Genomic DNA, 113229 nt, shown 5'->3' with positions numbered 1-113229 from the left:
GTCTGCTCCCAGAACGAGGCCGTCAAGGACGAGTGGTCAGTCAGTTCTGCAAAGAAGGAGGGCAGTGTGAGATGTGGCTCCTTCTTCTGGTGAAAGGAGGAGTGAGGAGTTCAGGTTTTGTACAGGGAAACAGAAGAAGGGGGTCATGAACTCCGATTTTCTACTAACCTCTGCAAATCCTGTGATATTGGCACATTCGTGAATTTATCAGGCTCCACTCATTCATGTACCCATTAGTACTTTCCTCAAAAATCAAGAAGGGAGGGCGGTTTGGCCTGAAGGGGTAAATGAAATATCATTAGGAATTGAGGTGAAGATGACAGGAAAAGAGCTATTAGACTGGAACAAAATTTATATGGATGGTTACAGAAGTAATTTGTCACAATTTTGGGATTAGTGGGTGAGTTGGGAGCACCAGCCAGTTTCACTGAATGGAGAACATTACTTTCAAAACCTTATGACTTAAGAGCCAAGCTTGTGATTTTTGACATTTGATTTTTTTTTCATGCTTTAGGATGGTAAAAACATAATTTCTTTAGTCTGTTTTTACGTGTTCTAAAGTCTTTAGCTTCTTCAAGTGTTCTTCCAGTGACTGATGGCAGAGGTTGTCCTTAGTTAAGGTGGACACCACAACACATAAATCCTTTGTAGATGAAGGATAGGACTAGTCAAGACAGTTGCTATTGCCTGTTGTCTTCTCTAGCTAGGTGTAAGTAGGACTGTTTTTTCGTTTTCCAGCTAGCTCCACGATGCTCTACTCAAAGATCACGAGTAAACCTCAAGCTTTAGGAGGCACATCATTTTTAGCAGTACTTTGGTGGCCCTTTGTGTGTGCCCCATGTTTTGTTTGGGGGATGTACTCTGCCCACATTTTCAGAGTTTCCCTACAGCCACAAGAGCTGGCAACTTCCCTGAATCTGAGCCTCTTGCTGACTCGTGTGTCTCTCGGGAGGACAGTGTTGTGTGAAAGCAGAAGCAGACCCGTATTCGTGGTGCAGCTGCAAGGCCAGATGTGCCAGAAGGAAGCTGGAAGACACACAGGGAGAATGGTGTGAATGAGGGATGAATGTCATGGATGGCTACAGACTCTTCAGGAAAGACAGACCAACAAGGAGAGGTGGTGGATTTGCTCTATATGTGAGGGAGCAACTGGAATGCATTGAGCTTGGCCCGGGGGCAAATGAGGAACGAGTTGAAAGCTTGTGGGTTAGAATTAAGGGACAGGCTCATAAGGGTGACATTACGGTGGGTGTATACTACAGGCCACCTGACCAGGAGGAGGAGGTTGATGAGGCCTTCTACAGGCAGCTGCAAGCAGCCTCACAGTCACAGGCCCTGGTTCTCATGGGGGACTTCAACCACCCTGACATTAGCTGGGAAGACCATACAGCTAGGCAGGCACAATCCAGGAGGTTCCTACAGAGCATCGATGATAACTTTCTGATGCAAGTGGTGGAGGAACCAACAAGGAAAGGCGCGCTGCTGGACCTCGTGTTAACAAACAAGGAGGGACTGGTGGAGGATGTGAAGGTTGGAGGCAGACTTGGCTGCAGTGACCATGAAATGGTTGAGTTCAGGATCCTGCGTGGAGGAAGCAGGGCGATAAGCAGGATCAAAACCCTGGACCTCAGGAGGGCTGACTTTGCCCTCTTCAAGGAGCTACTGGGAGGAATCCCGTGGGCCAGGGCTCTCGAAGGCAGGGGGGTCCATGAGTGGTGGTCGCTCTTTAAACAACACTTCTTCCACGCACAGGAGCAATGCATCCCCCTGAGAAAGAAATTTAGCAAAGGAGGCAGGAGACCTGCATGGTTAAACAAGGAGCTTCTAGCGGAGATCAGGCAGAAGAGAAAGGTCCATGGAATGTGGAAAGAGGGACAGGCCACTTGGGAAGAGTACAGAAACGTGGTGAGAGCATGCAGGGATGCGACGAGGAAGGCCAAGGCTCACCTGGAATTGAAGCTGGCAAGGGATGTCAAAAACAACAAGAAGGGCTTCTTCAACTACATCAGCAGCAAAAGGAAGGCTAGGGACAATGTGGGGCCGCTGCTGAATGAGGCGGGTGTCCTGGTGACGGAGGATGCGGAGAAGGCAGAGCTACTGAATGTCTTCTTTGCTTCAGTCTTCAGTGCTAAGACTGGCCCTCAGGAATCCCAGGCCCCGGAGGTAAGAGAAGAAGCCTACAAAGAGGACGACTTTCCCTTGGTCGAGGAGGACTGTGTGAGGGATCGCTTAAGTGATCTGGATGTCCACAAATCCATGGGCCCCGATGGAATGCACCCACGAGTGCTGAGGGAGCTGGCGGATGTCATTGCTGAGCCACTCTCCATCATCTTTGAGAGGTCCTGGAGGACAGGAGAGGTGCCCGAGGACTGGAGAAAGGCCAATGTCACTCCAATCTTCAAAAAGGGCAAGAAGGAGGACCCAGGGAACTACAGGCCGGTCAGCCTCACCTCCATCCCGGGAAAGGTGATGGAGCAGCTTATCCTGGAGGCCATCATCAAGCAAGTGGAAGAAAAGAAGGTTATCAGGAGTAGTCAGCATGGATTCACCAAGGGGAAATCATGCCTGACCAATCTGATAGCTTTCTACGATGACATGACTGGCTGGGTAGACGAAGGGAGAGCCGTGGATGTTGTCTACCTCGACTTCAGCAAGGCTTTCGACACAGTCTCCCATGATATCCTCCTAGAGAAGCTGAGGAAGTGTGGGCTGGATGAGTGGTCGGTGAAGTGGATAGAGAACTGGCTGAATGGCAGAACTCAGAGGGTTGTCATCAGCGGCGCTGAGTCTAGTTGGAGGCTGGTAACAAGTGGTGTCCCCCAGGGGTCAGTACTGGGCCCAGTCTTGTTTAACTTCTTCATCAACGACCTGGATGAAGAGTTAGAATGTACCCTCAGCAAGTTTGCTGATGACACCAAACTGGGAGGTGTGGTAGATACACCAGAAGGCTGTGCTGCCATTCAGCGTGACCTGGATAGGCTGGAAAGCTGGGCAGAGAGGAACCTGATGAGGTTCAACAAAGGCAAATGCAGGGTCCTGCACCTGGGGAGGAACAACCTCATGCACCAGTACAGGCTTGGGTTGGACCTGCTGCAGAGCAGCTCTGCGGAGAGGGACCTGGGTGTCCTGGTGGATGACAGGTTAACCATGAGCCAGCAGTGTGCCCTGGCTGCCAAGAAGGCCAATGGGATCCTGGGGTGCATCAAGAAGAGTGTGGCCAGCAGGATGAGGGAGGTTCTCCTTCCCCTCTACACTGCCCTGGTGAGGCCTCATCTGGAGTACTGTGTCCAGTTCTGGGCTCCCCAGTTCAAGAAAGATGAAGAGCTACTGGAGAGAGTCCAGCGGAGGGCTACAAGAATGGTGAGGGGACTGGAGCATCTCCCCTACGAGGAGAGGTTGAGGGAACTGGGCTTGTTCAGCCTGAAGAAGAGAAGGCTGCGAGGGGACCTTATAAATGCCTACAAATATCTGAAGGGTGGGTGTCAGGAGGATGGGGCCAAGCTCTTTTCAGTGGTGTCCAGTGACAGGACAAGGGGCAATGGGCACAAACTGAAGCACAGGAAGTTCCGTCTGAACATGAGGAAGAACTTCTTCCCTCTGAGGGTGACGGAGCACTGGAACGGGCTGCCCACGGAGGTTGTGGAGTCTCCTTCTCTGGATATATTCAAGACCCGCCTGGACAAGGTCCTGTGCAGCCTGCTGTAGGTGACCCTGCTTCGGCAGGAGGGTTGGACTAGATGACCCACAGAGGTCCCTTCCAACCCCTACTATTCTGTGATTCTGTGATTCTGTGAGGGCATGGCTGTTTGGAGAGGGAAGCACCAGGGAGCTTAGAAATAAGAGTGGTATTATGGGGAAGGAGAGAGGGAAATGATGACAGAACAGACTGAGAGGTTTTGATCATAATATGGTAGAGTGTAGAAGGGAGGTGGTGGGTGAGGAAAACAGGGATGAGTCAGGACATGGTAAAGAGTGGGACTCCCGGGGGACAAAATGGTAGTTATCCATGAGTGCAGAAATTAGGATTGGCATAGAGCACAGAGGAGGAGATGGAGACACTTGCTATTTGGGCTGTGAATTTGAATTCTTAACTTGGAAATATCCTGTGCCATTGAAACGATCCTATGCCATTTACCACCTACACAACACTGCAACAAAGGCACAAGCAAATGAGTTTATTATTGTTATTAATTTGTCAATGAAATAAGCCTGAATGAGCCTGAAGTGGTATTTTTGGAGTCTTTAAGCTGCCAGTACTGCATTCTGTCTCTGAAAGAGTTAAGGTGAAAAAATTTTAGCGTAGTGGGTTTTTCTTCCTACTGTGACACTTTTGGGAGTTTCAGATATCATGTTCTTTATTTACACGCAGTATGTCTTTGCTTGCAAGCATCATTGTTTGAAAATATAGCACGATACTCTATAAATATAAGTGAGATGAGTTAACACACTGATGACAAATTCAAGACTTCTGGTTTTTAGCCAAAGGAAATGCAAAAGGTTGGTCTAACACCTAAAAAGAATCTTTTTGGAAAGTATAGTCAGTCAGAGTATAGACAACTGTTGTGGGGTTTTTTTGTTGGTTTTTTTTTTGGTATGTGTTTTAATAAATGCTAAGAGTCATGTTGGAAACAAAGTTATCAAACCTCCACTTTGGATTTCTGTTTGGTTGGTTGGTTTTGGTCTTCTAATCCATTAAAGAGATTTATCAGCTACTATTGGTTCTACTGTTGGTGTTTGAACTAGCCATGTTTACCATTTAATAAAATAAATACAAAACCCCCCTGTTTGCTTGATCTTTGGAAAAACTCAGCTTCAAAAGAATCCTATGGGTGGGATCAGATCAGATAAAATTTGGCAGCACACATTTCAGATTCACAATATTTCCATATCCAGGAATCGTGTGTCAGTTCCTGAGAGTTTCCTGCTCAATTAAAGTGTGTTCTGGCTCTGAAGCTGAAGATCTTGGACAAAACCCTAGGAAATCAGACTCTGTCAGTGCTTTGTGGATAGCAGCAACCCTTTTGTATAGGATCAGAGGAATTTTGTAATGGTTTTGGTCAGAGTTTTCCTCTTGCCATGCCAGGTCATGGTCACACTTTGACTGTGCTCCATGGAGATAGACTGGAATCCTCTGGAATACATCCCACAGTAGAAATGAAAAATGTTATTAACAGCAAGATTTAATATCATGAAGAAGAGAAGGCTTCCTGTGTTTAGGGCTATGAGGAAACAGGATGTGAGATAATTAGCTATAATTTGTAGCATATAACCATATTGTTTCCTCGGCAAGAAATGGGATGGGTGTTATCCTGTCATGGAGACACCATTCTTTCACTATTCCAAGAGTTCCCTGTAGCATATTGCAAATATTCTAGCAGTGAGCTGTGACCAACCACATTTATTCACAGTCTTAAGATAAAAAAAGACTTGGAGCTTTTAACACCAGCATACAGTATGTGCATACTTTGCAAATTCCAGCAAAACCCCACAATGCGCTCCTTTGCAAAATAGCCTGCATTCTTTTCTTGTTCCAAATTATGTTTTCTAATTTGTGGGATGGTGACCTGTCTCACTAGTTTAGCACATTGGGCTTAAGGTGAACCACTTTGTACAATGGTCCTCTCCGCCACCCTGAACAGACTTACTGGTTTCACTCAAATTTGCTGTAACAGGTTGTGATAAATATTATTGAAAGCGCCAGGTCTAATTGCCACCCTTCGTCTTAGAAGAACTGTAGGAGATAGCTAAGTAAAAGCCAAGTTAAGCTCAAATCAAAGGCACAGGTGGTCTTGAACTCTTTGGGCAGAGAGGTTTTGCTGTGGGAGTGTGTGTGACGGAGAGGAGGATGAGAGGGAGCGGAGTTAGCTGGTAATGGCAAGAAAAAACTGAGAGCACAGCTAAAATATTTAGTGAAGCAAAGTCCTTTACATTTGTCGAAATAACCAGAATAAGCAAAAATGCGACAAAAGATACCTTGCTTCTCCATCAACTTCTTCTCATATGCATTAATCTCTGCATATTATTTACTTAAATAACGGCTGACTAGTGTTTTTCAGATAGATCAGTGCCTTTAGCAATTAATATTATCTAAATAGGCAGCTTGGCCAGACTCAGCTTTTGATACCTCCTTCTCAGCCAACAGTGAACGTGTTTCTCGTCCTCAGTCTCAGCCCGTGCCTGCTGTAGATTCAGCCATCTATTTGGGAAGCTCTTTACTGTAATCCTCTTGATACATAAAGCATACAAGTGAAAATAATGTATACTTTTCCCATGTGGTAGTAGGAAGAAGAACATTTAAAATTATATACTGATTTTTTAAATGACTGCTTCTTAATCTACTTCATGTAAGGTCTCATTTTACTTTCCTTTTGACATAGGAATATGCCCATTAATGTTCTTGATTAATGAGGGGATGGGTTAAATGCACCTTTCCAGTATATTTTAAAATATTTCAGCTAAAGCAATTGTTAATTGCAAATTCATCATTTTGACTTCTTAGCTCATGTCCTTATTACAAACAGGTAATGAATTCGGTATATTTAGGTGTTACCGAGGGACTGAAGGAACCCTATGAAATTAAACCTTTCTGAGGCCTGTCACATAGTCACATTGATTGGTACTTTGTTGTTTGCATGTTGACTCCTAATTTGTGCCACACAGCTGGACCCCACAGATGGAGGTACTGCTCCTATTGCATTCCAGCACTCTTTTACATCAATAAACATATAAACCAGCATTCCCTCCCTATCATTTTTTCTTCTTTTTGTTTAGCCTAAGGGATGAAAACATCTCATCTATCAAGAGTATATGCAGTCTGAACCGTACTGGAGAATACTATAACACTGCAATTTAATAGCTTTGTTTCACTTGAATCAGTATTTTTGCACTCATATGAATACCTAAAAGATTTTATTTTTCAAACAGATGCAGAAGGTCTGTTAGTTGATTTTTACATGACAAATAAGGGCGGATTGATTTGTCTGACCTGCTTCCTTATTTAACCTCGAGATGTTAGGAACACTGTTTGGCCTTTGCTGGTTCTACCATAGAGAAGCCTTCTATGTTTCATTTAAAATGCTAAATCTTTAGCACAGACTTACTTTCTCCAAAGCATTGATGAAATGCTACAGTTCAAAGGTGCTCGAGGGAAAAAAAAATCTGGCTTGCAATCTTTTTATTCCTCAGTTGTTCAGCATTTTGAGTCTTGCAGTGTCATTTGCCCTTCCTTGAGCTTTTGAATACATCAGACTTCTCAAAATTTCCTGCAGTTGCTGTTCTCCCTGTTGAGGAATTCTGTATCTGTAACTCTGTCGTTTAGCAATGGCAGTAACTGATGGATGAACAAGAGTCTCTGAAACCCAACATACCATGCCATCTAGATGTGATCCAAGTGCAGTTAAAGAACGTGCTGCAGAACAGGGTCTCCAGAAAAGATCTGCCTGTTCATACCAAGAGAAGTTACTTTCCCCACTTGTCTAAGCTGTCCATCTCCTGAAGATTTCTATTTCAGGAAAAAAAACCCCAACAAACTAGCAAACAAATCCCAAACTGATGGTGCTTTACATTAATAGGCACGGTGATGAGCTGTGCAGTTTGAAATGTTGATTCTGCTGCCTGTTGTGAGTTGGTAATCATCAGTGAGAGGGAAAAGCAGATAACTAGGGGTGGTAATACCCTCTTTGATTGCTCCACATGAGTCACCCAGGCTTGTCTGGAAATACTCAGGGAGGGCAGAGGACAATCCATGTTCACTTTTGGTAGTGCTGGTAGAGTTGGTGAGGTGGTGATAAGGAATGAAGGTTCTACTCAATTTTTTCTCTTTTGAGATGGCTGATTTCATCTTTTTGGTAAGTCTGAGTCTGCTGAGTCAGTTTGTTGATTCCTTGTGTTTGTTGCATGGGTCTTCTGCAGAGAAGGCAGAAGACAGAAATGTAGCTTAGTGCCACACAAGTGGAAAGAGGAGTTGCTCTGAGGCAGCGGCTCTCAGGGGCCGTGCACCTTCTTGGGGACTTTATGACCGTTTCTTCTATTAAATTCTATTAACTAGTTTTAAAGTTGCTTTAAATATATTCAGCAAATGTCAAGTCCTAAGCACAACAAGTGATAATCCAAGTGACTAAAATAAGAACAAAACTTGTCCATAACTTTAAAAAAATTGTTTCAGACTTCAGATTGTTTGCTGTATAGCTCACATGAACTACATCAACACCACCACCACCATCATCAGCTTTTCCAAACAGTCATTTAGCTTTGTATTATTATTAAATACTTTATGTTGATAACATAATTTGGACATTAGTGATTTATGGCACCCAAACTGAGCTATGTTATTACGGTTCCTAGGCAATAATCCCCAGCTGATTATCCAGAAACAGCAGTAGAGTTACCCATGAGGTTGCTAGCTAATGGCCCAGTACAAACTGAAGTGCTGTTAGCTATCTAATAACCACATTTTTCACGGCAGACTCGCCAATAAGGACACCACTAAAAAGAACATCCCTTAATCATATATAATACCACAGGTGTATTTTTACTGCATAATAGAGAATCTTTTTACTCAAAACAAGAATTAAGCATTCACTCTACTAAAAGCACACCGCACTTAATACACTCTAAGAATAATAGTACAGTGTGTTCAAAAGTCTGATGAAATAAATAATTTCTGGCACTTCCCCCAAAATAACACTTCAACGAGCCGCTGCTTGTCTGCAGCTGCTCGGGTTGACGTTATGGAAAAAGGCAGCTAGGTGGAGGAGTTGTTAATGTTATGGTGCTCAAACTGATGCAGCCGCCGTCTGGGCTGGACTGGAGGAGGTGCTTAGCTTTATGTATTGTGGAGAGTTTTGTCGAATCACTGAGATTACTCACAGGACAGAAAACTAAGCACCTATGTAATTATTTCCTAGGTCCTTCAGCACATGCCTTGGGGTTTTTCTGGACTGTTTTGTTTTATTTTGTTCTCCTATGGTTACATTCAAGAATAATTTTCAGCAGTTAAGCTAGGATTTTTTCCAGTGGGGCTTTTTCCACCTGAAGTTTCTTAGTCCTTTGAACTTAAAATGCTAAAAGAAAACCTAACCAAAGCTGTAAGCACCTTCACACCTGTATGTAATAACTGAATATAGTGAAGTGACCTTCCCAATAGGAATTCAGTGAGCTGGGCACCTTCTGACACCTGCTATGCTGCAGTCCAGGGGTCCCTGAGCTGCGGGGCATACCATGTGCTGTGGGGTCTCCATCCCTGCTGCTCTCAGCTCTGCATAGGAGGACAGCAGGACTGCCACAATACGTACCTGTCACTCAAGAAAGGTTCACAGGACTTCTGAGGTGAAAGGCAAATTTTGGAGCAGCATCTGAAAGGAAAAGCCATTGTCTCTTCAGTGGGCCCAGGAGATAAAAAGAGTGACTGGGTTGCAGCTATCATGTAATGCCAAAAATCAGGAGGGATCTGAACTATCAAACCCAATCAGCCAACTATCAAAGGAACCAACACTGTCTTAGTCATCTTCTTCCCCCAGCACCTTGCTGTTATCATAGACCTGCTTAGGTGGAGTGCCTGCAGGCAGCTGCCCATAGCAACTCCTACTGAGCCGTTGCCCTTCACGGTCTGGGTGTGCTTTTCACACTGGATATATCCTTGTGACCTGTACAGGATGATTGTCTATCCATTTGTTTATCAGAGAGAATTCACAGAATGGCAGAAAGGTTGAGGTTGGAAGGGATGTCTGGAGGTCATCTGGTCATACCCCCCACCTTGCTCAAGCAGGGCCACCTAGAGCTGGTTGCCAAGGACCATGCCCAGATGGCTTTTGAATATCTCCAAGGGTGGAGACTCCACAACCTCCCTGGGCAACCTGTGCCAGTGCTTGGTCACGTCTCACAGTCAAAAAGTGTTTCCTGATGTTCAGAGGGAGCCTCCTGTGTTTCAGTTTGTGCCCATTGCCTCTGGTCTTGTCTCTGGGTACCACTGAAAAGAGCCTGGCTCCATCCTCTTTGCACCTTCCCTTCAGATATTTGTACACATTGAGGAGATCTTCCCTGAGCCTCTTCTCCAGGCTGAACAGTCCCAGGTCACTCAGCCTCCCCTCATATGTGAGGTGCTCCAGTCCCTTCATCATCTGTTAGGCCCTTTGCTGGACTCTGTCCAGTAGCTCCATATCTCTCTTTTACTGGGGAGCCCAGAACTGGACCCGTCACTCCAGGTGTAGCCTCCCCAGTGCTGAGTGGAGGGGGAGGGTCATCTCCCTTGACCCACTTTGCCTAATGCAGCCCATTCACTGCCTTCGCTGCAAGGGTGCTTCAGCTGGGTGCTCACCGGGACCTCCAGGGCCTTTTCTGCCAAGCTGCTTTTGGGCAAGGATGGGAAAAAGGAAAAGAAAATGCCATAAAATTAGATGAGCTGCTTTATAAATTTCCGAATTGGTAGGCTAGAGAGCAAAGTAGATCATACAAACGCCATCCTCCCAGGTTAGTGAGAATGAAATGTTACAAAGTTTTAATAAAACAGAAAGCCACATTTCTGCTGAGGGAGCACATTACATATATCGTAGCTATTAATAACACTAAGCTGTTACGGGGTCAGTAGTGACCTGCTCAGTTCAACACTGAGCGTATGGCTGAGTCCACACCTGAGGTGTGACAAACCCCATGTTTCAAGTACTGGGGTATGCTGCTCAAAAGGAACATTCTAAGCACAAAGTATATGCCAACCTCTTCCAGCTGCTTCAAAGTCTATAATAGAGAGATTCCAAATACAATTTTATGACTTTTTAACAAAAATTAAATCTAACACTGGGACTGCAGGTCTCCAGCAGAGATGTGATGGGGGCTCTATGTTCAGCCAACCCCTCCAGAATAAGTTGGATAGGCTGAACGTTTTCTAGCCCTGCAAAGGCAGCGTTTCCTTGATGCCATCTTCCCTATCACAGCATCAACATACCACCTCACGAGCGAGGTTGGTGGTGTGGTGGCCTGGGAGGGTATTGCTACCCATGAGAGCAATTATGCTGCTCTCTCCTCTTGCTGACCACCTTTTCAAAAGAACTTCAAGGTAGGCAACCATTTTGGGCGTGAGATAAATTTATCAGATGGGGGCTGTCGGCTTCTGGGTGCTCCCTTTTTTATGGCGGGGGAGGTGGACAGACCTCCTGTGCTGCTCCTCGAAGCCATGCAGATATTTTCAATCCACTCTGGACAGACTAATAATTCTTGAAAATTTTAAATGGAAACAGAAGCCATGCAGATATTTTCAATCCACTCTGGACAGACTAATAATTCTTGAAAATTTTAAATGGAACAGAAACTGTATATGCAAGCTACAATTGCCCATATTTTTCCTGAGTTTTAATTATTTAGCTAATTGTGGGGAAAGATGCAAAATCGGCTTTGAATAGGGCTTCTTCTCCAAATGAAAGCTAGGATGAGCCATTGGAAAGTCCCTTTTAGAAAACCTTCCAGGGACAGCTCCTGCGAAGCAGCCTCCAAGCAGCTATATTATACGTCTGGAGTTGCAGAAGATGCAAAACAACTGAACCAGCCACATGGTGGAGCTCGTTTTGAGGAGAGGAAGGTGGAAGCAACCCACGAGATGCTTCTCCTGGCTTTGGGAGAAGACATGCTGCCTCCCGAACTGCTGGCAGGTATCCTGCTTGGTATATTCCAAACATAAGTGATCAGTGGGCCTTCAAATAGAGAGCAAAAACAAAAAAGCAGTTCTCAACAGGGAAGAGATTTAGCAAGCTATTCAACAAAGCTAAACAGCAGGGTTGAATGCCAGCAGGCACGGGACCCAAACTACTGACCCAACTACTGCAGTAAAAATGTAAGATTAGGGGAAAAGTTTAATTTTCTAGATGCCTGAACATCGTGTCTGATTTCCACCTGAAAAGAGTATTCCAGCAGGATTGAAAACACAGCCTGTGACTCAGAAGAAGACTGTGATTATTTCTATGAACACTACTGACTGTGAATGGTAAGTATAACTGAGCGGCAGCATCCTCTATTTTCAGCAAAAAAAACGGATTGCTGCACTAACTCCTTTTAGACAACTTTTCTGTTCACTTCAATGAAGTCTATTCAAAATTAATTGATAGACAAGTATTGATTAGCCACATCATTTGAAGGAGCTGCTGGGATTTATCACTCCTGATGCATCTTTCCAGCAGCTGGCCAGGAGAGCCCAGTGAGTCGCCCCCTGCTCCGTGCTAGACCCCAAAGCCATAAGTGGCAACATGTCGACCTTTGAGAGGACATTTTGGTGGCTGGGAACTCCGATTCATAACCGAGCTGGTTAGGAGACACTGCAGGCAGAGCAGTGGTGCTGCTTTTAGGTCACTTTGCAATCTCCCTCCCTCCCTCCAGCAGTCCTTCTGTCCTCTACAGGCTATAAAGTACCTGTTCCTGGTTTTCCCCACCAGATAACCACTTATTCCTCCCCCTTCCTTCCTTCCTTCCTTCCTTCCCCTCCCAAACACTTCATTGCACAGCAGCAACACCACTTGTTTTTGCTGGAGTTGTGTCCCAGTTATCCTTTTTTAGAGAGGGCTAAAGGCGGCAAGCTGTGATTGCCCACAATGACAATCCCTTAGGGAAAGCGATGGACGGAGATGTTGTTAGTTCCTATGAAGTGGCAATGCCAAAACTTCACAGGATCAGGCTTTATATGACCGGACATATTCAGCATTTTAGCAGCAGTGTGAGTGAGGATGTGCATCGTTTCCTGGGATTGTCAAGCCTTTGATGGAACTCTTGGTATGCAATGAATAATATTATTACAATACTGTACTTTCTTAAACATAGTGGGCATAATTAAAGTTCCACCCGCAGAGGCCAGATCCATCTTACTCACTATTGTTAAGAGTTAAGAGACTTCCATTTACTTTAACAATGACTTGTTTAGCATATGAAGTCAATGAATTTCTTGTCTTTGTGGAGGGTGTCATTTTACTATGCCAGGAACAATGTGGAGTTCTGGAGTAAAGCTAAAAATAGAGGACAGTTTGTCGCTTAACGAAAATTAAAGCAGCTTTGATCAAATCAGTGAAATTATTATTTGCGTCAGTGTACTGTCTGGTCCTGTGTATTTAAAAGTGGGTCTGTACCTTTAAAGGTAGGATTGCTGAACCGGTAGTGTTGTAGGTTATATAAAGTAATAACACTTTTTAAAATTTGGTATTTTTAGCTATATTGCTTTCTTGTTTTATCATCGCGAATTAGTTTAGACAAAAAATTATATTTCTCATTTCTAGGTCAGTTTTACCATCTGGAGCTTTTGCAGAAGCACAGAACTGGTGTGATGTCTTTGTACTGAGCATTGCGTTGGCACATTTAAGGTGATCCCACCAGGAGAAAAAGAGTTTGAACTACTATCACCAATAACAGCAACATAATTGTTAATGAAAGCAATTAGCAAAAAGCAGTCCCTATTTTTTTAGCTGATTGATCTATGCATTTGATAGCCCTCTGTGTATTATTAGCTTTATGGTTTTACTGACATGGCCGCTTAGACCCAGATCTTCAGAGGCATTTCATTCTGGAAATCTAGCACAAGCCTGGTGCCCGTGTTTATTATTAGGAGCCTAAATAACTTGGTGGAGTCAGATGTTAGTCCTGATAATGGAAACGCAGTAAACTGTACCTAATCTGTTGATGTGAACAGTCTGGTTGTCTGGCTTGGAAAGAAAAACAGTGAAAAATAAAACTTCTTTCTCACTCTTTAAATAAGGAAAGTGGGCAGGAAGCTTGCACACAGCCGTGGGGAAGATACCACCTGAGTCCCCAGTGGGTGGCTTTCAGCGCGGCAGCTCACAGATGCTTTCGCAGGGCGACCTGCCCGAGGCAAGGGGAAGGTCAGGCCGGCCGGCACTGGGGCCAGCAGCGGTGGGCAGCCTTCCTCACCCTCTCAGCAAGAGGACTGTGCTGTAACCACTTCATGAAGGGGCCAAACAGCAGCAATTCCAGCCAATGCCTCTTCCAGCTTTCTTAAGGCAAATAATTGGAGCACCCCGGAGGCCCGACATCTCTGAAGCAGATATCTCTGCAACGCTGCACACCCAGCTTGCTCCGCTTTCCACCACGTACCATCCCCATGGTCACCCCTGGAGAGCTTAGGGCTGGCTGTGCTTGTCCCCATGGCCACCAAGTCCTCGGTGGGCAAATCATCACCTTGCTCAAATTCAGATTTACAGGTCACTGAACCAGGAGCAGACTTAATTGGCTGGGGCTGCGACTATATGTTAGATTACTTTTCTTTCACACTTCCGTGAGAGAAACACATTGGCACGCATTGCTGCATGTGGCGCTGATGAACATGCTGGATAACCGAAACAAAAGATGCTGGCAGCATCTGGCAGGGCAAACAGCCAAGCTGGAAAGGAGTAGGAGGGGCAGTGCCTGCAAGCCACTTCCCAAATCATTGTACAGATCTCTGCAATTTTTCTCCTTGAGCTGAAGGGGAGAGGGCAGAGTTCAACACAACACTGGAATGAGTCTAAATTTCCTTTGTGATTGATTTTGCCGTCCTGCTTGCATAACCCACCTAATCCTGCCTCCCAGCTCAGTAAATCGCAGCCCGCAGCCGTCTTCTTAAGCATCAACCCGGAGGATCATGATGAAAAGCAAATCTCATTACCGATCAGCAGTGAAAGTGATAGAGCCTGGGAAGTACATAAAATTATAACGTTGCCAGAAAATGGAAAGTAAAGAGAATTAGAATGTCACCACCTAGATTGAATCAGTTTTATCTTCATTTTAATCCAGTATTAATTCTTAGACACAGAAAAACTGTCATTCTGGGGGGTAGGGAATGAGGTAAGAATTGGACTACAGGATTTTCCATCACCAGAAGAGACCAGATCTCACGTTGAAGGTGTGGGATTAGGGAGTCAGGGGCCATGTTTATTCCAGCATCCCCAGTTAAGCCCACAAAAGAGTAGTCAGGATTTACAAAGGGATATTGAACTCTCTGGAGAAGCACTCTCACTGACATATCCTAGCCAGTAACAGCAATGTGAGGCACTTCTAAAAAATTACTCTTATTTATTGACCTAAGCAGATCCTATTTTGGTAGGTATTATTGACCTGAGCTCTTCTGGCAGTTTATCCCCAGTGGGGAGACTGAGCATCTGGGACACCTGACCTTGCACACCCTCCCTTGGTACCGGGGAGGTGCATTTTTTTCTGTCATTCTTTACGTGCAAAACCAAGGACAGTGCTGAAAATATTCAGGAAGGGCAGAGGAGGTCCCTAGTTCAGTCACTGCCACTTTGAAAAAGGTTAACGTTTTGCATGAATAGTGTTGGTCTTCTTTATTCAGGGAGTTATTTTTTTTCTCAAGGTAAATTTGCTCTTTGCTGAGATGGAAATAAGGTATGGTCAGCAGGCACGCGGGGAGGAAGGGGAAGGGCGAGCAGAAGGAGGCATTAGTGGGGTGGTGGCTTGCAGGAGCCTTTCTGCCTCAGAGGGTTTGGGGAAGCGGTGTGAATTAGGTTATCTGCTGTCCTCCAACCATCTGCACCTGGAAAACTGCTCTCCTAGGGGAAGGGCTGAGCTAGGTGTTCGAACCAGCCCCCATAGACTTCAAGCATGAAGTAAAGGAGGGCCTCCTGGTGAGACAGCACCGTCTTTCCTAGACCATCCCTCACCCAGAGCTTGATCCAGCCTCTGGCAGAACAGGCACAGGGGATCATTGCTCCAGCCTGCAAATGATGGATGGAAGCAATGCCCTCGGAGCGCGCATGGCCCCGTCTCTCTTCGACCAGTTCTGATTAGGAACCTTGTGTTTTGCAGCAGTAGCAGAACAAATACAATCAGGAAGGCCTTGTGAAATCAATTTCTGTTTAATTATTCGTTGCATATGTCTATGTTGTACTGAGGAAATCATTCCAAACCCTATAGTACCCAACTGCTTCCAGCTGCCTTCCTGAAGGTAAGCATGTGACTTTGGTTTCAGAGTATTGCTACTGTAAATATACAATTATTTATAAACTACCTCACAGGGACCATATGGTCCCCTTTTGAATAAAAATGCACAGACGGAGCTGAGAAAGAATCCGTGAAAGAGGCATAGTAAATTGGTACGTAGCGTACCATCTGCTTCCATGTGCGGGCGATGTTATAACAAATTGCAGGAGGCACAGCTAAGACAACTGTAGAGAGCCAATTCCTTCGTGGTGTTTGCACATCTTCTGCTGGTCTTCTGCCTGGTATCAACTGTGTGTGGTTATTTGCTGTGGCAATATACCACGACAGCCATGCAGGCCAACTTCTACACGCTTAGGACTAACAATCCTCTGGGGTTTCCCCTATCTAGTAAGCACCCCTTCATTTGATTCCAATTGCTTGGAGTTTTGCTAGGTTTATGAAGCACATTAAGTATCACCAACCAACTAGGCTCAAGTTAAAATGCTTTTCACAAGGTTTATTCTGTAAAACATCAAGAAGACTGGTGTAGAACTTATCATTGGTTGAAATATTTTCCATACAGGACTGAAGCTTATTACAGCCTTGCTTGAATGATGTTAGAACAAAGCTTGTGTTAGTTTTCATTTATTACAAAGGAGCTGAGAAAGTTGCACAGATCTGGTTTTTATTATTGTTATTGTAGTATTGGGATGCCATAAGCACAGATGACAAGTGGAAGCATCATTGATGCCACTCAGGTTATGGCGCAGCAGCAGCAAGAACTCTTCAATGGGTCACGGGCTCTGCAGGGAGAGCGGGGCTCAGCACCAGCAACAGGGCAGTGTGGGTGGTGATGGGTGTGAGCACGATGTCCCCATGCCTTGCACCGTTCAGCGTTACAGGAGCCAGGCTGCTGGCAGACCCTCGAGGGCACAAGGGCAATGACTGAGAAACTATGGGGTTATTACGGCAAGAAAAGAAGGGGGTGGATGACAGGCGGGATGGCCAGTCCTAGTGCTGACCCCATGAGTTTGGGAAGGGTTCAACGAGCCTGTTTGGCACAGGCAGTGAGTTGCTTTTGCTCTCACATGGTTTGAGAACTCGGCTGGGGGCCAAGGAGCCGTCCCTGTCCAGAGAAGGGCAACAAGGCTGGTGAGGGGCCTAGAGAACAAGTCTTACAAGGAGCGACTGAAGGAACTGGGGCTATTTAGTCTGGAGAAGAGGAGGCTGAGGGGGGACCTTATTGCTTTCTACAGCTGCCTGAAAGGAGGTTGTAGTGAGGCAGGTGTTGGTCTCTTCTCCCAAGTAACTAGCGATATGACGAGAAGCAATGGCCTCAAATTGTGTCAGGGGAGGTTTAGATTGGATATTATGAAAAATTTCTTTACTATAAGAGTGGTCAGGCATTGGAACAGGCTGCCTGGGGAGGTGGTTGAGTCCCCATGCCTGGAGGTGTTTAAAAAGCGAGTAGATGTGGCACTTCAGGATAGGGTTTAGTAGGAATGGTGGTGTTGGGTGGATGGTTGGACTTGATGATCTTAGAGGTCTTTTACAACCCATCATTCTATGATTCTATGATTCTGTGATTTCTGCCCAGCCCCTACAAGTCCCTGGGTCACCCCAGTGTGTGGGGAAGGGGAGCCTCAGGGCTGAGCTGCCCTGCAAAAATCCGCCTGCAGCTACACTGCCTGGGCAGGGGCGGGAGGAGAGACTGGTGAGAATTCTCAGGATCTTGGTGAAAGCTCAAGAAAAAGATATTTTTCAATAAGAAGGCAGAGGGAATGCACATTTTAAGAACATTAACAATGCACATTTTCTGAAGTATTGTACTAGTGTAACAATATTATGTATAATATTATGAATAAGATTATTAAAATGCATTCAAATTGCTCAGGTTTTGATGCTGACATTCCAACCACAGGGCGGCAGCTGAGTCAAACGGGGAAGGACAGAAGTGGTAAAAACTGAGCAACAAATAAACTGAACTGCCTTATTCTCCTCCCTCTCCTCCTCAAACGCAGGACGGCGAGCCAACGGACCTTCTGGCCAACATCTCCTGCCTGGCCAGCTCTGAGCAGGTGATGGGTCTCTGGTGGTGAATTCCTTCTTTTGCAGCTTGTTTTGTGCGTCTCTGCAGAACACATTGCACAGAGACTTCACCACCTTGACTTGCTGTGCACTGTGGGCACTTTGAGACTCTCTGCTGAGAAACAGCGGTATAAAATGCTGAGACAGCAGAGTAGCACGTTACTGAAAATTAAAGCATGGCTCATCAAGGGACTTACATGTTTACACAAAACTTTCTGACCCTCTGTCAGTCTTTCCTTACTTCAACCACTATTTAGTTTATGTGTGCAACCTTTTCCTCTTACTCCCCTTCTAGGCTTCCCAGATGACGTGCAGCCTGGTGGAGAATCTCTCTACGGGGTCTACCAAACTCCTTTGGCTGTAAAACAGCGGAGATGGAAGACAGTCCTCCTAAAAGCACCATCTGCTGACTTGAAACAGAAAAAGCAGCGGGCACCCAGTGTTTCGCAGATAGGTTAAGGCCGTCACAAGCAGCATGAGCTGGGCTGCTAAATGACATGCACACATTAGTGTTGTGGTGTGACTATTTTTTCAGATGTTGAGGCAAAACACGAGGTATCTGTCTTATCCCAGACCTAACTCTATGAAAAATGCTGTGAGTACCAGTGAGGACTCTGGTTGCCCTGTGTTTCCTTGCTAGGTGAGGTGGATTTGTTACACAGGTCATCAACACCTTGTACGCTGGGGTAACACCTCGGTTTCTGCATGTTCAGATATAAAACAACAGTGCAGGAGGAAATACTGTTGGTGACCCAGTTTCACTGGAGAGGAGAGCAGATGTGTGTTCTATAGCATGCAGTGCTGCTGCAAAGCCTGTTGGTTTAGTGCTAAACTGCTGGTGTCTGTGCAAATTTAACTCTTTATCTTGGATACGAATGGTAGATTTGTGTCAGGGATTAGTCTGCATGTGTGTAGCCCACTAGGAGAAACTCATATAACTAATGATATTTTTGCTCAGCTGGCTGTGGAGACAAGGAAAAAGAGCAGCAATAGTCAAATATACACTTAGAAATAGGAGTGCATATGCGAAGTAATGTTGCCTCAAGAACAGTGAAGACTCAGATGCCCAGTTGTGCAATCCTCAAAAGCCATCACTAGCCACATTGGCTACCTCATCACAGCTTGGGCCTCACACATTAGATGGGGTTTCACTGAACTTTACAGTTGCACTTGCCTTTTTTTTTTGATTTGTTTGTTTGTCTGCTTAGTTGAGATTTGCAATAAAGTTGCCCTAGAACACCTGGAGCTCCTACAACTCAGTTGTGGTGGTTTTTGTTGCTTAAAACGTTTTCCTCAGCAGTGCAACACTGGCATCCTTTGCTATTTATTTTCCTTGGTTTTTCTTGATTCTCCACATCTTTTACAGAGTTGGTTTAGACAATTTTTCATTTCTTACTGAGGTTGGAACCAATAAAATATAAATCCTACATCAGCAATAAAAGATGCAAAGGCTTGAAGCCTACCTAGCATTTCCCTTGTCCCCTCCGTTCTGCCAAAACAATTCACGTAGAATTTAGTATCTTAGTAGAGACCCATGAAGACAGTTCTTCAGAGTATGAAAGTCTAAGACATTTTATCAGATTATATAAACCTAAGGTTAATTCCATTGACCACAGTGACCTCAACAATCGCACAGCAAGCTGTGAACCTTGGAAAGTCGTGGAAGTGATGCCTGCGAAGAGCTCTGTGTATCTAATAGTAAATTAGTCTGGTCCTTTTCAGTAGTGTTCCTACCACTTAGTGGTGCCTGCTTGTGACCTCTGTGAAATAAGCTCTGTACCAACCCAAGATCTTTGTGGCTAAATTTCTTTGCTCTTAAAACTCAGCACTCTAAATGGGATCCTTGTTAGCAGTTACTTAGTTCTTATTTCTTTGAAAATCTACAGCATTTGTATATGGGTGCTATATAGCTAATCTGACTGTTGTAACTAGACTGTGGGTTTTCTGTCTTTAGCTCATCCAGATCTTCCTGGAGGGTCCCTGGGACCAAAAATTTGCTGGGCAGATCCGTGGCAAGGACACATGAAGTCTCTTTTGCAGCTTTGAGCCATAGGACATCCCAAAGTTCGTACTTCCCCAGCAAGGTAGGAGAGGTGTTACCAGCTGTGTGCTGGGACAATACTGCCTTTGGTGGAGCACTGATGCAGGTCTGCTGAGACAGCACCTATAAAGCAGTGGGGTTGGAAACACTGCATGTTCTTCTTGTGGGTAAATGCCCTCGTCATGTCTGTCCCCTCATGAAAAGTACACCTCTCCGAGCCAGCTTTGATGAATCCTACTCTTTGTGGGTGTTGTTTTTGTTGCTCAGCTGTGCTAACCACAGTGTTTTCTCAGAGGTAGGTGGAAGAGAGGTCTTCTGCAACACAGAAGACCGTGTTGCAAGAGATGTTTTCTAGCAATTAGTTTTGACTTATTTTGTTTACTGGCATCTGGACTGTTTGTAAATACCAAAATTAAAAAAACCTTTCCAATTTTAGACAACTCTCCCAAGCTCTCAGAGTGGTGTTCAGGTGCCCTCAAAGGAAGTATGGGTTATTTCTGCAGTAAACAGGGCTAGTGGTCTTTTGTGCTTGGTAGATGGTTGTAATGTCAATATAGACATGTTCTTAATTGAATTAACTGGTTTATAATTGTCCTCTCTTTTTATGATAGTGAGAATGTCCCCAGAGAAGTCAGGGTGTTGGTGATGTTTTTGCCTGGTGCGTTGTCGTCCCACCTCACTTACTCAGTGCTTTAGTTGCCTGCCTGAGGTTTGCAAACTGCATTGGGTGCATCCTTTGGGCCTCATGCTCTGGTCAGCCATGAAGCTTCCTCCTCATGGCTGGCCAGAGCATGGGTCCCACCAAGAGCTGCGTTTTCCCCAGTGCAATCTGGAGCAGGCATGGACGTGCTGGAGCACTGGACGAAAGAGGATAATTAGGTGGCACGCGCATGTCTCAGCACACTTCCCACTCACCAGAGAGTCCTCTGCAACTTGGCAGGCGCTGGTGGTCCCACATGAAAGATTTCAGGCTGTTCTCTGTTCCTTGGCCTAGAGCAGAGATGAGAATATCATCCTCTCCCTGGATTAGAATGGCCCTGAATGGTACAGCCAGTGATCACATCTTACACTAGGAAATCAGCATCCCGTGTGAAGATGGCACATCTGTTTCTGCAGTGATACTGTGTGCTGAAGTCATCAGCACACCTAGGACCCAGTTATTCAGGCTTTTTTGACAACTGAGTTTGAATGTTTTCACTACCAGAATTCTTCAAGAAAACAAATAATTTCTGCATCTCTTAGTACCCGCATTGCCAGGTTTTCTTCCATTAACTGTGGGGACTGCGGATCCTGGTTAAAATAATCTGCCTCTGGAAAGTGGAGCGGTTGACCCTGTTTGTTCTGCACGGAAAGATGCCAATTAGTGCTCCACTCGAGTCAAAATTTAACAAAGGCTTGAATGTTCCTGTGCCTGTTGCTCGACAAGATTGTTTATCAATTTACAGGGAGGCCACGCTGCCTTTTCAAAGCGCTGCTGGAGGCCTGCCAGCAGTAGTAACAGAGACCGTGCTCATTGTTTAAATGCCACTGGATGCGAGAATGGCAGACTGATGCCTGTTTTCCTTTCATTGTGTGATGATCTAATTGCAAGAGATATATAATGCCTCGTTATGTCAGTGAAGTTGTTTCTCCAGCATCTGGCAATTCTCTGATTATCTACAAACGGTATCTGAAAATTAATAGATCCAGCTTTCATACAAGAAATACTAGTGGGAACCATTGGCTGCACAAAGCCCGAGGAGACTTCAGAGTCTGCAAGAACTGGCTGTGTCAGTGAACATATAATTTTCTTTTTTTTCTTTTTTTTTTTAACCTCCTACCAAATTACAGGCTTTGGTTATGGTTTGAAGAAATGTGTTCTACAAATGTTGTAGCATCTGTATGCTGCTGTTTTTACTGCAGCCGTTGTACAGGTCATTAATCTGATCTCACGTTGTAAAAATTTCTCCACCCTCTTCATGAGTTTCTTTGTTATCATAACACTTTCCAATACCTTGGCGCCTAACTCCGCTATGCTCCTTTGTAATTAGCCGGGGCAGAACAACCGCTGTTTTATCCTCGCCGCGCTTGGCTCCCGCGGCGATGTTGCCAAGCCCTGCGCTCGCTGCATCGCTGTGGCGGACTGCACAGCCAGGAGCTCCGGAGGGCTGGTCCCAGCGGCTGGGGAGGCATCTGGCCAGCAGAGCTTCTCCTCTCCTCCTCGTCGGCTGCTCCCCAGCACCGCTGCTGCCTGCGGGGAACGAGCCCGAAGAGAGGAAATGGCAGCCACGGATACTCCTGCATCTGAAGCTTGGTTTTCGCTTCTCTAACCACTGTCAAACACCTCTGCGCAGGGGTTGTTGCCGTTCCGTACTGGACAAGTGGACTGGTTGAGCAAACCCCTCCTAAGTGAGGTGAGGGGAGCCGGCAGCTCTGCCTGGGCTGCGGGGCAGGTCTCCAACAGGCAGTGACAGAGGTGGTTCATCTGTTGCAAGGCTTATGTGAAGTGAGCACTGCTGGGAAAACAACAGGGTTTGGAAAGAGTCACTTTTGGGAACTTAATGTGAGCACAGGTCCCCAGAGGTGTACAGAAAGGAGAGCTCATGGGAGCATGTCGTGGGCATGGTCAGCACCTCGTGCATTCACAGGGTGTAGTATGAAGTGATGATTTCCACCAAAAACCACATGAAATTTAGCAGCTTTTCATAACCGGCAACAGGGCATGGGGTAAGGTTTGCTGACCACTGGGCAAACTCTCTCCCAAGGGGACACAGTAGGCAGGAGGAAGGGGATCTGGTTACCTCTGGGGAAAGGACCTGAGGCTTTAAGCCAAGTGGCATTTTCCAAGGAGGGGATGTGGTTCTCGGCTCCTGGGTACGTTCTGGCCCCTGCTGATGATACGCTTCCTCCGTTTTTCCATGACAGCAGCCTCCATGGGCCCACGGAAGAAGGATCTCAAAGAGGGCGGCAGTCAGCCAGGCACCGCCGGCCAGCCTGGTGGGGTGGCTCTGCTCTGCAGGTTGCCTCTCAGACAGGGTTGGCCTGGGCCACCCCAGCCTGTCGCAGTTTACTTTCCTAGCCCTATTGTCTGAGCCTCGAAAAAACTACACCTTTTTCCAAGAATCCCAGTAACCTCGTGTTTTTCGAGAAGTGAGCCATGGCGAGGCTGGGGCACACCAAGCCAGCAACACCATCCCTCGCCAGCGCCGTGGCATTTAGCAGTGGAACGCCAACAGCTTTAAGAGACTTGATTTTCCGTAACCGTGAGTTTAAAGAGAAATGCATGGCACTTAATAACTGCAAAATACAGATGCCAGGCTCCCTGAAAACTTCTGTTTAACCACACTGGGGTCTGTGTTAAGAAGTCAGTGTTTCAGCTGGAGACTGAGAACACAACTGCCTGCAAAGCAAATGGTGCTGCTGTCCTGCGTGGGTCTGAGGAGAACAGGGTGTGAGAAGTGAAGCCCGTGCTCAGATTATCTGGGGTCTGTGATTAGAAAGGCTTAAAAACGGGGCATCCCTGCTCCTAGCATCTGCGCGTTCTCTACACTTCTTAAAAGTTGGCGTGAGTGCTTACTACCAGCCCCTGGCACGGTGCAGAATGAGACATCTTAACAATGGCCTGAATTTGGGCTTCAGCCTGAAGACTAACTGCAATTTCACACAAACTTAAGTCAAACTAAGACCCTGCTTGAACCAAACAGGAGGTGTCTTCCCTCTGGAAGAGCTTGCCCTAGGTAATTTTCCTTTTTTTTCCACCCCCAAGTAGGGACTGGTCAGATGAACTCAGACGTCCGGCTGACCTTCGGGATATGTGAAGACCAAGCCAAACCCAAGGTAGAAGTTCGTGGCTGGAAAGGAGGTTGGTGTTCCTTTCCTTGGCTGTGTGGCTTGAGGTGAGCTTCAGGTGAAGCTGTCAGACTGCACTGCAAAAGGCAACAAATGTTTTTTGCTGTCTCAGCAAGCGAGGAAGAAAAGAAGTACAGTTTCTCCTTTTTTTTCTGAACTCTACAGCCCATGCTCCTGTGTTTTAAGATACGGCTCTGAGGTAATCATGCCTGGCTGGATAGAGAAGTGGGTATGCCTGAACAGGAGAGGCTGTTAGACCAGGTCAGTGCAGAAGCTTGTACCTCTGTGCTCCCAGGATTATGGCTTTCAGACACTTCCCTGGGCTTGGGGACCGGGCAGAGGCTTGCCAGGGATCCTCTGATACATAAATCCTCCTATTGCTTCTCCTGCAGAGGGGCCCGGGGAGCTGTGCCACAGAGGTGCTGGCTGTACTCATCCTGTTCAGTCAAGTAAGCTCTCCAGTCATATGTCCGGGACTTTAGCCAAGAGGTCTTTTTGTAAGAGGTCACTACAGCCCGAGCACTAGTAAAATGAGTGGTCAAAGGCAAAAAGTTAGTGATTTGCAGACCCTCTAAGGCTTTGACAGAGGCACTTTGGCAGATCTAGCTGGGAATGCTTAAGACATTACTGGTTTTGGGTATCCTCCTCATCCATCTGCTAACAGCTTCTGCTTCTGTAGCAGAGAGGGTCCGGCAGCGGATTAACCACTCCACGCACCAGTCTGGTGTCTGAACTCAAACCCAACCCAAGCAGTAGCCCTTGAAGTTAAGCAGCCTGGCTCGGCCCGGGAACACTGGTGAGCACTCGGACAGTCCTCAGGGAACAGGCAGAAACAAACACTGGGCTTGAGAAACAACCGTCAACAGCAGCGCCCGTCTGTGGTGACCATACACCCTGGCTTCAGCTCCCTCTAAAGCCATATCAGAAACTTCATGTTAATGCCCCGTAGCCATGTATTGATGCATTGCTCTATATACGGCACCGAGCCTTGCAAGAGCTGCACGCCCTGAGTTCAGCGAAAATATTTGTGGGGAGCACACACTGTTTAAGGCATTGTAATGATATATAGTCATCTCTTCGAAAGAATGAGTAGGGCTCCAACATCAGTTTAGATCACAATTTTAATGTTTAAAAACTATAGAGGTAACAGAGATTATAGAACTCAATACATTTTTTTTTATTATTTACACACAGAAACTGAAAAACTGCATTGTTTATTTGGATATGAGCAGCACAAAGTATGGTGATGTTAGCAGGAGCAAAATATTACCAATGACTCACTTCAACAATCTACTAGAGACGAGCTCGTATCAAGCGCACATCATTCAAACAATATTGTTTATACTGGATCTGGGTGAGCCTTAACATACCTTGGGACACTAAAAACAGGTTTCTAGAAACAAGACAAAGTTCAAGTCTTGTGGAAAAATACCTTTACAGTTTATATTTTGTTGGCTGTAACACTGAAAACAGAATGTACACTTGTATTAATTTGAAAAGCTCCATAGAAGTGACTGCATATAGGTTTTTTCCTCAAATTTGTGCTCATGGTGAAAACAAACATTATTTCAAGTTTCATTTTCATCCAAGACCATAAAGTAAACATGGAAAAAAAAATAATTATTTTTAGATGCATTTCTCAACCTCTGTTTTTCAGCAATCCTGAAAAAACACGTTTCCGTGCTTTACCAGCTAGAAAGTCCACGCAAGGCTCTTGACAGAAGCACTCTCAGGACATACACAACGCTCCCCTCCCATCACCCTCACCTCTGGACACGCAGCTATCCCACGACAAAAACACTGGCCTCTGCCCCTTCGTAGGGTGGGATGTGCAAGCAGTCCCTGGCCAGGGATGCTCTCGCCAGCCTCGGGTGCTAGCTGTTTGGTCGCATGATAGCAGCGTGCCTGGGTCTGCGGCGGAGGAGCAGCCACGGGACCCTGCAGGGAGGGAGTGGGCTAGAAACAGCACAGATTGCTCTGGTTGCTGCCCACCCCTGGCTAGTAGTACGTTTTTTCTGAACTACAAGCATTTCTGGTGGCTTAAAATGGAAACGCAGAAGTCCTGCCCTGACTTCTGTTTGTACTAGTTGGGTAAATGCATGCCTGGATACAATACAGCGTAATGTTGGGTCAAATTGCTGGCTGTAGTCTGCTCTGGTTTCTGCCCAAAGCCACCTCAGCTGAGGAGGTGAGAGGTACCTGGGTACCAAAGGGGCCCTTTACAAGGGAGATAGTTTACCCAGCAGGAAGACTGGCTAACTTGCTGTTGAGAAATCAGGGAGTCGTGCACTGGAACTAATCCTAGTGATTTCATTGGACCCTTTGTTTCTCTTCTTCTGGTTACATTAGCAACGTAATTATTATTTCAAGTTTAGAATTTAACTTGCGAAATCTTGGGAGAAAGGAAAGGATGTATATTTTGCTAAGTCAGAAGCTAAAGTATTTGTATTTCTATTAAAATTATTCTTAATATGCAGCGCCTATCTCAACACTTCTATATCACAGGGGATAAACAACTGCAAAAATATACAGCATCCTATTTATTTACAATATATATATGTACATAAAAATGAAATTTCCTACAATACAACACAACTGCATAGATTTGTCTTCAGAAACATAGGCATGTGTACAATTTGTGAACTCCAGACCTTTCCAGTCCTGTACTTTTTATTAATTCATTATCTTTTTTTTTCACAGTTTGTTACAGAAATCCTTACATTAGATACAAATAAAACATTCTTTGTGTAAATTATAGGAAATAAGGATTTTCCTGGTGCCAAGGGCTCTGGGGAATTGTTTAAGAAAGCACCCTGGCACCAGACGATAAAGCCATCTCGTGGAGCTGCTGATGGAGCTGAATACATTCTGCTGTGCCTTTCTCCTACAGGCACCGGGGCGGGACGGTAGGACTGGAGGTGGGACACCACCACAAGGAAAGAGTTTTGTTTTGACCAAGATGCTCTTTAGCCTTAATGTAAGGTTCAGGCAAAGAAACGTATTCATTTAAAGATAAACTAGAGATACCATTTCTTGTTAATATCAGAGAGCGCTGTGGTGCTTATGCATTGTAAGGCAGATGTACAGACACAACCCATACATCATCCAACCTGCATTTGCGCGTGTGACCTACTGCAAGTGGAGCGCAAGCTATGGGTCAGTCTGTGGCTCAGGAAAGCAGCCCTCGGGAGCGGATGGGGAGCCCCAGCCCTGACCTCACAGGACGAGACCATCTCTTCTGCCCTGGGCCTGCACGCCGGCCGGGCACCGCTCGGTCCCTGCCGACCCTACACAAGGTCTGTGCCGGTGCACGGATTTGGCACTGGCCCTCTGACCAGGAGCTAGCATCACCCAGAGAGGTCACTCCTCCCGAGATGCTGCCCCCAAATAACAATTTACTGTGTTTTACCTACTGGGGGTGTCTGCCATCGGACAGAGAAGGGCAGGTGTATTCTGCGACTGTAAGGGTGCTTTAAGCTCACAACTATTTTCTTTGCAATGTGCTGCGGACTAGGAGAGGCAACAAGGCTGTCTCTTAAGTGTAGGATTAACTCCTACAATCTTATTAGGAGCCTTTGCTTCTAATTAGTCCTTCCTTGTCCCTCACCGCTCAATTGTCGCTATTACGCAAAAAAGAATTATAAAGTATTTTGTTGTAATTATTAAGGAGCAATTTTGCGTCGAGTCTATGACATTTGCAGTGCTCACAACAGTGATAAACTCTCTATGAAAAGAAAGCATGCTACCACCTAAGCAGATACGGTACTCTGGATCCTATTAATTTAACAACAGAGAAACTCCTACAGCATTTCACTGTGCTCTTAAAATCCTAGCTAAAATGTGGGACTCGTACATCGTTGGCTACAAGTTCACTATTTCAAATGAACTGAATAACAGCAGTACATTTTACAGATAACCTCATACAAATATTGTCATCCATCACTGATGTTGACAGTTACAGCAGGGTCTATTGCATTCTGTTAAGAATGTATAAACCTGATGAGAAAACAAAAAGCACGTTATTTCACGTTCATTACCACAGACATCAATAAACACATGATTCCTTTCCATAAATATCTATAAATATGATGCCAGTAAATCAGTCTAAGCAAAATTCCCTCGTTACTTTCAGAAACCCAGAAACAAAGTCTGTCTAAAGACTCAATATTTTGGGTATCTATTGTTCAGTATCTAAGATATGCTTTGATGGTCCAGTACCTCGAGTAATTTCACTCTGCGCACACACCCAGCTCATTCTTCTCCCTATTTATCCAGTAAAACTCCGGTATACCAATAAACTGGGAAACAGAAGAAGGCAGAATAGGAAAGAGGAGAGAGAGTGATAGTGATGGAGGAGTTTTAGGAAAATGCAAGGAGCGATCAGTCACCCAACAGCCCTTCAAGCCGAAGGAAGCTGGCTGCCAAAACTCAGTGGCTGTTATTTTAAACACGAGACTACAGACTTTTTGGGGGGTGGAGTGGAATGGAGATGTCGCCGTTGTGACCTTGCTGGGACCCTGTGCAGCAGATCAGACCTCTAGCTCCTACTTGGGTATTTGAAAATCTCTCCAAGGATCTCCTCTCTCACAACCCTCCAATGCACAGAGCTGCACTGCTTGTAAATCAGTAGTAGAAGAAGGATAAAGGGGAGAGGAAAGCAGGAGAGCCCTGGAGCATTTTGAGGAGAACACTGTGCGGTACTCAGGTCTGAGCTGGGTTTTTTGGGATGAGATCCAGAGAAGTTACAAGGCACCTTGAAACCTAAAATGTGACCCCAGCAAGCTGAGTCAGAGAATGGAGTGAGATGCTGGGCTCCCGCTGCAGTTACCAGGGAGAGTTGGGAGCCTGTGAAAGGGGAGCCACAAACTCACACACCAAGCTGGGAAGATGGCTGCAATGAGCTTTGAGGAGATAGGAACCAAGCATGGGTTCTCCTCTCCAGAGCTTGAATAACACCTGGGCTCGCAGGCTACGGTGTGGACTTCTTTGTGAATCATGTCAGGGATCAGTCCCATAAAGAGATGGTGTGGAGAGAACTGGTGACCTGCACCGTCACAGGAATGGGTTTGAGACCAGCTGCCAAGAAGCATGAGCTGTCTCAGCCCAGGGCTCCCGGGCAGCTCAGCGGTTCATGTGCTAAATGTGGGGCCGGGGGGTGCTTGGGAGGAAGGACACAGCACTGGAAACCTCGCGGGGACCCTGCGAGTGAAGGCCTGAGGGGCCAGGAGGAGGACAGACTCAGGGAAGCCTGCTCTGCTGTCTAGCAGGTCACTTTGCCCGGAGGCAGGAAGCTTCCAGTTTTGTTCTTGCTGCTGGGCTACTCCGGGGACTTGGGCAGCCTGCAGAGTCCGCTCTGCCTTATTTCTGGATCACAGTGGAGTATCAGCAGAGCTGGGTACCTCACTGCCTAGGCTGAGGTACAGATCTAGAGGTCTAGGTTTCACGGGTTTAGTTTCTGCAGCATGAACGCTGCATCTCGATGCCCAGATTCCAAGGAAGGCCGCAAACTAACCTCTCTGGAAGTCACCCTCAGAAACCAACTTTCGAGGTCCTGAGAGGTGCTTATGGTCTCAGCTACCAGTGACTTCCAGCCATGTAAGAGAAGGCAATGGCAACTGAGGCAACTCAATAGCTCACAGAAATTGCAAGATCCCAAATTCACCACTTCTAGCCTTAAAAAGAACAAGCTGCAATGACAGGTTCCTCACACCTGATGAGAGCCTCCTTCCACAGTTACAATGGGAGTTGGCAATGAACCAGCTACTGGGAACAGGAGGGTCACGGCACACTGACCAGTACAGCCCGAGCACGCCAAGGGCATCGCCCAGCCCTCGGGCGTGAGGCGGGGTGCCCTTCAGCCATCGGTTCTTTCAGTGGGAGCTGGGTTCGTATCTTGAGACGCTTTTTTGCTCACATGGTGAATAACACAAGGTGAACACGTTTATGCTGCTGGCAGTGCACTAATAGAAGATGGCTGCTCAGGACGGTTAACAATCACCTGCTTAGCGTGTGAGTCTCTACAGGTAGTTCTCTACACCGGCTATAAGGCATTAGGCAAATGCTTATGTTGTGGACAACAGTGGTTTTGCTAGTAGTAATTGAATGTCTTTTCTTTAATTGTTACGGAGAATTGATGAGAAATGTAAATGAAACATCTTAAATATAAGAAGCGTTTCTGGTTTTTTAAAGAAATGCTACAGATTTTAATTTCCATTAGAAATCCAGTAGTTTGGCAGGCTTGGTCAAATCCTGCTCCCGCTGCTGTCAAAAATCCGTCTGACTTCAGTGGGGGGAGGATAAGACACAAGAGAGGAGCCAGTCTCTACAAGGCATGTACAAATGAATCCCAGAATGGAAAAGGCATGAGGTATGGTTAAATGCGTAGGTTTTGCTAAAAGTGGAGCTTTTTTGAAGTAGGGCATTAGTAAACGGTTTAATACTGAAGGAAATGCAGAGTTCCTATGGAAATCTCCCAAGCATCTGCTTCTCTTCAGGCTCAAGTACTCATGGCTTGGGGTCAAGTCTAGTTCTGGTCAGGCTTCAACTGAAGTGTGCCAGAGGATTGGTGGCTGGTGGTGGTGGCTCTCCTTCTCCTGCTCCCTGCCCCCCGTCACAAAGACACACACACAGGTCTGTTCCCCAAAGCCACAAAAGGGCCAAGCCCTGGGGCTGGCTCCCCCACCAGAACAGCAGAGAGGAGCACCAGATTTAGGACCTAGGCTTATACAACGCTTATTTACGCACTCGTGGTGCCTTTTGTGCCTGTATCCAGGATGCTGCGTTTAACCCAGTGAGGCAAATGGTACATGGAACAGCAACAAAACAAACAAACAAGCCAACAAACCGGATGCGTACGATCGGAGAGCAGAGTTTTGGCTAAAAGACGGGGGGAAGGGCGTGAACTGACATCACTCCAGTTGGGGTTGATAACAACAGGCGCTGCTGCCCGAAAGGAGCAGAGCTTATGGTTGAAGGGCTAAGGGTAATAACAGAACAATGCAATTCATGAGTGGAAGAGGGGAAACAAATTAATTGTGATGAATTCCTATGAGCAATGCTCTATATAGTCTCATGGACAATTAACGCAGACTTTCAGCTGATCTGATAGCTCGGTATCGGGGGACAGAGTGATACGCGTGTTGGAAAAATGGGTCTGTTTTCTGCAAGAAAGTATACCCAAAACAGTATTTTCAGTACTGGATAATCATTATTTGGATTTGATTTGAGTAAACTCACAAAAGATGGAACAGATAACAGAACGGATGGTTGCGATTTTGGTGTGTAGCAAACGGGGGTGTCTTCTTTCCAGAAGGAGGTGAACTTCAGTGGCCTTCGGCACTGCCTCCTGACTGTACCCAGTCATAGATGACCAAGGGAATGCTCACTAGGGAAAACATTATCCCCAATGCCAAGAAAAGGGATGCCTGGAACAAAAAGCAGAGAAAATTAATGAATGAAAGGGAAAGACAATTAAGTCAAGCATGTTAACTTCTCCTCTTAAAGAGATTTACAAGGTGATGTATCAGAGTTATCAGCTAAAATGGGATAGCACTTCTGGTAAAGACAAGACCCATAGATAATTAAACAGATTAGTGTCATTAATAATTACTTGCTGAACACCAAACTCTATTTTTTTCTCCTTTCAATTCACTTCTTAAACACCAATCATCCCTAAAGAGGATTAAGCAAGTCTGTTTTTAGGACCAATCGACTCTGCTCTTTTCAAAGCCTCACGGAGGTAGGTATACTCTTCCCATCGGATATGTGTCCATCTAAGTTCAGCCCCTTCGTCCTGGGGTCTGTGGATGGAGCCACAAGTGAAACACAGTTTTCCTGCGTGTCTGCTCAGAGCAGGAAGGTCTGACCTTATGATGCTTCCAGGGCACGCCCCGTTAGACTGGGAATACACAAGAGCGTTCCATCTTTTCAGCTGCAGCTCTTTCTGGGGCTCATAGGAAATCTTTCCAAGGCCCATTCCCATTTGCTCATGCATGCCAAAGGGCTAACATTTCGACTGGCTGCTTCTGGTGGAAGCACCCTAAGTCTGAATCGGGTCAATTAAATCCACGAGGAATACCCAAACGGAACGCATCGCACGCTTTCTGAATCAACGCGGTGAAATGTAGAAGCCTTGCTGGGCTGAAGGGGCTGCTGGCGGGGGCCGGGGGGTGTGTGGGTACCCACACCCTGCTGACAGCTACGGCTGCGGCAGAGCTGCCGCTTGCCAGCCAGGAGGAGAGCCCCTCGCCCTGCAGAGAAGGGCACCCCAGAAGACAAGGTGCCCTTTGTCGTTCGGCCCCTCCACGGGGAGACCCCCAGGGTAAGCAAAGGAGAAGGGCAAGCACAGCTGCCAGCTGACTGAAGCAAGGATGGAAAGTAACGTGAAGAAGCTCACATGTGTGTTCAGATTCGTTACGCTTTACGTCTGGGACATTATAAGGAATGACAAGATCAAAGCGCTGCATTGAGCGGAAAGGAATGCATACCCAAATCCTCTGAGTCAACTTTGATCCATCCTGCTGCGTAATTTTTAAATACAACGATGAAGGAAGAATGAAAATCAGCATATTGGCAGAAGTGACCCCTGCGAAATTTAAATAAATGAGTTTTGTTAGTTGTTAGCAACAGCTAATTGACTGGTTAGCAACAGTCTTTCACTAGTAGTACAAAACCAGGATACCGTACCTACAACTCCGAAAATATCCTTCATGGTTGGGATAAAAATGACTAACAGGTTGATGATAACCAAAAGAACAAGAGTAACCAAAACGTGACGGCATAGGTCAAATTTTGTTTTCCTAGCCAGCTCAAATAGTGACGAACGCACCTGTAGAAAGAGAGAGAGTTCTCTGTCAGGAAAAGTCTATAAGCCAATTCAAAGCTTCCCATGTTTATTTCAACCGGTTCTTCACACGACAACAAGCGCTGCATAGATCCATCAGAAACTTTGGGGTCTCTGATGTAATGCCCTTTGAAATAATCCTTAAAATTAATTGAGTATTTTGAAACTGTAGTTATACATGCATCTGCATGAGGACATTCCTCCCTTTCTGGCATGCCTTTTGGGGTCCTTCTGCCCTTAAAAATGAACTTCGCCTCTGAGCCTGCTCCAGTGAAGTCATGTGAAGTAAGAGAGCGCCCTTGTGGATTCAATTTAAAATAGATTTAAGACCAAAACCGATTAATTTATTTCCTGCATGGAGAACTTCTCCAGAAGTTAGTGGGAGTCTGGTGTGGGAAAAGACCGATCCAAGCTCAAGGTTTTTTTGCGTAATTGCAACATCGCTGACTTGGCAGCTGCTGGACTGTGTTTTGAAGAAACGCGCTGCGCATAGCCATTACCGACTTCCAAACCGTGCGGACCTTTTTACTTACAGTGAAAAACAGCACCGGCACTGTGAGTATCACTGCAACGATCACAGCCAAGCGCACGGTCAGGATGAGGATGTCATCTTTGCTCTGGTACTTGTGAAGCAGATCTGACTGCACATCGTCTATGGAAAAGACAGTAAGATAAGTGTTCTGGCAAAGAGGCAATCCGTTCACAAAAATCATTACTTAACAACACTGCCTTCTTGAACAACAAGTGATTTATCTGCAAACAAAAGAGCATGGAATGAAACAGTCTTGAGTTAAAACAGCGCTTTCAACCAAATCCTAATGATCCCATTATTCCAGATTAATCCTTTGGAGGCCTGATTTGGGAATGCATCCTAATTCAAGACAGCACATGCCTAAGTCTAAGGTAATTTTCACTGTAGGAAAGACAACAGTGAGTCATAGACGAAAGCTTGCTTACATATGTACATATATAAAAAATAAGTAGAGTGAAATAAGCTATTTCTAATTGATTCCGTGGGCTTTTTTTTTTTTTTAAAGTTTCAAATGATATAAAAATAACCACATGCACTGCAATGACTGAACTTAATATCAGCTACAAGGTTTTGAGCTAAATTAGTCTAAACAGCAAATAAACTTCCAGTGAAAAGCAGTGCCCCTGCTCTCAACCAAGAACAAAAGCCTGTGTCGGGTCAGCTCTCAGCGGGATGCTCTGACATTTGCCTCAAATCCCTCGGCAGCTCCTCCGAGGGCTGCCCTGATGTTTTTTTGTCTTGAACCTGCCACCCCCCCGCCCCGAGCCAGCGGCCCCAGAAGCCAAGGCAGATTGTGGGGGGTGCCTAACAGGGAGGTGCTGGCGATATTTTAATATGACCTCCTGCAAAAATGTTTCCTTGAGGCTGTGATAAATAGCGCAGAGTGGGTCTGCGTGTGCTAACCAACAGGAAAACCAAGTAGCTGAGGGACCTGTGTGTTTGCTTTGTCGCTTTTAAGTATCTAGGAGCAATAACCTAAGGGGGCGGCTGTAAAGCGCACCACAAAACATGCTCGCTGACCCTTTTTAGGCTCATATTTCGTTTCTGCCTGCTAATCTTAGGAAGCCGGTGGTAAAACAGAACAGCTCTTAAACCAAAGTCCTTAAAGGGAACTCGGCGGCCACGTCTAGTTTAAGACCTTTGGCACTTGGTAAACCCTCGTGTATTCCTGGAGGCAGTGAGATCTGCCCTGCAGCGACATGCCTGCGCTCCCCCCAGGACGCCCTTCCAGGAGAGACCACGGGTCAACACCACCTACGCAGTGCTTGAATCCCCACCAGGAGAAAGAAAACACTCTCCCACCTCCCTGCAGATTAGGAGTGGGGTTTTCAAGCCGGGCACATGCACAGCTTCTGCAACACAGAGCTTACTCTGCTCCTGCAAGCACAGACTGCAACTTCTGTACCGCTCACGGGCTGCAGCCAGGTAGGAAGTGAAGGGCAAGGCTTACAGTTGAAGGTCTGTTTTCCTTTCAGCTAGATACACCACAGAGCCCAACCACAGTGTGACCTTTTAGGGGAAGAAAAACACCTCTTTTCTGTAATTCTGCAATGTAAATATAGTCATCACTGCAACACTTTCGAGAACACAGCAAACAGACAAGTACTATTGGCATAAAGAAAAAATGGCCACAATAAAAACGCTGTTCTTACCCAGGAAAGGGTAGAGAAGAGGGTTAGAAAACTGGAAGCCAACATATGGAAGTTAAGGTCTTGTCAGTCTCAAGGGAAAGAAGGATCAAGGGGGAGGAATTTTGTATTCCCTCAGTGTCTCTTTTTCTGCCTGTCATGGCACTGACCCTTGCAGAAGCTTCCCCCCATGGGCGCTGGGGATCAGGGACGGCTGACGTGGGGAGAGGCACACGAGACACCCCAGGGATTCCTCCGCCGTCCCCCCTCGGGAGGGCCAGAAGGACGCAGCCCCTACCTCCTCCATGGACTCCAGACCCTCGTCCTTGAGGGGCGTGGGAGATTCCCAGAGAGGAGCGCCACGGATCTGCCTCCTCAGATCCCTGGGGCAAGCACATCAGAATCTCCTCCCTGCCAAAGCGAAGGGGTCCGTGCTGATTTACACCCACTTGCTCCCTGGGGCCGCTAATTTGATGCGTTTCTATGAAAACGTGTTAGACGGGAGCAGTTGGATGAGAACGGCTGTTGCTGTTGTCACTTGCAGCGTGTTTGCGGTTTTATTGGGAAAATCAGAACAGATGACCTCAAGTTACTTCAACACGTGCAGACTTCAGGCCTCATAATCAGAATGAGAGCCTGAGAAAACAAATATGAGACAAGTACACCTTTGGAAAAAAAAAAATGCCACATTTCATATTTCCTTATTTTCTTTCTCTTGCCATAAGTGGCTCACAAGGAATGGTATCATGAATGAGGAGATCGCAACAAAAAGGTCACTCTTTAGGATGGGGAAGACCGAGGACCTTTTGGTGACTCTGGGGTAAAACGCAAACAGCAGTTTTGTCATCTCTCTTGTAACCCCTTAACGGTCCGTGGAAAAGGTACTACTTTTCAACATTCACATTATACTGGAACATGGGAGAGGCTTCCTGGGCGACATTCGTGTTTTATCCCCCTTTAATTAATAATTGTGCCTTTAGGACATACATGTTGTATCCTCCAGCAATACAACATAATTTGTTTGTTTCTGTAAGTGAATTGATATGCATGAAAAGAGACAGGGTGCAAGTCTCCAACACTGAAATAGCCATCCGTTGGCGGCTGAGCTGGGACAACACTTGAAGCTTCCCCACCTTCACTGCCAGTTTATTTAACCAAGGCTTGAAGGGGTCGGCTCTAGGGACACAGGGAAAACATTTCGTCCTTCACCTCTATGATGAAAGTGTCAGTAAGAAAACGAAAAAGCTGTGATGGCTGATTTGATACTCATTTCCCAGGACTTGCTGTCAAATCTGTCTCATTTTATGCAGATATGCACGCTTCAGTCATTACCAATGTATGCAACACTCGGGTGAGGACCTTGGAATGAAAATCTTAGTGGGGCCCAGCTAGTCCTCAATTCTCTTAAACAAATCTCTCTCTCATATTTTGAATATGACTTTTGCAAGTACCACTCTCACTTGTGGTTTTCATCCACAGCGGAAAAGGAGGAAAGGATTTGTACCTTCAGTGGGAAAACTTTAAGGAAAATTATTTGAAAAAGTATTTTAATATAAGTGGATAGGACTTTCCTTTCCAGCTGGGTTACACTGTTGATTTCACATGTATTCCCTTTCTACTTTGATCAGTAAAGAACTGCATACTTACCGTAGAAAGTCAAATAGCCAAATATGGCAGTCATAAAGTACATCACAAACATGGCAAAGAATGAGATATTTGAAACCAACTGCATTTTTTTCTGTGAACGGCTGGGAAAAAAAGAAAAAAGAACACATAACAATGGTTGGGCCGGATTTTTCAATAGCTGTTTAAAAATATATTTAGTCTTTGCATAAACATTGTAATTCTGGGGAGACTCATGAATGCATTTTCATTTAAAACGGGAGTTCATTGACAGCTGCACAAGGAAGAGAAGGACTGGGGAAACGGACCCTACCTGGGCCTAAGTCAAGAAATGGTGGCTCTGCCCTGCGGCTCTGCTCCCCGGCCATACCCGCCTAAACAGAGTGAAGGGTGAAGCCGAGTGGAGAGGGATGGCCCTTAAACACCTCAGTAATTAAATTAAAAGGCCAAAGTAAAGGAAGAGTAAAATTATACACAGGAAAAAAAAAACATTCTGAATGTTTGCAGAGAAAAATTTGTGTCCCCATGGGTAGAAAATAATGAACGTATGCAGATGACTGTAGACCTGTAAAACAGATTAAGTGCAAACATTTCATTTTTAAATATTTGTTCTGAAATATTCACACTCCAGTACCTAAACTCAGACTTTTAAATCCACACAGGGATGCCCTAAGTAGGCATCTGGGAACCTGCTCAAGTCACTTGAAACTCAAAGCGCCCAGCAAGTGTGTGGGACCTGAGGGCACCCCTGGGTCTGCCTGACCCCGACCTCTCCCCTGTGGGTCCCCCCATGGCCCAGGACCCCACTGCAGCCCCCCCAGCTGCCAACGATGCCGCAGCAGGGCTGGTCTCCAGCTCCCCGCAGCCCTGCCCAGCCGGAGGTATCAGCGAGACAGCTGTACTGGCAAAGGTCTTTTAGCACAGGCAAGCCTGAAAATGCCCTTTTTCTCTGGTACCACAACAGATTTTTAGTTGCACTGGAGCAAACGCCGTTAGCTGAACACACACCTCTCTGCCGTGTCAAACAGCGACCAGCACAACTTGGCTCTCCCCAGGCTGCTGTGTGCTTCCAGAGAAAACTCCCAAAGCATTGCATTATCCTCAACCTCCCTCACCCCCGCCCCAGCGGCGTGCCGCGGCGGCCAGATTTCCCAGCTGACAGCCACGCTTGCTGGCTTGTTGGGTGTTATTAAAGAACATCTCCTCCGAATGGCACGAGTGACTCAGAGCACCTCTGCGCTAACATTTTCCGTGCAAAGCGGTTCAAAACAATTAACTGGGGGGGGAAAGAAAAAAAAAGAGAAAGGCTTACTCTTTAAGCTCGCTGTAAATCGGTAGGACTGACGGGTGGCACACGAATGCAAAAGCAATGGTGGGCAAAGCGTACACGGTCTGTTCGGAGGGAATTTCAGAAAAGAAGTTAAGAAGAAGTATTTCCCCCAGAGGCGCGAAAAAATTATCCGTGTTCAACTACCTCAGCTCCCAGCTCTCTGGACTCTTCAACTGAACATTGAGAGCCTTCAGAGAAGACAGCAGACCTGTCAATTAGCACGTATTTAATGAAACATGGAGAGCGGTGCTCTTAAAATGGGAGGACAAAGCCTTCGCGTTGGTCATGCGAGCACAGTCCTGACTCTGCTCGTGGAGCGCAGCGCTGGACGCCGCACGGCCGCTGGTTTCACTCCCTGGGATGAGTTTCCCTGCCCAGCTACTGCCACCGTTACTAGCACCCCGTCACACGTAAAAGGGATGTATGGTGGGTCGCCACTACGCTACCCTGCCTTGGCATGGAGAGGGGTGCGCACCCGTGGTGCTAAGGCTGAAGTCCTGAAGAGGAAGCCCATATCCAGACTGTAAGAAAAGAGAAGAGGAATGCAGAACTTACAAATAAATGGATATTTCAAGGTACCAGACTGAGTCCCTTCATTTCCCAGGCCAACAAAAGGGCTAGGAGGGCTGTGGAAGGAATGCTTTTCCTTGGGGAAAGAGAGAGACCGTTACGTCACCAGGAAGTGCAGGAGGTCTCTGGGGTGGACCTCACCCCCTTCTCCACCGAAAACCTGAGCGAGTTTCAGTCCTCAGCATACAGCCAAACTTCACAAATGATCTCAGTGCCCAAGAACTTCCATTCTCCCCAGGGAATGGGTACGAGCAGAGATCACACGAAAAATGGGTCCTCCTGTAAGGACAAAATGAGTCCATCCCTACATGCAGCTCTCCCCAGCCCTCTGAGATCTGCTCGCTCCGGCCACAGGCATCCCCTTCCCACAGAAGCTGTCCTGGGGTATGCCTCAGGCCCGACAGATTCAGTAAACACGCTGGCTGGTCTCCAGTAGTCCTTCCTCACCCAGTCCTGTGCCTCCTTCTCTCCCCCACAGCATGCTACTGTTGTGGAGTCTCCATCTGTGGAGATATTCAGAAGCTGCCTGGACACAGTGCAACCGGCTTTATGTGGCCCTGCTTGACCAGGGAGGTTGGACCAGATGACCTCCAGAGGTCCCTTCCAGCCTCAGCCATGCTCTGGTCCTGTGAAACTGTCTCTCCTCTCATACACTGAAGTTGCTAAATTGATTGGCAAACTGTTGGCCCTGAGTGCAAATTTCTAGAGTTCAGCTCCAGCGTGCCTAGTTCAGACGGACTGATCCTTCTGATGTGCCTCCATCAACTCTGAGGCAAATGCTGACACTTACTGTAGGAGAAGACGGCTGCCCTTCAACGTTACCTAAAATATACCTGCACCTAAGATGCTACTGCACACCAAGTTAACTAATTCCTGATCTGTCACACCAAATCTGGGCTGATGGCTATCCCCAACTAGTGAAAAGTACTTGTATTGGCTTCTTCAACTGAAGCTAGTAGTACGGATGTAAAAAAAAGTTAATTTTTGCACGTGCATGCTATACATGCGCGTTGCCTGCGAATGTGACTGCGGCAGGCAGAGGACCCTGCCCTGCTGGGTAAGGTGCTGTTTAACGAGCCCTGTGCCCCAGCATGGCTGGCAGGAGCAATCCACCGGCTCCCACAGCTACGGCCAGTTGCTGTCTCGCATTCTCTTGGCACAACTTTTCCTGCAGCTGTGTGGCGATGGAGGAAAGCATCCAGCTGAAAGGCAATCAAATTTTTGCTGGATTAGCTTTCAACTCTATCCTTTTCCCCATCCAGTTAACCATATGGCTACAGAAAACACGCACCCTGTCACAAAGAAGTGGTTTGTGTGCGGAAGGACAGAGGGATTACTTCAGGACTTTGGATGCAGGAACGGCTTACTCAACCTCTGCTAAACTACAGCCTGAAGGCGTGGTGGCAGCACGGATAGTAAGAAGCAGTGGAAAGGAAAACTCTCCCAAAGAAAGCATTAGTTGTCCGGTGGTAGCTTGGGCTCACAGCCTTAGCACGTCTACTACCAGGGCAGAGCAAGACTGCAAGGAGATAACATTCAACACGGCCTCTCTGGAAGACTGGGCAAGGAGACCCGTTGTGTGTTCACCAGTGGAGCACAAGCACAGAGGATCAGGCCCTACGTGGTGCTGATCGGATTAAGAACACAGGGTGTAAGTGCATGTATTATGTGAATTAAAAAAAAGTATTATAAAAAGAAACATACCTTGGAATTAAAGATAACATACTTTGGCTTACACATATGTTCATGTGCTGAGCTATTTGATAGGATAGATGATGTTGCATTGAACTCCGATCCGCCACAGGGAATTTGAAACTTCTTGTAAATAACCTAGAACGACAGAGGAGGACAGCTAATTGCTAAAAACAATAACAAAAAGCAAATTAAAACATCAGAGAAATTGTGAATATCCTATCACGTGGTTCTCATCCAACAAAGCAAACTGAACTTACCACTATCAGGAAAAATACCATGCAGCTTAATGAAAATCCACTGGTATAGCCAAGATACCCTGAAAGAAATTAAAAGGAAATCTCATACATAATTATTTTATTAGTCGTATCTTGGTTTTTAAAGTTTAACTGTATTATACATTTAATATGCACTGTGAGCCTCTGGGCAGGACAAAAGCATGTCCTGTTGGTGTGGCAGTCTCTCATGTTGCAAGCCTTCCAGCATTCAGACAGACCTGAGCTTTGCTCTGACCGGTTTGACTTCCCAAGTGTCACCTTTACGGCTGTTTAACTAATTTTGCTTTTGCAAGGGGCTGTGATAGTAGAAACAAACCTGAAAATGTGCAATTGCAATCAGAACATGACCCAGATTCCTGATATGAGCCACATCAGCTGAGTACGGGTTTTTTTTCAAAAGGAAAACCCCAAAAGAGACTTCAGTGCCAGAACTTATTATGTGGTTTTAAAAAACGCATTGTGTACCTAACAGCATCTGTGTGGACTCAAACACATTTGAAAATACAATCTTCTATACACATCTTACTTCAAAGTCCAATAGCTCCAGTTAACCTCACCACTGAAAATCTCGATGTTGATAGAAAATTAAGTTATTTTTTGTAATCTCATGATTTGTGAATTTATTTTTACAGGCTACACATAAACAAGAATTGCTTTATGAAATCAAGACCTTCTTAACTATAATTTTTTAAATCGATTTCCACAATTGTATGGATGAAGCTGGTTCATCCCGAGTTCAACTGCTGTGACAATTTAGGCCTTCTTGTTCAAATATGCTCAAAACACAGCTTATTCCTGGACTAAGGAGGCTGTTTCGATTACAATGAGAGCATGTTTTTTTTAATTGTAGTTGAATTGCCGGTGTGGCAGTCAGTGGCATGGTGTCTGGACTCCTTTATTTTATTCCCACAACGGCATTTACGTCTTACCTAAGTTCTTAAGGAGACATAAAGGCAGGATTATACCAAACGTGACTGTGACAACAAGGATCCGCCCATCCACGTACCACGCCCTGTATAAAAAATTAAAAAAACCCCACCATGAGCACGCCTTAAACCCTCTCTTGTATTCCTCACACTCAGTCATCCTTTTCCATTGCTGCAGTTCCAGGACTATCTTTGCTCTCCTTACTCCACAAGCTCCTACAAAAGGAGAGATGGGGACCATGTCCAAGCTTTGTAGGCTCATTAAGTACCCAGCCCTTAAAATTTGGCACTGCTCTGACTCGGATATGGCAGATTTTCATAGTCCCTAGACAAAACCTCACCCTGCTGCTGAGACCAGTGAGTGGGGCTGAGAGGCAGAACAACAGGCTCTGCAACCTGACATAAAGACCCTCGACCTGCCAGGACTAGGAAAGACCATGCAAAGGGGCCACACATACAGCACAGTGGGGCAGGGGAGGCCACCACCAGTTGTTTGCTAAACCACTTGGGCACGTGCCTGGAGCAGCAAACCTGGCTCCTGCGGGCTGGCACACAGTAGCCAGGCAAAGGCTGTATCTCCTTCTAGCAAAGTGCTTTCAATTCTGCTGCCAAGCAAGAAAGGGGAGAAGGGACAGCATTAGTGATGTTCTGTATAGCCAATGCTCGGTCCAATTTAGTATGAAAGCCTGAGGAATGGGATCTCTACCTTCTTATCTTGCACTACAGCATACCTTATAACCCAGTGCAAAGGATATTTACCACTATAAAGAAATACCACCCCTCTGTTATAGAAGCTGGTAAATGTCAGTGAGTGATAAGCAGTAGAAATCCAAGTATAATATTCCGCTGTTGTCATATGCAAGTATCGAAGAATTTCATACTACGGACAGTACTTCAGCGGCAAAATCCTGTAAGGTGCTAAGAATGCAGGGAAATACATAATATCTTAGACTTGCATTGTTCCCAGTATCTTCAGGTGTTGCCTAATACTGTAAAAGATTAGATCCTACAATAAGAGGTTTGTATAAATCACAACTCTGCATGAAAGTCTGGTGTATGAAGAGAGTAACTACTGATTGCTTCACATTTTATTTCCTATCCATCCTCTTTTCCTTCCCAAAGTTGCCTCCGTTTTTATTAACCCCCTGAGATATTCCTGGGAATACCTACTTTGACAAACCTAGAGAGTATCCAGTACTTAAAGAGATTTTACAAACATATGCTTAAATGTATCTACACAATGTTAAATTCTACACTCTAATCACAAAAATGAGTTCAACTTACGAAAAAGATTCTTCTTTTCCCATCAGAAACTTTATGGCAGAAGGCAGCTCATTTTTGACTATGAAGAGATAGCTCAACATTGCTGGAGGAAGAAGACAGTCAGGTTAGAAAATGGGTAGGAACCTTACTGGAACAAGTACGGAGAAGCATACTGAACCTTTTCCCGCATCAGCGTCTGGTGACAGCAGACCCCAAACTCTAATTGATTGTGAACTACTGATCATTCAACTATGCAGCATTTTTAAAGGGCTGCACGCAAAGCGTTAGCCACAGCTATATCAAGGAGCACGGAGATCCCAACATGTCGCTGAGAGAAGGAGGAACCTGACTGGCTGATAGCCTTACCATTATTAAGATATTCCAGGGTTTTGTTTTTCAATACCCCTCATCTCCTTTACCTCCAACGTTCTGGAGAGACGTAGATCCAAAGACAATCATTTTCCCTGGGGTCCCGAAGACCTGCTCACCCAGCTTCTCATACACCATGCAGCCTGCATGAAAAGAAACGAGGAGAAAGGCAACAAATACACCAGTGAAAGCTGTGGAGTCGAAACACTTACAGCTAACCACCCATCCGTGCAGCCATATCTGCCCTTTGCAAGTAAATAGAGCTCTCTTGTAATTACTAGGGCTGAAACTTATGTAGGAATGTTTTCTTGACGTCTATAAATGTTATTGTTGGCTACCAGCCATTTTGAAATGGAAGCTCTTAATAAGGCTATTAGGCCCCTTTAATGAGTCTGTCTGTACCCCTAGTGACATGTTAAGTTCTGGTATCCCCATCCTGGCGTACAAGGTTTGCACCCGCAATGAGAGTGACGTAGGAAGCCTCCTCTCCAGACAAAACTCGTTACAGCAGGATCCACAAGGCAGCACAGGCAGCCTGGCCACAGCAGACACAGTACCACAATTCTGCAATTTCGCTTGCTTTGACTAAATGATCTTAATGAGGGCAGCCGCTGGCTTACAGGATGATTTGCAGTTTCTCATGATGAAGCTTTAGCCTGTGAATTCTTAGTGTGGTATGTTTTTGGTAAAAGCAGGGAAAGGTGTAAATTATAACTAAAACTTCATTTTCAATACGTCAAGCTTGAGAAACTCCGCTATTAATTGGTTTGTGTTTCTGTTAAATGTTTTTGCCCTTGGCTGTGATTTAGGCTGAGAAAAAGACTGGGTATTGTGACGATGGCGAGATACATGAGAACAGAAAGAGAAGTATTGCAGATATTACACTGTACAGATGATTTTTAAAATGCATCCTATTGTTTGGTTTTCTCTATATTTCCTTATAGCTGACATTTCTGCTTTGAAGCTTGCATAAACAGTAAGTTTGAGCTTAGATGTTCCAGCAGCATAGAAACCAGGGCTTAGATTTTGGGAACTAACAGGGCACAAATGTGTCCACAATTAGGCATACGTATCTAATTTAAACAGACAGTTTCTGACATTATATATGCTACAACAGTAACTCAGTGGGTCCAAATTACATATTAAAATATCACAGTGTTCTTGTGCACAGATAATTTTAAAAATCTGGCTTCAGAGTTTGTTACTCAAGGAAAGAGACTCTTGGACTTCAGAGCACAGTGACATTTAACACTGTAAGTAACTTCTAATTTCTGTGTTTAGAATATATTTTGCTTACAGATACACTTCTCTCTGTGCAGGAACTGTTCCCTTTTATTTTCTTCTAGGACACCTCCTACTACACCACAAAGGCTGTCAGGAATGTCACACTAACCAGGTAAGCTTCACTATAGGCAAAGACTCATTATATTTCATTTGCAATTGGTTTTGTAACGCAAAGAAACTGTATGAGCTGTTTCTTCTAGCTCACCGAAGACAACATGTCGTGGTAGCGGGATTCACTCTATGTTGTAGGTCTTTCTCTTTATAGTGATGGTCAGATGCTGTTCTCCATTGCCATGTCATAGATTCTTGTTAATTCTGGCCTTCTGACCCAAAATGTGTTAAGCCTTTCTATTGTGTCAGCAAAGTGATAAAAACTCCGACTTACACACAGCACCTGGCCTTATTTGAGCACTTTTCACCTCTTTTTCTTTACATTCTACTGGTATGATTCTAATGGTATAATAACATCTTAAATTACCTGTTTCCTTTGAACACACCAACAGGAGATATATTGAATAAATAGACAGCAGCGTCACTGAAACCAAAAGCAGCCTACAAAAGAATGGAATATAAAGCTTACTGTAACAGTTGAGCTCTAACATTGCAATACTTCACATGGGGTCACATTCCTGTTGACTCTGAGATATTTTTTATACTTTTCTCACAATGCAAAGAGCCCTAAAAATACATGTGATTCACATGCTTTTTGCAGCTCCACCACACCACCGTGGAGGTACAAAGCCCTGCATGGAGCCGGATTCAACCAGGCAAAACTTAGCAGAACTGCAGAGCGCAGCCTGCTAGTGAGTTGCATCTCCCCATGCTGAAAGAAGCAAGAATAAAGATGTCTTTTCAGATAGGAATTAAGATTTAATCAGAGCAGGGATGAGCCAGGTATGTCCCTTACCACTCACTCTCAAGCTTTTTTTCTAGAAGCAGAGTAAAAATTTCAAAGGGAAGTCCTCTATGTAAAGACTTCCATAGCAAATGGAAGTATCTTTTCCCTGGACATGTTTCATGTGCTGCCAAAGGGGTGCCCAAAAAGTTATTTATGTGCCTCCTAGTGCCCAAGGAGTGGGGAAAGGAGGGAAGTTAAGGCTCAGCTGGCTTCCCTTGGGAATAAAGGCAGAAACCAAAAGCTTATACTTTGTCCAGTGGGGACTCATGTTCCCTCACTGATGTCACTCCTGGTCTGCCGTGATCCATAATGTGACTTCATTGTAAAAGAATTGGAGGAAGCAATGACCAAACTGTTTGTGTGGGGAACTTGCTGGCACAAATGATAATTAGTCAGTGCTGGGGGCTAAGTGCATAAAACCACATTTGCTCATTGCTCTATGTCTTTAAGCCAAGCACCATGTGTGCCTTCCTCTCCAACACTCTGACACACAAAGACCTGATGATGTTTTCATGATGTGTGTGAAGAGCACACAGACAATCTGTTGGCAATTCCTCTCTTTATTATGACAACTACCCTCAGGACACTGAGAAAAACAAGCCTAAAATTTAACAGAGAACAAGCTGCTGTCATAGATAGGCAGCAACGTATCTTTTCCATGAAAGACCAGGATGAGAAGCCTTCTCCCTCCTCTTTTTCACTATTTCACACTAGAAATACTTTAGTGCCAAATAATGACCCACAAGTTTCTTGGGGCCAGGGGAGCAGGGAGAAATGTAAAGAGGTGACAGGAGGAACTGCTTGTTTGCCAACAGAGAATGGTGGTTGATAATAACAGCACGCACTTCGTACAGCCCAAAGGGTGTTGCTCCGTGGGGAGGAGGAGAAGGGAAGGGAGATTGTTCTGGCTGCGGTCACTCTGCTCCGTTTATTGCAGATTTGCTCAGCCTGGCTGCTGCCGGCATTCCCCGCAGAGTTGCTGCAGCCCTGCCTGCCCGAGGCACGGTGCTCGCAGCCCTCGGTGCTCGGCTGCTGGCCTGACTCTCTCCCAGACCCAAACGGCCCCAGCTCCGCCTGCCAGCATCAAGTCTATTTTAACATTAAAAGCTCCTGTTCTTCAGGCACTGAGCTCATGGAGTCTTTGCAGCGGTAAAAATAACGCTCCCGAGCAGCCAGGTATTTATCTGATCTGTTGTCCTTAGCTCCCCGTAGGGTTCTTCCAGAGACACTTGGCATTTTCATTAGCGCTGTATGAAAAACTTGTTTGTGTTAGGACTGTGGTATGGACAGGGATATCCGTGCCAGAACCACCCCTTGGAGAGGAATGAAAATGTCCGTGCCACTCGCTGTACACAAATCCAAAACAGAAGCAGGGGAGCTTGCGTTGCAGTCCCAAAAGCACTCCCCTACTTCTTATTTTGCCTGCTTTTAGAGGAGTGCTGGCAGCTATGCAAGGGACCGGCGCCTGCAAAAATCACCTCCCTCCAACAAATCCAGAATAAATGGTTTAGGGCAGGGGACTGATAGAGCGCTGGGAAGAACAAACCATTCCTGCGATGCCACTGCTGTTTGCTCCCAGCTGCCGCACTACGAGGTCAGCTGGAACACGTGCTGTCCCCAGCCCGCTGCAGAGTCCCAGGCTCTGGGGCCAGAAAAGACCCGTGAGGCTCATGCAGTCACCTGCCCTATCGCACAGAACAGCCCTGAACCCCCATGAGGCATCGGGTGCAGAAGAGCTTGGCGGAGCGCGGGGTTTGCCACTGTACGGCCTCCCAGAGGTCTGCCAGCCTGCCCTAAACCTTCAAGGAGCTAGGCTGTGGATTCATAGCTGCTTCCAGTTTACTCTAGCAGAAGCAGCTGCAGTGTGAAACTTCGGCTGTGATCTCATACTGAAAGTTCGGTTTTAATCTCATACTGTACTTCTAACAAGCCCCTGTGCCTCAGCGGTGTTTTGCAGATCGCGTGCAGTGCCAGGCTAAATGCAGCTGAAGGCGCTTTGCACTTGGCTGGCCCATATGTCTCTGCAGTGCGATCCATCACTCCTGTCCTGGGTCTCCAGGTGGAAGCCACAGGTAGGGTGAGCCAGCAACCAGTGCTCCTGCCATCCCTACGTGGCCTGGCCCATCTCTTACCAAGCCTTTTGTGCTGTCTTTCTGCAGCAAGCTTTTCTCCCTTTCTGCATACGGGAAAGGACGCTTTTCTTTGGTCTAGACTGTAGTTATCAACCATACTGGGATTAAGTTCCTCTGAGTTCCTACCTCAGTTGTTTTGCCTTGAAAGCATGACACTTTGCTACGGCACTGAGTTATGCCAATAGGGTGTGAGAGTACGTACTCATTGCTGTGTTTATCTTGCATGTCTTATGCCAAGAATACAGGATCTGAACTGATCCAGGTGCACACGCTTCACACGGCAGGATTGTAACATTTGTGAGAGCGGAAATCAGGTTGGGTCTTCTTTGTTAGCACGGAAAATGTTCCTTTAATTTTTTTGCCTCTGCTTTCTGCTTCTCAGAGATGGTGCATGCCCATATTAGATAAAGCAACCTAGAAACTTTCCAGAACTGTGCTACCGAAGAGCAATGAATGTAAGTGCTTCTTCATGTACAAACAGCAATGAAGCTATTGCTGGGAATCTATCTTTAATCACTTGTAAAGTGGAAATGGTTCTAAGATCTACCTGTGATAGCAAGAGCAGAATTATGCATTTATGGGAAAAATGCACTGAATTAGAGTGTGAGAAAAAAATATGAAACTAACAGACTAGATTTAACTCTGAGATTATTACATGATAAAAGAACATTTAAATCAGTTCAACTTCCAGGCATAACTACAGACACCACATCAGGATCCTGTATCTCCAGGCTTCAAAGGGGAAAGCTCTGCTGGCCTGGTCAGTTAGGTCCCGCTAGCTTCCTTCCCTTTGATCTCAGCGGGCTGGTCTATCTCCAAGCCGACAGATCTAAAGGCATTATAAAGCTAAAAAAACCAATTATTCACTTGTAAAGACCTACAGTTAATTCTGTAGAGAATAATGCTGTTATTTACTGTATAAAATTTCTACTTTCAGGTTAGGCAGTGTTTTGTACAATGTGGTGGTACAGAACTGCACACTCACTGCTCAGGCTGAGAGGAGCCCAGCCACCACCACACACTGTTAGAAGTTTCTCTGGTGTTCACATCACTGGTCTGATCTACTTCACTTAAAAGAAACTGCCTTTTTACATCCTCTAGAGCAAACACTTTTTCACATTTCATTTAACTCTCATGATAAACTGCTGAAAGAATGAGAAGAGGATGAGATTATAGAAAACTAAAGCAGTAAGAAGAAACTGAGGGTGAGACACTTGGCTGAGACACTTGTTATCACAGAAGAGGTAACAAGGCTGAAGAGAGGTAACTTTTCTTTGCCTGGTTACAGCAGTTTTTGCAACCACCAGTCTGTGCCTTCAGAGGCGTGCTTGTCAGAGCACAGGAGGAGTATCACATACGGGTTAGAGTACTGCATAAAAAAGGCAGCAAAAATAAAATAAACTCAGCTCCTCTGCATAATGAAGACCTAAATTAGAGTCCAGCTACTTCATAGCCTAGCTTAGTGACAACGCATTTATGAGACTTTGTACATTCTTAATGTAAATGGATTAACAAATTGGATTATTCCCAGATTTTACCCAACCACAGCAAGCTGTACGCTAGCAGCATGGATGTAGCTATCCTGGCACAAAACCCCAGAGCAGATGGCTATATGTACCACTTTGGCCATTCTCTCTGCTATATACAGAGCTCATTATATATTTTCCCCAAACCTAAGAAATAACAGAAATTCTAGATTTTTAGATTTGACGTTCGAGAAAAGGCACGTCTTTGAAGTAATTTGTAAACTCAATAACCATGCTGAGCAGTTCTCAAAGATTGTAATTTATTGTATTTCTTCCCTCAATGAACATTTATCACTGGAATCTGCACACAATTCCCAACTGATTCCTTAACAATCACTTCTCACAATGAAACGTCTCATACTGCAATCCAGAATAACACAGAATAACACTGTGTCTTACTCATTCACTGGCACCATTTCATTTTTAAGCTATAAAATCCTCCTTTACAGAATGCCTCTTTTTCCTGGAGTTAAGCACTCTACCTCAACCCTCTTTTCATACTAAAATCTTGGCTGTATTTATGTTGGCTCTCAAGGGCTCTCACATGAGAAACTAAAGACACTGTGGGAGTGAGATGAAAATATTATAGGTAACATATAAAGGAATATAAATATTCTTTTTCTTGGTTAAAAAACCCCAGTAGTTATTGCACCATGTTTTGATGAAAGCTCTGGAGATCCTGTGACACAAGTAAGAACTAGGTACTATCCCACTGCAACTACTACTATTGAATATTTCTGATTACTATTGAATATTTCCGATGTCTGTGTAGCTTGTGGACCATTGGAAAAATCCCTGGCTAGGCTCAGGTCAGTACTAAATAACATGGACTTAATTTGCTCTAGCACTGCAAGTAGTGGCTTTTCCCCCCAAAAAATTTTACTGAAAAAAAATGGCTGAAACCACTCACTAACATTTCCAGGCTTGAATGCTGTGTTTGATTACACATGTACTATAAATCCTGCCGTTTGCTGGCAGCACACACGTTCTTTAAACGCAGTGAAACTGCATGGAGATCAGCTACTCACCACATGAATACTTACAGAAAAAGGAGAATTCCTGTGTTGGCCAAAGCAAAAGCGAGACCCAAAATCCCACTGCCCATAATTGCATTGCTGAGGTTGAAGACGGACATCCCCAGTGAAGTTGTTCCTGGGATCTGGAGAAGTAAAGACAGACATGTCAGCAACAGCTTGGAACACAGCAGGGAAATAAACGCATCTTACACTTCGAACTCCACGTTTTGCGATATATCAGATGTAAGTAACTACTGTTACGGAACTGACTTAGTAAAAATTGGTTTGAAAGAGGCAAAAGCGCCACTGAACTCTGTCACAGCCACACTCTGCTCACTGTCCTACAGAGTTTGTAAACTGTCGTAAGTGGTATTGGCAATACACAACTCATACTACAATTTTAAACCCCACCTTTCACTACGCCTGTGAAACATCTTAGGCACATGGTTTATATATTGTAAGGCCGTAAGGAACCCCCAGGACTTCCTGCCTAACACAGGCCACAGAGATTTCCTTGCCTCAGCTCAACCAAAATGTTTGGGTTTTTTTCGTTCTGGGTTTTTTTAAAGTGCTGAGCACAGGTAGTTCCTCCCCGAATTTCAGTTATAATTGTGTGTGCCCAGCCCTTTTGAAGACCATGTCTAAAGGCCCTTCATATACACAACATACAGTTCATTTTGGCAAAGAACAGCAAGAGGCTTACATATTCATCGCATTTCTTCTTCTCCAGGTGGCTGTTTGTGAGACTTCTTCTGCTTTCTCGATCCGAAATAAACTTGCTGAAAGAAGTCAGAGGATTTATTTTCAGCAAGCATTTAGAAAATGAGAACACATTAATTCCATGAGCAGCATGTGATTACCAAATACGCAGAGAATAAAAACTGTATGCGAAAAGAGGTCAAACTCATAACTATTTAATGAGCCCGATTATGCTTCACTGATACCAGCATACATTGGGCATTAATAAAGGTAACTCTTAACACAAGATCAGAGTAAGTGTATATATACAGAATGGTCTTTTAGGAGGTGTAGTAAAGCCGCAGCACCGATTTTGTGGACGGGAAAGCAAATTGTTTGCACAGACACTCAGGGGAGATGCTTCTCCAGGTGTCCTGCAGAGGTGCGTGTGACCAGCAGCCCTGGCTCCTGACCCCTGCTCATGTCGTTAGCACAACTAATGCCATTTTATAAGGCAAGCACTGTTCTCTGTGACTGAGTGGGTAATGTATTCATTCCCTTTCCCTCATTACCAGGCCCTGAAGGTCCCGTGAACCAAGTAGACAAACCAAACAGATTTCTTCTTCCCCTCCCTATCGGCCTCAAGACTCCTGGGCGCCAGCCCGATTACACCCCTCCTTGTCAGCCTTGAAGGCCCCAGGCACCCGGCCCACCAAGTGCTGGTGATGACCCCCTCACAGAATAGGGAAGCCTAATAGCACCTACAGCACCGTCCAGAAAATCAAGCAGTTGCAAGTATTAAGAGGGGAACCTGGACCAGAGCTGCTGCCGGCCAGGGAGATCCGGGGACCCCAAGGTGGCCGGGGATGCCTCCGCTGTCCTCTGCTTCCACCGAGGACTGAGGGAGTGACTTGTATTCTTTTATACGATTTTTTGAGTCTAGATTATGATTGTTATACTGATACAGCAAACCATGTATCATGATTTGACCCGATCTGCAGAGGGTCCAGGTGGTTAGAAATTGTAAGTTAAGTCGTATTATAAATTCTGCATTATGCTATTTATAGATTGTACTACATTGACTCTGCTTGTAGAAATCCTGTGACATTCCAATAAGAAATTCTGTGCTATACTAATCATAATACCCTGTTAATAAAATAAAGCTTTAATCGTAACTACAATATAGTGCCATCATCATTCTGCCAAGGATCCCCAAAAGACTCTGTCTGTCCCCTCAGTGTCAGAATACAGCATGGCACGCTACAGAACCCTAAATTGCCACCATAGGGTCGGCACAGCTGGAGTTAAGAGGAACAAGAGGTGCTGCACGCAGCCAGTGCTGCCTGGAGCATCCTGAACTGGGCGACGTGCTCTGTTAGTGCACTGTTCTGGGCTAGGGGATTTTCATTTAAGTACCTTTCAAAACTCACTACTGAATTCACCATACTGCAAAATTAAACACTTCTGTGCAAGGAAACACAGAATAAACAGTTTTTATTTTTTCCTGCGCCCTTTACTTGCTCTACGTCCTTGATATATCCACATTTAGGAACTTACTGTCACCAGAACAAAATTTGCGTCCTGCCGCTGCATCAGTATCCTTGGGATTTACGTCACTTTTAATTTGGATAAGCAGTTATTTTCTTCCAGATCCTCTCTTCAGCAAACATTTTAGTTTGTATAAAGCATTCTTTCAGCTTTTCATCTTTTGAAGGTTTGTGGACAATTAATTCCCTGGCGTCTTTGTTAATCCACAGATGGTTCTTAGGCTGCACTGGCAAATGCATCAGCCATCGTATGTGTTACGTACCTAACCAGGGGCTGTCACCAAGTGTCAGAGACCCTTTTGGCTATAGGTACATTAAGGTGGCTCTGCTTAAATTAAAACCGGCAAACAATATGCTGAACGCAAAGACCAGCACTGCTGGTCCTTTTCGACAGCTGGGAATGTCTACCGGCCTGGGATGTATAGCTCAAACTGTGACTCGAGACTGTGCATCATTTGAGTACATCCAAAGGTATTCAGGATGGTAATATAGCCATGAACTCATAAAGACTCTATCAAATTTCTGTACTGCCAGGTTTGTGGCCTAATTACTAGCAATATGTGCTAGCACAGCTTCTAAGTGTATGCCAAAATCATGCAGTTGTAATGCTGCTGACTTGCCTTCCACAGCTGACACGCTGGGCCCTGTGTCTTTAACATTTCATATACTCCATACATGTTTTGAGTTTATCCCTTGAACCTGGGCATAGCTGGCAAAATGGATTTAGTATTTTTGCTGGTTTTGTTGCAGCTTTGACTCCTACTGATTGGTCTCTTTCGACTTCCTTTATATCAATAAAAACCAACTATAGGCTTCTCCTATATTTTTTAAACTACTAACTTCAGCAACTAACTTGCTGCAAAATATACACGCTGTGCCAGGTTTACCAGCCCTAACACAGTTGGAATAGATGACTGAACCTCCCCCACTGTTTTAAGAAATTAAAAGCCACCACTTCCAGGATAGACTGGTCCAAAATTAACTTTCCAAAGCTCACCACGTAGGTATTTCATCCTCACGGAATAAAATCTCAACCCAATTCAGAGCGTGTGCTTTTTTTTTCATGTCTGTTTAAAGCCCATTTCTTGAACGCAGGCAGCAGAGTGTGAACGGTTTGAAAAAGACATTCCAACTCTCTGTCGAAACACCCCGCAGGCAATTTGTACAGGCAGGAGCACAGAGGAGAGTTTTGTCTCTTTTGAATTTGCAAGTGCTGCTGGGAACATCAGTGGACTTTGCCTTCTTCTGTCATTTATGGACACCATGTGTCATTTTAGATTTTGTCAAGAGTTATGGTGAAGGTAACTTGTCTGGTCCCCCCACTTCTCCTCACCCCTCTGCAGCCAGTCCCCCCTTAATAATTACAAAAATAATAAATTTGTAGGTACTATTATTATTGCCACCTGGTATTAAGGTTCAATGAAAATTATTGTTAAAGAATGAACTCATGATAAAGACAACACTGGAGTAATATTGCTTGAATATAAAGCAACCGTGGGACTTCCCATTAGAATACTTTTGACAAAGTAAATAGCTTATACAGAACTGGTATCTTCTGTGGCCAACAAACACATTATTTCCTTCTGGATGGGACTTTAAGAAAACCAGTCTGATTTGATAAACAGATCTGAAGCACTTTCTTTTGAGTTAGTCCTACGTTAAAACAGACTAGGCTTGTTGTCCAGCCTCTCCTATCCCATTACAAGCTGGGCTTCTCATCCACCCCACATCTACCATGTAACACCGCACACTAATTCTCCATTTGTGCTGTGTGATGTGTATGGAAGGACAAAGTCAGGCACAGGAATGTGGCTACTGGGCTCCCAAACCACAATGTCTATGAAGTACGTTACATTGCACCCGGCTTTTTTACGGGGTGCTTCCAAGCACCTGCCTCCCAGCCCCAGGGCAGCTTGCCCAGAGAGCTCAGCAGCGATGGGGGATGCGGGGTCCACCCGATCCGGAGGCTGTGCTGCATTCGCTATTGCAGGCAACGACAATTCAACCTGCAAGTCCAGACGAGAAGATTGCCTCAGGACCACGCTCAGACGTACCGTATGAAAACCTAAGTTTTCCACAAATGGAATGTACTACTGAACTTAAATTGAAAAAACCCAAACATATATAGAAGGAAGGTAATCCCATGGCTTCAACAGAAACAAATCTTCCCAAGACTTTGCTTTTTATAAACATTTTTTCATTTCACAGTGGTTTTTTGTTCCCCCTACAGCATATGAAAGGGAACGTATGTTGGAATACTGGAATTTCTGGTTAAACCATGACATACATCTGCTCTGCTTAACAGATGTGCTTAGAAAGCGAGCTATTCATTGTCACAGAATGTTGTGTATTTGACCTTCATAAATATGACACAAATGAGGCGAAACCACTGTTTACTCCAGCCTCTCCCAGCCCTCCCAAGGACTAGGGGCCACTGTGACAGGCACTGTGGAAGTGTGCAGTAGGACCATCTGTGCCATCAAAGCCCCGTGACTCCCTGACAAGCGCGAAATCCTTCCACGCTGTTTGCTGTCTTCATATCCAACACTTTACTCATCATTAAAAGACATAACCTGTTCTTCTATGTTTCTGCTTTCCTGTTGTGCTTCCTACAACACAGCTGAGTTTGAGTAGCTTGTGCAAAATTTTTCGGATACGACAGTGAAATTTCCTGGCCAAAAAGTAACCAGCTCATCCTTGCAATGCATGAAGCCTCACGGTTGTCTTGGAAAGAATTTCGTCATCTAATTCTTTTCCTGGTTTGATTTAGCGCAAAGTAGAAATTTAGTCTTACTGATAAATTGGTTTTAAAAGGACCACGTTTAACTATGGTTTCCAAATTTAATTTATTAGAGGACTTAAATGAGAAATGTTTGATTAAGGTGATATCCTCGAGCTAACCATTTTGGCTAAGCAGAGTTAGCCAAAAACTATTTAGCTATGTCAGATACATTTAAACATAATTAAATTAAAGTGATATTTGACAATGCCTTAAACATTTGCTAGGGAAAGCTAGTTTTGCCAAGATGACAGAACTTTATCCTTAGGCACCTTCTTAAACTGAGCTCTATCTTGAGCAACGGCAAAGATTTCCAGGGCAGGCAGGAACAAGAAATGCAGAAGAAACCTTGGTCTGGCTTACACTATGAAACTCGGACCAGATCTGGGTATATCTACTTACAACCTTGTTAACTGAACAAGGGGTGCTGATAACTTACTAGTAGCTGCAAAACGAGACATGCATTCAGACGGCAGCTTCCTGAGAGCATTGTTGTGGGTACAGATGAGGAGTAGGTCATCTAAATACTGGTTATGTGCAGAGACGGCAAAGTTTTCTAGCCAGGATACACGGTTAAAAGTCACCAAATCCATGTCTGGATTTGAAGCAAGTCTCTATCGACATTCCCAGAAGAAATTCAACATCTGCTTACAAAGAAAAACCCCTCCTAATACAGCCCCTTCCAAACAACACGCCCTCCCTACATAAAAATGCATGTATAAATTTAGGCCCAGAACAGGCTGGAAATCCAAAGGAAACTAGAGAATTCTTTTCCAAGATCAAGACATATTTGGAGTTTAAAACCAGACCTGGAATCAGCTTCTCCCTGGTGTACCTTCTCCAAAAGACCCTTAAAAACTCTGCTCTACACTGAGCTTGAGAAATTATGCACTGGGAGAAAAAAAATATTTGAAATGAAATACAGGGTGCAAAACCACCAGGTTGAAACAACAACAAAAGAAGTCAGTTGAAAATTACAAATCTAATCTAAAGCTCAAGTGAAATCAACAGAAAAAGTCCCACTGATTTTGTTGGACTTTGGAGTTTCACAAGGCCTTGCCCCGTGTGCCAGGCACTACAAAATGTTTTCTCCTGTAAGCCTGTTAACCTTTTATTCCACAGAGACAGGGCATTTGCTAAAATAGTCACAGAAAGGCTGAGAGGCGACCTTATAAATGCTTACAAATGTATTCAGGGTGGGTGTCAGGAGGATGGGGCCAAACTCTTTTCAGTGGTGCTCAGTGACAGGACAAGGGGCAATGGGCACCAACTGAAGCATAGGAAGTTCCATCTGAACATGAGGAAGAATTTCTTCCCTCTGAGGGTGACGGAGCACTGGAACAGGCTGCCCACGGAGGTTGTGGAGTCTCCTTCTCTGGAGATATTCAAGACCTGCCTGGACAAGGTCCTGTGCAGCCTGCTGTAGGTGACTGCTTCGGCTGGGGGGTTGGACTAGGTGACCCACAGAGGTCCCTTCCAACCCCGAACATTCTGCGATTCTGTGAAAGAGAATAACGCCTGCCTGTTCATCACTTGTGTCCATGCTTGCACTGGGCAGTGGCCATGGGTGGCTGGGCCTCAGGGCAGTGCGAGCCATCTTGAAACTCTTGGTCTAGACATGGAGGGGAACGTGAACATGCTGGGATATACAGGGAAAAATATTCACGCATGGGATGCGTAAGCAGCTATCCCGCGAGCAGCTCAGCAGAGGGATAACAGACAATTGTAATGGGCTACATCCTACAAGCTCAATGCTCTGCAGAGGAAAAGAGTTATCCAGAAAGGAATGGAAAACTGTGGGACCTGTTCATCTGCCCTAAGAGCCAGAACAGTAATCAGAAATTTTGCCTCCAAGTTTCTGATGTTTTTTCCTCACCCTATGTTTCTTCTTCCCTTTGCAGCAGTCTGGATCCGACCCAGACCTTGCCCCGCTTACTATGCCCTAACTCCACAAAGCACATTGTGACTGCTGAGGATCGGGCACACGCTCCTTCCCCACCCTCCATAAACATTCACTGAAAGATGAAATGCTAACAGGGTTTTTCCCCGTAACAGTTACTGGTGGCACCAGCCAAATCGCTGGAGAGGCACAGCCAGTACAAGCACTCCTCCTTCTCCTCCTCCTCCCAAGGATATAAACCCTCAGCAGGCTCCAGGGAACGGATCTACCACTGTCAGCCCCTGAGCTCTTCACCTTACGAAGAGAGCCAGCAGGAAAGCAAGCAGGTTCATACTGGAACTGATTTGTTTTGGCAAAGTTGGAGGGGGTTTTTTCTTGTGCTTGCCTTTTTTTTTTTTTTTTTTTTCCTCTTTTACAGAAGTGGTTTGTGTTTCGTTCTGGCACTTTCCATCAAAGCAGTTGCATCAGAAAATTCCTGACCAGCTCTAATCTCGACCAGCGCAGCTGTGCTGCGGTCGCAGGGCTGCGGGATGCAGCTGCCGACCGCCCCGGGGAAGTCCAGGGGCGGGTGGTGGGGAGCCGGACTGGCACCCTCCTGCCGGGGGGCTCACCCGTGCCGCCGGCCAGGGCCCCCTGCTCGGTCCCAGGCTACGGCCGGCTGGTTTTGCTATGGTCAAAGCCCGGGGCTTATTGCTGCGCCGCTGCCAAGCTCCCTGTCCGCCCACGAGAGCCATGTGCCTTTATCTTCACTTGGGAAAAACCACCTTTTAATTTTGTTTGTACGCTAGAAAGTGAAATTCTCCGGGTAGCCAAGAAGAAGCAAGGGCAAGAGAAGAGGTTTTTAAGGACCATAAACACAGGCAGCAGCAGGCCAGCGGCAGAGAAGCGGGACGGCGTGCCGGCAGAGGCTTCACGGGCAGGGCTGGATCCCCGCGCGGGCACCGCCTCCGGTTGTGATATTTGAACAGGAAGTTTGATCGAAAAACAGCTCCTTGTTTTACAGCTCCCCAAACCCAAACACGGTCTGTCAGCAGGTCTCTGCCGTAAACAGGGCTGTTGGAGGCCGGTGGGAAGGGCTGAAGAGCCGCTCTCAGGTGGAACAGGCTGCTCTTTGAGATGACTGCGCAGCTTACAGGAAAAGTCTACAGCCTAATTTAAACAGATGTAATGATTTTCACCAGTATTGATAAACAGATGCATTTTTTAAACTTGAGTTAGGTATACACCTCTGTTTTCCTGGCTTCTTGCCACCCTTGCTTCAGGGAGGGACAGCCACTGCCCAGTTTACGTTGCCGAACTGTGAACGTGGACCAGGACTACAATTGCTGCCACCAACCCCAGCTGTGAATCCCTAGGAGCTGGGGTGCTTGGAGGTGGCCAGGCAGGTTAAAACTGTTATCTCTGAAATCAAAGGTCAACAAAGCGATTTGCCCCAAATTATGTCATTGGTCTAATTGTATTAATTATTATTACTTCTTTGCTGTGTGCAAGCAGACATTACAAAATGTTGGATTTTTGCTACGTTATACGTTTGTGCATTTTACTAGACTAATTTGGAAGATTCGAAATGATGAATAAATTGCCACTGTTTGCTTTATCTGCTGTTGCAGCCTATGCCCAACAGATGTCACATAAGAAATTCAAATTACATCTTCAAATGGAGCATGACTTGGTAATGAATAATTCAAGACATATACTGAAAATTAGAATGCTGTTTTTAAACAGTGTGTTTCTTCGTGCAGGCAGCGTCAGTGGAAAAATACTCACCTATTTATCTGGCCATTTTCCACCTCTGTGAAATCATTTGAATCATTGCTGATGTTATCATCTTCAGGAACAGTCATATTCTGCAATTCAGTCAGTTCTAATCCAGCTTTGAAAGGCATCCTGGGCGAGGAACTGTACGTATCCAAGTGTTTCTCCAAATATTAGTGTTTAGTTGGTATCTCCTGGGTAAACTGCAGCCACAGTGTCAGCAACCTAAATGAGACAGAAGAAAAACCCGAAAGATATATACCACCAATAGAAGGCAATATCACCAGAAGAAACCAGTGAAACCTGGACAAAGGGGACCATTCTTATCAACCGATTTTATATTGTTAGGACGACGCCAGGTTGTAACCTAAACGCACTGCAGGACAGTAGTAACCTTAGATGCCTTAATGAGATCAGCTTCACTAACCTTACAAATCTACCCGCTCCCGCAACCAACTGCTGAAGACAGTACTCGTATTTACAAACTAGTGAGAAAACCAATCCTATTTATTTCAGGAAAAAAAGATTAACCACCTACAAATAAGCAATAAAAATTATTTGCTTGTCCAAGTCCCATTTTTATATTCAGTGTTCATCTTCTGTATGTTCTCCAAGTTGCCTCTTAGTTAAAAATATGCAGTATATCTTGTGTCCGTGCTGTTGCTAAGTGGATGGAACAGAGGGATAGAGTTATCCCAGTACTCTGTTCTACCAATGTCTGTATTCCAAGTTTTTCGGTAAAGAGGATGCGCAGAGGATGCTTTGTGTACGGTTAAACTTACTCTGACCAAGCACAGAAACAGACAAACCCAAATCCCTAAGCTCACGTATCATAGAAAGAAAAAGCAGTGTGTATCTTGTGTCAAGCAGTTATTATCTAGAGCTCACGTGATCTCTCCTCTGATAGATGTGTTGCTTAAAAGCGCAGAGAATAACACCAAAGGCAGATCAGACAAGTCTGCTACGGTGACACATTTCTTCATCAGCAATGCAAATCAACTGAAAGACCAATAATTTCTGGAGCGCGACCACTCTTGGCGGAGCTACAACTCCAGCGTGGTGCTGAGGCAACAGGATGCTATTCATCAACAAGCTCCCGCACCACAACTCTCTCAATTCCCATTTTGTGAATGAATTTTCTGCAGCATTGCCAAATAACGGTTCACCCTGGGGTACGTGGTGAATGCTCGGGTGCCAGATTAATTTGGGGGTATTTTCGAATTCTCAGGGCTACCTCAAAACCATCAAACTGCTCTCATGCAACCGAAGAAGCAGGAGCATCCCCGGCTCTCGCAGGGCGCTACGTCGAGGTGGGAGGCCATAGTTCACTTATGCAGGCATGACATCTGCCTGTTTCAAATGAAGTTTACAGGACCCAATACTTCTGGTTTATACCACATCCCCACCACACAGAAAAGGGCTTTGCAAAAGAGCATGTTTTTCCCTGCAAAGACTTTCTCAGAAATGTAATTTTATCTTGAAGTTTACATGTGATCTTTTTTTCTCAAGAACCCAAACTGTCCAAATTTCAGGTGCAAAGTTTAAAGGCAAGCCTTGAGGCTTACAGTAGGGCAGAATCTGTTCTTTTCTCCCGAAGGAGCAACTCTACACATGGTTATGGTGGCAGACAGGGCCTGGTACAGCCCGGTGCGAGGACGGCGTAGGGGAAATGGGAGCTGGGTCCTTGTCAGCTCCTCTGCAGAGAAAATTTCCGCTACAGATACCAGGGGAGCAACCACGCAGGTATTCAAATGTTGGCACGATAAAAAAAATCAATCATAGAATGGTTTGGGTTGGAAGGGACCTTAAAGATCATCTGGTTCCAACCCCCCTGCCATGAGCAGGGACATCTCCCACTAGACCAGGTTGCTCAGAGTTCCATCCAGCCTGGCCTTGAACACTTCCAGGGAGGGGGAATCCACAGCTGCTCTGGGCAACCTGTTCCAGTGCCTCACCACCCTCATGGTGAAGAAATGTATTTAGGCTGCTGATAAATAAATGCAGACCTGCAAGCAGAGGATGGTTTTAGCAGTGACATTCCAGAACAGTCTTCCTGGAGCCTGTGGGGATAAAATACCTATTTTGGAAGAGAAGCATGATCTTTTTATAAAAGGATAAAGCCACGGGAGACGATGACTGCTGAGGTGGCAAGGGCCGAGCCCACTGAATCCTGAAGCTTCTTGTGACCATGAGTTCCTAAAATAAACTGTTCCTTAATAGACGTGACAACCTCTGTACCGAGATCTGTATCCCCTGGCATTTAAACACCCGTGCGAAGGTTCGCCTAAGATTCAGGCAAGAGCAGCTTTCCCCTTGGGCACCGTTTTGCATCACGGTCCCCCAGGAGGGTTTACAGAATGGCCCTGACATTGCCTGTGCTTCATAAATTCCCTGTTCAGCGTTTCAAAAGCAGGTCCTGAGGTGAGCGATCCAGCGAGGCAGATGGCGTGCCGGAGAGCAGACTCCACAGCTCGCCACCCCGCAGCTCCAGCATTGCTGTCCTGCCCCTCCGTAGCCGAAACGCTGCGGGGCCAGACCGGCAGGAAAACGGCTTGCTGGTTTACTCGCCAGGGATCTTTCGCAGCACAAAAGCAATAGGATTTTTTTGTTTTAACCAAAACTCTGATTCTACGGGACATTGACTGAGTGAAGGCAGAGAAAAAGCTGTGCGCAAGCCGTGCCAGCGGAAGCAGCAGCAATCGTCTCCGCAGATCCCAGGCTTCGGGCAGACGAGTTGCTCCTGAAGCAGTGTGACGGCGGGCACATCTTTGAATCTGCCTCAGGTTCTTGCTAGATTAAGTGATTTACTAAAAAACCAACAACAACAACAAAAAAACCAACAACAAACCCCAAGCAAACCCCCGAAACCAAAAAACTGTCAAGCAAAACAATGCGTTGCGCTTTCAGGTATGAGGAAACCTGATCTCAGCGCCAAAACACGAGGAGGGTGAAGACAGAGTGGTGGGGCTGGGGACCAAAACTTTCACTCTCACAGCATGAACGCATTGCAGAGCTTTGGCAAAGGACAGCCACCTCATTCTTAGCACCTCCATCTGCAAAATTAAGATGATAAAAGCGACAACAGCACTCAGTTCGTGAAGCGCTTGCGGATTCAGAGGGAAAGGGTGATAGAAGTGAGATACCTGGAAAAACACTATGCAAACTGCAAATCTTTTGCAAAGATAACTTTACCTTAGACATACACAGAGCAAAGCCTTTGTCATTGCTAAGTACCTTAGGCACCCTCCACAGTCAGCGGAGTACAGGTGGTCGCATGAGTTTCACCCCCAAATCACCTATTTTAGATTTCAGGTTCGCAGATGCGACAAATCGCAGAGTCTAAATAAAATCTACAGTCCCAAAGGGTAGGGTTCATGTCAACCAGCCTCATTTCCTACAAGATGAGTGTCCGCTCCGGGCTCATCACCTGGTCCCTGTGGCGCAGCTGGAGGACAACCCGCCCCGGCCCACGGGAAGGGGCTGCAGCCATGCCGAGCTGCTCGCTGCGAATGCAACAGCTTTGCACCCGAAGGGAGCTTCGGCACTGGGGCAGCTGGGCTAAGCCAGTTGCCAGCTCAGGTGTAGGTGCCACCAATGCTGTGGGAAGGAAAAAAAAAAAAAAAAAATCGCTTCAACTGATGAAAATTCATCGTATGTTGATGCTGAACTACACTGGAAGCATGGAAGTATTTTTACTTTTAAGGCCTTTTCATTCAAGAAATGGCATGAAATAAATGCAAATAAAAATGCTATGTTGTCAAAGGTTCCTAGACTGAGCTTCATTCCTAATTCACATTGAAAGCCAGTAAATAATCATCTGAAGAGTGACTGCAGCAATCCCAGTCACTGTGCCTATTACTCTGCCCAGCCTTAAACCTCTCAAAAAGAAAACTTCCAGATACCTGCCATCAAACCTGTCTCTCCAAACACACATATAGTCAATCAACAAGAATAAATAAGAATTTTGCCCTTATTTCAAACTTTTCAACTCAGGTAGGCAAATACTCCTCCCTGAAGCAGGAATCACCCCAAGAGAAAACCAGGAAAGAGCTTATGACCCTGCTAAAGAAACCTCAAAGGTCTGTGTTTGGTAGCTGATCCAGCCCCTCGTTTAGTAGAAAAAGCACTGCTCTGTCCTGGGAGCTTGGCTTTCCCTTAAAAAATCCCATGACATATCTTGTAAAACCCATTATGGATAATTTATTCATCGTGTGCTCCTTGGAGAATATGGGAAAGATTACAACTGGTCACAGACTTCAGAAGGAGGACTGTGAGATGACACAAGAAGATAAAATGAGTTTATTTTTCTCAAGGATACCGAGACCTTCACAAGCCATTAAAATACATTCCAAGAACTAGGGTCATTTTCTCTGCTGCCTTCTTAAACATCAAAAAAAAGAGAAAAAAAGAGTCCCTGCAACTCCAGTTTTCTGGACCATTAAAATTCCACAACTGCAGCAATGGGCTCAGAATACACTCTGCCAGTAGTTATGTTTTTAACAGTATCATCATCACTCTTAGTGGTAATGATGACGGTTTAATTCACAGGCCATTTTTTTTTCATATTCTGTAAATGATGTAATTCAAAAAGTGCCATCTTAAAACACATGGCTGCCCAAAAGCTGACCTGGTATACGAGAAGCGTTTGGCTAAGTGGCTGGGCTGGGCACTGTCTCGCCGGTCTCCGTGTACAGGTTTTGTCACGTGCCCTTGCACACTCACCGGGCACCTCATTCACCGAGTGCTACCTGCAGTCTTAGGGATGGCGAATCTCCAAGACACGCTAAGCAATGTGAACTATGGAATTCAAGATAATTTGCTTAAAAACTGAAATATGACTCAACTTTCTTCTCAAAGGGAGTTTTGCCAAGAACTCCTCCTGGTCAGTTACGAGTCATCAGAATCCAGAGCTTGAGTTTCACGCAAGCTGGTTTTATTCTTGCAAAGCCTGAGATGCGATGCATCTTTCTTTGCTCGTACTTTTGAAAGTTCTTTCAAAGAAGAGCAATGCGACTGGTAAGGTGCTATAGACACAAATAACGAAACACTGAGCCTGAAACTCTGTGTGCAGACTATTCACTCAAATGACAAAAAGCAATAATAGGTTTTATATGCAACAGTGTTACATTGTGAGGTGGGGAAGTGACTATCTCCTTTTTGCTCAGCATCAGCGACACCTGACACGTGGAACATAAAGCTCCCTGTTTACTCCTCATCTACAGGAAGGGCAAAACGGAGAGATTAGAGAAGAGCCAGAGAGATAACAAAGAGCCTGGAAATTAACGACTGACTCACATCCACCGAGCAAATATCTGCAGGGCTCCAAACACCGCTCGGAACGCAGTGCCTCCCGCCCCTCGGCGCTGCCCCTCTGCCGCGGGCTGCAGGTGCCCGAGCAGCTGAAGGGAGCGGGTTCGCCCCGGTGGGCTCGGGGTGCCGAGGGGAACCGCCGAGGTGCCGGCACGTGCCTGTCCTGCCCACCGGCAACACGGTGGCCAGAAGGCCTTCCAGCTGCTGCAGCTGTTTCCTCGGTGGCTGCAAGCCATCACCTTCTGCTTCCAGGCTCCTTCTCTCTGACACAGCCCCCACGGCACGAGGGATGGAAAAAGTTAAAAGATAAGGCTGGGCCGTGGGGCGGGGAGCAAAACAAGTGACAGAAGACTTCAGAAGGAAGCTCGGAAAAAGGATGCTATAAAAAAGAAGTGAAGAGCACAAACGTGGAGTCTCAACCTTTCTCTCGGTACTGCGTGACCTTGCGCTGCAACGGGAAAATGTTCCTGCTCTGCCCCGCCGCCCTCCACAGTGCCCTTCCACGCTGCCAGAAAGAAAGGGAAGACAGTCCCAAATTAAGTCTCGACAGGCTACTCAGCTGATCAAAGGCAGGCAAATAAGAAATCATAAAATCCTGGTCTGATTCACCCAGTGATTCATTACTTTAGGCAAAACACTTAAAGATGAGCCATAAAGGAAAATGGGTTTAAGTACATTTTTGTTTTGAGCCCTTCCCAGTCAATTTAAGAAAGGCATTTGGCAGAGGAATATAGTCACATTTTTTCCTAATTATATTTCTCTGTGAAATCCTCTCAACGGTCTCGGCTTTGCTGAAGAGATCCCAGAAGCACCGCCACAAATAAACGAACTCTTGTCTTCCACAGAAAGCGGAAGCGCTGTACGAATAGGGCTTTCTGGGTTACAGCAATGAAACAGATCATCCAGACGAATTAGTGAGGGCTAAATAGCAGCTCTGAAGTTCTCGTTTAAAATAAATTTTGCACTACAGAAGGAAGAACTCTTTGCATAAGTTCACATGTAACTCGCTTTTCCTTCCTCCCTAGTTTACAAGAGATTTCTTTGCTTTGGTGTTCTTGACAGTAAGAGACTCAGAGGGATATTTACCTGATAAGCTTACACAAGTATTGTGAGAGTTAACTGGGAAAGGGCCATGAAACACTTTCAACATAAAAAAGCTGCCATTTTTCTCAGGAGCGGCCTCTCAAACTTCCTGGATTGGATTAAGGTCACAGTAACAAATACCTATCAGTAAGGCGACTGAATTCAGAATGTTATGCTTAGAATGTTGAAACATTCCCACACCACCTCGTTCGCCTTCACGTTACAAACTTCTGAAGCAGTGGTTATTGTCAAGCTATGCGGTAAGCATGTTTCTACAGAAATGAGCAATTTGAGAAAAAGACAGGGGAGAGCACGGGAGGAAGCAGAGGCCCATTTCTGCTCAGTCACTACTCTTCCTCTGGTAAAGAGCAAACCCCAAAACCAGAAAACCCTGACAAAATGTAGCACAGAGACCCGGGATGAGCAGGCCACAAGCAGACCGGCTGAGAGAGCTCTCCCTCCCCTTCCGTCCTTTAAAACCCTTGTAAAAAGCAGGGTTTGGACCCGGAGGACGATTGCTCCTCCATGTTCTACGGCAGTCTGCAGAAAGCTTCGAACAGCCGGGAGGAGAACCCTCTGCGCAGGGGTACGCGGAGCGCGGCACTCACTGCCAGCACGCCTCCTGTCCCCAGCCAGGCTGGAGAGCCACGTCGGTCCAGCTACGGCAGAAATAGTCTCCAGTGTCGAGCCAGACGATGCTGTAGTGTGCTTCAGTGAAGTGCTCTCTCTGTGGTGCCTCTCAAAAGGAGAACAAAAAAAAAAAACCCAACAAAAAGCACCTTTCCAAAAAGGCAAAGTCACACAGGAGTCACTTGGTACGACGGCGGAGCAGATCCCGTTTTAGTCAGTGAATTTCCACCCAGCCGCAGCAGAAGGCCCCTGCTCACCAGCAGTATGGCAATCCCGAGATTCCGGGAGGGTTTTGCCAGTCGGTTTCAGCTCAGTTTCGGCATCGGCTGCCAGCCTGAAAGGGCGGTTACTGACACTCTGCATCCTTCAGCAACAGATGGAATTTCCTTTTAGAGGCTTTTTAAACAAGGCCGGTAGCAAACAGACTAAAAGTTAGATGGACAGATATTCTTTCTTTCTTTCTTTCTTTCTCCCACTGTAGCTGTTCTTATTTCTGATCTAAGACGGTCTGACTCAAAATGTCTTTTTGTTTTTTTTCTTCCAGAACGTAATTTATCAGTTAGCAAGGATCTTTTCCTAATACTTTAGAAACGTATTTAGAAAAGGCCGCTGTTCTTTCAGAAAGATGGCTGGTCCATGTTAGTTCGCTTTTCGAGCGGGTGTAAAACCCAAACGAACCGAAAGGCGAACGAAGCCCCGCAAAGCGCAGGTTACTACCGCTCGGCAGGGAGGTGAGCAGTAACGCCCCGGAGCAGCCCCAGGGCCCCGGAGCAGCCCCAGGGCATGCGGCGAGCGGCCCCCCAGCCCGGCCCGCCGCAGAGCCAGCCGCCCGGCGCGGGGTCTCTCGCTCCTCCTAACGCCGCGTACACAAAGCACGGGTTCACCCCCCCCCCCCCCCCCCCCTCCGCGGGGAGCCGCGTCCCAGCCACAGGCTGTGGTGCCAAACTCTGCGGGACGGCGGGGCGAGCCGGACCCCGCACGCCTGGGCGGCCGCGCACCCGGCCCCGGCCCCGCGCGTTCTCGCCTCCGGCGCCCTTACAAGCGAGCGGCTCAGCTGTTACTACGCGTTTACGGGCACACACACGCACACACCACACACACGCGTGGGCGCCGCGGGCCGTCAAACTTCCACCGACCCCAGGGCAGCGCCGGGTTTAAGCGCAGGGCAGGGAGCGGGGGCTGAACCCCGCGGCCCCGCATCGCAGGGCGGGGGGGGGGGGCGGGCTGCGGCACACACGGCCCCGGCAAAACTCTTTATTTTTAATTTTTTTTTTTCTTTTGGCACTGCCAGCTAAAGCTCGTTTCGGCTTTTTTTTTTTTTTGCGTGTGGTCCTTCTGCCCCCGCCCCAGGCACGCCGCAGCGGCGCGGCTCGCCCCGGCCCCGCCGCGATGCCGCATGGCCGCCGCCCGCCCCACCCCCCCTTCGCCGCGCCCATCCCCAGGCGCTGAAACCCTCCGCGGCGAGGGGACATTTGGGGGGGGGGGGGGGGGGGGGGAAAGGGGGGTGCGCACCCGGCGGAGACAAAGCGCCGCCGAGACAAAAGGTGCGCGGGGAGCCGCGTCCCGTCCCCCCCCCCGATTGCATCAGCTGCTGCCTACCTTCCCGAGGGGAGCCCCCGAGGAACGATCCCCCCCTCCGGCGGCACCCGGCCGGAGCGCCCCGGCACAGGGTCACAGCGAGAACAACGAAACGGAATTAAAAAAAGAAAATAATTAAGAAGCAGGGGTGAGGGCGGGAGGGGGGAATTAAATTGGCGAAGCGAAGACGGCGGGGAAGATGCCGCTCCTCCTCCCGCCGCGGGTGTGTGCATGTGGAGGTGGGCGGGCGGGCGGCCGGGAGCGCGCTTGGCGCGCCGCCGCGACTGGGCCGGGTGCTGCGGGGCACGGAGCAGCCCCCGAGGCCCCCCGGAGCCGCTCGCACGGGTCCCTGGGCGGGGGAGCGCAGGTCCCCCCCAGCAACCCCCCAGCTCCGCGCGCGCCCGCCCTCTGCCCCCTCTAAACCCCACATTTCCACTCCTTTTACAACAGCAAGGCAGGCATTTTTCTCTCTCTTTCTAAGCCGCGGGTGGCCCCCGGCAGACCCCTCCCGGCAGGCAGGACGCCCTTTTTTGCGTCTTTTCTCCCCGAAACGGCCGCGGAAGGCGTGTCGTCACCGCGCTGCCCCGCTTCCTGTGTCGTCACGCCGAGCCCGCACCCCACGCGGGCGGCCGGGGCGCGTGGCTGGCGCGGGGCGCGGGGCTGGCGGCGGGGCGAGGCGCGGAGCGGGGCTGGCCGGAGCCGCTGATGGCCGTGCCCGACTCTGGAGAGCGCTGCGTGAGCTCTTTGGGCTAGGAAGAAGAAAAACCAGCCGGCGGTGGGAGAGCGGGCGCGCTGCGGGTGCGGAGCGCTGAGCGAGCGGTGATTTAACCGGCACCGCTCGCACCCCGCTAGGGCGAGAGCGGCATCGCCCCGCAACGCGCGGGAGGCCGGAGGGAGGGCGAGCTGCCCCAGGTGGCTGAGCCGGAGGCGAACAAACCTCTGCGGGGCTCACCCCAGCACGCCGCGCAGCCCCGCGGGAACCGCAGATCGGCAGAGGGCGGGAGCTCCGCGTGCAAGGCACCGCGCCTGGGAGCAGAGGGGAAGGCGTTTGCAGTTCCCCCTTACGCAATTCGACTGACTCGTCTTAAACCGACAGTCCGCCTCCCCCCCCCCCGAGTGACTGAGTCAGAACGTGTAATATGTAGTGGACGTGGTCAGTGGTGGTGTTGCAGGGAACGAGGAGAAGTTCTGCTGTGTTTCTTGAAAACGAAACGTGCGACAGGCCGAGTGTCAGGTGAATGGTCGTTGACTCGATGCATTCTGTTGCCACCATTCCTTTCATGCCTGTAAAGGCAGGGGCTTTTCTGCCTTACAGATGATCGGATCTTTACCTTGTCTCGCACATTCTCGGAACTGAGGTAACTAATTTATGTAGAATTTGGAAAAAAACCTTTATATCTTAACACAGCTCCACAAAAATGAGGGCACTTCTCAGAAATGAAAATTATTTTACTTCGAGCTTTTAAGTATTTCGAACTTCTCCACTCTTTCAGGCTGCCCAGGGAGGTTGTGGAGTCTCCTTCTCTGGAGATATTCAAGACCTGCCTGGACAAGGTCCTGTGCAGCCTGCTGTAGGTGACCCTGCTTCGGCAGGAGGGTTGGACTAGATGACCCACAGAGGTCCCTTCCAACCCCGAACATTCTGTGATTCTGTGATTCCTCTCAATGTCTTCCTGATTTGTTAGCACTGTTTGTTCTGTTTGCCTTGATATTCTGTGGAACCTCGATGCTTGTGACCTGCACCTTCCAGTTCTAGCTTTTATGATTTCTTGCAAGCTTTTTTTTCAATAGGTTTTCATGCCATTCACTCCTTGTTGAACTTATTCACTCCCCCTGGGTTTTTCTCTTTATCCTTTTCACTTATAATCTCATTTTTATATCTGGCTTCAGATATACTGCAGATTCAGAAATTTAATTTTCAAGCCCATCATTTTTCTCGCTCTCGTCCGTCTAGAACTGGTAGTTCTCTTCTTGGACGCCTTTCAGTGCATTTTTATCTAGTCAAGATGGATCCTCTTCTCTTTCCTCTGAAACAGCCCTGAGCCTTTCTCTGCCTGCGATAGCACCATTCCCATCCTGCTTTTGCTCAGACCTGCAACTTCCAAATGTTCTTTAGATTATATTTCGGCTGCCTAAAATGCATCAACAGCCACGTTCATTTTCAGAACTACACTCTGAAGTGCAATGTTCTTCCAGAGTCTGGAAAATTCGATTCTAAACTGTCCTTCAAAAAATTACGTTTATTGACTAGCTTAAACTGTCTAAGGGAAACTGCAGGTACAAACCAAAAATATATGCCTATAAAATAAAAGTGAACTTAAATCAAAAGACACAGAGTACTTCTTTGTTTGACTAAATTGTCACATGCGAGACATTTGGCAAGCTCCTCCACGCACAGTTTATGAATGCTGTTTGGTTTGGGGTGCATTTTATTGAAAGTGGGGCTTGGTTGGCTTCTTTGCTGTCTTTTGCTTCCAAATTGCAGTGAAGCCTGTGGGAGAGTCCAAGCACAATTCTTGCACCTGGCACAAAGTTGGTGGCAGAGAGTCATTAAATTTGGATGATTACCCGTTCAAATATTCCACCCCTGGGTAAATAGATGGCTACAGGGGAAAGCAGTTGCTGGAGTGGGAGGTAGCTGTGCCTGGGGCGGGGGGGTCACGGCTGACGTGACAAGCCTGACAGGAGGAGCTGGAGGTGCTTACAGAGCTCTCTTCACCTCTATTTAAGTGCATCCGTCATCGGCATGTTTGAACTTACGTGTTAGTGCTGGTGTGAAAGAGAGGGGAATAAAAGAGAACAGACCAGAAGCGGAAAGCCAGCTGAAGGAGAAAAATCCTGTGTTTTGCAGAGAAGATGCTTGCTGCCAGAAAGTGACCTTGAACATCTTTGAAGTCTCTGACTGGCCTTCAAGAATGGCCGAGAGTGTTGAGGAAGCACAGGGTGTAGGCAACGCTGTTTTGGCACCTCAGTGCTGCATCTACATCTTGCACTAGTTGAGATAAAAAGTACAGACTTTTTGGGCTTTTTTTCGTTTGGTTTTGATTTACTGGAATGAAGGCTTTGTGTGCATTTGCTGAGGAGAGCCCACGAGCTTGGGTCTGATAAGGCAGTGCTTAAGCAACGGGGCTGCTCACAGGAGAGGGCAGTACTGGTCCTCTTTTAGGAAGAAGTTAAGACAGCGAGATCCTCTTCCCGCCAAGGCTCCACAGAGACCGTGTGCTCAAAAAGGCTTGCCGATGTGCTGCAAGGAGGAATACAGAGCTGGTGCGTACCTGGGCTGAGGGTGGTTCAAGCCCAAGCGTACCGTGGGGGCCGTTGAGGTGGGTGAACTCTTCCAGGGCAGTACCGCGAGCTATTGCACTGCCCGGTGCAACTTTCTTCTTGGAAGTAAAGTAAAATTTTCAACAAATACAGTTTCTCTAGTCTGTGATGCCAGGATTTGCTATCAGACAAAAAATAAAGTTTTCCTGGAAATGTACTGCTGTGTTAAAAGCGTGCTGGTGCTAGCAGGGTCCCGACATTGATCCTGTGACATTAGTTGAGAAGGGTATTTTGCCTAGCAGCTGAGCAAGGAAAAACATCATTGACTACGATGTGTAATGTACGATGTGTACATGACTGGTCTTGCACGACACTCTGAGAAGAGCTGCCCACACTTGTCACACATTTTGTTTTGATATCATCAACCGTGTTTAAACCTGTGTTCAGCCGCCTCCAACTGCATGTTGAGACAATCACTTTTTGAGGGCTGCGAAATTCTGCGTGTATGTCTGTGACTCTGTGGTCGTGAGATGGTATCATCTGTTAGTTTCCTGGCCAAAGTGTGGTATACAACTATGATGACTAACCCTGGTTTAATAGGAAGCATTCTCCTCTGCTCTTCCTCTTTAGATTCAGGATTTCATGCAAGGAACCAGGTAGCTGTGCTTTTTCTCCTTACCTTCTGATCATCTGCTCTGACGTTTTTCTCTGGTCAGAACAAGTGTTTTGCTGGAAAGCAAAGGTTTCATACTTCTTGCACAAGTCTAAGGAAATAGCAGTGACTAAAACAAAGAGATCTGCAAGTGTGATAGATGCCTATGGTCAAAGTAAAAGCTTCATTAAAGCACACTTTAGAAGTATGTGTAACAAAACGCTCTTTTGTTTAACTGCTTTTAAGGCGTTGCTTCTTACCGTCAATTTATAGCGCTATAGACCAACTTCTATGGTCTAAGCAGACCATAAAACTTTGATCTTTCTGAAATGACTCAGATTTTGTCATTTTACAACACAAAGAGGATGTTCCCTCTCCCCCAGAAAATGATATTTTTTGCCATTCCATTTGTATAGAGTAACTTTAAAGACTTGCTCAGCATATTGAGCGATAGTACCTGTCATGCTGGGTTGCCAGAAACGATCCTGGCAATTTGCAACTCCTAATGCCAGCATAAGGCATGGCTATGGAAGATGGGATGCATCTAGGAGCATGAAATAATTGATAATTATTGTGAATTAAATCATACTAAAGACAATTTATTTAATCCAGGACTGGCCTGTGGGTGCACAGCCCAGGAAATGAATTCTCCTCTGTTAAAAAGATAGATTAAAAGATACGAAAGAGAAGAGAAGAGAAGGGAAGAAAAGGGAAAAGAAAAGAGAAAAGAAAAGAAAAAGAAAAAAGAAAAAAGAAAAAAAAAAGAAAAGAAAAGAAAAGGAGAAAAGAATTTGAAAGTTTAATTCAGGAGTTTGATGCCAAATACTATGGATCTAAATCACTGGAACAGATTGCCCAGAGAAGCTGTGGCTGCCCCCTCTCTGGCAGTGTTCAAGGCTGGGTTCAATGGGGCTTTGAGCAACCTGGTCTAGTGGCGGGTGTCCATGCCCATGACAGGGGTGTTGGAACTAGATGAGCTACAAGGTCCCTTCCAGCCCAAACCATTCTATGATTCTATGATATCCATATAATTAATTAGAGGCATTAAAAGTTGCTGAGCATCTCTTGCTCTTGCTTAAATCTGTGGGAGCTGAGGGAACTCAGTACCTCTAGAAATTAGAGTGTTCATGTACCCGACTATGTATGAAATGAGATGCTAGTCTAGAAGTATCTATGTTGCACATACTGACCTTATTGTAATCCAACAACTGGAGAAAGTTGTGGGAAAGTGACACATCATGAAATGAGTGAAGGTAAAAAATAAAAGGGCAAATTCTTATTTTTGACATTTCTTATCTAATAAGGTGACGTAAGCTTTTCAGGATGGTGTAAAATAATGAACTCTTTACTCACCACAGTAATCAACCAGCCAATATAGATCAGCTTCACACTCAAGAAACTCCTAGTAGAGGACTAGGTTAAAATTAAGTCCTTTGAAAACATCTTGATAGCTAATATTTTTTAAAAGAATAAATCAAAATAAAGCTATTGACATGCCCAAGAGCATGTTGGGAAATACAGCTGAAATATAGCAGAAATAGTAATCTTATTTAAAAGGTGAGGTTGTTAACACATCTGTAAGACCTGGCAGGTACCTCATGCGGTGCCCGGTACCCGTCCCATGTTCCTCTGGTATTTACATTATTTCTTGCAATTCTTTAAAATGCAAATAAATCTCATTTTCATTAAATGTAAATTAAATCGGTGGAAGCAAAATTCAATGTGTAGTTTAGAAGGCTTTGCGTATCATGTACTCCATGAAAGTCCTTCCCTAGAGACCGTGACAGTGCTGTAGGCCAAAGCAATACTCTGTGCGTGTTTGTTCAGTGGTTATTACATGTGCATGCATTTAATAACCTGTTTATGGTGGAGTCAAGTTCTGTAGAAGAAACATGAAACTGATAAAATTAAGCCAAGTGGAACTTCACGTTATAAATACAGCAAAACTTCCTGGTCTGCTCGAGACGGGCAAGTCTCCAGCACTGCTGCTTGCCCCGAGCCTCCCTTGTGGCGCGGAGCTGGTCAACGCCACACTGCAAATAAGGAAAAAAGGCAAATAACAGACAAAAATACCAAAGTGTGCAGCTCTGCTAGCAGTCATGCTTAAAAACATTCTGAGGTACCTGTGTGGTAACCTATTTCTCTCTCTGGTTTTGGGCTCCATACAGCAGCTGTCATTACAGTAATAAAGTGATTAGATCTGCTCTGTTGCCTAATTACAGGACTAGAAATGGCATGCATTCCTGCAATCTAGTTAAGTACTGCGTATCTGAATCCTCTGATTTCAAGGGTAGTCTTTGGGAAATTATCTTTAGAGCACATCTTTTTTTTAAAGTGCGCTTGATTGAAGTGAGGCATCTATCATATTGTAGAATTATTGATTATGATAAGTACTTTGAACTTACACTGTGTTTTTCATCTCCGAATCTCCTAGTATTTTGCTGCAAGCAGTGAGTATTATTAGTCCCACTGCAGATTGAAGACTTGGAGGAAAAATGAGAGAATACGTTATTTGTTCAGGATCCCTGTCAGATGATGGAGCAAGACTAGTTAGTTCAAGACTAGCTATGTCCTTGAGAGGGGTCCTAGAAGCAAAAGACCTTTTGTTGTGTTTCTCTGGGATGGAAGAGTCTTCCATGCAGGTCCCGGTGCTATGGATTTCGGGTACAAAACGAGACTGCTTACAGCCTCCAGTTGTATACAGAAACTGCAAGCCTTCTTTCCCAGAGCAGCTCTGCTCTCCTTGTACAGTAACCAGGAAGTTCTGTGTGGTCGTATTAATGATAGGAGCACAGCATTACAAGAGAAAAGACGTCTTACGAGACTTTGTGTGTCTGCCTTAATTATCAGTATATGCCTCTACAGAGGTAGGTCTGCCTTCATGCCAGCTCCTGACATCTTTGGAGATGGAAAGCTGAACCTGCTCCCTACCAGCATCTAGTTTATTGTCTCCAGCAGCTGTACATTTGCCCACCTAAAACGCATTGCAAAGCTGTGGGCTTACATCCCTCTCCATGCTGGGCTTACATCCCTATAGTGTCCCATCTGGGACTCCCGGTGTGACCAGAAGTTGAACATCTGAGTGAACACCACCTGCCTTGTCCTACAGCCTCCCCTGGTAAACGGGGGTTAGCGGAAGATGCCGTTCATTTAGCAATGCATACAACTAAATGTGCACATTCTTACATCAAACAAGATAATGATTATTGGTGGACCATACATAACTCAAACATTGGTAGAGGCCCTTCACACCAGAAAAGGGATTCAGGAGTTCTGATTCCCACTGCTTTATCTCATCTACAAGCCCCTCCTGTTTTACCATCTGTTTCACATTGCTTAGTCAGAAGATGAAGAAAACACATAACTTTTTAACAAAGCTCTGTCAGAGGAAAAGTACAATAACATTTCTAAGACCCATGTGAATGTCTAAAAGTTGGTTTAAAAAATATCCTGAAGTGAGGTATAGTAGAAAAAATTCCTACAGGATCGGAGTGTAACACATGCTTTATCAAGTAGACCTGGTATATAAAGCTCTGGGTAATCAGAAGGCAGAAGATTTATTACAATATGTAGTATATATAAATTTATATATATTGCTATTTTATAGCTAAAATTTATAGATGCATATACTGTACATTATATGATAGCAGATGTCTACTATATCTCTTCTAATAAATAAGTTTTTTAAAAACCCTGCAAATGGGTTTCTAATGTGTATTCGATGCATGAATTCGACTATGGTCTGTTAGAATGTTCTTAGTCCAAAATGGCCATTAGAAAACACTGTCTTCCTAAATCCTTTCCTTGGCAGCAAGTCATAGCCTGATCCTGCAAATTTTGCGTGCTCAAGTAGTGAAGTCGCATCATCAATATTGCTATGGACCGCTGTGTGCAAAGCTGCCTGACCCAGTATGTTTTTACCTTTACCATCATGGCCTAATGCAGTTGTAAGAGGAAGGAGTAAGTGCATTTTGTAAATGTCTTCTGAAATATTAATGTTCATTACAAATGCTACCTGGTTCAGGTTGTATGTTTTGCTAAAAGATTGTCATCTAAAAAGGCTGTTTTCAGAAAGCGTTGCAGTGCTGATTTCGCAGAACCCATCACCCTGCTCCACTGCCCATGTGTGGGGGGCTGTGGGAAGTCACATCTTTGGCAAGCTCAGGCACTGCTAGGGCTGATTGGAAGCTCGCTGAAGTCAACAAAGACATGGAGGTACATAAAACATAGCCTGTAGTGAAGCACTTTCCCAAATTTGGTCCATAATGGGGAGTCCAGGACATAATGATGTACATTATTGCTCAGAAGTTACAAGGGGCCAGGGGGAAGGAGCAGCCCGGGGAGGAGGACCCCTTCCTCCTAGGCTGTGGTTGCACAGATGTCTCGTTTGCTTTGAGCCAGGCCGTGGCATGTGTCTAGGTTAAGAACACCCTCCCTGCACCCCGAGCCTTGATCTCGGATATGTTCCCAGAGGGCAGAAGTAGGCGGCTTTGCTTCTCTGGAGCCTGAGCCAGTGTTTTTAACCCACATGAATCTGTCTGTGACCCTACTTCTTTTTCTCCCCCCCCATCTCTGTCCCCTCCCAGACTGGGTGCTCCAGATTCCCCACTGCGCTGCTGTTCCTCTTCACCAGACCAGGTCCCTTTCTGAGACCCACAGTGGGGACACGCCAACGCTGGAGGTGGCAGGGGCAGGACTGGGAGTGACTGGGACCAGAGCAGGATCACAGCATTGTCAGAGCCAGTGAGGGCTACCTGAAAATACAGGGGATGAGGCTGGCGATGCAAACCTCTGGTAGGACTGAGAAAGGACGGTTTACATGACAGCCACGAGGGAGCCCTGGAGGTCGTCCCGGCTCCCTGCAGCCCCACGGGAGCCTCCTCCGTGGCCAGGCACCCCGGCAGCTCGTCCCAGGTCCTGGCAGCAGGGACCGCAGCCCTGCAGAAGCTGCTGGCAAACACCTGCGTGGCTCTCTGCATTATAAAGCCATATCTGTTCCCGTGTCCCAGGTAAACGGAGCACTTTGGCAGTTTACCTTGGGTTTTGCACTGTTTGGTGCCTGCACTGAAGGCTGTGCTTCTCCGCAGAAATGAAGATGCCCTGGCGATGTGTAGGTTGTTGGTGGACAGGAGAAGGCTGGTGAGGACACCGTGACAGTCTGCCGGTGGCTCACCCCGTTTGCGCGGTGCTGGCCCCTGAGAGGTGTGAGAGACCTGGGCGTCAGATCTGCCGGCGGTGACAGACAGTAGGTAGCCAAGCGCAGCCACAGACCCCCTCCTCTCTTCTTGGCTGAGACGTCGGCCCCACAACTCCTTTCAAACCACCTAAAACCAGTGCTTGGAGCACACTCAGGCATAGGAAATTTCAGCGAGAGTTTGACTGTGGTTCTAAGAAACCCAAGTCAGGACCTTAAATAAAAGAGTGATCAGGCTTTGGGGCATGCCCACTGCTTGCAGTGAGAAAACCCCAACAAAACCAGCAAGCCTGCGCTACAGGGAAATAGGAAAATAAACATATGGTGTACCAGAACTTATTTCACTTGCGTAATTCTGTTTGAAAATGTTCTGGGTTTAAGCAGGTGAGCGACTGATAGCGAATTGCTGGGAACCTCACCCCACTCACAGCAAATATTCAGCAAGCAGAGGGGCAGCGTCCATAAACGATCAAGAAGGCTTTCGAAGCTTACAGCACTATGCAATTACTACAATCTGAGCATTTTTTAAGCAGAGCAAATATTTGCTTTCAATTTCACGGCTAGCTGTTGCTGGCGACGTATGCAGCCTCTATGGGCACAAACATTCACTTACTCTTTGTTTGCCTTTTGATTTTCACGCAGGAGGAGGGTTCGGTGCCGGCGTGTAGTATTACATATATAAAGCTATTTGCTTTTCTCTGACGTTCGTCTAGTTTGCAATGGCTACTGATGCTTTTCATTTAATTTCTCGTGTGGGTTAAACAAACGTGTGCCACTCACAACAAACACTGCTGCTCGTGACTCATTAAATTGTGTTTCCTAACCAGGTAATCAATTGCCTGAAAATGCTGTGACAACAGAGTTGATGAGCTGTGTAATGTGAAGAGGACAGTAACACAACCAAAAGCCGCCTTCCTCAGGCCTATTGCATGCAACGGTGCTGCACCGGGACTTCTAAAAATGGAGAGAATTTTCCTCATCATTTTAATCTCATGTTTGGAAAATTTCTGGACTAAAATTAATGGTTTTTCCCCTGCCTTTTTCCTTACCTTTTTTCGGTTTATTGAGGCTAGGCTATATCATAGATAACATATCATGTTACGTTGTGGAAAGGGTGGAGCGCCAATGTCATTAATTTAGGACAGACAAAACTCTCGTTCCACTAGCTTCGGGGCATAAGATTTTGTGAATTAAAACACCTCACTGCCAGCTCACCTGCCTTGCCCAGTGCGCTGGGTCTGCAGAGCTGACCCAGACCTCTCCCCAGTATGCCCGCTGGGATGGCGAGCACCCACTGCGCCCTTCCTCGTCTTGGTGATGATACGCAGGAGCTAGGTGGTCCATTCGGGGCTGTTGGAGTAGGGATGTTTATTTGAGTGCTCTCTTAGGGTTTTGGAGTCCACACTGTGCATCTGGAGAGTGAAATAAAGCTTTCAAAGATAACTTTTCAATGTAGTGTTGAATTGCTCTTGGAAAATACTTGACTACTAAGAAAAATGACTGCCCCCCCGCCCCATTCAGCCTAAAAATACTGTGTCATCCAGAATTAACTCGTTTTTCATTCGCCTGCCTATTATTCTCCCTAAGAAATTATTTCTTACTGTCAAAGTGTTTATTTTCTCCTATGCCAGTGACACGAGGCTATTAATGTCATTACACTAATGCTTGAATTGTTCGTGTCACTGTCGTGCTGCTGCAGTAAAGCTCACCCTCTGGTTTGTAGCCTTTGGGATTATTCTGTGTTAGCACATTGCAAGGGTGGCAACGGCCCGGGACGCAGCCCATGCAGATGGCGTTCACTAGCATACGCTTCTTATGGGACACTCCAGGTTTTATAATGGACTGTTCTGAGAATATGTGTTCCTCTGCTACACTGCAGGTTTTCCGCAGCCCTGTTTAAGATGTATAGAAAGATTTCAATGTCAGTTCTTTGACGTCCAAATTGAAAATTCTTTAGTTTATTTCTCTTTCTTGATGTGTTTTCCACATTAGTTTTGGTATGCATTTGGTTTGGGATATATAGTTTTATCTCTTTTCCTTTTGCTGTTCTGGGAAAGATGGGTGTACATCTTTCAGAGAGTGGGAAGTGCTTTATCTTTAACAGAAATGTGTTATGACATATAATACTCCTATCGATCTATCATCATGTTGTCCTCAGATACGCTTTCCTTGCAGAGCGTTTTTCAGAGGCCAGAGTTAAAGAAGTGAGCAGCTGAAGTTGTGATAATCCTAAGCTAAATCTAAATCACGCAGACAAGTCTAAATATAAAACTAATAGCAAGATGTGATCAGGGTTTGCATGTGTCAGCTTCGTTTACAAAATAAAATTCTGACAGGAAATGGAAAACCAGAAAATCATCCTCAAGAGGATCCTAATAACTCCAAAATTTGAATATTTTAATCTTTTTTCGTTTGATCCTCTTTAAGGATTAATACAGGGGACGGTGTATGATTAATACATCAGGACGGTGCCTCCTACACAGGAAACCTAACAGACAGAACATAGTGTTAAAAGGTCTTATATCACAGCAGAATGAAAAAATGTTTGTAACAAGAGGAGAATGGAAAGCGAATTTAAAGGAAAGAGTTGCTTTTTCATAACTCAGCTACTTGACAGCCTGAGGCAGGAATTATTCCAGTTTTCTCTGAGGTATGGGATTGGCCTCTAATTAGTCAGCGGGAAGGAAACACAGCAGTATTTTTCCGTGTGCTGCCATATGACCTCGCCCAACAGATGCTGGCGGCTTTGCCAGCCCCCGCGAGGGGCAAGGGGAAGCCCCGGCACATGCAGCATGGCCACTGCCCTCCTGCTCAGTGGACATTTTATGTGCGGGCGCCTGTGCAGCGTGGCGGTGGCTGCAGGGGGGCACCGGCGTTTAAATAAAATATTCACACAGCAGCCATGTTGAGGTGGTTCTCTTCATCTTCCTAATTCCCCTGCTGAGAAGACTCCTTCCAAAAGTGACTGTGTCTTCCCTGAAATACCTTCAGGTCCGTTATCTGAGAAGTTTCTCAAAACATTCACCATGAAAGGGCATCTGTGAGAGTGTCCTTGACTGGTACAGCTGGGAATATTTGTGAGAGCCCATAAAACTGAAAAGATGGTTTGTTCAAAGACTGAATACCTGGTAAACCTGTCCCGGAAGCACAGCTTGTTTTACCACCACTGGCCTGCCCGGCCACGCTGACACCATGCCCTCTCTTCTGGGTGCCATGCCCGATGCTGAGAAACGCATGCAGGCGTTTTGGCCTTGAAATGGAAAATATCATGAGAACAGTTTTTGTAATGATCCAGGCACGATTTGTAATAGGAATTTGTAATTAGGTATCAGCAGCAAGGCCCGGGAGTTGGGGTAACTCTTACTATGCCACAGGGCTTTTCCTCATTGCCTTTCTCAAGCACGTGCCCAAGCTATTTGCTTGTTTCTGTGCAAAGTTTGAGCTCCATGATCTTTTTTTGGTTTCCAAATTAATTCTATATAGGAGGACTTGAGTACAAAAATAACTTATTTTAGGCTCGAGCCCAAAACTACTTTAAAGTGAGCAGTAAAGTCAGTGGGACCATTCAAGCTGATTAAAGCATATACTTAGTTTGGATCCCCAGAGCCCCAAGCCCAGTGCAGTTAATGCAAACTTTGCCTTGAAGTTCTGGTCCTCTTTCAAGCACTGCTGATCCTCTCCAGCACCATCATTGCGCTTGGAGTACAAATGCTTATCTTCTAGCAAAAAAATGGGGACTATACTCGTGAAGCTGTCAGGTTTGAAGATGGTTTTAACAAGCCCCGGCCACTCTTCTGTGTAGAAAAGTTGATTAGGAGATGAGTGAGCACCTTCTCTGGCTTTTGGAGGGGATTTGCAGCTCTGTTTCTGTTACTGCCTCAATTAATACTTGTTAACTTTGTGGTAGGTTTAAAATGAGTGAGCTGGGGTAAAAATGTGACAGCTAGTACTAACATTATGTGAGATCACTACTGTTAAGAATGAAACCTCTTCAGAGCAAAGCATTTATCCATTTTTGTGTCTTCGAGATAAGCAAACAGCTTGACAATAGCAACACAACCCAAATTAATTACTCAAAATCTAAACATCTTTCAATTTCTGTGGTGCCATGCTCTTTAAAATAATTCACCACTGTCATCTGCTTTTGGTGCAGCCAGCCACAAAGAAAAATGAAAACGCCCTCACATTCCATTAAAATACTTCTTCACTTTGTTATTCTTTTCAATAGGCAAAGTTATCCTTCCTCGAAACACGGGCATAGTTCAGGCCATCTATTTTGTTCCACAAAAGCTGTTTTTAAATCCCCAAGAACAAAGATATTTCCTACGAGTCAAGGCAAATTCCTCCCTTCAAATGTGAATATCACCATCAATCTTCTGGCCAGAGGAAAATACTGACCCTCTTTTCCTTCCTATCTGGTTCCTGGAAAATTGCATCAAACCTACCATTTTCTGTTGATATACTTTCAGGAAGTGAAGTCACTAACTCAAGGTCAGAACCTTGTTTGTGACTTTGCAGTTTTTACACGATCCTTGTGTTTCAGAACATTTTAATTGACTGCGACTGGAGAAGCGTGCAGCATCTCTGGTATGTTTTGGGACAGAGTGACAATCCCGGAGTCGCTCAAGGCTAGGGACCAGGCTGACCATTTCCCTAGGGAATGAGTAAGTTTTACATCTTACATTTGTAGCACCAAAACTCATCACTGTAAAGGCTTTCCGTAACAAGAGAGAACGTTTTTCTGGAGAGGGGTGCACACATGCTGTATATTTTATCTGTGGCTGTTTGGAAGAGGGAGGAACGACCTGCTTGCAGTTTGCTTGTCAGGGCTGTTGTGGGGCTGCATGGCTGCATGGCCGTTGCATGGCCATGGCTGCTGCACCAGCCGTTGCTGCCCACCACTTCTTGGCTGCCCTGAGATGCTCTGTCATACCATGAGCCAGCGCTCCTTTGTTTTCCAGGATGAGTTTGCTCATCGTCAGCTTGAAAACCAGGACAGGGAAAGGCATATTTATCTTTGAATAAGAGTCAGAAACCAGTGAAGTCTGAAAAAACTTCCTCATCACTTTTTACCTTGTTTCCAATGGATATCCACTCTAAAAATCCATGTTCAGATGGTGATCTGGACCTCCATACTATTCGGATGAGCTACCTCCTTGGTTTCACTGAGCATATAAATACTAGCAATTGGTCACTGTCAGCAGGAAAGGGTTCTGGCTTATAGTGATTTATTTTATTACTTATGTTAATGTGCTGGTGGGACAGAAGATAGCCTTGTGGGCACTAAGTAACAAGAGTTAAGTAATGACTCAGACTTCCCTTGGAGACTGTCAACACGTAAGGTTTTCTCCAACCTTTTTTAGATTTCTAAATAATTTCAAGTTATTATGAATATTTATTAATTGAGCTGCTTTACGGGCTGGGCTGGCTGATGTTCAGTTCTTCCCACATTGTGTTACACGTACCTCATCCATGATTATTTCCACAAAGTCCTTCCTCCCTTCCTGTTCAGGGAAAGCAAGGAGGCAAACAAATAACTATGAAATCACTTTGGGATTTCTGATGTTTTGCACAGACGTACTTCTCGTCTACCTTCTAATTTATCAGTGGGTCTACTTTCCCTCTTCTTCACAATCATGAAATTATTGTCTTTTTCTGCTCCTCTTCAGGCCTCTTTTTCCTCTTGTGTTTCTTCTGGCTTGCTTTCCTCCCCCGTGGCTTGTGGCTTCAGCGAGACCCATTGCCAACTCCAAAAATGCAGTCACTGCCTACATCTCCATTCATGCTTGCAGGACGCCTCAGAGACACCAGCCTGCTTGGGAGCACACTGGGGAGGGTGAGCAGAAGACCTGGGAGGGCCAGCAGCCCCCGTCATGATGGGCACTTGGCCGATGGTGTTGCCTCTTTGCCCTGCACGTGATAACCAGCTGCCGGCAACTCTCATTCCCAGCCTTCAGGCACCTGGGGGGGGCTGCCCAAGGCAGGGACCTTTGGCCATGCCCTTGGCTAAGCATCCTTTTCATTAGCACACACGTGAGGGACACCCTTCTCTCTTGGGCAGTGTGGCCATCTCGGCTCCCTGCCCACCCGTCTGCCCCTGTGGCATCTTTCCGCATCCACCAGCTCCCCGGGAGGCTGCAGGGTGGGTGGGCTCATGGACACAACGCCGGGTGAAGGGAAAAAAGCACAAACCCTGAAGGTTTGCAAGCCAGATCAGTGCGCAGGGTAGCAGGTGAGCACAGCTGAGCTGCAGCAGGAGGATGCAGAGAAAACTTTGTGCGGTTACGTTTTCAGTTACCCTCTCCAGTGTCGAAGGCGAACCATAGTTTAGTAACATTAATGCATCGGTTTGCTGTTATACTCACTGTCATGATATTGAAATATTTCTCACTGTTCCTTTATCACAGAGTCTTTAAAAAACCCCCTGTTTTGTACTTCTCTAAAATCCCACTGTAAAATTATATGGTAGTCTGTTTGCTAGACTGGGCGAAAAGGACCTATGTACTTCCTCTTTGAAATCAGTTCATCTCTAGGGTCTACGAGAAGATCATACGGGAAACTCTGCACAGCAAATGAAAAGCAAAGGTGTTTCTTTGTGGGGAACAAAAAATGCTAAGAAGTTTGCAAAACCTTGTGAGAATTTGAAAAGTGAACGGTTTTGGGTGTCTGTGGTGGAGGGGAGAAGGGACAGCTACAAAGTGGTAGTCTGAAGAAGGGTGAAAGAAATGAAAGCAGGGAAGTGTTTGCAGAGGAACTTCCGTAGTTTTATCTCTGTGTTACTGGACCGTGCATAATAACTCACTGTGCACAGACAGGGAAAGCACCCTGTCTAGTCACTGCAGCAAGGGAAAAGTCTGAATCACACAGGCAACTCGGCTCAGATAACAGCAGAACCGGCAGAAACAAAATTGTCTGCAAAAGTACTTTAGGTTCCATGTGTTTAAACTTCCTCAGTATTTATGAAAATAAGAAGGCCATCAAAGCGGTTACTCCAAGTAGTTGCTGATGTCTTTTTCAGAAGGATTCCATGGTTCTCCAGAGTTTCTGGATGACAAAGATAGGATCGGATTCTTTCCCACACTTATCCATATGCGAGTAAGAAAGGAAATACTTCAGAGGGTTAGTTTTGGTCAAGTTGCTGCTAGAAAATGGAGAAGAGAAGATGACTGCTGTTCCCTGCCAAACTAAAACTTGCAGGGGAGGACAGATGGATATTCTAGCAGTTGGCCATGCTCAGACATAATAACCGCCATAGGACTTCTCCACTGGGACTCGGAGATAAGCAGTGTGTTGATCCAAGATAAGGATTGTTTAAATGGGTTGAGAAATTTAACCACAAGATGGAAACTGGCTTTGTTAAGTGCAGGAGTAGTGGAGTGCTGCATTTGACCTACCGCAATGGCTGGAAGCCTGTGGCAGCAAAAAACCAAAAGCATTTGTTTTACATTGAACTACTGGCTCAGTTTTGAAAGGCAGCTCATATGCTGGTGCGACCAGGCGGGTGACACGGTCTGGAATTTCTTTCGTCGTTCAGAGGAGCTCACTGCAAAGCTTAGGGCTGGATCCTGGGAAAGCAACATTGGCTGTTCATGAACTGGCATTTATTTTAACAAAAAGTAGACGCATGGTTGACCACATTAGCCCCGGCCCAATAACTCCTGAGCACTCGGGAATACCTGCAGCACCTCCCTTGGCTCCATTTAATTTTGCTGCAGTCTGAGCTGTTAGGAGATGCTGTAAAGAAGATTTAAAGATCACCTAAAAGCTAGTTTTATAAGCAACACTTCTTTTCCAAGACCCATACTGGATTTCCATTTTATTCTTAGTACCTATCCAACATATATTACCTATCAATTTATGTTCTGCAATTGGAAAACTTTTTTCTTCCTTTTTTATGTATGTAAATAATAACAAAAATAAAAAATAGCACTTATTTCTAATTTAAATATCATTTTCAAACATGGTTGATGATGTCACTTGTTGTTGAAGTTACCTGGACAGTTCCCTTACCGGAATACGTTTCTGTTCTTTTAAATGTCACCTAGCTTCAGATGTTTCTCCTGACGTTTTCCGTTATGAGTAACTGCAGCGGTGTGGCGTTTTTGCGCATCCATGTGGAAAAAAAATCAGCCTAAATGATTTGGCCCATTTGAGAATAAAATCAGGGAAAAGAGGATGTTTTCCTGTAGTAAAATAATGAATCATTTTTACCTGGGAAACGTTGCCCCTCTCATTCTCTACAGCAGGGCTTCGTGCTCAGCCAACAAGAGCACGCTTGTCCCTACAAGAGATGCCTGAGCTGAATGTGGAAGTGGGCTGCTCCAGGCCGCCGAAGGAATCCATGTGGGACTGCTGGAGAGCTGGGACTGGAGGGACATCCAGAGAACAAGAAAACAAGGCTTGTAGTTAGAGCAGAGGCCATAAGGAGACCAGCTGGGCAGAGACTAGGAAAATAAAAGGAAGATGTTTCTAGCTGTGCCCGGATAAAGTGAATGTGGAAGGGTGGGAACTAGACTTGGGCGGGCACGCAGTCACGAAGGCAGTAAGGTGAGGAAAGGTGGCTGCCAGGGGGAGCTGCGAGAGGTGGTGATGCTGAGGAGCTGGCAAACGGGGACCAGGGTCAGAGCAAGAGCTACACAGCTGGCAAGGAGTCACCTTCTGACAGCCAAAAGCAGCTGTGCAAGGAGACAGAAGGAAATGCGCGTGAAAGCAGGTGGGATTTAGACTGTCACACTCAAGAGGTTGAAACCAGGAAGACCAAGGAAGCAGGCACTGGGCACATCTGCACTGGAGATGGGGTGGGATGTCCACACTCCCCGAAGGATGGGACTGGAGGCTCCCTCGCAGCATCTCAGCTCCTTCTGCCACTGAAAGCTGGCAGACGCTGGCCACCCTCTGCTCCATTTCTCTGGAGAGGAGACCTGGGCACACAGACTGAGCGGGAGCTGTGCTGCCCTGAAGATGGGCGTACGAGCTGTGGTGGGGGGACCTCAGGGCGTGAGCAGCTGTGACCCAGCCGCTGCACCAGCACTTGGCGGTGAGGTGCCCAGGCATGACCTTGGGACAGAACAGACTTGGCAAGGATGGGAGGGAAGAAACAGGTAAATTTCAGGGGAACCAGGGGAAAGTAAAGATGCCACCTCACACCTGTGGAGGCCTCAAGAGATTCCCAGATCTCAGCAATGTGAATAAACCCCAAGTGACAGCTTCTCCCTCTTCTGGAGCGAGGGCCTTGTGGTAGGTGAAGAGATTCAAAGTGCAGGATTTTAGACACTGTCACACAACGTAATTTCTGTTTTTTTTTTTAACCATTGCACCATCTGATTCATCACACAGGGCGAGCAAGCTCCTGGGAGGAATCAGAAGTGCGTAGAAAAGACTACTTCACCTATTATTGAAGTTGATGGAAATGCCTGATTGCGGATGGGTGGGCTTAACTGTTCAGCCAGCTGAGTGGCGCGCTAGGGAAAGGGCTTCTCCACTGCTGTGAAATTCCCAAATGACTGTCGGCAGGTTGTGAGAATGAGCATTTCCAGACACGGTCACCGCTTCCAGGCAGCGAACTTGGTGCTTGGGGCGGTTGTTTCAAGAACGATTGTTGCTCAGAACCTGTTTGCAGTTGTGCTTCAGGTGCATGCAAGCCAACGCTGAGATATGAAATAGGACGTTAAATTGTGGAGCAACCGCAGGGCTGCTTCACAGCGCTGCCTCTCCACTCTTCAGGCGCCCAGACGTGCAGATCAACTGACACCTTCTTACAGGCCTGCAACACTGGAAACGAACAACCGTTTGTGTTTCACAAAGATGACATTACAATGAGAACCTCAGGGAAGTGAGCGCGTTCATCCATCATCAGGATAGGCTTTGGACAAATACATAGAGCGAAGACACAGAAAACGCGATTAAAAAATAACGAATAGCTACTCAGTGGGGCTTCCAGCATAAAACACTACACGATCATGTAATTAAAGCAACCTAATTGAAGCATTTCCTAATTTCAGGGTACTTTGCTGTGCCTCTTTAATATTCCTTTCATACAGTGTTTTGTTGTATACATAACACACCGAGCTACGTGTCGAGTATCTCTCACACCCAATTCTTAGTATCTGGGGAAGACAAAATTTGTATGAATTGATACAGATTTCTGGAGAACTGAGACGCCGCACACAGGTTGTATCCACGTGCTAAAATACAAGCAAAATAGACACACCAATTTTGAAAATTTTTGCAGTGGCAGTAGTTCTTCTCCTGGAGATTCAGTTGCAGAAAAGCGGTGCAGGATTTTGGCAAGAGCCATTCATTTCTTACACAAGATCCAACACATTGAGTCTTGTCTCCAGATACGCCTTTACTGCAAAAAAATGACATAATACAAGTTCCTTGCAGAATTTAATCTCTCATTAACATCCAGACTTGTTGTTTATTCTTGTAGTGTCCTAAACTGGGGGCTTGGTTGTATGCTATTTTTCCTTCCCGCTCCCCCACCATGAAAAGTGCTCATAAATAAGTTAAACATGCATTAAATTAGAGGTGTACTTTTGTCTTTATAGAAAATCTGTCAGCCACCTCCCCCCAAAAAGACACCACAACATTGCTCCGGATTATCTACTTCTTTATTTCAGTTAAAACAAATATACAGTGTTTCACTGAAACTGTGTTGCGCTCCCTGCCACCACCTGCAGCGGGACTGCTGGCCACTAACCCTACAGTGGGTATTTACATATCTACAGGGGTGTACCGCCGGACGCCTGAACGCGCTGCCCTGACACAGACCTTGGATCGCAGAAGTTGTTAGGTTGCCACATTCAGGAAATCGTAACATCCATGGTAGATTTCAGAGGAGAAGTACACACGAAGCTGAACGGTGCTTTTTATGGACCCAAGTGACTCTTGTGTTTATCGCAACATATACATTTGTAATAAATACAATCTTAGTGTTTTCTTACACACCTTAGGCTGAACATGGTTTCTTCCATTTTTGTGTAAAAGAATCTTTCCTTTGACAGCTGTCACATATGTACATGAACAACTCCTTGAAATGATGTAACAATCAGTGATGAGAGAGGAATATATACATGAATCCTGGATTGCAAACCTACATTATATACATTATACTTACAGTATATACACACATACAATTTATGTACATAGACTATCATAAATATTGAAAAATAGGTTTAGTTTTAATGGATTAATGTTTTATAAATAACATGTTACACATATGACTGAAATATCATGGAAGACAGTAACGTCTAACTGAGGTGACAAAACAGTGGTTTAATACTGAAGCTGCTCTTTTGGGTGGTTTGCAATGTAGGTAACTAAGCAGACAGGTTTGAAAAAACAACATCCCATAATTAAATAAATTGTATGTTGGAAATCGACCCAGCCAAGTGGAACTCAACTGTTGCAGGTGGAGAGCCAGTCAAAATAATATAGCACACAATGTAACATATGGAAATTGCTACATTTGGAGAATTAAGTGACATGTATGACACATTATGAGGTCTCATCAGAAAAATCTTCCCCTTCTCTGGCCGCTGGCTGTGTAGTGACTTCTCCTTTATACCTCCCTCCTCTTCCGTGGTTACTGAGAGGAAGGAGGCTATTTCTCACTACTTTTTTTTTTTTTTTTTAAATGATGGCAAGGGAAGCGTTTCAACCCTTATGTGCTACAAATTGCTCAAAGGTAGACAACATTTTAATCCTCTTCCACCTTTCTACATTTGTGGAGAGGAAGAAAAGCTGCCGTACTGAGGCGGCACACGCTCAGCACTGCGGTGGAGATCAGGTAACATGCGACAGCCACGGACGTGCAGTACCTCAGGCGGAGCAGCACCTAGGGAGCATTTGTCGGTGCCGACTCCAGGATCGTTAGTTGCCAGTTAAGTACCACCCAACTAATAATACAAACAACACAAGAGGAATCTGTCTTCTCGTTACAGTTTTACAATACAGACTTAATGACCAGTACTTACAGTCATGCAGAAGTATCAGTACAAAATACCTGCAATTTTTTTCCCCCCAAGATTTTCAATGGCTGGGCAGAGACTGACATTACCTGCCAGACAGTGACTATCATTCAGATTTGTTCTTGATTAATTCTACAAGAGCAAAAAAAGTATCGGGCCCTGTTTAATCAATGGATTACACGCCCTTACTCGTTCCTTCTGACACAATGACCGAGTGGAACTTAGCACATCAGATTTTTAAAACATCGTGTCAGATGAAGACAGCTGACCACATTGCCATGATTATTTCATTAATAATCTCTATCTAGGCTTTTGTACCCAGTATTGTTGTGTTTGAGAACCTCTTACAAGCAAGTACGCTGTTATACAACTGTTACTTCTCTTCAGCCTGGGATACGAATGGAAGAGTAAACATGCACTAGAAACAAAACAGCTATTCACAACCATACAGCACCTGTTCATCAGCTAGCTAGCTACGGCTCGTTAGAATCTTACCTACTTTTGAAGCAAACAAGTATGAGATGACTATCCAGTCTATGAGGTTATCTTTAATACTAGTACACAGCATAAATTGGAAGAGGAATCCCAGTTGCGTATGCGAAGAGAGTTTGTACCAAGCACGAAATACTGGTGCAGTTATTTTGTGGATTTGACTCAGAAACAGAATAGTCAAGTAATTCAAAATCCAATAATGGATGAGTAATTTGAGAAATACTGTACACTTTTGGAATATTATACAACTAGTAAACTACATTAGGACCTTTCTGTTTTCCTACAGAGTGTTTCAAGATACATTGGACAGAAAAAAATCCCAAACATTGCTACAACTGACAATGGACCTTATTAATAGAGAGAACTCCAGGAGGGAGTTTTGTATTAATGGCATGATATGCTCCAGTGCCATTCACTTTATATATGTACAACAGAAAAAAAAAACCACAAAAAAGGAAGAACCCCCAAACCCTGTTTTACCCAATTGCACTACTGAGTACCTCAAGAAGGGAAATGTCAAAACCATGTTTACGATTTCTAGATTAGCTACGTTTTTCAAACACACCCATTCTAAAGGGTGTCTTTTTTAAAGCTTAAAAAATTGGGTTTCCACATCATTTTTGGGAACTAAGGTAACTGTAGTTACTTCAGTAAGCTGACAAATGATTTTCAGGATTATCATCACTCTACTTTGAGCTAAGTCAATTTCACGGGAAGCATTTATAATTGCAGAATTTTGACCTGAATGGGTTCATTTTCTGTTTTGGTCATTAGAAGTATCTTTTAAAATAAAATGTCTTCTAATTATGCCTCTACAGAAAGGCAAACTACATTTAATTTAGGACACTGATTAAATATTTTTATGAGGTCTTCTTTCTTGTTTCATTCTTTTTAGAAAAATGTTACCTAAAGTCAAAATAGTGCTTTTGAGGTCCATTAAGAATTTTTGGTACAAAAAATAATAGCGTTTCTCTCTCTCTCTCATTGGTTATTTAAACACTTTACTGTAAATTAAAGAGTTATTTCTCACATCAAATGGTTCCATTAGGCACATTCAAGTAAAATAACAAAATATCCAAGTAACAATGATGCAAGCCAAACATGGCTTGATAAAAGTCTACAGAGAGTTCTGTCCATTCTCTGGAATGGAATAAAGTTGTCACTTCCTTCAGCCAGACACACTCATGTGGTTTGACGTTAATTGTGCAGAATAGTTTCTTAGAGACAAGAGTTCCGGTGTTCTACAATCAGAATAGCCATCAACAAAGAATCTGCATTTTAAAGGAAGCTGAATAGTTCACTTTCATTCTCAGTAGGTATCTGAGTGAACACTGGCATTTGAAGTGGAGTATTAGAGATTACACCAAGTCAGTTAATGGCCATCAGATGTAACATTCTGGGTCCAGTCTAGAATAATCAGTGTCATACACCCAATCATCACAAGTATACCACTTAGAAAGAACAGTGCAGCCTGAAAAAAAGAAAACATAAAAGAAATATTTCAGTTTCTGCTACTATACCCACAAAGCCATGACCATTTATGGGCACAGATGCCATTGCTCATGGAGGACAAAATAAAAGATACAAGCGATCGCAGTAAACAACAAGGAGCTAGGTTATCTTTCTTACACTTTGGGCAATTTTTCAAATAAAAAAGTACACTTATTTTCAGTATAGCAGACCTCACCCTCAAGTGAGGGAAATTAAGGTAGCTGCTGATACCAGTCAGGCTGTGCCACTGCGCCGACTTAATTCTGACTCAGTACGCCTAAGATGTGATTACGAGTCAGTACATCCAAGATCAGTAAGAGCACCAAGATCAGCTAGGATGACTCAAACAATATGGGGTAAATTATTTAAGTAAGTCTTGAAAGAAAATTTAAAGACCAAGAAGACTTTTCAGTATAGGTCTTAAGGGTAATCTGTTGAAATCTGGTTCTTATCAGCAACAGGATGACTACTGTTGAGACTGGGGGGTGAGCTAAGTCACTAAAGTGAATGGAGCCTTGTGACGGCTGTTTCCTCAGTTTTGAGTACCTATGTAACTGCCACGTATTCACAGAGATAACAGGAAATGCCAATTCACTGACCACCTTCACCAGGACTTCAGAATTCTTAAATCATGAAGGAAACTGAAGTTCTTGCTCTGAATTAGTAAGCAAGTATAACTACTACATATTTGTCTATACATACCCCAATCTTTTGCACCGACTTCATTGGTTCCTTCTTCACTAATTTGATATAGAAGGCAGAAGGAAGTATAAAGATCAGCATGGCAGCCGCAGATGCACCTGTATTTAAAAAGCATATAAATAAATATTCATAAACAGGTAAATATAATTTAATTAGATAGGAACTGCATTTTCTGAGATTTGAAAGACTACTTGAACTGACATGAAAATGCTTACCAATGAATCCAAAGATGTCTCGAATAGTAGGGACAAAGATAACAAGCACATTGGTAAATGCCAGAAGTGCAACTGTAATGGAACAGTGACGCCACCATCTGAACTCCTTTCCTGCCCACAACAGCTGGGTAATGGAACTGCGGATCTTTTGAAGGGGGGGGATAAAAAAAAAAAGAAAAAAAAGAGAAAAACACCAGTTTAGTCTTCATTGCGGAAGTCAGTGACTGTCACCTGAATTAGACCTTTCTTCTGCAAGTATCTGAACATAATTTTCCTGAACACTTCAAATTTTAATAGAAGTTGAATGAGGTGTAAATTTTTTTTTTTTTTAAATATTTACTTAGGTACTTGAGAGGCAGCTCTGTGTTTCTGCTCTGTTTCTCTTTTCAGTGATTTAGATTTTCAAAGCACAGCCAGTACAGCAGAAAAAACAAGGAAAAACATCTGTCTTGAACAAAAACAAACCCCAGGGATTTTTGCAGCATGTAAGGATGCTACCCAACAATATACACCTAAACGGTCAGAATTTGTGTTCACAATGTACTTTCCCCAATCAAACCATACCAAGAAAACAATGTAACTGAATGTATTTCTAGATACTGTTCTGTAAATGCTGCCTTTTTATTGAATTTATTTGAATTAACAGTATAGAGATACTTCATCAAGCTTATCAGAATAAATTTCCTTCTTCAGGTAAGAGAAAAATTCTTTAAATTAATAAATGGAAGCTACCAAATCAGTAAATAACTGCAGCAGAATAGGTGATGAAAATAAAAAGGTAGTAAGATTAAAAAAATAAAATACTTACTGGGAAAATAACTACAGGTACAGTAAGGGTTACAGCCATCAGTACAGCAAGACGCACAATAAGAAGAAGAATATCAGCACCCAGATAAGCAGAGTAGGTATGAAGCAGTTCTGGTTCGACTTTTCCTATAAAGAACACAGTATTTTAATTAGATGTAGGTGACATACTTCTCAAAGAAGCACTTCTGCTCAAAATCCTAAGTGAATTTTACAGTTACAGCAATATGAATTGAAAGCCTCAACAGCTCCTGTAAGCACGTCTCCATTTTACACAGGCACAAATTCTGTTTTAATCCAGTTTTAATCCTGTGACTTGGGCCTAATTCTACTGCTGATCTCCTTTTGGGTCTGCACTTGCAAAAGCATTACAAAGACCCCCAACGAACAGTATATATTTAGAACCCACAGTAAATGCCTGCTTGTTCCGACTTGAAAGTAATACTGTGGGTTTGCAGAACCTAATTAATTGAAGAGAAAGCAGAGAAGGCAATATTCACCATAAAATGTCAGGTATCCGAAGAGAGCAGCCAACAAATACATGAGGAACATGGCAAAAAAAGATACATAGGACACATTCATCATTCTTTTACGGCTTCGGCTGCAACAAAAAGAAACATTGTTAGCAATGAGAACCTACTGGTTTATGCTAGTTTTTTGTTTCGTGACATTGCAGACACATATCTAACATTTACCTTTTCAGCTCTTCGTAGATAGGAAGAATTGCAGGATGACAGACAAAAGAAAATGTCAGGATTGGGACAGCATAGACAGTCTGAAAAACAAAAGTATCTTAAGTATCTAACGGACATTAGAAATTTAGCTTTAAAAGAAATTCATTGGTAGATTTTTCAGTTTTGATTTAGGCATTGGGTTAGTTTTTGATAAAGACCAGCTATTCTTTACAACTGAAACTTTAGCAAAAATTAAAACAAGTTCCTGTTTTCTCAAACCCAGACCCTAAGGTACCAAATACTCTCAAATCTCACCAAAGTCCATGCCGAGCTGAATGCATTTGCATTCAGAATTATGTTTGCATGTGACAGGCTTAAGCCATTATAGCCTGATCTTGGTATTGGCCATTAAACATACTTCTTCCTCATGTACATTCACCACCGTAATTGGGAGCATTCCTGAAACCCTGGCATACATTTCCTATTCACATGCTTTTACTATTTACTTCACCTTCTTCTGCAATCTGCTTTTTAAAACGCTTTCCTAATTTACTTGAGAAAGCTTGAGAAATCCTGTGCTGAAGAACGAGATGTGTTTATTGCCACTCCTTTCAGGCAGGCATGTCAAGCTCCTCTACACACTCCAAATACACAGAAATTAGACACCCAGTCTACAGGAGGTAAACAGTTCCTAACTCTACCAGAACAGAAAGTCTCAGCACATCCCAAGTTTACAACTGGGCAACTACTTGAAGGAAAAATGACCTAACTTATCTCCTATGTATTTAGTCTCTCAGTTATTTTCAACTGAGAGTTTGATTTTTAGTCAGTTACCTGTGAATTGAAGATGAAATATTTTGGCTTGCACACATCTTCACTTGTTATGTTTTTATCTACCAAAGGTGCCAGAGTCACATTTATTAATGTCATGTTCACGATGTCACTACCCATAGGACAAGGAATCTGAAACATCTTCCAAATCACCTAGAAATAAAGCCACACTTATTGTTACTTTGACTAATGCAACATGTGAAACTTTTCAGAAACTGTATTTAATTTCACTTTGAAATGCAGTTTTACAAGCACTGGAAGTCTACAAGATTATACTTACAACAATCAGAAAGAAGACCATGCAAAGTAAGGAAAAGCCACTGGTATAGCCCAAATATCCTGTGTTCAAGAAAGATAAAAAAAAAAAAAAATCTAAGGTGTGATAAACAGAAACACCATTCAAGTCACAACATTATGACAAAATATATTGTCAGTGATCTCTTTAGATTGCCATTTTCTCAGTGTTACACAGAACAGTTAATTATTCATTGACTTCCTGCTAATCTCAACCCAGATCTGAAAGTTCTCAAAGACATATTAGAGTCTGTATGTACAGTGAGTCTGTAATATTCAGCTGTATAACTTACAAAAAAAAAACCCACGATGAAAAACCCACACCAACAACTATGTGAATTGTTCATTTTATACCAAGCATGATTACACTATTAATTCTAATAGAATGCTCTGTGAGATGACTTAGCCTTTTCCTTTCAGTTTTTATTGATTCACTTCATTTGTGGAAGTAATTCACATCAGGACCCTCAGTTAGTAAGGTTCCACTACAGGAATCTCTGATGCGTTAACTGAACTATTCACATATATCACTGAATTACAGCCATTTCTGATAAAGCATCTAGTATGAATATTCTGCTACTGCCTGGGATCTAAAATGAAAAAAGTGACTTCTATTACATTGCAAAGACAATTTTACTGCCCAGGGCTGGAACCCCTATTCAGCTGAGACTGTTATAGTATAGATGGTAACACTATTCACTACTAACAACATTATACTATCTCACCACTGACTGAAATAGGTTATCTTTGTGATAAGAACACAAGCAGAAAGTTACTGTTGAGCCTTGTTCTAAAGCTACCCTATCTACTGTCCTTTTGTTTTCCACAAACATATCTGTAACTGAAAAAAAAAATCAAGTATCTTAAGTAGACTGACAGCAATTACCTAAATACTGTTTAGTCCCAAGAGACAAGTTTGGAGACAGCTGTTAATTCACACAGTACTTCAAGTCTCAAACACTGTATCAACTCCTGTCCCCACAGTATTTTCAATGCATTTTTATTTTGATTGTACTCTTCTGCTTACCTAAATTTTTCAGTAAGGACAGGGGAAGAATGAGGATGACAGACACCAGCAGCACTAAATAGTCACCGTTCAGATACCATTCTCTGCAGAAAAACGGCAAGATTTGTAAGCAAGTCAAAGCATTTTAAAATTACATTTGCAGTTTAGTCTTCACTCTTATCTTCTCCTACAACATATGGTTTCTTAAAAAAAAAAAAAGTACTACCTGATACCACAAAGGATTAGTATTTAGCTTACTATATGGACCTAAAGCCCTACCATACCTTCTTATCTCACCCCAAACCTGCATTGTGCCTTTCCTTTAGTGTCCTTTTCTAAAATTAATATGCATCTGGAAGTCAGAAGACAGGAAAGTAAATGGTCAGAAAAAAGTCAGCTGGGATTAATCACAAAAAAACCCCAGTAATTTGCTTAAATGTTGGTTCCCAACTCTCCAGATGTATCAGCATATTGCAGGGACCCAGCAGGGTAGTGATCCACTTTCAATGGAAATAAAACTCTGCTGGGTGCCCTGCAGGAGTTAAAGAAAAACGGGTGAGGGCTGGAGTTAAGGCAGTAGCTCAAGCCCACTGGCTGAGAAAACTCCAACAAGCACCAGGAGTCTCTTGGAGGCGTGTTTAGTCCCTTTCAGTAGGGAAACTAAGATAAGAACCTCAGAAGGTTTTTCCTTCCAATCATTTTTGCCACGTATTCCGTAAGAAGCAGCAGCTAGTTTTTGACAAAACATTTTGCAGTGTCAGAAGATTAACATCTTCCTTTGAAACACAGAAAGCCAAAGTTAAATCTGTGCAAATGTAACGTAATTTCACTGAACAAAAAGCAAAACTGATCTTGAGTATTTAATCATGGCAGGGTAATTGCTTTCTTCATCTGTCCTACAGAACCATCCTATATGCTTTAAGCAATTAAAGTAAGACTAAGCAATTATTTCCAAATATTAATACTTTGTATCCTGTTATGGTATCATCTAACAGTATTTGTATTAAAATGGACTGCATACTATTTAGGCAAAGAAAAACTAATGACCTAATAGGAAATTTGTGCATTCAAACTCAATTGCTGAAGAGTAAGTCTATATATGGAAGTGGAAATATGGAATAGCTTTAACAGACTTGCTCTGGATTTATGTAGTAAGCACAAAAACAATTTGGTCACCTCTTTCTCCAGTTTTATCTGGGATAACTGAATGTAAAAACTGTGGTTTAGAAAGTTCAGATGTGTAGGACACTAACATCATGTACCTTCTTGTTTTTTTAATGTAGTAGTTTTGTGGAAAATTTAAAAGAAATCACAGCACAGAGATTCCTTGCATTTGATAGCCATAAGAAGGTGGACTGTTATTGTGCATATCCCCCACTGAAGCCGTCAGGACTTTCAGACTAAGGACTTAAAAGTCCTTCTGTGTTGAAGAGTAAAGAATGGGATTGCACAGCTTTAAAATACAGCTGAGTACTTTGAAAATTACCAAATTAATTCTAATGATGGAGCTAGTATTTGTAGTATTGTCTCAGAATTCCAGAATATCTTCTACAGTAAGCATTATTTTGGGACATTTAAACAGGTAAGTGCTTACATTTTAGGCACCAGGCTGCCAGAGTGGAATCCATGCCAATGGTAGCCACCCAGACTCCCCTAAGCAATGCATGGAGAGAGTCAGTTAAATGGGGTCCACAATTGCCAGAGCACTGAGAAAAGATTTACCTTACATCAGTGTACAGCTACCCCACACCAGACAACAAAAAAAAAACCACTTAAGATACAAATCTCCATTTCTTAATTTTATCTGCCAGATATTGCAAAGCAGCAGCTGTATCCAGGGAGATTCACAGCCTTTAACTTTCCCTCTTCAACTGCAATCGATTTTCAATTCTTCCCTGAAGATGGGACAGTTAAAAATACTTGCCTCCAAGCCCCCTTGTAAGTACTGGCTACGCCAGGGACTTTCTTAAGAAGTGGAAAATACGGACTTGAATTCAGCCAGATGAGGGAAATGAACCTTCCCAGCAAAGAATTTGTGAACATTACACTAATAATTAAATAGGGCAGGTACATTCTTTGAGTACATTTAAAAAAACAAAAAAAAAAAAGATGGCTAGCATTGTTGTCATGACATTGTCTATCAGCAAGCTGTATGAACACCACCAAATGGCTTGAACCGCTTGGGCAACACAGGCAGAAAAATGCCTACCTTCTGAACTCAGGCTTAGTTGTAAGTTGGAGTCTTGAGCTGCTCAGCCCTCTCAAGACTGGGACACTTCAGGACAAGGCACAGAAGTACAACTCTGAAGAGTGAGATTTATAGCACTTAACTCTATCCATCTGAAGTCAGGCATCTTGTTTTAGATAGCTGTTTTTACACACCCTCTCAACACAGAGCGATATCATAAATCGCTCTCTGGAGATGCCCAAAACAGGCATCTAAGCCAGGTGCACTGAACTTACCACTACAGAGAATAACTGTTCTCCACAAGACCAGAGTAACAATGAGCTCAAAATCTAACTTTCAGATGGTACGGTTAGATAAAATGAACCCTACCCAAGGCACCCATTTTCAAAGCCAAGCAGGAAAGCCACTATGGAGTCAAGCTGTCTCCATAGCTAAATGGCAATCCGTCCACCATTTTAGTCTTGGGCATATAAACTCTGGTTTAGTTCAATGTTTAGTCCCCATGTCTCTTTGAGAACTGCTCTTCAAGACATTCATTATGTAACTGCACCTTAGTCTTATATTTAATCACTTCCCACCATATTAACACTAGAAAATCAAATTAATCAGTTCAATTTAGAACGCAGTAAGAAAAAAACCCCAAAACCAAAAAACAACCATAACCACATTTACCTTTCCTTATCGAGAGTATGTACCGAGTGGTACATACATTAACACTTACCTGATGTTCTTTAGAGAACAACTTTGTCTAATATGATGTGATACCTGTATTTTTCTACCCTGTTCCCAGGACAGGCTGGATCTAAATGTAGTGGAGCACTCAGGGGAAGGGCAAACTTCCTGTATCTCTGTCTGAGTAAGAAGCTACCCTACGGTGTACCGAACGTGGTCTTCATATAAATATATATACAGTCTCCGTATTTGCTTCTCCTAATAGTTTCTCTGATGAGGAGTTCTAACACCTACCCTGTGGTCTCTTCGATGTTCATAAATGTCTTGATGACCAATGGTAACTCATATTTCACTATGAAGAGGTAGCTTGACATAGCTGTAGGTGAATAACATCATAGATCATTACAAATATAGAATATGCCACAAGATGCAAGAATCACATAACATGTTTCATAACCTCACTTGAACACAAGCAGTTAATGAACACATGTTGTGTGAAAAAAAAAGTCTCCAAGAATAAGTAGGGAACAATTACTATCGACTGTACAGACATTTTAAGATCTCGTCCTCACCTCCAATATTCTGCATTGTAATTGATCCAGAAGCAGCAAGTTTTCCAGCCATACCAAATGCCTTCATTCCCAACTGTTCATACAATAAAGATCCTAAAAGAAAACAAAAGAATCCATTGGAAGGGTGTGTTTCACAAATAGACTGCATGAAACAAACACCACGTGTTTGTAAAATAGTTATTTGCCATACCTCCTTCATTGGCAGTCTTCAAAAGGAGATGCACTGAATACAAAGAAAATATTGAGACAAACAGCAGGAGTATCCTGTGGGGGAGAAACACGCAAATGTTTAATAGCCATCAACGACTTATTATAACCTTATTAAATAAAGTCAGATCAAACATAAAAAATAATCATATTATTATCTGGGAAAACCCTGTAGATCCTAAGGCCAGATAAAAGCATTCTGAAAACCCAATTAATGCCTAGTTTAGAAAGGATTTTATACCAAAAAGCATTTCACTGGCATGCAGAGAAATTCTAGTGTAGGATTAGCCAACGCTTCCATTCAGTGTAAGGTGGCATAAGCACCGGCAAGTGTCAGGCCATTATAATTGGCCACATTTGATATAAATAACTTGACAAAGTATCAATGGGAATGGTTTTGTATCATTGTAAGAAACTGTATTTTGCCCATCTTCCTGTCCTTGCTCAACAGCGTTTCATGCATCTATTGAACATCAAGCTGCGACTAACTGTAGCTAAAGTGAGGATTATCTCTTGGTCTTAAACAAATCAGCTTTTCAGCTTAAACTGTGTTATGTCTTTTTTTTTATGTAAAGATGAAACTGCAAAAGCCTTAAAGAAGTGACTGAAAATTCAGCTGTATTGAGAGTTGTGTCTTCAAATGGAAATACATATTTATTGTCATTAAAAAAAAAAATCTTTGCTCAAAAGTTACTCTTCTTGCGTGCTTACATGGGAATCGTTAGTAGCTTGTTTATCTTCTTCACAGCTTTTACAAGCAATATACATTATTTTCAGAAGCACATTTGCAACATCTAAAATTGGGATCACTCAGCAACAGATCTCTCCCATAACAAATGCACTTCCTGGAGTGGCACACTAGGGGGGACTTCTCAGCTGCTGAAGAACACAGTGGAAAATTACAACACATTCAAAAAAACCCTGGCCTTTCTTATACCAATACAAGCAATCTGCTTTACAGGAAACCTAAGAATCAGCACATATGCTCAAAACCAGCAAGCTGCATTTAAGAGTTCCTGGAGTACTCTTTACACTTCCTTTTGTGTCACTGCAAAATTAGTAAACACAGCACAAAGAACTGGAAACAAGAACATCTGAGAAAAACTTCACAGGTCTGTACAAGCAATACATGAAACTTGTGTTATGTGCCAATTCAACACCAACACACAAATAATAAACCTCTGTATTTCTGACAAGTAAAGATTAACCAGGATTTAATTCAGCCATGAACTAGAAACAGCACAGTGAGATGCGGAAGGGTTACATGTCGTTAAAACAGCACAGATCCCGGCCCCCTCAGTCCTAACCTCGAACGGCTGCCTACAGTGTTGACAAGATCAGTCAGCAAACTCATCTTGAAGCTCACTCAGTTTCAGGCTTCCAGACCGTATTATTCATTTATTTAGTGCTGACGTGAGTGACAAGTCACAGCACTGACACAAGTGACTCCACACAGTCGTTGAAGAATGTACTGTTTTAATCAACTGCATCTGGATCTGAATCTGTAACCTAGTTATTCAAGGATGTCTGCTACGCCCTCAGTGTCATCAGTGATTGACTGCTTTCCTGCCTTGGAACTATACTCAAAGCTTTGAATGGCAACAAGCTAGTTTATCTTTGAATTGATACTAACACAAACAGATCTGCATGCAGTATCTGGAAATGGAAGGCAACTAAATGACCTCAGCACCAAACTGTTGACAGTTTTGAACATTTATTTTCTTCCGAAAAAGGACCTCCCATTATATGCAAATCTGTTCAAATATCTAGCCTTAAATTCTTTTTTTCCCCTCTCTTCAGAGATGTTCTAACATGCACTACGCTGATTATCTTGTATGTGTTGCAGAACATCTTTAAAACACGAAACTGACGTGTAGAGAGATAAAGTATCTATCTCTTCTGAATTCATGCCGCTAAATTGTTCGTTTAATTTAGCATCATCTAAGTAAGTCAAAGCCTTAGCAAAAAATTAACAAATCACCATATATTTAAAATAAAACACTTCAGAATAAAACTCTACACAGTAGTATCCTCAGGGAACTTGAACACCACCCTGATACACTGCGAAATACCTGGAAGTAAATTTGACTTACAGCTTTGTGGAAATCTGGCAACAGAGTAAGGCAAATTTTGAACTAAAGATTACTCTTCACAATGTTCTTGAACACTGAGCATATTTAACTATTTCTGGGATAAAAATACCAAGTTCCTTTAAACATATCCACGGATCCCCATTTCCGCTCAGTCACTGGTATCACATGCCGTGTGAACTGAACTGCCTCCAATACATCAGAAATGTACTCTCCCAAGACACTTGGAAGCACAGTACAAAATTGTTTCCCTCATGCCATCTCCAATTACATTACTATAATCTTGCCTTATACATGAAAGCTTTTGCCAATATAGACATACCAATAAAGATATGCTGGTTACTCCACATCCCTGCCTTGCAGGGAGACAGCAATTTTTATAGGTGTAGCTGAAACCAGTTCACTGAATGGAGTAAAAGCATAGTAATACAAAGGCTTCTTCTACTGGTGTAAGTACATCGCACCTCCATAGGCAAAACTACGTCAGCTGAGGAAAAGGAGACCATGTCCCTGACCGGTAGGACTGGGCCACAGAAATTTTATTTTAAGAACAGACATGGCCAGACTTGCAAGGGACAAATAAAATAATCCTCTTCTGCCTACATTTTTCTTCTAACTCTCTACAGGCTGATCCCATACTTTTTGTGTAATTGCGACTTCCACTGCAGTCATTAATTTCAATCAGCAAACTCTGGAGGAAAAAGCTGATGTAGACTTGAGTCTGTTAAGTAGCACCTCTCTTTTCCACTTGGATAATGGAATTTTCCAGGGAAGTCTGCGAGTTATGCATGGAGAAACTACAGCTAAGTAAAGGAAAATTCAATGTAAAATGTTTTGAGGGTGCAGAACTTGCAATGAATCCATTTAATTTTTGCAAGTCCTTCTGAATGCATCACAAACTCTTAATTTAAAACAAGCCATAAATCCTAGAATGCAATTCTGTGCCTACAGCAATGACTGGGTATTTTGTAAAGGTCATATTCTTACATCGAGTATTTTTCCATTATTAATTACACAGCAGAAAGACTTTTTTTTGAGGAACCAAAAGATACTTACACAAAAAGAGCAATTCCAGTGTTAGCCATGGCATAAGAAAGACCAAGGATGCCACTACCCACAATAGCATTGCTCAGATTAAATACCGACATTCCAAAGGAAGTAGTACCCGGATGCTGAGAAAAGGGAGACAGGTAATAATTAGTAAAAAGTTATTACTTATTTCAGAATTAAAACAAACATAAATTTGGCAAGAAAGCACCTTTTTCTTTTTTTTTGGTTGTTTTTTTATTTTTTTGAAACATCACTGCTGTGTACTTACATACTGAGTCTCATATTTCTTCTTTCCAAGATTGGAGTCGAGCAGGAAATTTTGATTTTCTGGATCAATATCTGCATAGTGGCTGTAAAAAAATCATTGCATTATTAGCGAACATCAGGGGTGACTTGTGCGTTTCCGTTCCCGTTCAGCACTTCCAATCCACCTCACAGGAGAAAACCAACAGAACGACCCAAAAAGAGGACACTGCTCCCCCCCACCTGCCACCCTGCCCGGTACGCCAAGCACTGCGCGTGTTTACATCCGCGGTCACTCTCGTGCTTCTGTGACCGTGTCAGCACGGGCAGGACTGAAACCGGGGCGGTCGGCGGAGCCCCCTCACCTCTTCATGGCGGCCGGCTTGGTGGGGTAGGGGTAGCTGAAGTCGTTGCTGTTGGAGCTGTAGCTGCTGCTGTCCTCGTCGGGAGAGATGTTGAACTTGCCCATCTCGGCGCTGCTCATGGCGACGGCGGGGCCGGGGCTCGGCGGCCGCTCTTTGTCCTTGGCGGCAGAGGTGGGGTGCGGGGGGGTGGGTGCTCGCCGCTGCCTGCGGAGGTGGGAGGCGACGTCAGTGCCGCAGCGGCCCGCCGCGGCCCGTCACGTGGGCCGCGCGCGCCCGCGCCCCGCCGGCCCCCGCCCGCCGCCGCTGCCGAGTGGAAAAGTACCAGGCGCGCGGGGCGGGGGGCGCGCGTGGCGGCGGGGGGGGGGGGGCGCGCGGGCAGACAAAGGTGATCCCCGCGGCGGGGCCTGAGGTGTCCCGGGGCATCGCTGCCAGCGCTGCCGCTCCCCCGCCGCGGCAGCGGGGACTGATGCAACACCGACGGGAGATTGTCACACCGCCTCCCTGCTTACCTCCCTCCCTCCCTCCTCGCCGGCGACACCGGGCATCCCGCCGTCTCCAGCGGCGAAACGCGAACGGGTCGCGGCACTGCGCCGCACTCGCTTGGCGTTGCGTCCCTACCCGCACCCGTAGGGCTGAGCCGGGCAGGGAAGGACCGGCCCCGAACCCGCCGTACCTTCTCCGCGGCAGCTAGAAGGGCGAGGTTTCCTCACGAAGCGCCGGATTAAGCAGACGCTCCGCTCTCCGCCGCTGCTTCTCGCAAGGGGAGGAGGGGGCAAAAAATAAAAATAAACGCTTAACTATAGAGCGTCAGCGAAAAACACCTAAATAAATAAAGGTGGGTGGGTGGGGAAAAGCCAGCGGTATTAAAGGGAATGGGAAATTCGCGCCGGCAGCAGCGTCGCGTCCGCTCTGACGGGCCCCGCGGGGCGCCGCCGCTCTTCAGGCAGGAATGCGGACGCGTCATAGCGGAGGGGAGGGGCGCGCCGAGCTCCCGCCCCGACCCGGGGCATCGCCGGGCTGAGGCTGGGCTACCCCGCACCGCCGAGCGCTGTCCCCCGCCGGAGGGGGGGTCTCGCCCGGCCTCTGTTTGTTGAGGCGGGGGGGTGGTGTGGTGGTTTTCTGAAGCGAGGGGCGGCCGCGGGGACACGAGGGACGGCGAAACGCCCGCCCCCGCTGAGGTGCGGGGTGCGAGGTTTCCCTCAGGGCGGGCGCAGCGCGACCGTTACCGCCGCAGAACGTTCTAGAGCGCCCCCACCTCCGCAGGGGGGGGAGGGGAACGGGCACGCGCAGGAGCTGCGGAGCCGAAAATTTTCCATCACTGCAGCTCTCGGCCCCCCCCCCCCCGGGTTGTGACGTCAGCGCCCCCCCGCGGGCCGGTGTGTGAGGCGGAGGGGCGGGGCCGGGCGCCGTGAGGGGACGGGAGGGCGCGGCCGCGGCGGTGCGTCCTGGGCGGCGGTCGGGCACCGGGCGGCCGGTGGCGGCCCGGAGGTCGGCTGAGGGCCGAGCTGGCTGCCGCGCTGCCGGCTCCGGGCGCGCTGGGGGCGGACGTCCCCTCTTGCGGACGGCGCGCAGCGCGGCGTCGGGTGCCCGTGGCCGTGAGGCGGTTCCAAGCCGCGCCGGGAGTGCCTGTGGCCGGCTTGCTCGGTCCTGTGAAAATCCGGCTGCGTAGCCGCCTTTCAGCCGTAAAGGCCGCAGCAGGGTGGTGGCTCCGCATAAATAAACCTCGCTGCGGGGAAGGCACCTGTTTGAGCGGGAGCGGTGGATGCCTTGCGCGTCCTTCAGTCGATCCCATTCTTTGGGTGTTAGCAGTTCCCGCCAAATTACAGTTTACGTGGGAGAGGTCAAGGCGACCTGTTTAGCTGTGGGTTTTGCCGGTGCAACAGCGAAGCGCTGTGATGTAGCTCTTGGCGTTTTCCGGGCCGTAGCTGTCGGAGGCGCTGAGGAGGGCAGCGCCCTTTTCAAGGCGAGCACGCAGGTGCGGTGCGCGGGAAAGCATCCCACGTGCGTCTAATAAACTCAGAAGCCATCTTCATAGACGTGGTCTGGTGGCCGTGAGCTGCACACCGTAAAATGTTAAAACCAGATTTTACAGCTAAACAAAAGTTCTACTGCGTAAGTGCTTGAACTTTATTTACTAGAACTGCCCTCATTTTATATGGAAAAAGATGATGGGGCTTCACTGGTGATTTATGAGACGAAAAATTGGTGAAATAGATTTAGGGAGAAAAATTGTTATTTATCTAATGGCCCCACTGTTGGAAGGCTCACTGTGCAACATGCGAGTGCGATCCGCGCTGCTCCAGAATGTTGAGTCTTTAAAATCTTTACCCACGCAGCCTGTTCGATGGCTCAAATGGTCTGCTTTTTCAAGTGGTTTTAAGTAACGCCTCACTGATTGAATTGTAATTTTCCTAACTTTGTAATTGCCAAGAATGTCCTTGGCAAAACATACATACAATGTGTTTCATCCAATTTTGAAATGTATTTTGTAATCAGAATAATAAAAATTTATATTCCTTAGTTCCTCCCACCCTAGTTTCAACAATTCATTTGTTTTCATTGTCTTGGGTTTCCTTCTCCCTTTTTTTTTTTTGTTTGGTCTTCTTGTGTTCTTTTTTTCTTCCCTTTCTTTTCATCCTCCTTATTCCTCAGTCACCCTCATCTTTATACCTTCCATTTGTTTGCCTTCTATTTTGTTCTTTTTTAAATAGTGAAAACATGTTTCTATATTTTCTTTAGTATAGAGCTGTGAGGTGATGTGTCTTGTTAGTCAGGTTTCCCTTGCTGAAAGACCTCATAATCGTTTAGGGAGTGATGCTCTATGCTCTCAAAACAAAGCAAAACCAGACAAACAAAAGTAAGATAGATTGTTGTAAGGATGCTGTAAAAGACACTGTAAGTGAGTCATTATTTAGGTGCTGTAAAAATTGAGTGGTCTTCAGTTACAGAGGCAGAAATGAACTAGAGTTTTCAATTTATTCTACAGACAGGCAACGGGGGTTTTGTAGACGAAGAGGTATCTGCTATGAACTTCGAAATGTCGGTTTGCAGCTGAGTCTGCAGTGTAGGTTTGCCCCTCGCTGTAACACGGCCTACCAGTCCTCAGCCTGCAAATGGTTTCCTTTTGAATTGGGTTAGGTGGTTTTATGTTTAGAAAAAGGAGCTGGCAAGCGCTTGTGTTTTTTGTTTGCTTGTGCTTTAGCAAATAAAAGGCCTTTATAACGTGGGAGGTTCTTGTTTCATGCTGTTTCTTCCTACATGTATAAACAAACCTTGTGGAATACTGTAAAACTATCTGTAGCGCATGCTCAGTGCAGTCATTTGTGTTTATGGTATGCATCAAAAAGTTATGTGTGTGGTAATACTGTCAAAGTCAAGTCCATCCACATGGTTTTTAGGTGATACTTCCTAATTTGTCCAAAGGATGTCTAATGAAAAATGTAATATATTATGTCAAAGCAATCTGTAGTAATAGCTACATAACATTCATTTTGCCTGCGCCTGGTACGAATAGTATGAAAATCCCCACAGAGCAAGGACTGGCATCGGGTGAAAACCTTGGTACTGCCGGGAGTCTGGGGAAGGACGGTAACGCAGAGAGTGACAGAGACCTGAGAGCTGTCCCGTGCCCCGAATGAAGCAGCTGCACCGTGGTCTGCTCTACATGACGGACGTGGTCTGTCGCGAGGAAGAGCTGGGAGCGTGGGTGAGTTGGGAAAAGGAGGATTCATGGCTTTGCTGCGTGGACTCGGTGGTCTGCAAAGATGCAGGCTGGGCTGAGGGTTCCACCATCCTTCCAACCGGTTTGGTTCATTATTCTTACCTCACATGGACTGGCTGTGGTATGCAATTAATGAAATTATAGGTTCTGATTATATGCCTTCTCAAACAAAACTTCCACTGAAGCCAAGAGGTATTACGAGTGTGTAAGGAATGCAGGATTGCACATCCTGCCTCTTGGGCTTTGTGATGGTGAGTTGGAGCTACATATTAAACTCGGTTTAAGCCTTAATTTTTTCCCTCTGTGTTTATCCCAGTCTAGTTTCAGTTTTGCAACATGAAAACAACAAAATCACTATGTTAAAAACATAAGCAGCAGCATTCTTTTTTAAAAATAGTACATTTACTGTAATTGTAACTTGGATTTAAGCCAAAAATAGGGACAGATTCTGAGTTTTAAAGCCATCTGATTATACTGTTATACTGCAATAAACTCGGAACAGTGGGTGCTGCATGAGATAGATGGTACTACTCATCCACAAGAAACTGTCAGCCTTAAATGGACATTGCCAGCTGCTATAAAAATAATTTCTACTTTACATTTTTAACTCTGTAATATTTTTAGGGAGTTTAAAAATAGCAGTTCTCTATTAATCTTGATTCATATTTTCCACTCGGCAAACATGGATTTTTTTTTGTCCTGTGTGAAATTAACATGAGTTTTTAAGTCCCCTTTTTTTTTTTTTTCGTATAGTACAGTTCAAGAAAAGCTTTGGGAATGGTGTTTGTTAATTCTCTGAAACTCTTGTCATTTTCTACAAGCCATCCCACATATTTTTGTTTAGATCCTTACGGGAATAAGAGCTACTATTTTTGTTCTTCTACCATTTGCTGGTGGCAGAGAGTGCAATTTAAGATATACATTTGGATTCCCAGAGGCGTTATTGCCATAATTACAGCAGTCTGTACATCAGCATCACTTATTATGTCAGCAGATCTTTGAGGATATTGTTTGTCAACGAAATAATGCTTCACATCTTGTAAAAGTCACTTGAATTTTTGTGTGTCCCTTAAAAACAGTGCAAGTTGAAGGAATTAGAGTTCTGTAGGCAAGAGCTGTATTCGGAAGGGAACAAAACTGCAAGAACTGTGTAGTTACCAAGATGTTTCGGTGCTTTACGAGTTAGAGTAAGTACGGATGCATGGATGGGGCAAAAAAGGGCAAACTAGGGCAGGAGATCAACAAGCACTGTACTTTGATGGCAAACAAAGCCTCAGTGAACCAGCGAGATCAACTCCTCGCTTAGTGTTTCTTGCCCAAAAATGCAGTGAAAACAGATAACAATAAAGACATATTATAATTGGATTTCCATTCTGTAAGTGTGTGTAAATTTGTATGCATCATCCTTTTTATTTTTGTTTTTGTAAAATTGCTGATATTCCTGGATATTTTGAGGACTGAATGACTTGAAGACTGGATCCTACTTTGTGGATGACCACTGTTATCTACCAAACTTAAATTTCTGCTTTTCATCTCCAGTACATAAAGCGCAGGAATGGCTGTTTACACTATTGCAATAGGCCCCTAAAATCTGATATTTCTTCTCTGCTATTGGCCAGGAGAGGATTCCTCTTTGACAGAGCGCAGGAAAGAGCATAGGACCATGCGGTTGTATGTTCTGGCAGTCTGATGTCTAGGATTTGTTGAGCCAAAGGTTGTATCCACCTGTTTGTGTTTAATAGCTTCTGGTACTCATCTGCAGAGAATCACAGAATCACAGAAAGGTAAGGGCTGGAAGGGACCTTAAAGATCATCTGGTTCCAACCGCCCTGCCATGAGCAGGGACATCTTCCACTAGACCAGATTGCTCAGAGCTCCATCCAACCCGGCCTTGAACACTGCCAGGGAGGGGGCAGCCACAGCTTCTCTGGGCAACCTGTTCCAGTGTTCCACCACCTTCATGGTGAAGAATTTCTTCCTAGTATCTAATCTAAATCTGCCCTCTTTTAGTTTAAAGCTGTTCCCCCTTGTCCTGTCACTACACGCCCTTGTGAAAAGTCCCTCTCCATCCTTCCTGTAGGCCCCCTTCAGGTACTGGAAGGCTGCTATAAGGTCACCCCGGAGCCTTCTCTTCTCCAGGCATGAAGTTGTTGAATCACTTTTGAACCTATATTCAATTTGGTATTTATCATAAGCAGTGGCAAAGCTTGCTTAGACGTTTACAGAAACTTCTTCCATTTGGTGATTTTTTCCCCGGATTTCTTCCTGATCAGTTCATTTGAGATTGCCATCTTTTGCACAGTGAAAACTGGGTTTTATGTACCTTTATTATACTTTGCATGGTCGCCTTTCTTGAGGTCGAGGAGTCCTAGTCAGTCTGATAAGTAGAAACTGTGTCATATCCTCAGTTCACCTGGATTCCTGTACTAGAGAAAATGAAGGTTGTTCGAGATGTTACAGGTGTCTTCTCATTTATTAGAGAATAGAATTTAGACCTGTAGTCTCCTGTAAAGTGGCAGTAAGCAGATTTTTACCTTTACATTTTTTGCCATTGTTCTGTGTTCAGGCTGATGTATGTGCATCTGCACGTTCCAAGGAAGGGCTTTTCCCCCAGCTTTTTCGATTGAGTGTTTGCTGTAGGTCTCCGCATTCTAAGTTGGCTGGTGTCCAAGTGCAGAAAACTTGTAGCCATTTATTTTTTTTGTTTTGGAGAGATGGTTTTTATTTTTAAATAATCGTGGGCAAATGTTTTGCTTGTGGGAAGAAAAATCAGTCTCCTACCTGAGTGTGTACCGTTTTTCGGTGAGCAAAATGGACATCTTTAATTTAGTCAGAGAGATCTGCATGGATCGATTCCTGGCAAAAATTAGGAATGGCTAAATAAACCAGTTTATTCGGTCTCCCGTATATGCAATGTGAAGATCTGAAATGAAGTAGTGAAAAAATTATTGCATAAATTCAGTGTGGTGGGAAAGACATTTTTGTTTGTATACATACCAGAGAATTTCCTTACTGGTAAAGACATCGCCCCTCCTGTTTATCTCCTACGTGCAGAGTACTTTTACGGAACAAGCAGCTGCTGAGTCACGCTTTCACTGAGTGACTGACAACCCCTGTTTCTACTAAGAATTGCTAGACTTGCTCTTCTGTGTATCAGGCGAGCAGTGTTATGCCTCTTACTTAGGGAATGAAAGCATGACACAGCGTTACAGCTGACTTCATTGAAAATGCTATAAGCAGGAGAATGGAAATGTCTTTAGGCAGCCATGCAAAGCAAATCAAAATCTATCCACATTAAATTATTTACTAGCTGTAATGATTTGTTATAAAGAAAATAATATAGTGGTGTTCATTTCAATGTGCTGAACTCGCAGTTTTGCAGTACAATTCTTCAGAGGGAGTTTTGGCTGAATATATGAGTAGTAATAGATCTGAGGGAGACATGGTGCTCTCTTGGCAGTGTTTCCTGAACAAAGAGAAATATGTACATAACTAGAGTGGTTAAGTCTAAACCTAGATAATCTACACTTTATGATACCAATATATAACCTACATTGAATAGTTTGTGAGGCCAAAATAAATTATGAGAAGCTGTAAACATTGCCGTCCTCTTCATAAATGTAGGAAGGTTTTATTATGGAACCATAAATATGTCCAATACATTTATTTCCCCTTCCTATATGATGTTTTAAATTACCTTTTCTTGAATGTGTAAGTACATGTTTGGATTGTGACAAGCAGAATCCAGTTTACATTTACAGAAATATCTGCAGCTATTACTTAGTTTAAAATCCTTTAAGTAGTTAGTTTATGTTGCTGCTAGAAGCATAATTATTCCATAAACAGCATGGTACTTCACGTTTTGTTTAGCCATTGCTTTTTCTGTTAAATATGTAGGTGTAATCTTTTAACGGAGACTGAAATTTACCTTTGACCGTTACAGATTTTACTGTCATTTGTCATGTAAGCAGACATATTTTTGAGATTTATTGTGCTCCCGTGATATTCTATAAAAAGGTTTGTCAGTGCGTTCAGCAGGGAAAGAGCGAGTCCATTTATTTGGTTGTTGCCGTGGAAGTTCTTATTACACCATACTTCTGGTGGCCTTCTTTGGTCTGAAAACAAATTATGGTGTGAACTTCAGGTCATTTGGATTTTCTATAGCCGGTGAGTACCTCGGTTGCCATAATAGTGAGACTTCGCTGTATGGGAGAGTTAGTCATCTGAACGGTCTTCACGTGCATGACTTTGTGCGTGTTCTGGAGCTTATACAGGACTGGACGTGATGGATTTCGTGTTGCAGTATTTCTGGTGGAGTATAATGGCACTGGAATTTGATATGGGATTTTGTCGTGCCGTACTGACAAATCTTAAGCTTTCTTTGTGGTATGACATGAGGAAGTAACGATAAATTGTACAAATTATCTGAAGAATTTTAAAACAGCAGGCAGTTCTAACTAACGTGTATAGAATATAATGATGTTTTGTAGTTTAACTCTTGATTAGCACACACGTGGAACAATCTATATAACTCATAACCCCCCCAAATTAAGAAACGCAGAAAATCTAGATCACAAGCTCTCCTTTTTATTCCATGTGAAGAACACTCGCGCACACAGTTAAGCGCATGCAGACAAACTTATGCGCAGGTGATCTTGGCTGCTGTTAATGAACAACAAGGCTACATGAAGGAATGGAATCCCTTCATCAGAAATTTAAGATCATTTGAAGTATAATCTTGGAGATATTAAGTAGATTCACTAATTAACGTCAAAATAGGTAATATACATTTAAAAAGAGAAACATGGTTTTAATGGACTTTAAAGTTAATCATGGTCAGTGGATGCTATTACTAAACACAATGTTTTGCTTTCTTTTCTGATTGCTGAGTTATTTTTAACATCATGTTAATTTGCAGAACTCCTCAAAGTCATGATCTAATTTGATACAATTTTGTAGTAAACAATCTGAGATGGAAAAGTCTCACAGAGAAATAGAATTGTTGAGTTAATACAAATGAAAATTTTGCTACAGGGTGAAGGGAATGTAGATGAATTATTATATCAGTGTAGTAGGCATGCCCATCGTTTATTATTTTTCCCCCAAACCTTGCAAATGTTCTTTATTTTAATATTGCTGGGATTGTATGTAAGAAGTACTATTTGTTGTCAAATAGAAACTCAGAGACCTTCACTGTTGCCAAAATGGACTTAGAAACCGTACAAATTCGGAAGTTTTTTTGCTCTTGTGGAAGATATATGGGACAGTGTCACAGCAGGGAGAATGGCTGACCTGTACAAAATCATACAAACGTATAGAAAATTAAACAAAACTTAACAGTGTTGCCTTTCCACACCTACCCTTCCAGTTCCCCTAAGTGCCGGCAAGACATTTTGTTCTGTTCTTGACTGCTTTGCTTCTTGCCATCTACCTTGCATCCAGGACCCTTACTCTTTAGATGACATTGACACGTTGTAAAACGTTCAGGACAGAAAAACTTCTCTGCAGTTTTTGTTTTTATGCAAATTTTTGAAATGAACCTATAGTAAGGCATTATAAGAAAAAATGAGGCTGGATGCAGAGAAAGGCTCGTTAGGAGGAGTTGCAAAGAGGCAAGAAAGTCATCAAGTGTCCACTTCATCATTTTATTTGCCAAGCTACCACGGAGATCTTGTCATGGACCCCTTACTGCAGTTCTCCCTCGGCTGGGTTCTGACCTGTGTGAGTATAGTTCTGTTGCCAGTCACTGGCACAAAATGGTCATACACCGTCTTCCCAAATCTTGAAGGACCATAGGGCTATCTATGACTAGCACAGAGCCGCTTTGGCAACTCGCTTTTCATTTATTCCTGGTGTCCCAAAAGGTCTGGGACAACCCAGAATGGGCTGTGCCTCTGTGCACCCTCTTTGCTATGTGTGCTCCGTGCTGTCGGCAATGGCGGGGCATTGCCTCCAGCTGCCCCAGGCCCCTGAGGGCACTGAAAGGCTGCAGCTGCCCTGACCGGCCCCCCTGGGACCCCCAACCACCCTGCCCGCTTAAGCTCAGGTTTGGGCACCCAGTTCTTGCTCGCATGGTGTTGCGGGTGTAGCTGTGTCCAGCTCTGTCTCTTGCAGTCTGGGGTCGATGGCTGCCTTCCTGGCTGGACCTTGGACTCCTATGACAGGCAGCCTTGTCCCTGGCGCTCTGCTGCGGGAACACCTGGCTGCACCCCCTGGGTGGACCATGGACCTGGTTCAATACCTGTGTCTGGGACTGTAGGTGGACTGTGACCTGACCACCACCTGCCTGGGTATGGGACTGCCCTGTTGCTGTGGGTGCTGGTCTGTCCTGCGGCTCCGGTAGGCTCCTAGCTCATCCTCCCTTGCGGCACGCACGGGGTTTGTACCGATAAAACCGTCATGTGTCTGGGCAGTGGAGGGGTGCAACTAATTGTGAAAGTGCTAAGGACCAACAAAGCTTTCCTTCCTTTTTGGATCCTGGCACCTAGTTTCATCTTTCTTTCAGGTGCGTGCAAAGCCTTTCAGCTGCTTTTACATTTACAAACTGCTGTAAAGTGTTTAAAAAGAAAAATATCTGTCACTTTTCTTGACGCCACCTGACTTCACCGAACAGTTTGGTATGAGCACACCCTCAGATGGGCCCAGCTTCTACATACACCTTCACACTCTGCTAACCTTTGTGACTCCGGGAAAGATGGTACAGATTCATGCTAGCTAGCTGTATCTTTCGTGATGACTTGCAGTACGTGCAGCAGAAATAAGTGTTTTTCCAAAATGTTACAGCACTTCAAGACACCTTTTACTACTGTGGGGATTTTGTATTTACATAATATTATGCGGCTCGCAGTTGAAGACCTTCAGTAGGAATTTGGCCCCAAATGCTGCAGTTAATAAAAGGAAGGTATGGGAGGCTCTTTGTGTAGAGTCACTGCAAACTTTCATGGGTAAACAAAATACTTTCTTGCTGAGCGCTACACTTTAAAAAAAAAATTAGTTTGTCTGATGCTCTAGCTGCTTATAAATCATGATGAAGACAGTATTAGATTATGATGATCTATTTTTCAATAGTTAGTAGGTTTCTATGTGTGCATATAAACCCAACATTCAGGGAACAGCATTTTCCTTTTAAAGTGTAGCTGCTCTTCTTTCCTAACCAGTATAAATCTGCAAGCTAAAAGCCAGTACATTTCTTGTAACATCTTCTCTCAGGGCTTTGCATTCCTTATTACTGAATGAATGAAACCAGCAGAATTCTACTTCTATAAGTTAACAGGACAATGCAAATACTTGTATTTTTGAAGCACCTAGGATTGTTGTGCTTTACAAAGTTGTCTTATCAGGTTTCGTGCTTCTGTACACACAAAAACATGCATACACGCTACTGTACGTAGATGATCATTGCTGTATGAGCCCACATAATTATTTTAAAAAATGTTCCAGTGGTGGAAGTTACAAATATTCTTGTTATTATGTGCCTGTAAAATGTATGCAGTTGCGATAATCA

At 44.8% G+C, this 113229-nt stretch overlaps 2 protein-coding genes across 5 annotated transcripts; both read right to left on the bottom strand.

Annotated features, from left to right (window-relative positions):
• Window positions 1–24976: 24976 nt before the first annotated feature.
• On the bottom strand, window positions 24977–67262 carry SLC38A1 (solute carrier family 38 member 1). Of its 2 annotated transcripts, XR_012764731.1 has the most exons (17): window positions 67048–67262; window positions 58438–58650; window positions 50470–50545; window positions 49794–49909; window positions 44673–44746; window positions 42961–43053; window positions 42563–42644; window positions 41282–41364; window positions 40335–40393; window positions 40087–40212; window positions 37795–37874; window positions 36507–36607; window positions 33233–33351; window positions 32543–32684; window positions 32344–32441; window positions 31094–31281; window positions 24977–27853 (listed from the first exon to the last, which is right to left on the bottom strand). XR_012764731.1 is itself a non-coding variant. In XM_075428195.1 (16 exons), the coding sequence occupies exons 2-16, from the start codon at window positions 58554–58556 to the stop codon at window positions 31180–31182; spliced, it is 1470 nt and encodes a 489-aa protein (XP_075284310.1). In that variant the 5' UTR covers window positions 58557–58650; window positions 67048–67262; the 3' UTR covers window positions 24977–31179. The 2 variants fall into 2 exon arrangements, 1 of the variants encoding a protein (XP_075284310.1); XM_075428195.1 differs by having other exon boundaries at window positions 24977–31281.
• A 19469-nt stretch (window positions 67263–86731) lies between these two features.
• On the bottom strand, window positions 86732–103166 carry SLC38A2 (solute carrier family 38 member 2). 3 transcript variants are annotated; one of them, XM_075428192.1, is made up of 16 exons: window positions 102678–103135; window positions 102005–102208; window positions 101665–101746; window positions 101403–101518; window positions 98240–98313; window positions 98050–98142; window positions 97772–97853; window positions 94639–94721; window positions 93598–93656; window positions 93321–93470; window positions 92508–92587; window positions 92313–92413; window positions 91817–91941; window positions 91009–91153; window positions 90794–90891; window positions 86732–90071 (listed from the first exon to the last, which is right to left on the bottom strand). In XM_075428192.1, exons 2-16 carry the CDS (start codon window positions 102121–102123, stop codon window positions 89973–89975), a joined length of 1506 nt encoding a protein of 501 aa, XP_075284307.1. In that variant the 5' UTR covers window positions 102124–102208; window positions 102678–103135; the 3' UTR covers window positions 86732–89972. The 3 variants fall into 3 exon arrangements, with proteins under 3 accessions (XP_075284307.1, XP_075284306.1, XP_075284309.1); XM_075428191.1 differs by having other exon boundaries at window positions 90794–91153; window positions 102678–103166; XM_075428194.1 differs by lacking the exons at window positions 101403–101518; window positions 101665–101746; window positions 102005–102208; window positions 102678–103135 and adding an exon at window positions 98968–101391.
• Between the last annotated feature and the right edge of the window lie 10063 nt (window positions 103167–113229).

Source organism: Opisthocomus hoazin, chromosome 8 (assembly GCF_030867145.1).
Source record: "Opisthocomus hoazin isolate bOpiHoa1 chromosome 8, bOpiHoa1.hap1, whole genome shotgun sequence".
Lineage (NCBI taxonomy): Eukaryota > Metazoa > Chordata > Aves > Opisthocomiformes > Opisthocomidae > Opisthocomus > Opisthocomus hoazin.
This window is presented reverse-complemented; position numbering and strand designations above follow the sequence as displayed.

Excerpts from the sequence above, each read along its gene's own strand:
- SLC38A1 (XM_075428195.1), bottom strand. The coding sequence starts at position 58,556 with ATGCCTTTCAAAGCTGGATTAGAACTGACTGAATTGCAGAATATGACT. Across the intron at positions 40,394-41,281 it reads ATGTCTCCTTAAGAACTTAG|GGTATCTTGGCTATACCAGT; the intron begins GTAAGACGTAAA and ends AATTTCTTTCAG. Across the intron at positions 31,282-32,343 it reads AGTTGACTCAGAGGATTTGG|GCATCCCTTTTCTTGGCATT; the intron begins GTATGCATTCCT and ends TTTTTGTTCCAG.
- SLC38A2 (XM_075428191.1), bottom strand. The coding sequence starts at position 102,123 with ATGAGCAGCGCCGAGATGGGCAAGTTCAACATCTCTCCCGACGAGGAC. Across the intron at positions 98,314-101,402 it reads ACTGGAATTGCTCTTTTTGT|GATACTCCTGCTGTTTGTCT; the intron begins GTAAGTATCTTT and ends TCTCCCCCACAG. Across the intron at positions 90,072-90,793 it reads AGTCGGTGCAAAAGATTGGG|GCTGCACTGTTCTTTCTAAG; the intron begins GTATGTATAGAC and ends TCTTTTTTTCAG.